Genomic DNA, 144,179 nt, shown 5'->3' with positions numbered 1-144,179 from the left:
AAAATAACAGTAATGGGTAATGATATTTAGCATTTTGTTCTCTGTGTTATTCTTGTCTCTTTTCTGACTTTAGTGTATATTAAACCTTGGGACCTCGGTCACATGGGACAGGGGAATCCCAGCTCCTTTGGTTTATATTGTTAAAGGTTACTGGACACATTTGTGCTTTGATTTATTTTCCATAAAAATCAGTGAAAACGCATCAAAAGCTTCTCAACTTAGAGAGGAACTTTACTTTGCTTTAAAAACATTTAAGCACAAATACAGTAGCTGCTGACTGTTAAAAAACAGACGCTTACCAGTCCACGGAGTCTAGGCTGACTTTCCTGCAGTAGATTATTTGCTGGGCTTCTGCTCTCTGGCACCACCGTCATGGATTTGGGAGCTGGCTGTGACTTCCTGATGTCTAACAGATTCCCACTGCGCATGCGTGAGGAACAGCAGCATTGTGAGACGGGTCCTGCAGCCTTCTGAAACTTCTGACACGTTCCTGGGAGGTGTGAGCAGTGGGAAGGGGGATGCTGGACACAGCGCCTGTCCCTCCTGCATGCATGCATGTATCATCCATTGGTGCAATGTGCTTCCTAATTTGTACTTTATATGTTTAATAGAAGATTACGATTTTTGCATCTCTTGTGGATATATTTGGGGACTATTAATTTCACCATGGTGTGTTTTAGTTTCAATGGTCGCAGCAGCCTCAACATCTCTTTCTTCATTCTTTATATTTCATGCAATATAAATAGAATGTTGAGTGTTTGTTGAGCCCTAATTAGGCTTTTTTGTAGTTGGGTTACATATTGGTATTTACTGGGAGCTCCTACCTTATCTACTACTGACCTCTGACCTCTCCGTCACTTACTACTGAACCCCTGTACTCTGCTTCCCTTTTAACCATATTTAAGCCAATATTCAGCGCAATAAAAACCACACCCAATTTTTTATGCTGTGCGCGCTGCACTTTTTCTTGCTCAGGAGTTCCCAACTTGCGCTCCGGGACACCGGCTGGCTGCTTGCTTAACTGCTTGCTGACCAGCCGCCGTCATACTGCGACAGGTTGGCACGGCTGCGCGAATTGCCGTTGGTGTACGTCGACCGCTTTAAGAGCAATAACAGGCACGTGACTGGCGGCCGCAATGTCCACCGGCGACCCGCGATCGCTCCACAGAGAGCCAGAATGGGGATCTATCAATGAAAACAGACAGACCCCCATTTTGACAGGGGAGTAGAGAGAGATTGTTTGTTCCTAGTGATCAGGAACAGCGATCTCTCTCTACTCCCAGTCTGTACACTCCCCCCACAGTTAGAAAGCAGCTCCCTAGGATACACTTAACCCCTTGATCGCCCCCTGCCAGTGACATTTATACAGTAATCAGTGGCTATTTTTAGCACTGATCGCTGTATAAATGTCACTGGTCCCAAAAAGTGTCCAATCTGTCCACCGCAATGTTGCAGTCCCGCTAAAAATCACTGATCACCGCCATTACTAGTAAAAAAAAACCTAATAATATAGCGTCTACAAAATAGGGGATATATTTGTGGCATTTTAACTTTTGCGCAAACCAATCCATATTTGCTTCTTGCGATTTTTCTTTTTTTTTTTTTTACCAAAAATATGTAGAAGAATACATATTGGCCTAAACTGATGCAATTGTCAGGTAAAATAACGCAGTGCCCTATCGCATAAAAAATGGCCTGGTCATTAAGGGGGTAAATCCTTCCAGTGCTGAAGTGGTTAAAGCAACATTAAAGCATAATTTTTTTTAATTCAAATACCAAAAATGTTACATTTACCTGCTCTCTGTAATGGTGTTGAACAGCCTTGATCATCATCTTCTGGGGTTAAATATTAGAAAAAAGGGGGGGCCAAAAATGGCCCTAAATCGGACTTTAGAGGCAAAATGGATGAGAGTATAATAAAAATATATTTTATTGATAACAATCACAGACAGAGCAAGTATCAAGCATCTTCTTCTGGGGTCCCCCTCCAGCACTGCAGGCTTCTCCTCTTCGGCAAGTGCCCCCATAGAAAGCCACTTTCCATAGGGGCACCTGTGCGGTCTAACTCCCGAGCTGTCCTGCCTGCGTCTTTTGACACAAAGCAAAAAGCCCCGCCCCCCACTCGCTTGGCACAACATTTGATTGACAGCACCAATCTGCCCAGGGAGTAGAGAGCCAGACACAAGAGCCGCTGCTTTCCTACACATCTGTGGATCGGCTCTGGCTCAGGTAAGGATAAGGGGGTTGAGGGGGGTTCTGCAGCACAGAAGACTTTAGAGCCACTTTTAAACATCCCTAGGAGGGATGTATTGCAGCTGGATGGAAATGAAAGTAAAAGTTCAAATAAGTTACCCACACAAGAGATTTTCTCCAGCAAACAGATAACTGAAAAAAAAATGTCAAGCCCCTCAACAGCACCACTAGCACCACTGCTCTTGGCACTGGTCCTTCAGACCCAGTTCTCTGGCTCTCTCAGCCTTTGGTTACAGCACCTTGCTGCAAAGGGCCCACTCCTGGGTTCTAGATAGAGGTTCTCCACCCCAGGCTCTCTCTCACTCCTGAGACTAATGCCGCGTACACACGAGCGGAATGTCCGACAGAAAAAGTCGATCGGAATAGATGAAAAGCTTTCGTCTGTGTGTAGGCCTCATCGGACTTTTTTTTTCAAAAATTCTGACAGACCTAGAAATAGAACCTGTTCTAAATATTTCCGACGGAACCAATTCCTATCGGGAAAACCGCTTGTCTGTATGCTGTTCCGATGGACCAAAAACGACGCATGCTCTGAAGCAAGTACAAGACGGAAGCTATTGGCTACTGGCTATTGAACGTCCTTTTTCTAGTCCCGTCGTACGTGCCTTACGTCACCTCGTTCTGGACGGTTGGACTTTGGTTTGACTGTGTGTAGGCAAGACCGCTTGAATGGAATTCCGTCGGAGTTCCATTGGAGAAACCTTCGGAGTTTATTCCGATGGCAAAACCGGTCGTGTGTACAGGGCATTAGACTCTCTCAGTCCCCTGGACTAACCTAGTCACCCCAGCTCTCTTAATTATTGTGCTGAGGTTTATACATGTCTAGATTGCACAGCAATCCAGCAATCTAAGTATATTTTATGGGTACGGGAATGTTTTTTTTTTTTTTTTTTTTTAAGCGTGCCTCTTTAAGTCCCTTCCACTAAGGCCTCATGCACACAGGCTGTTAAAATAACATTATGAAAACGCCAGTATCTTTGCAGTGATTTTTTAAAACTTTTTTTCAGCGTTTTTGCAATAGCGGTTTTAGCGTTTTTGAGCGTTTTTTAGCGTTAGCGTTTTTTAGCGTTTTTTTTTTTCAAATTTTTTTTTTTCAATGGATCAAAAACGTTAAAAAACGTTGGTGAATGACGTTTTTGAGCGTTTTTCAGCGTTAGAGCGTTTTTACAGCTGAAAAACGTCTCTCAGAACCCACTGGTCCTGGGTTTTTTTTACAGCTTAAAAACGCCTATGCCACTTGCAGCTCAAAAACGCCTAGGTGGGCATGAAGCCATAGACTAACATAGACAGGCCTTTTTAAGCTGCAAAAAAAGCTCAAAAAAACAGCTGTAAAAACGTCCGTGTGCATGAGGACTTAAGCTGCAAAAAAAGCTTAAAAAAGCAGCTGTAAAAACGTCCGTGTGCATGAGGTCATATATATTACAAAAAAAAAAATTGTACAGGTATTGGGTTTGTGCACTGAAATTCATTTGAGTGTATTTTTTTGCTGAAAATATAGGCTTAATAAACAGTTGCACTAAATTAAAAAAATTGTAAATGCCATTTTTAAATCTATGGGTTCTCTGCTTTCAGGAAAAGAAAAATGTTTGGGGGTTTTCATTGTGTTTTCATGTACAAAACTAGAATTTTTGCACGCTAACACAAAAAAGAGGCTCCAGCAGCAAAAGAGTAACCAACATCTAGTGGCATCTAGTGGTAATATTGTAGTACTACATTTAGTGAATTTAAAGAAGAAGTAAAGTTTTTAAATTGTACCTACAGGTAAGCCTATAATAAGGCGAGCTTCCTGACAATGCTGGCAAGCGAAATGCATTGAGGCTGCGCATCCATCACATGTGACGTCATTTCAGGTTTTTGATCTGGTTTGAACATTTGACCGTTTGGAACGCAGGCTGGCTCAGACCGAGCGGTGGGTCGGACATTTGAACAAGCTGGTTGTGTTGGTGCTGAAATAGCACCTTTAAAGAGGAAGTAAACCCATCCATAAAACGTGCCAGAATTGTAACACTCCCATTGGTTGTGCTCCTCAACCAAACTGTCAAACCATCCAATGGCTGGTGTCTAAACTGATCACATGTGCAGCATCATGGCAGTTGTAGATTAAACAAAGGCAAAGATGGCAGCTTCCTTGGCTGAAAACAATAGGAGGGTTTACTTACACTTTAAATGTGAGTGGCAAATTTATAATCTTTTTTATCCTTGTCTTTTTTTAAAAAAAAGGTATCACACTATCCTGGATTATTATCTCTGGGTCTCCGTTATTGATGTTTGAGGAGATCAGCTGGTGGTAGTTTCCCATATACCAATCTTAAGGTGGGACATTGTGAAAACAACATGCTAAAAGGGTGGTACCCTATGACACCAAAGGTGCATATCATAGATGCTGTTGGTAAGCGTGCATTTTGTTGTGGTGGAGCACTTATATGAGGAGTATCTGAGGCACCTTTAAGACCAGGAGCACGGTAAATGAGCTTTCTTCAGCAAGATTTAGGAAATTTTTTTGGACTGTGCATTATTTATTATTAATTCCTCTAAATAAAATTGTTTTTCATCTTGGGACTCCCAAGTATATTTAGATTGTTTTTTATTTTTTGTTCACACGCATTTATCACATATGTGTTAGTGCCTTGCTATTCTTTTGTTTGCTTTTCAGAGGTGATATATTCTCATAAAAGGGACAGCTTCAAATTTTTTCCTTGTCAAAAGAAGTTTATTGAGTATACAATGTTATAAAGATACATAAAGTAAGTTTACAAGGATCTATAAAGTAAGCTCATTGTTTTACAGTAGGGTTTATATAGGTAAATATCATGAAATTTCAAATATTAAACATTGGGTTCACGTAAACCAAAATTAAAGATATATATCATTTCCTTAGTTACTTTTGTAGGTATTTAAATGATTTATACCTACTATACATATTGTTTACAAGTAGAGTGTATATAGGTCAAATAAATTTTGATAATGAGCTTTAATCGTAAGGTGGAGAAAAGGAAAGAGAAGAAAAAGGGTTGAAAGGTAGAGGTATGGTCCACAAGGTTGTCCCGCTCGTCAGTTTATTATTCTTTTTAGTTCTCTTTGAAGCCTTAGAATGGGTGTCTCTGTAAGTCATTTAATCTGTTACCATGGCAACAGGACAGAGTCATTGAAGTTTGACAGGAACTGTTGTTTTATCCAAGGATGCCAAAGTTTTTCAAATTTTGGAATTTGATTTTGATCGATGGCTACCATCTTAGCATGGGACATTGTATTATTCATTCTGTGAATTGTTTCTGCTAGTACCAATGTAGGAGATTTCCATGCCTTGGCCACTGTTTGTTTTGCAGCCGTTATTAGTTGGATCATAAGTTTGAATTGAGAGAGTGTTAACCATTCTGGTTTTAGATTAAGTAAAGTTAAATATGGATCTGGTTGTATTATTTTTTTAAATATTTTAGATGCAATCACGAAGACTTCCTTCCAGAAGGTTTGGATTACTGGGCACGTCCACCATATGTGTAAATATGTGCCTATTTCTGGGCATCCTCGAAAACAAAGAGCTGAGGTATTAGGTGAATATTTTGCCACTCTAGCGGGTACAAGGTACCAGCGAGTTAGGACTTTATAATTTGTCTCCAGTGCTAAGATGTTGGGTGAAGATGACTTAGATGTGAGCCATATGTTAGACCAGTCCGTGTCTTCTAAAGTTCGTCCCAGGTCCTCCTCCCACCTCTGAACGTAAGAGGGTCTATTAAGATTTGCTACTCCATATAATTGATTATAAAGTGATGAAATTGTACCTTTAGCAAATGGATCTTTTGTACAGATTGATTCAAAAATGGATAATTGGGATAATGGTGTATCCCCCTTTAGGAATGGTGTATAGAAATTTTTGATTTGGAGATATCTAAATATCTCAGAGTTTGGTAGATCATATTTTTCTCTCAGCGATGGGAATGAAAGGAATGATTTAGATGCTATGAAGTCATTTAGTGTCTGAATGCCTGATGTTGTCCAAGCTTTAAAAGAATTTGGGTAGATCCATGCCGGATATAAGGCCGGATTTCTGATAAAAGAAAGGAGAGGATTGTGTGGAGATTGTAACTGATATTTGGTTTTTAGTTTATCCCAGAGAGATAAGAAGTGTTTAGTTATGGGATTATGAATTTTAAAGCGGTCTTTAGGATCAAGCCATAATAAATTTGATATTAATAGAGGGTCATTTTCTGAAGCCTCTATAAATAACCATAATGGGATTTCCTGTTTTGCATGGTATTTGGACAGACTGGCCAAATGTGCTGCTCTGTAGTAGTTAGTAAAATTAGGGTATCCCAGGCCTCCTTTATTTTTGGGAAGATGTAGTGTGTGTATAGGTATACGTGGTTTAGAAGAGCCCCATATAAACGAAGTTGCTCTTTTTTGTACTATTCTCAAAAAATAGGAAGGAATTGGAATAGGGAGGACTCTGAATAGATAAAGCAATTTGGGTAGAATAGTCATTTTGATTGCATTAATCTTCCCTATCCAGGATAAAGGAAGTTGCGACCATTGTTTTATTAGATTTGTGATCTGTCTTAATACAGGAGGATAATTGGTTGAGAATAAGTCAGAATGAGATGCTGTTAAATGAATTCCAAGATATGGGATTGATTTTTCTGCCCATGTGAATGGGAGTGCAGCCCTAGCCGGGATCAATTCCATGTTTGTGAGTGAAATATTAAGCACTAGGCATTTCTTAGGATTAATCATAAGGCCGGATAGGGCTGCAAATCCATCAAGATCTGGTATTAAGTTAGGACCAGAGACCTGTGGTGATGATAGAAAAAGTAATATATCGTCTGCAAATATACATAATTTGTGTGTAATACCTCCTACTTCAATGCCAGTTATAGTTTGGTTTGTTCTGATGTATTGGGCCATGGGTTCGAGTATAAGGGCAAATAATAAGGGAGATAATGGGCAACCCTGTCGGGTACCTCTTTCGATATTAAAGGCTTCAGATTTGTATCCAGCATATTTTACATAGGCTTTGGGTTTATTATATAATGCTTTGATCCATGTTAAAAAGTGGGGTCCAAAACCCCATTTTTGTAATGAATATTGCATATATTGCCAGGATACTGTGTCAAATGCCCTCTTAATATCGAGAGATAGAAAACATAAAGGGATTTTCCGTTTTTTAGCAATATGTGCCAATAACACTGCCCTGCGTATATTATCGCCTGCCTGTCTATTTGGCATGAAGCCTACTTGATCTCTATGTATTCATTTTCCTATAATGCTATTGAGGCGTTTTGCTATTATTTTTGCTAATAATTTAATATCGAGGTTTAACAGAGAGATAGGCCGATAATTCACACAGGAAGTATCATCAGAAAGGGGTTTTGGGATCATACAAACAATTGCCATTAGTGTTTCTTGCCGAAAAGAATGTCCATCTAGAAGTTTGTTAAAAGTTTCAGTGAGAATGGGAGAGAGTATTTCTGAGAATGTTTTATAGTATAAAGCCGAGTAGCCGTCTGGGCCTGGTCTTTTGTTAAGTTTTAGGTCTTTTATGGCGTTAGCAACTTCATCTATAGTTATAGGCTCATCCAAACTGCTTTTTTGATTCTGAGATAACTCAGGTAAGGTTATTTTTGAGAAGAAGGATTCAGCCTCTGTAGGATTAAATTCATTGTTTGTCTTGTATAAAGTTGCGAGATGTGAGTGAAATTTATGGACTATTTTAACTGGATTACAAGTGTAAACATTTTTTGATAATTTCAAACGTATTGGTTTGAAAGATTTGTTAGTTGAATTTAATGCCCGAGCCAAATATGTACCTGGTTTGTTTGTATTCATGTAGAAATTGTGTTTGGAGCGTTTGAGGGATTTATCAACTGACTCAGTGAGAAATAGATCGTATTCCAATCTAGATTTTTCCAGATGAGATTTTGTACTCTGAGATGGATTATCTTGAAATGATATGTAGGCTGCATTAAAATTGAGTTCTAGTTTTTTTGCTAGATTTTTGCGTTCCCGTTTAAATAGTGCCATTTGTCTTTGTATTGTACCACGCAAGACAGGCTTATGAGCTTCCCACAGTGTTATTGGGGAGATGTCTGTTGTATTATTAATTGATATTGTGACATTGGGGATTGTTCAGCTCAAGTGGATAGATGCGTTTTAGTGCAGTGAGTCCACATCAGAGAGGCATTTATAGTTAAGGGCCTGGTAGCCCACGTTTATTAAAGGAAAAAACAACAAAAGTCCATCCAGGAATCCCACGCAGGGGTCCAAGCTTCAGCAAGTAAATACAATAGAAAATCCAAATGAAAATGCTAGCCCACCTGGCTACTCTTCAGCAGTATTGCTGCTATAGGGAACAGGCCCCTCAAACAAGCTGCTTGGATGCACACAGTCTTAGGCTCCTTGGTCACACACAGTTTCAAGAGCTTCAATGCACACAGCTTCTGGCTCCTTTGACGCACACAGCTTCTGGCTCCCTGGACGCACACAGCTTTGAAGCCCTTCAACGCACACAGCATCTGGCTCCTTGGACGCACATAGCTTTGAAGCCCTTCAACGCACACAGCATCTGTTCTCACACAGAGACACTTACTAGCAGCCACTGCTCCAACTTCACCTTCCTCCACCCTTTCTGCTCTCACCAGTCCCTCGTTATATGGGCTGTGTGCACCTGGGCACACACCCTGCTGGCTGTCCACAAGACCCGGACACAGGGTTGGAGATCCCGTCCCACCCAAGACTCTGAAGGATCTCCAAACTACAGAGCCCCATAAGGAACTAGCAAAACCTGGAGAAAACTGCCAGAGCAGTTCTCTCCACCTCAAACCTACACTCTGTAGCTCTGCACTCAGACAATATGCAGACTCTGTGTCCACTTTAACCCCATTTTCATAGTGACAGAGCCTTGCTCTGCCACATACCCCCCCCTCTTGTTTCGATCCGGAGGGAGAAACACCTGCACCCACCATAGCAGTTGGGACACTTCTGTGCTGGCCATCAGCCACGTAGGCCCAACCCTTTTTTCGGGTGTGCTTCCAGGTACGTCCCACCTTGGATCTTAACAGGGTCCTATAATTCCGTATACTCTGCCTTCCCTCTCTTCTCTTGGGGTTCCTGAGCATACTCTCCTCTCTTGGGGGAACTCTGCCTTCCCTGATCCTACCTTTCAGCTTACAGACGTCAGTTTTATCTTTCACCACAGGTCTTTCAGGTTCAAAAACCTCTCTCTGGTTACCCACGGCAACCACGTCACTTTTAACAGCACCAAACATTAGCAGATCATACATTTCAATGACATCCTGTCGAACACAATCAGTGCCATCTATCTCAGTACTTGTTGTTAGGACCAGACCTGAGGAGGGACAAAACACAGGCAAGTGATTACACCCCACGGGTCCATAGCACAGCTTCACCTCACCTGTTGTCCAACACTCCATGGGTAACTGATCTAACAAATGACACTGATCCAAGCACAAACTACTCCTTTCTGATGTACACATTACATTGTTGCAGCAACCAACATTAGCACTTTCCTTTACAGTGTCTCCGGGTACTTTAAGTTGTACCTCTTTCTGAGTGATAGAAAGCATCTCTGCTAGTGCTGCGTCTATTTTGGGCCCTACCTTCTCATGAGGTTTAGCGGGTGAAACAGTATCCACGCCCTCTATTGACCACTGCTCAGCCGCACCTCGGACCACACCAGCAGAGATGTTTATAGTCACTACACCAGCCGGAGAGACCTTTGATGTCTCCAACAGTTCTCCTGGGCACCTTCCATACCACTCAGTAACTGGGAGCACCCTCTCAGAGAACCTCAAGACTATCTGCCACACTGTTAATAAGCATTGGTCCCACCAATACCATTCTCGATCAAGGCTTCCCAGCACAGCCTGTACCACCTGGCTCCACCCATGGGTACTACGCAGCACCACCTGGTCCGACTGTGGTGGAGACACCCAAGTGTACAGTGAGTGCATTTTTACCAACTCCAGCATTTCAAGTAAGGTTTTTGTCATCTCTAAACATCCAATGTCTAAATACCAGACCTTTCTAAGGTCTTTTTCCCTGTCCAAGACATGGAGGGGCTCATCCACTGCAGCTTGTGAGGTTGAGACATTTGAAGAGACCTCCAACTCCTTGGAGGTACCCCTCATCACAGCCTGTTGCTCCCCTGGAGCGCTGTCAGACACATGTCTCACACTTTTCCCTTCTGTACCAGTGTCAGTGAGCCACTGCAGGTCATTATAAGTCACATTGTCACCTTCACACTTGAGCTGTGGGGCTGTGGACAACACATCTGCTTTGCCAGCACCCTGAACAGTTCCTTCAGACTGGAGGGCATTAACCTTCGCAGGGACAAACGTGTCCTTGAGCACCAGCCGATCTGCGATCCCTCCATTGGGCATAGCAGGTGTTATGTCCACCACATTATTTAATATTGCGATTGCATTCTCATACCAATTATCCCAGTCTATTGTGGTTCCATCACCTACTCTAGAAGGCCCCACAGGAACCTGGGATTCACTAGCCAAAACATCACCTGTGTCATTTCTATACATATCCCTTTGGGTGGACACATCATCTGACAAGGCAGGCTGTAATACATGCTTTTGCCCTACCTGCTCTGGGGGCGCTACTGACACACACAGCTCTGCACTTTCAGCTTTTGCTGGCTGAATTAACCCCTTGACACCAGGGTTACACTTAGGGTTGTGGGGCTGCGCCTGCACACTCTCACTGTGTGACTCAGTCTTCCTTTGTTTCACCAGAGTAGCACCACAGCCATCCTGGAAAACCTCTGGCTCCAACACATGGAGACCCCATGAGACTTCCATGGACAAGCCTGCGCTTCTGGTTGTCATGGGAGATATCCTACTCCCATCATTGGCAGTGAACACATTTCCAACATTTTCAGACATGACATTAAAGGGAACACATTTTTCAATGTCATTATCACCAATACCATCACATTTGCCAACAGTAACATATTTGTCAGCATAACCATCATAATTTTCATTACGTATAGACATAACTACTACTTTTGTGGATTGTCTATTACCAACCACAGCCTGTGAGCCTCTCCTCACATCACCCTCTATCTTTAAAGGGGAACTCTTTCCTCCTTGGGCAGCTCCATAGCTGACCTGGGAAACTCTCTGCTCCGTCACTGCAAGCTCCTCTGAAGTTTCCCTGGGCAACTCTGCAGCACCTGTCACTAGGGAACATGGCACAATAACAGTTTTGGTCACCCCTAGTTTAACCTCTCCAGCACTCTGCTGGATTATAGCAGGCACATGCATAGTTCCCATGTTCATTTGAGTCTTTAACCTTGCTGTCAGCTGGTCCTCACCAAGTGCCTCCCCACTGCTCCGGGTAGCACACTGCAGCAAGTCTATGTCCATTTGCACTGCGGATCTTCCTGCTGGACACACTCCCATGTCACTAGGTTCAGTCCCACAAACTGAAACAGTCTTACCATTTTCAGTGGCTGACATCATACCCTTCACTTGAGTGCGCTGTCTCTCAGCTGCATCCATACCAGCTACTTCCTCTGTGTGGCCACAGGACGACACTGCAGCCTTTCCAGACTCTTCAGCGTTGTTCCAGAACCTTGGGCAAGTAAAAATTCCATGCCCCACTTGACCACATTCCAAGCACGGTACTGGAAGCTGAACTTTACTTTCTTGGAATCTCCTTGATGACTGGCTCTCTGTTGCCAAGGGATACCACTGGTCATGACCATCAGCAGACAGACTCCTTGGACCCCCGACATCCCTGTTGGCCTGGACATTGCTTCCACAGATGACCATATTCCTCTTTTTCACACGCTGTTGTCCACCTGGCTTCCTGTTGCCAGGGGAAACTTCTGTCACTTCCTTTTTAACTGGGGATGACATGATTAATTTACCCCAGGTCACAGAAATTTCACACTTGGAAAAATTCTCTGGCGTGGCTGGGGCATGTGGTGAAATACCCTCTAGCCATAGAACCCTTTCCCTTGCTTCAGCAAGGATTGCTTCCTTTTTCTGTTTTGAACGCCCCATGCTTGCTGTCTTACACACAGCAACTTGCAACACACTTCATAGCAAAGAGAAAAAAAAATATGTGATTCTCCTTTCACAGGTACACAACCTGCATGCAACACAGAGAGAATAAATATGTGATTCTCCTTTCACAGGTACACAACCTGCATGCAACACAGTCCATCAAACTTCTGTGCAATGCTGTTCGCCTGGCTGCCACACACAGCTAGCAGTAGTTCCTGATGCGACTCACCATGGAGCAAGGACCTAGATTCAACCGTCTACATGCCCGCATTCGAGCACCACTTGTGACATTGGGGATTGTTCAGCTCAAGTGGATAGATGCGTTTTAGTGCAGTGAGTCCACATCAGAGAGGCATTTATAGTTAAGGGCCTGGTAGCCCACGTTTATTAAAGGAAAAAACAACAAAAGTCCATCCAGGAATCCCACGCAGGGGTCCAAGCTTCAGCAAGTAAATACAATAGAAAATCCAAATGAAAATGCTAGCCCACCTGGCTACTCTTCAGCAGTATTGCTGCTATAGGGAACAGGCCCCTCAAACAAGCTGCTTGGATGCACACAGTCTTAGGCTCCTTGGTCACACACAGTTTCAAGAGCTTCAATGCACACAGCTTCTGGCTCCTTTGACGCACACAGCTTTACAGCCCTTCAATGCACACAGCTTCTGGCTCCCTGGACGCACACAGCTTTGAAGCCCTTCAACGCACACAGCATCTGGCTCCTTGGACGCACATAGCTTTGAAGCCCTTCAACGCACACAGCATCTGTTCTCACACAGAGACACTTACTAGCAGCCACTGCTCCAACTTCACCTTCCTCCACCCTTTCTGCTCTCACCAGTCCCTCGTTATATGGGCTGTGTGCACCTGGGCACACACCCTGCTGGCTGTCCACAAGACCCGGACACAGGGTTGGAGATCCCGTCCCACCCAAGACTCTGAAGGATCTCCAAACTACAGAGCCCCATAAGGAACTAGCAAAACCTGGAGAAAACTGCCAGAGCAGTTCTCTCCACCTCAAACCTACACTCTGTAGCTCTGCACTCAGACAATATGCAGACTCTGTGTCCACTTTAACCCCATTTTCATAGTGACAGAGCCTTGCTCTGCCACAATATGTATTCCTTTAAAGCTTGTTCAATGGCCATCTGATGTAGTGGGTGTTTGAGCATTATGTCCGGTAAGTACCACGTTGGGTCATGCGCTTTTGGTATGGCTGAGGCTATAGTAGTGTATACTGCATTATGGTCAGACCACGGAATCGGAATTATATCTGATGCAATAATTTCTGGTATCATTCCCATTGTTAGAAAAATATGATCTATTCTGGTGAAGGTTTGATGAGGGTGCGAGAAATAAGTGAATTTCTTTTTCATTGGGTTACTTTCTCTCCACGAATCTACCAGATTGTATTTGGAAAGAAGTTGAGAAAAAGGTAATCTAGAGGTTATTTTGGATGGTGTAAAAGGTGATTTATCTAGAAATAGGAGGAGGACCTGGTTCGAATCCCCACACATTATCACTGTTCCTATTTTGTGTGTATTAATCACTTGTAATATATGTGAGAGGAATGGTGTAGGTTGTTTGTTAGGAGCGTAGTAGGAAATCACCGTGATTGCTGTATCCATTATATAACCCATGAGTATCAGGTATCAACCTTCTGGGTCTTTAATTTCTGATGATAAGGTGAATGGTGTGGATCGGTGAAATGCAATTAGAGTTCCCCTTTGCTTGGTACAGGCAGAAGCCGTGTAAATTTGTTGATAAAAAGGAGAAATATATTTTGGAGTAGAATCTTTGGTGAAGTGTGTTTCTTGGAGGCATACTATGTGAGCCTTCTTGTTATGGAAAGTACGGAAGGCTTTGGTCCTTTTTTGAGGGACATTTATTCCCTGAACATTCAGGGAAAGTATATTTAGTGGTGCCATGGCAATAGATCAAATAGTTTTGACTTACTTTTTGTTATGCAGAGCTGACTGCGCAGATCAACCTGTGTGGACTGAAGAGATGAATAGATAGAAAAGAAACCAGTGAATTCTGGAGTAAAGAGTAAACAAAAAACATATGAGATTAGATGATACATTGTATAAATTATTTTTTGCAAGTAATCACAATTTACCCATGAAAGAGAATAAATATCTCTCTCAGGGGAATAAGTGCCTTCGTCACACTCCCACATAATATGGTTGGGAGAATGAGGAGGGCTAATGGGGGTACACGGATCTTCCGCTTACAGGAGAGAAGTGCTATGTCAAAAGACATCAAAATGATGTTTCATTAATTGGAGTGCAGAATATAGTTTTTGTTGAAATTATTTATTCCAGGGTGGTTGTATATGGTTAGTCTTGCCCTAGGCTAAATAATTCAGTTAGAAAGGTACTGTTAATAACTTTGGTATTGATGAAGATAGTTTGAATTATTTTGGGATTTTAACCCTTTTAGAGTAAACAATTACATATTTTATTCATATGTAACTGTTTAGATATGTTAACTCATAAAATTGAGGTTGTATTGCTTCAGATTAGAATAAACAAAAACATATTATTACCTAACTAGTTCCTAGAATTATATTTGTTTTAAGAAAAGAAAGAAAAAGCTTCCATTACTTCTGGATTATTGAACATATTTGTCCTAAAAAGTAATAAATCTATTGTTATTACCTGAAAATATATAACTGAACAAGAATTTCCTTATTTCACTTATATATTCTAAGGCTATATGAATCAGAAGTAATAAGAAATATAACTGGAATGTAACATGATCCCACACAGTGTGTGACTATCAGAATGCAGTTACATTCAGTTATAAATATAGGTTTTTTATAGAGAACTATCTCTTAGTATAATAAATGAAGAGATATCAGGAATTAGGATGTCAGTCCATTGAATCTTCTTGTTCCATGGATGATGTGGCATAACGGCCTCTTTTGTGAGAATGATGATTCCCATTTTGTTCTGAAATTTTCTGGGTGCTGCCTGAAGGTGAAGATGATGCCATTCTTCTGCGTGTGGGGGTGTTGCTGCTTGTGGGTTCTGTCAGATTTAATTTTAAAAGGGTTTGTTGTAGTTCATCTGCTGATCTGCTTCTGTAAATTGTACCTTGGTAGTTAAATCTGACTGAAAAGGGGAAGCCCCATTGATACATAATGTTGTGGCGTTGCAGTTCCATTAGTTGGGGTTTCATGGATCGTCTTTTAGTAATAGTAAGTTGGGATAGGTCAGCAAAAATTTGATAATTGTGTCCTTGAAAATTAAGTTCCTTTTTTTCTCTTGCAGCAATTAGTATTTGTTCTTTCGTTCTGTAATAATGAAATTTTGTGATTATATCACGTGGGGGTCCATCTTTCTTTTTGGCTGTGAGGGCTCTGTGTACTCTGTCCAGTTCTAAACGTTCAATAGGGATATCTGGCTTTAGTTCTTGTAATAGAGCAGTAATAGTAGATTGCAGGTCTGTCACAGTTTCAGGTATTCCCCTTATGCGCAAGTTTGAACGTCTGGCTCTATTTTCGTAATCTTCGAGCTTAGTTTGAAGTATTAAATTCTCTTTTTTTAATTGTTCCAATTCTGTTATATTTTCTTGGGTTGTAATTTCAATTTCATCCATTTTTATTTCTAAGGCTGCGGTGCGGTTTCCCAGCTCTCTTATTTCTTTGGTTAGGCTTTTTGTTATTTGGTCTGAGGTTTGTTTTAAAGCCTTATGAAGCATCTTTTCAAATTGTAATAATATTACTGGGGATACTGAGGAGGCTTGTGGAGAAGTTTGTGAGAGGATTTGTTCTGTATCTGACTCAAATGGAGAGTCTTGCTGTGACATTTTCTGTCTGTGAGAGCGCCCTGATGCAGTATCTTGTGAGGTGACTGGAGCTGCTTCAGCTGCAGTGAGTGCCTGTGAGCTCTTTGTGAGGTGATTTTTATTTCTGCCACGGTTTCCTCCCAGTACCATATTTCCTGCCCAAACTTTCACAGTTTGTTCCCTGGGGCAAAAAGGTTCAAATGGATACCTTTTGAGCCTGCAGGCTCCGCTTTGTCCTTCTCTTCTCTCCTCAGCGGTGTGGAGCTCTAACAATGCATGTCTGCTCCGCTAGGCTCCGCCTCCTGCCCCCGCTTCAAATTTTTTAGCGTATTGTCATTTTTTATTATATAATTTTCATATATGTGTTAGCGCCTTGCTTTTCATTGTTTTGCTATAGTAAGGCTTACCTTGAGGGTACTGAAAATATCTCCTAAACTTGCACCATTTAGGAGATATTTACTACATACGCCACCGATTAAGTAATCGGCGCATTCGCTCTGAAGGAACGTCCGTATATGCCTTTTCTTCAGAGCCGTGTGCTGTGACCAGTGGTTCCCGCGGGAGTGACGTCATCACGGCTCTGGCCACTCACAGCACCGGAGCCCGCGAACAAGGAAGAAACACCGGGTAAGCTGTCAGCCTTCTCAGCTGTGTGCCGGCGCTTCGTTTTTTTGGGGGTTTGCAATCTCTTTAAAGTTGTGCTAAGAGGAATACGACCTTTTCTGACCCCATTCTGATAGTGGTAGTATCCTGGCTGTCATGCATTACATGGACGGCAAGACGTTAAAGTTAGAGAATCAGCATATGTGCAGTAGCAAATGGGGTTGGGCTATTACACCCACATGCTGCACATATGCTTCTTAGCCACCAATTGCAAAACTTTACATTTACCTATATTAAACCTCATCTGTCACATAGTCGCCCAAATGGACAGTGCATTGAGGTCGGCTTGTGAATTGGAGACATCCTGTAAGGACATTATTTCACTGCATAGGTATATGACCATCTTGACAGCCAATCATGTGATCAAGAAGTCTGTTCACCAGACATATAGACCCACTTGAAGGGATGCCATGTCTGCACAGAAAGGGGTTAATACCCTTTGTAGCCTGGAACAAGTAAAATGGCAGTAAAGTCAGAACATAGTCAGAACTCCTAATCGGAATGTTTTTTCTGAGACTGGGATTCTTAAAGTATTGAAACCATTAGATATCCTTGGCAGCCTTGCAACTAGCATTTGCAGAGAGTTTGTCAATGGTGGCCACCAATGGTTTCCTAAACTTGGGTTTCCTTTATCTAGATGTCCTATTCTGGTGATTTGCTGTTGTAAAAGTCTGATGCTGATACTTAGCCCAGTACAGTACAGGGAAGGTAATGGAAAAAGTCCCTACAATTTCTAGACATGTTTGAGATATGCTGTAATCAATAGCGGGCTGTATGTTGAGTGCACTTGGTTCTATAAAGAGGGGAATTGTGTCTTATACGAGCAGGAAGTCCCTTGCTATTTTAGACCTGTGATTACCTTGAAGTGATGTCATTTAAAAAGCAAAGGACTTTACTTTATAGTATTTATGGAAGGGATTTTTGGTTTTCTTTGCCTCTCCTCACCACACCTTGATTGGATATGCATTGATAATTTATGGTATCATTGGCCTTGCAAAACTTCTGAAGTTGGCAATTTTGTATAGATCTGATAGGCCTCCTTGGGTAATACATGTTCCAATGACACATCTGTGGTTTTGCATTCCAACTTGTGTGCAAAGGTGTGACCGGGGCCTAGCAGGAGTAGAACTCTGGTTAATATAGGAAATATCTGGAACTATTTCAAATACGTTGTGGAGTACACTGGTGCTGACTAGAATGTACATCACAAGACACATCGCTCATGCATCTGCACTACAGGAGCCAGGTAGCCTGAAATCTCGGATCAGAAGTTTAATCCATGAAACTGTGTCAGTGATTTTTAGAACAAGCATGCAGCCAGTGAAAAGTCTGAACTTATATTCTGCATACGATACCATGAAGTCTATAATAAGCTACAAATTTCAAGAGGCGCTAGGCAATCAGTGCATATAATCTTTATATTTGTTTTGTTTTTTTTTTTTAACGTCCAAAGTGAACCTAAAAAGACAAAAAACGAGTTCAGACGTGGCCCTAAACAAAATGGGGGAGATTTACTAAAACTGGAGCACTCAGAATCTCGTGCAGCTGTGCATAGTAGCCAATCAGCTTCTAATGTCAACTTGTTCAATTAAGCTTTGACAATAATGGCTGGAAGTTGATTGGTTCCTATGCACAGCTGCACCCGTTAAATTGTTAAATTTAAATTAAAGAGAGAGAGGGGTGTGAGAGAGTGGTTAAGAGAGAGAGGGGGGGGGTGATAGCGAGATGGGGGGTTGAAAGAGAGGGGATGAGAGGGAGAGGGAGGGGGAAAGAGAGGAAGGGGGTGAATGAGAGAGAGGGGACAAGAGAGAGGGGGTGAGAAAAAGGGGAATAGAGAGAGGGTGAAAGAGAGAGAGGGTGGTAAGGGGTGAGAGAAAGAACAGGGTGAAAGAGAGGGGATGAGAGAGAGAGGGGGTGAGTCTGTGGGAGGCACAGCATAGTACATAACACGGGGGGGGGGGGTAGCACAGTACATTACATGGTTGGCACAACACATTACACAGTTGGCACTGCCCAATACAGCACATTACAAGGTAGGCACAGTTCATTATATGGTGGGCACAGCACATGACATGGTTGGTACTGCACAACACAGCACATTGCATGGTGGGCACAGCACATGCACACGGTGGGCACAGGACCTTATATGATGGGCACAGCACATGACATCGCGGGCACAGCTGAGCACATTACATGGTGGGCACTGCACATTACAAGTGGGCACTGAACAGCACATTATATGGTGGGCACTTCACATGGCATGGTGGGCACTGCACAGCACATGACAAGGTGGGTACTGCATGACACCACATGACATGGTGGGCACTGCACAGCACAGCACATTACATTGTGAGCACAGCACATGACATGGTGAGCCCCACACAGCCCATTCCATTGTGGGTACTGCACGGCACATGCCATGGTGGACAATGTACAGCACATTACATGGTAGGCACTGCATGGTGCAGCACATGACATGGTGGGCATAACACAGCACATGACATGGTGGGCACTGCACAGCAATTTACATGGTGGGCACTGCACATGACATGGTGGGCACTGCATGGCACAGCACATTACATGGTTTGTACAGCGCATTACATGGTGGGCACTGCATGGCACAGCACATGACGTGGGCACAGCGCATTACATGGTGGGCACTGCATGGCATAGCAGATTTCATGGTGGGCAATGCAACTGCACATTACATGGTGGGCAATGCAACCGCACAGCAGATTTCATGGTGGGCAATGCAACTGCACATTACATGGTGGGCACTGCTGAACAGCACAGTACATTACACAGTGGGCACAACACACTACATGCTGGGCACAACACATGGCAGGGTGGGCACAGCACATGACATGGTGGGAACTGCACATGACATGGTGGGATCACTGCATGGCACAGCACATGACATGGTGGACACTGCAAATTACATAGCGGGCATTGCAAGGCACTGCACATTACATGGGGGGCACTGGATGGCACATCACATGACATGGTGGGCACTTCACATTACATGGTGGGCACTGCAAGGCACAGCACATCACATGAAGGGCAATGCACATGACATGGTGGGCACTGCAATGTACAGCATATGACATACTGAACACAGCACATTACAAGTGGGCACTGAACAGCACATTATATGGTGGGCACTTCACATGGCATGGTGGGCACTGCACGACACAGCACAACACATTACATTGTGAGCACAGCACATTAAATGGTGGACACCACACATGACATGGTGAGCCCTGCACACCACATTCCATTGGGCACATTGGTGGGCACTGCACGACACAGCACATTACATTGTGAGCACAGCCCATTAAATGGTGGACACAGCACATGACATGGTGAGCCCCACACAGCCCATTCCATTGTGGGTACTGCACGGCACATGCCATGGTGGACAATGTACAGCACATTACATGGTAGGCACTGCATGGTGCAGCACATGACATGGTGGGCACTGCACAGCAATTTACATGGTGGGCACTGCACAGCAATTTACATGGTGGGCACTGCACAGCAATTTACATGGTGGGCACTGCACATGACATGGTGGGCACTGCATGGCACAGCACATTACATGGTGGGTACAGCGCATTACATGGTGGGCACTGTATGGCATAGCAGATTTCATGGTGGGCAATGCAACTGCACATTACATGTTGGTGGGCACATTACATGGTGGGCAATGCAACTGCACATTACATGGTGGGCATTGCTGAACAGCACAGTACATTACACAGTGGGCACAACACACTACATGCTGGGCACAACACATGGCAGGATGGGCACAGCACATGACATGGTGGGAACTGCACTTGACATGGTGGGAACTGCACTTGACATGGTGGGCACTGCACATTACATGGTGGGATCACTGCATGGCACAGCACATGACATGGTGGACACTGCAAATTACATAGCGGGCATTGCAAGGCACAGCACATTACATGGTGGGTACAGCGCATTACATGGTGGGCACTGTATGGCATAGCAGATTTCATGGTGGGCAATGCAACTGCACATTACATGTTGGTGGGCACATTACATGGTGGGCAATGCAACTGCACATTACATGGTGGGCATTGCTGAACAGCACAGTACATTACACAGTGGGCACAACACACTACATGCTGGGCACAACACATGGCAGGATGGGCACAGCACATGACATGGTGGGAACTGCACTTGACATGGTGGGCACTGCACATTACATGGTGGGATCACTGCATGGCACAGCACATGACATGGTGGACACTGCAAATTACATAGCGGGCATTGCAAGGCACAGCACATGACATGGTGGGCACTGCACATTACATGGGGGGCACTGAATGGCACAGCCCATGACATGGTGGGCACTTGATGGCACATCACATGACATGGTGGGAACTGCACATTACATGAAGGGCATTGCAATGCACATGACATGGTGGGCACTGCACATTACATGGAGGGCACTGCAATGTACAGCATATGAGATACTGAACACAGCACATTACATGGGGGCACTGCAATGCACAGCACATTACATGGTGGGCACAAGAGAGCACATTACATGGGGGGGGAGCAGCAGTCTGTCCCCTAGCACAATAATTACACAACATCCCCCTAACAAATGTACTGACCTTATCATAACAGAATGGGAGATGTCCTTCCTCCCGGGCTTCTGCTGGTTAGGACATCAGCGCCCCTCCCCCAGACAGCTCCCAGACACAGAGGATCTGTGTGAGTGAACAGATCCTGTGATAGGAGTGTCAGGCATTGGCAGAGACAGGACTTGGCTGCACTAACACTTGTCTCCTCCATGTGTGTACAGAGGGCTCCTCTTCCTTCAGAAAGGCACGCAGATATCGATAAGCCACTGGCATGGGCCTATATTGAGGGAGGGGCCTGGAGCTGCAGCTCCACCAGCCCCTTTGTTAATCCGGCCCTGGGTACTGGAAAGATCTCCTAAACCTCTATGGTTTGGGAACTATTAACCATGTACGCTTGCGCCAACGTCTTCGGCGCATACACACTGAAGAAAGGGCACGATTGTAGCGTTTTTTGGGGTGCCCGTGCCGTGACCGTTGGCTGACGCGTGCATGCGCTGGAGTGACGTCACGCGACTCCAGCCAGTAACAGAGCCAGATTCCACGGCCCCGGATGGAAGAAGGGTGAAGGTTGATGCTTCCACCAGCGGGGATCTCAGGGACATTGCAGGCTTCCTTTGCAGGTAAGTGACACATAATGGGCTAGTATGCGATGCATACTAGCCCATTATGCTTTTACTTTGCAGAGAACAAAGAGGAAATAAAACCCATCAAGGTTTACTTCCTCTTTAATGTGTTAAATAAGGAGAAAGCTCCAATAGTGTATATACCGTTAAAACATTTAACATTTATTTAACTTCAGTTAAAATCCTACTCCCAAAAGTAAGTGTAAAATAGCCCATCATAGTATCACATAAGATCCAATGCATGTAATATCGACAGGCCAACACGCCACCCAGCTCTCTGGCGTCTCACCCAGTCCTCCTGTTCACCACTGCTGTCGCGTCAGTTCCAGGTTGGCGTATGACGTCACTTCCTGTTGCAACAAGTATCTGTGCAACAGTTTACCACTATCGGCACGTATAGGGTACATCAACAAAAAACAAATTGCCACAATTGACCTTTATTTAGCAGAAAAAAAAATCTTTATTGTGTAGCCAAGTCCCGAGCCTCCCTAGCTTGGTACTCAGATACTCCTCAAGTGTCACCCCACTGGTCCCTGGCTTGGCACACAAAACTGCTCTGTAAGCATCACCTCTGCTGGCTGGGTCCCTGTCTTGACATCTTCTGAAATTTCCCAATTCTTCACCGTCCCTGGTGGGTGAGAATACTGCCCTGGTACTTGCTTCAGCTACTCACAATGGCCCCCGGTAACAAGGTGGATGGTCCCTTAGTGGCGACAGCTTCCCCTCTACCTCCGACCACTACAGGTTCTCTGACCGGGAGAACTGTCACTTCTTGTTGGACTGCAAGCCTCAGTCCCAACCCTACGCTGCTCTCTTGCTTCTAGATAGGCCCCCAGACAACCTAGCAGCCAGATGTCCCTGGGATAGGCCTCAGTCTCCGGCCTAGCAACCCGGGGCATTACAACACATGTCCACCCAGACAGCTGTCCAGGCGGCACAGAACCCCAATCACCTGACTCCACCCAAATAAATAGGCTCTCCCAGCAGGCCAAGGCTAAGAAAATCCCTGCCCATTTTCTGAGACACCCCATTCATTCCTAATCTGTCCTTGCCATGCCCTTGTCTTATCTAATGTCACCAGTAGGGATGAGCCGAACACCCCCCTGTTCGGTTCGCACCAGAACATGCGAACAGGAAAAAAGTTCGTTCGAACATGCGAACACCGTTAAAGTCTATGGGACATGAACATGAATAATCAAAAGTGCTACTTTTCAAGGCTTATATGCAAGTTATTGTCATAAAAAGTGTTTGGGGACCTGGGTCCTGCCCCAGGGGACATGGATCAATGCAAAAAAAAGTTTTAAAAACGGCCGTTTTTTCAGGAGCAGTGATTTTAATAATGCTTAAAGTCAAACAATAAAAGTGTAATATCCCTTTAAATTTCGTACCTGGGGGGTGTCTATAGTATGCCTGTAAAGGGGCGCATGTTTCCTGTGTTTAGAACAGTCTGACAGCAAAATGACATTTTGAAGGAAAAAACTCATTTAAAACTACCCGCGGCTATTGCATTGCCGACAATACACATAGAAGTTCATTGATAAAAACGGCATGGGAATTCCCCAAAGGGGAACCCCGAACCAAAATTAAAAAAAAAAAATGACGTGGGAGTCCTCCTAAATTCCATACCAGGCCCTTCAGGTCTGGTATGGATATTAAGGGGAACCCCGGCCAAAATTTAAAAAAAAAAATGACGTGGGGTTCCCCCTAAATTCCATACCAGACCCTTCAGGTCTGGTATGGATTTTAAGGGGAACCCCGCGCCAAAAAAAAAAAAAAAAACGGCGTGGGGTCCCCCCAAAAATCCATACCAGACCCTTATCCGAGCACGCAACCTGGCAGGCCGCAGGAAAAGAGGGGGGGACGAGAGTGCGGCCCCCCTCCCTCCTGAACCGTACCAGGCCACATGCCCTCAACATTGGGAGGGTGCTTTGGGGTAGCCCCCCAAAACACCTTGTCCCCATGTTGATGAGGACAAGGGCCTCATCCCCACAACCCTGGCCGGTGGTTGTGGGGGTCTGCGGGCGGGGAGCTTATCGGAATCTGGAAGCCCCCTTTAACAAGGTGACCCCCAGATCCCGGCCCCCCCCTGTGTGAAATGGTAAGGGGGTACATAAGTACCCCTACCATTTCACGAAAAAAGTGTCAAAAATGTTAAAAATGACAAGAGACAGTTTTTGACAATTCCTTTATTTAAATGCTTCTTCTTTCTTCTATCTTCCTTCATCTTCTGGTTCTTCTGGCTCTTCTGGTTCTTCTGGTTCTTCCTCCGGCGTTCTCGTCCAGCATCTCCTCCGCGGCGTCTTCTGTCTTCTTCTCCTCGGGCCGCTCCGCACCCATGGCATGGGGGGGAGGCTCCCGCTCTTCTCTTCTTCTCTTCTTCTTTTCTTCTTTTCTTCTTTTCTTCTCTTCTTCTCTTCTTCTTCATTTTCTTCTCCGGGCCGCTCCGCAATCCATGCTGGCATGGAGGGAGGCTCCCGCTGTGTGACGGCACTCCTCGTCTGACAGTTCTTAAATAACGGGGGGGCGGGGCCACCCGGTGACCCCGCCCCCCTCTGACGCACGGTGACTTGACGGGACTTCCCTGTGACGTCACGGGGAATGCCACAGGGAAGTCCCCCCCCTGTTATTTAAGAACTGTCAGACGAGGAGCGCCGTCACACAGCGGGAGCCTCCCTCCATGCCAGCATGGATTGCGGAGCGGCCCAGGGAAGAAAATGAAGAAGAGAAGAAAAGAAGAAAAGAAGAAGAGAAGAAGAGAAGAGCGGGAGCCTCCCCCCCATGCCATGGGTGCGGAGCGGCCCGAGGAGAAGAAGACAGAAGACGCCGCGGAGGAGATGCTGGACGAGAACGCCGGAGGAAGAACCAGAAGAACCAGAAGAGCCAGAAGAACCAGAAGATGAAGGAAGATAGAAGAAAGAAGAAGCATTTAAATAAAGGAATTGTCAAAAACTGTCTCTTGTCATTTTTAACATTTTTGACACTTTTTTCGTGAAATGGTAGGGGTACTTATGTACCCCCTTACCATTTCACACAGGGGGGGGCCGGGATCTGGGGGTCACCTTGTTAAAGGGGGCTTCCAGATTCCGATAAGCCCCCCGCCCGCAGACCCCCACAACCACCGGCCAGGGTTGTGGGGATGAGGCCCTTGTCCTCATCAACATGGGGACAAGGTGTTTTGGGGGGCTACCCCAAAGCACCCTCCCAATGTTGAGGGCATGTGGCCTGGTACGGTTCAGGAGGGAGGGGGGGCCGCACTCTCGTCCCCCCTTCTTTTCCTGCGGCCTGCCAGGTTGCGTGCTCGGATAAGGGTCTGGTATGGATTTTTGGGGGGACCCCACGCCGTTTTTTTTTTTTTTTTTTTGGCGCGGGGTTCCCCTTAAAATCCATACCAGACCTGAAGGGTCTGGTATGGAATTTAGGGGGACCCCCACGTCATTTTTTTTTTTTTATTTTGGTTCGGGGTTCCCCTTTGGGGAATTCCCATGCCGTTTTTATCAATGAACTTCTATGTGTATTGTCGGCAATGCAATAGCCGCGGGTAGTTTTAAATGAGTTTTTTCCTTCAAAATGTCATTTTGCTGTCAGACTGTTCTAAACACAGGAAACATGCGCCCCTTTACAGGCACACTATAGACACCCCCCAGGTACGAAATTTAAAGGGATATTACACTTTTATTGATTGACTTTAAGTATTATTAAAATCACTGCTCCTGAAAAAACGGCCGTTTTTAAAACTTTTTTTTGCATTGATCCATGTCCCCTGGGGCAGGACCCAGGTCCCCAAACACTTTTTATGACAATAACTTGCATATTAGCCTTTAAAATTAGCACTTTTGATTTCTCCCATAGACTTTTAAAGGGTGTTCCGCGGCATTCGAATTTGCCGCGAACACCCCAAATTGTTCGCTGTTCGGTGAACTTGCGAACAGCCAATGTTCGAGTCGAACATGAGTTCGACTCGAACTCGAAGCTCATCCCTAGTCACCAGATACCCGGCCATCTAGTGACAGAAAAGAGAAGTGCAGAAATTCCAGAATTAGGGTGAAATCAATTGATCTCCTAACAATGAGACGAGGTAACTATCACTTGGCAAAAAAAAATTTACTAGCAACCCTGCCTAAACATCAGGGGGCTACAATTAGATTACTGAATCCAGTAATAGCATATCACAAAAGAGCAATACAACATAAAGATCACTCAATTGAAAAACCTAGGGCAGTCACATTTTTTTTACAAAGCTGTCCCAGGATGGCTGTGTCCTGAGCAGCGTTCTGGAACCGTACTGTGCCCTCCTGATCCCCACTGTTCTGTACACTTTGTGTTGATTAGTTTTTGATTTATGGAATGCCTTTTATATTGTTTAAAATCGATTTTTATTGAAAGTACTAATAAATATATGTTTTCTTCTATCAGCTATTTATACTTTAATTCTTGAGAGTAGGAGAATAAATTGGGGCTGGCTGGTAGTGGCCTAGTTCATTGCTATGGTTCCTCCAGAGGTTGCTAGGGGTTCCTTGAGCAATGAGAGATTTCTGACTCTCAGATAAGTTCCCACTGACACCAATTATATTTTTAGCCATCTGTAAGGAGATTCTTCCCACTGACCACAAATGTGAGGGACATTCTTTCCCTTGATCACCAGCATAAGGGCCACTCTTCCCAATGACCATCAATTTAAAGCGTTATTAAACCCAAAAGCAAACCTTTATTATATTTCAGCTTACCAATTCTTAGATTCCATGGCTGCATTCGTTTTAGTCTTTTTTAGGCGTTCTTTCCTTTATTATCAAATGATGATTCAGCCAGTAAATCTGTTATTTTTCAAAAGAACAGGCTGTCCTGCAGATGTTGTAGTTAGAGGGTTGAGACAAACCATTTAGAGCTGACAGGGGTGCTTACAATGATCAGCTTTAATTTGTGGAAAAAGCCTTTATCCTAAGGCCCCTTTCAGACAGACAGACTCCAGCAGTGGATCTGCCTGTTCAGCTGGGAACCTGTCCCCTGAGCAGGTGGATGATAGGTCCATGTCTGCTCCACTTATGCAGAGCAGACACAAACACAGCCAGCTCTCCTCTATGAGTGGTCGGATGGAAACAAACCGCCGGTTTGTTTCCATCTGACTGTCATTCGATCCGATCTGCCAGATGGATGGCGAACGGATCCTCCATCCGTCTATTTTTAGCGAACAGGATCAGATTGACGATGGTCCATTGACATCCACCGCTCCATAGAGGGCAATAGATGGTCTAATCTGGTTGCCCCCTGCGCCCTCCTCACTGGCTGCTGATGCTGTTGTATCTGAGCCAATGAGGAGAAAGAGAGCCAAGCCAGCTTTGGCTCTTGTGCCCATCGCTGGAAGGAGATCAGGCTCAGGTATGTATTCAGTGGGGGCAGCTGCATGCAGAAGTTTTTTTTTTTTTTTTACTTCTTGCATACGAGGTATGTCAAAAAGTTTGGTGAATGGTATCAGAAAACAAACAAAACAGAAGATGCCAACAAATTACCTCTATTGGCATTCAAAATAATCACCTTTAGGAATCAATCACAGAACTGCTGTCACACATTCTTGGATTGCTGCCACATCCACAAAACGTGCGCCTTTCGTGACGCTCTTCAGGTGGGGAAACAGACGTCTGCAGGCGCCAGATTAGGGTATGCCGTGTTGAGCCAAGAATTGGTAGCACCAGGTCTCATCCCCTGTGACAATGGTTTGCAGAAAGATTGGATCCTGGTCACACTCGGTAATGAAATCTCCAGAGGTTTCCATCCGTTTTGCTTTCTGCTCATCTGTTAGCTTGTGTGGCACAAACCAGGAACAGATCATACACTTACCCAATTCTTTGCGGACGATGGTACACAACGTGTCCTTGCTAATGCCCAACTCCTCCTCCATCAATCGTAGAGTCGTTCGAATGAGTGCGATAAATGCTGGCCTGAGATCGGCGTCCAAGTCTGGGGTTCTATACGTGGCTCATCCTCGTAAGCACAAATTCTGCTCATGTGTTCCATCCCGTACACTTGCACCAACATTTAATGCTAGTCTGTCGCTGTTTTCCCCAATTTGTAGCAGAACTTGCTGTTCACTCATTGCTCCATTGCACTGTGTCCCTACCTCTCACACTGACTGCATTCAATTACCCGCAGCGGGTAGTACCCCAAGCTAGGTGGCACTTCTCGACGTGTCTCTGGATAGCCATGTGCATGCATGTGCACCTGAGCCATGTTGCCGAGATATCAGAACATTCACTGAATTTTGAGGACACACCTCGTAGAATGCAATAAGGTAAAAAACCTTCAGCCTTTACAACCACTTTAATAGATTCCCTTCATCAGGGCTGAATGGTCAATTACAGTGTAAAATGTTGTCATTAGAAGCATTTTAGTCTCTGCTTTGAGGGCTGTAAATACTGGTGAAAAGTTTTAGTTGGTGTTTGGCTTCAATTTGTTAGATGTAGTAGCAGATTTAGATACACTAACACTCCCTTCCCCCCAGACGGACAGTGCTGCTATCCATAGGTAAGTGGGAGCACTCGAATACAGGAGGTGTGTTACTGGCCAGATCACCAGATGAAAACAAAAAGGGAAAAGCCTAAAAAAAAGAAAACGAATGCAACCACCGCTTTTAAGGTTTTGTAAGTTGCAATATATAACATTTTTGTTTTTGGGTTTAAATAGTGCTTTAAAGTGGTATTCTTCCCACTGACCACCAATCTAAGGGACATTCTTACCACTGACTACCAATCTAAAGACCCTTCTATCACTGACACTATAAAATGGCATTCTTCCTACCCCCATCACTAATGTGAGGAGGCACTAGTCCCACTGATCACCCATCTACTGTAAATGCCATTCTTCTCACTGACCACCAATGTAAGGTCAGGTGATCTGGGTGGACGTGTGTTGTATTGGCCAGGGCTGCTAGGCCAGAGCCTGAGGCCTATCACAGGGACATCTGGCTGCTAGGCTGTCTGAGGGCCTATTCAGAAGCAAGAGAGCAGCGCAGGGTTGGGACTGCGGCTTGTAGTCCAACCAAAAGTGACAGTTCTGCTGGCCCAGAGAACCTGTTGTGGTCGGAGGTAGAAGGAAAGCTGTCGCCACTAAGGGACCATCCACCTTATTACCAGGGACCACCGTGAGTAGCTGAAGCAAGTACCAGAGCAGTGTTCTCTCCAACCAGGGATGGTGAAGAATTGGGAAATTTCAGAAGATGTCAAGACAGGGACCCAGCCAGCAGAGGTGACGCTTACAGAGCAGTTTTGTGTGTCAAGCCAGGGACCGAGCAGGTCAGCGGGGTGACGCATAAGGAGTATCTGTGAGTGCCAAGCTAGAGACCCAGCAAGGACGCAGGGGTGACGCTTGAGGAAGATACTCAGTGAAAAGATTGGAAGAGCGAAGAGTGATAGGCTGGGAGCTCAGTTGAGTGATGATATAAAAAGGAGATTGTGGAGGAAGTGAAAGAGTTCATTACAACTTGTGTTAGAAACTGTTCAAGATTGTTGCCGTAGGAGACAGTGTGTTTACACATGAAGCCGTGGTGTCCGGCTGGGTGCCTTTCCCTGCATGGCTGTCTACCTATAGAAGTCTGCTAATTAACATTGCAACTACTAAAGAGTGTCCCAGCCCTAAACCCTCTCTCCCCCAGTTCTGTTTAAGAGAAAATAAATCTCTTGGCATTCAAGAAGTGTCTGGCGCCCATTAATCTACCTTACATTGCACCCACCATGCCTTGTAACCCACTCTACACAGAAGGATGTCACCTATCCCTAACTCTATAGGTCCCCATTAGGCTTGGAGAGTCCCGGGACTTGGCTACATACAGAAAAAAATGAATAGAGAACCCACTTTCCATTCTGAAACATCCTCACAGGAGCCAGGAGGAGAGGAGGGAAGCAAGCAGCCCTGGGTTGGGACGCAACATGGGGAGAAACCCAGGCAATAGGGGGAATCTGCAAATCACGCAGTGATTAGGGTGTGCCCAGGTAAACCCCCTGTGTACGCCTATGGCCCCAAAGCATGAGTATCACAACTCAGATCAGCCCCAATGTATGAATATCAGAACTCAGACCAAATACATGCACCCTGTATAGATTTTAGCAGTTTTAAAAAGGAAAACAAAGCACTGCAATGCATTAACAGAATGCATAGCAGTGCAACTCAGCACATGTTGACACCACACACGTGTGCTATATGTTATATGCTGTGCAGTAAGAATGAGCCCCAATGCCAACCAAAATGTTTTTCTGTAGTATTTTATAGAGCAGGTAAAAGTCAAACAATTTGAGAAGTTTTTATTGCAGTCTGTGTTATTATTGGGAAGATTTCCACTTGTTATCTATCCCAGGACAAGAAAATATACCCCTGTTTTTATCCGTATAAACATTATTATTATTATGATTTTTGCATTGTGGCTCCTTAGCAGTCAAATATATCAGGAGAGTTCATCTGTTTATTTCATTGTAATGGCTTTCTGATGCATACTGAAGAACCTGTAAGAGAACAAAAAAAATATTTAAACTGTATAGAAAGCTGGCTGTGTGTTGCCGTCATCCCTTTAAAACATCAAAAGAGAATGGCGCTGTGCTGCAGACGCCATTCACACCTGTAATGAGCATGTATAATGCCCCATACACACAATCAGAAATTCCGTCAGAAAAACTTGGATGGTTTTTCCGACGGAATTCTGCTCAAGCTTGCCTGCACACGGTCACACAAAACTTCTCTGAACTTTCAACCATCAAGAACCTGGTGACGTACTACACTACGAGCTGAGAAAATGAAGGTCAATGCTTCCGAGCATGCGTCAAATTGTTTCCGAGCATGCATGATTTTTTGCGCGTCCGAATTGCATACAGACAAACGCATTTTCGGATAGGAACTTTTTCTGACCGAAAAATAGAGAACATGCTCTCAATCTTTTGCTGGCTGGAATTCCACCAGCAAAAGTCAGACGGAACATACACACGGTCGTTTTTTTACGACCAAAAGCTCTCATTGGAGTTTTGCTGGCGGCATTTCCGATCGTATGTACGCGGCATAAGCCTACAGATCTTTCTGTTGCAAAGGTTTGGACCCTTGCTCTCAGCACCTGCCTATCTGTTGTTTAATGGGTGGGCCAACAAGCTGGCAATCCATCTATCCCTACAAGTCTCCTCATTATGGTCAAAACTCCCTTTGATATTTTGATAACTAATAGAGGTAGACAGTCCAAGTCTTCATTGTGGGACCTCAGCAGATGATCATGTATGGCATGGGCTCTTTCTCTGTGAAGGGCGTACATATAGTACCCCTGATTTTAGATGCAGGATTTAATCTATGTATATACACACTCCGCATGCTAGGAAAGGTCCCTGCATTTAAAACACCTCTGAAGAAGAGTTTGTCTCAAACTGCGTCAGCTGTTTTCTAAATGTTTCTACATCTTTATGGGACCATTCCAGCTCAGTTGTTATATTTTTTGAATATCCTTTCTCCACATACTGCAAATTCTTATATGTAAATTATATTTTGGGACCCCATCTCCAGGATGTCTCTTTTAAATAAGTTAAATAAATGTGTCATTTTTATACAAACATTTCTACATTACTTTTCTCTATTGATATTACATATTATTAATTGTCTGTGTCAGTGCCCATATAGTCCCACTCCCTAGAGGCGTCCCCTTTCTCCTTTACTGTATATACATTCCAATAATCTTTAAAGAAAAATAGAACAGAAATATATCAGTGTGTGAAATGCAACGATCCACTAATACCTACACCAAAAATCTGCCATTGTGATTGTAGCCTCCCCTCTCATTAACAATTGTAACACCTGAAAAAGTCTCTTTACAATTGTAGTCCACATAGCTACATCAAAGTACAGCGATTCCCTGTCATTTCTATGTATCGCATTGTCCCTCTAGTGCCCAACGTCAGTAACTGACATCATATTTGTGAGCCACACCAAAGGGATTAGTAGTTCCTCGGAATGGCAAATTCTCCTCATGACTATACCCCCGGACTACATATCCCAGGGATCTTTTCTACCATCAGGAACATTGCTGGGAAGAGCTATAAAGATGCCAGAGACCTGCCCCACGCTCTCTTCTTCCTGGGCCTGGTGCATGACGGACCTCTCTGTACAGGAAGAGTGAGGTTGCGGCCTACCACGCGGTATACAACATTCCAACCCAGACGAGAAGGGCCTAGTCTGTCTCGTCAGGCATCTATCCAGCATCAACTCGGCAGTTTTACAACCCGCGCTTCGTATCAGGTGATCATCACAAGCAGATCAGCTGCAAGGACGCCTCTCTGGGAGTTGCTGTTCAGAAGGCTTTGAATCTGCCTGGTCGTTGGTGAGAGGGCAATTGCCCACCTTTGCAAACCTTTCTTTGTTGCTTCACTGGGACACTGTGCACAGACAGCTTTACTTTGGGAACACTTTACTGCACTTCTATTCAAACACTGTACATAGACACCTTTAGCTTCAACCATTTCAAGAAAAACCTTTACCCTGTTTCTGCACCTTATTGGATATAGGTAATGAGCTCCGACTGCCGGTGAAGACCATCAGGCCTGCAACTGGGACATTGCTGTCAGTAGCACTTAAAGGGCCCTCATAATGTTCTTGTTTTGCTTGATCTCTCATTAGGATTAAAGGTTAAATAGGCCTGGGTTTTCCCTTTAGAAGTATCGCCAGAATGAATGCTTAAAGGGGTTGTAAAGGTTCGTGTTTTTTTACCTTAATGCAGTGGTTCTCAAACCCCTCCCTACCACAGAGCTAATTATTATGTGATTGGCCACTGGCAAAGTCCCCTGCCCTGGAGGCAACTTCAAGTTGCTTGTAAGTCGCGCTGTGATTCATACTCAAGTCGTGTCCAAGTTGCCTCCCAAAGTCACGCTGGAAGTCATGTTGCCCCTGTGTGAATGGACCCTAACTGAAATTTAATATAAATGAATGTAATTTGCAGTAAACATGTCATATGTTTCTCTTTCAGAATTTATAATTCTTCCCTGTGCAGTTTTATTCTGGTCCTTCAAAGCTATTTGGATTTCACTGGTTGCCATTAGTGGTTTGTATTAAACAGAGCTCCTATGTGTAAAAAACAAAATGCCCACAAACATCATTGTAACAGCAGCTCACAGAAGCCTCAGGAGAGAAGTAGTGCATGCAGAAAACTCTGAAGTTCATTGTCGAATCATAAGAAATAAAAATTATAAAAGTATAAAAATGCTGTATTATGGGGTATAGGATATCTAAATAAATGTTATGAGCCTACAGGGAAACTATAATGGCGTTGGGACCATTTTATTTGTTATATTTTTAAGGATTTTAGAACTGGTGTACTGTGCAAACCATATCATGGGGTAATGGCAGGGGAACAGGGGTGTATGTACAGGGGTCGCCATTATGATCTGGTCCCATGCAGCCCTCCTATACACCTGGAACGCAGGGCCGTGGGGGCGGCAGCATGTAGAGGAACCGATCCCTCCATGTAGCTGCTGAATGTCCGCTTCTCCTCCTCTCCTTCCTGCAGACATTCAGTGGCTGCAGGAGGGAAATGAAGGGCATTGGTTCCTCCACATGTCGCTCCCACTACATCTCTATCCCCATTAGGGTTGCCACCTATCCAGGATTCACCAGGGCAGTTCGGGTTTGGACTCATGTGTCCGGGTTTCAGACTGCCTGAAACCCGGGTTGCTGGCTGTAGTTGTCTAAGCTGAGAGTCTGATACACTCTTTTTCATGCTGCCCAAAGCCAGCACTAACAATCCCCCCCCTGCTCTCATACACAGACAGGAGAGAGGGCTTGATCTGCACCTCTTCCTCCTGCCCCCACCCCTCTGTGTCTGCCCACACTCCAATCCCCAGGGCTGTGCCTCAGAAAAGGAAAGTGGGGACCGGAAATTTGGAAAGTCCAGCAGCCTCAGATACATCTGGATGAGAGGTGCTGACTGCTAAGGGGTGAGTGAGCTCACCATCCATCTCTGTCTGTGACTCAAGTCTTCCCTCTTCTCTGTCCGGCCTCTGAGTGAGTACACTAAGGTAAATCAGGGTTCTCGGTGCACCCCTTACAGCAGAGTTCTCCTTTAAATCAGGGTTCCCAGAGCATCCCTTATGTTAGAGTTCCCCCTTACAGTGAAAGGGAACTCTGCGAGTTCAGATGTAAAGGGGGACTCTTGTTATTAATTTTATATGATTAGAAATGTTATTTATTAGCAAAATATATGTATAAAAAAAAATTGCTGTGCGCTGTTAAAGTGTTCGGGTTTGACTTGAAGAAAAGGTGGCAACCCTAATCCCCATCCCTCTGCTCCAGGCCACTGTCTGATTCCCTGTAGGTAACTGAAGAGCAGAAAACTTAACCATTCCCCTGAGAAATATCCTGTCAGCATTCTTCCAAAAGCTGAAATACCACTTCATAGTATTCATAGGGTTATCTGCACATAGAGTTGCCACCTCATGCCTTTAAACCCGAACACCTTTTGAATCACACAGGTTCTGAGGCTAATTAAATGCAGATAAGGCACCAAGTGAGTTTAATTACCACCTTAATCAGCCACAGAACCTGTGTAATTAATGTGTTTGGGTTTAAAGGGATGAAGTGGCAACCATAGCTGCACATCAAATTGAAAACTTGTGTAACAATATTCTGTCTTGTTGTAAGAAGCAAGTTACACTAAATGTAAAGCCTTACCATGTAAGCAGGTTCCTCTTTCGACCTCTGAGTCTAAAATAAAATAAAATAAAACAAACAACATTCAATGCATTCTATCAGATTAGAGATTGCTTTACAGAGCTCAGATACTGACCATGTGCATGATCATTTTAAGGCAATTTCAACCACTTTGAACCAGCCTCTGATCCAAAAAACACCAAACCAGTGGAGACTACCTACCACCAACAAGATCTTTTGACTGTGATGAAACTAAGGGGCCGATTTACGAAAGCCGCGCACCATCAGTAGAGGCGCAAAGCACATTTTTATATTTATGAAACTGTGCTCCGGGAACAGAGCTTGAATCCCCCATTTACTATAGCGATCTCGGTGCACGGGAGAATGCAATCTGTGCGCCACTATGGACATGGCGCACGGCATCTCCAATCCAATATTGACAGAAGATGAAGGTGACAATATTATGGGGTGATATGAGGAAGTTTAGTATCAACTGCCCAACTAACAAATATGCCCAAAATAGAATGAGAAAGTAACCTTTTCAGAGAAAGCCTGCTGTGCCCGCAAGTATGTTTAGAACTGCGTGAGATCAATGTAAGCAGTGCGCATGGGCAAGTGGCTCTTGTGCTCGTTCAGATGCATTTGTTCACTGCGTGGCCATAATCTTAGTACACCTCTAAACTTGATTTTTTTTTTTTTTTTTTTTTTTTTACGCTGGTTCACCTTTATGTATTTTTTAAAGGAGATTTGCACACATCATGTTAGCATGTTACGTTGCCAACATGTGACATTCACCTTGTTAAAATTATGTAAAAAGACTCCCGCTCCTCATAAAAGGGCATTTAACCTTCTCCCTCTAATGCATGTGATTTCCTTGGGCTAGCTTTTGCTTTTAAAGGGGAACTCCACACTCCATTCTCCAATGCTCTTGTCTCCCCCCTCTAACCCCTTGGATTTCCATGGGCTAACTTTTGCTTTTAAAGAGGAACTCCACACTTTAAAAGGCTGTGATCTGCCATCACCAATCCAAACCACATCCTTTTTCAGAGCATACAACAGGGCCAGCTAGGAAAGGGTCGAGAAGAGCGATCACCCCTCCTGAACCATACAAAGTCACATCCACTCATCATAGCTGCCTTTGGGGCATGTTGGGCTCAGCCCAATACCAACCACAAAGCAACTTGTACCCACTAGTTTAACCACTTGACCACTGGGCACTTAAACCCCCTTCCTAACCAGACCAATTTTCAGCTTTCGGTGCTCTCACACTTTGAATGACAATTACTCAGTCATACAACACTTTACCCATATGAAATTTTTATCCTTTTTTTCACACAAATAGAGCTTTCTTTTGGTGGTATTTAATCACCATTGGGTTTTTTATTTTTTGCGCTATAAAAGAAAAAAGACTGAAAATTTGGTAAAAAAATGAATTTTTCTTTGTTTCTGTTATAAAATTTAGCAAATTAGTAATTTTTCTTCGTAAATTTTGGCCAAAATTTATACCGCTACATATCTTTGGTAAAAATAAGTACAACTTGGTGTATATTATTTGGTCTTTGTGAATGTTAGAGAGTCCAAAAGCTACGGTGCCAATATCTGAAAATTGATCACACCTGAATTACTGACGGCCTATCTCATTTCTTGAGACCCTAACATGCCAGAAAAGTACAAATACCCCTCAAATGACCCCTTTTTGCAAAGAAGACATTCCAAGGTATTTAGAAAGATGCATGGTGAGTTTTTTTGAAATTGTCATCTTTTCCCACAATTCTTTGCAAAATCAAGATTTTTTTTTTCTTTTTTTTTTTTTCACAAAATTGTCATATTAGAAGGTTATTTCTCACACACAGCATATGCATACCACAAATTACACCCCAAAACACATTCTGCTATTACTCCCGAGTACGGCGATACCACATGTGTGAGACTTTTACACAGCGTGGCCACATACAGAGGCCCAACATGCAGGGGAGCACCTCCAGGCGTTCTGGAGAACCCAGGCCAATTCTGACATTTCTCTCCTACATGTAAAAATCATAATTTATTTGCTAGAAAATTACATAGAACCCCAAAACATTATATATATATTTTTAGCAAAGACCCTAGAGAATACAATGGCGGTTGTTGCAACTTTTTATCTCGCACGGTATTTGTGCAGCAATTTTTCGAACGCGTTTTTTTGGGGAAAGAAACAGTTTTGTGCTTTAAAAAAAAACAAAACAGTAAAGTTAGCCCAATGTTTTTGCATAATATGAAAGATGAAGTTACGCCGAGTAAATAGATACCCAACATGTCACCCTTCAAAATTGCACACTCTCGTGGAATGGTGCCAAACGTCGCTACTTAAAAATCTCCATAGGTGACGCTTTAAAATTTTTTCCTGGTTACATGTTTTGAGTTACAGAGGAGGTCTAGGGCCAAAATTATTGCTCTCGCTCTACCGATCGCAGCGATACCTCACATGTGTGGTTTGAACACCGTTTTCATATGTGGGCGGGACTTACGTATGTGTTCGCTTCTGCATGCGAGCACACGGACATGGGCGCTTTAAATTTTTTTTTTTTTTTGTTTATTGTTTATTTTACTTTATTTATTTTAGTTTGACACTTTTTCCCCCCAAAAAAATTTTTTGATCACTTTTATTTCTATTACAAGGAATGTAAACATCCTTGTAATAGGAATATGGCATGACAGGTCCTCTTTACAGTGAGATATGGGGTCAATAAGATCCCACATCTCACCTCTAGGCTGGGAAGCCTGAAATAATAATAAAAAAAAAACGATCTTGGCTTCGATCGTAGCGGTGAGTCGGTAGAAGCACCGGAGGGTGGCGGGAAGGGGGGGCGTCCCCTCTCGCCTCCCATAAGAATGATCAAGCAGTGGAACAGCAGCTATGATCATTCCTATGGTGTAGGAAATCGCTGGCTGAAAAAGCTGATATCTGAATGATGCCTGTAGCTGCACCCATCATTCAGATATACCCGCTCAAAGTCAGGGATGTCATATGACTGTGGGCGGGAACTGGTTAAAAATTGCGGAGTATTGCGGGCTATTGCAGAGTATTGCGGGCTATTGCAGAGTATTGCGGGGTATATTGCAGAGTATTGCAGGGTATATTGCAGAGTAGTGCCCGCGTATATTGCAGAGTAGTGCCCGGGTATATTGCAGAGTAGTGCCGGGTATAATGCAGAGTATTGCAGGGTGTTATGCAGAGTATTGCAGGGTATAGTGCAGAGTATTGCAGGGTGTTATGCAGAGTATTGCAGGGTGTTATGCAGAGTATTGCAGGGTGTTATGCAGAGTATTGCAGGGTGTTATGCAGAGTATTGCAGGGTATAGTGCAGAGTATTGCAGGGTATTATGCAGAGTATTGCAGGGTGTTATGCAGAGTATTGCAGGGTATAGTGCAGAGTATTGCAGGGTGTTATGCAGAGTATTGCAGGGTGTTATGCAGAGTATTGCAGGGTGTTATGCAGAGTATTGCGGGGTATTACGCAGAGTATTGCAGGGTTGGCTGAGCATTGAGGGATGGATGGATGTGACAGCAATTGTCACTGAGCACCGCTGTGAGCACTACACATCCAGCCCACAGCGGTGCTGCCATCCGATCCCTCCCCCTCTCCCCTCGCACTGTACCGATCGGTACAGAGAGGGGCGGGAGGAACCGGCGTCATGAGATGACGCCGGTCTGTTGACATGTGATCGCTCCGTCATTTGACAGAGCGATCACATGGTAAACGGCCGCGATCAGCGGCCGTTTACCGTGATCCGTGATGCGCCGGGTCCTCTGGACCCGGCGGTCACGGAAGTTCTCGGGTGCGCGCCCCAGGGGGCGCGCGAGAGCAGTATTCTGGGAGGACGTCCATGGACGTCCACCCAGAACTAGCCGACCGCGCTGTTGCCGTCTTTCGGCTATGGCCCGGTCGGCAAGTGGTTAAAGGGGCTTTCCACATTCTGTAAAAAAGCCCCCTGTTTGCAGCCCCCACAACCTCAGCCTAGGGTTGTGTGGAAGAGGCCCTTATCCCCCTGTATATGGCAACAAGGTGGTTGACTTTTGGGGTGCCCGAGCCCCTCCTGCCCCCAAGCATCCACCCCCCTTTCATGGGCTGGCTTGCTGTGTGTTTGACTAGGAGGGGCACACTTTTTTTTTGTTTTGGGTTAAAATCTTGCAGATTTGTAAGTTTTCTCTAAAGCCGTACATCTTTGAAGCAGCATTTTGGAAACATGCTACAGATGCACCACTTTACAGGCAGAGTAGCAGCCCCCCCATCCAAATTACTAGCTTTTTAAAGGCACTTCTGCTTGTTTCGTTTTTGGGGTTGTCCAAATTGGTGACATTGATATATGTCCCACAGGATGGGATCTGGGCCCCCATACCCATTTTAACGCCAATAACTAGACTATAAGCCAGCCAAGTAGGGACTGGCAAAATTAACAAGTCAGTTCCCATAGATTGCAATGGTATTTGTTGTATACATTTTGCCCATGTTAGGCTCTTTGTTTACCCCACCCCACCCCGGATTGAGGGGTGTTTGTCCCCCCCCCCCCAAATTGGGGGGTGTTTGTCCCCCCCCCAAATTGGGGGGTGTTTGTCCCCCCCCCAAATTGGGGGGTGTTTGTCCCCCCCCCCCAGATTGGGGGGTGTTTGTCCCATCTGTAATTTTGTAGCATGCTGTATTATTTTGTGCTAGCTGCATTTGGGTTGTTCTGGGCATGCTCAGGGACTTTTTTTTTTGTTGTGTGTGAACAGCACTTGGAATTTTCTTGGCATGCTCAGAGTTTTTTTTTTGGGTTAGTAATTTAAGGACACCCTTAACAGGTGTGCCCACTTTGAAGTTCTGTCTCTGGGTGGATTTGCATTTTGTGTGTTTCGTGGCATGTGTTTTCAATTGCCTCATTAGCACACAAACCTATGTTATATAAAGCTTGCAGATGCCCTGCCTTTGCTTGTCCTTTTTTTGTTTGTTATGTCTTTGAAACAGATGTGTTTTAGAGCAAGCATTTTTTACTTTTTTGGGGGGGGGATATTTTTTAGGTTGTTAGTTTCAGTTTGATTTAATTGTCTGTGCTGCATTATTTAGCAAAACCTTCCTCAAGCTGTTGTGACTACTAAATGTTTGAATCCTTAAGGCTGCTTTCACACTGGGGTGGTAGGGGGCGTCGGCGGTAAAACAGCGCTATTTTTAGCGCTGTTTTACCTCGGTATTCGGCCGCTAGCAGTGCGGTTTTAACCCCCCACTGGCGGCCGAAAAAGGGTTAAAACCACTCGTACAGCGCGGCTATAGCCGCGCTGTCCCATTGAATTCATGGGCAGGAGTGGTGAATACACTGCTCCTTCACCGCTCCAAAGATGCGGCTTGCAGGAGATTTTTTCTTCTGTCAGTGCGCCGCTTCAGTGTGAAAGCCCTCGGGCTTTCACACTGAACAAACAGCAGCGGCTGTTTTGGGTCGGTTTGCAGGGGTCTTAGAGACTGTCCGTTTGTGGGCACAGTCCTTTTAATTCCTGGTAATTTCCTCTGCAAAATGGCCATATTCTGTTAGTGTCTCAAAATAACATACATACGTTTTTGCTTTCCTTGCTCTTTTCCAAGTCCTGTTTTGTTGACCAATAAAATTAGTAGTAACTTTTTATGTTCTATTAATAGTTTTGCAGATGCATGCTCAATCCAAGTAATGCATTTTACACTCTCCCCCCCTCCCCCCCTAAATTTTCATGCAACAGATTTCCCAGCTGCAGCTTAACTAGGCTGATTGGCATAGCAAAACAAAAAAGGTGTTATTTGTCTAAAAGCTACTTTTCCTGGTGCCTTCATGGTAGCATTTGCATGGATTGTGAGTATGCTGCCATGGATAGGCACCAGGAAAGGAAAATTACAGAGAGATTAGTATTACATTTTCCATTTTAGCACAGTGGTTCTCAGCCTCAGTCCTCAAGTAACCCCGACAGGACATGTTTTGGGAATTTATCATGGCTAAAATCGCTGTCCAAAATACTAAGCCATTGCCTCTGATTTAAAGCATCTGTGCAAGATGAAGGAAAACCTGCAAACATGGCCTGTTGGGGGTACTTGAGGACAGGGTTGAGAACCACTTAGCTAAAATCTAGCTTAAGATAATTGTGGGCATTCGAGGGAAAACAAGTGAGTGTTAGAACCCCTGCTTGTCTTTTTTAGGCTTTGTGTCCCTTTTCTGAAAATTGGCTTCACTTCTTGTCACATAGCCAAACAGGAAGTGAGGGTAAAACCCTACCAATGTCTTTTTGTGGGGACACACAGGTCAATCTAACTAGTGTCTCCATTAGGAAAATTGAACTTTAGCACTTTGTGTACACCCCAAATTATTCGGTATTTTGGGGTTTATTAAAGGCAAGTGTACTCGCTGTAAATCTGGGGAGAAGCCTGGTGATTTTATCATCCAGTCATGTAGCAAAGATGTTTTTTTTATCTTCCTTGCATGTCCCCCTCGGATCTCCAGCAACTGCACTTCCAAGTGCACTTGTATGTAGTGCAAAGTGGATTTGCCTTTAGTAAATAAACCCCAGATAAAGTCCAAGATGCCTAATAATTTGGGGTGTACAGAGCAACATGCTAAAGTGCAATTTACCTAGTGTGGAAACTATTTAGATTGACCTGTTTGTCCCCAGGGAAAGACATTGGTAGGGTTTTACCCTCACTTCCTGTTTGGCTATGTGACAGGAAGTTAATGAATTTGAAGGAGAAACTGGCAGAATTTGGGCGGTGTCTGCACCCTATCAGGGGTACAGACATCCCCAAAAACTGACAAGACTTCTAATCCCTCTGCACTCTATCCCTCAAGCAAAAATAAGAAAGGATTTTGTTTAGTTTACTTTTGCAAAGACACATTCCTAAGTTCAACTGTGATGCATGTCAATGGCCCATTTAGTCCTTATTTAATAGAAAACACCAGTTGTCTTTCACTAGAAACATTTGTTAGTCCAGTCCTGGAAATCTGCTTTACTATTCATTTCCATAAAAATTGGGTTCCTGCAGCTAGATGTGAGATGTGCTGTGTGTGCGGAGGTATGTACCCGTGGTGTATATCTGGTTCCCGGAAGCGGTGGCCAGCACACAGGAATGACATCACGCCCCTACAGGAAGTTGCTTGTACTGCTGCTAATTTCTTCCCACCACCATGCCCCACTCGCTGTTCTCTGAGGAAGAGATGATCCTTATTTGCAAGAGAGAGTCTTGTGTCCACCAGCAGAGAGAAGTTTGGTAGATGCCACACTCCCAATTCTGGAGGCATAATAATGCTCTAGCACAGGGGTCTTCAAACTACGGCCCACCAGTCATTCAGGAACTACAATTCCCATCATGCCTAGTCATGTCTGTGAATGTCAGTTTTACAATGCATCATGGGAAGTGTAATTCTGCAACAGCTGGAGAGCCATTTGAAGATTCCTGATCACTCTAGCATGTCTTGAATAAAGGTGGTTTCTCATGTGCCTTGTTATAATGCCCAAGAAATATCGTTAGGAAAATACAAGTGGGTGATGGCACATCTACGTTCGAAATTTGGCACTTAAGATGGTCATGCACTATGCAATTTGATTGGCCAATCTCTGTACAACTCGATATTTAGGCAAAATAGGTAATAGGAAGATGCACTTGAACAATTTAATTCAAAATATAGGAAATAAAACAGGCTCTTGCTCTAAATCTAATTCTTTTAAGATCTAACTGATTGCAGATTGCACTGGTCACCTTTTAAACGTCAAGATCTGAAAATATAAATTTATTGGGTTTAGATACACTTCTCTGTAATGTATTAAAAGATTTGGGTAAAAAACAAAAAAAAATACATTTCAAAGATATATTAGAAGTGATAGGAATGAGATTAGCATCAAAAGGGTTAATTAACTGAGCACACCTATTAATTGCCTAACAAGACACATCCAATGAGATGAAATGAACCAATTGTATTGGGCATGTGCTATTATCAATGAGAAAACCGCAGTGACCCTAGCACCAGTTGTAATTTACATACACGGGTATTTATTATCATTATTTGCTCTTCAATGTGCTCTGGTTCGCATGTTCAATTAGTGACTTTTCCTGGCGCACCAATTAATGTATGAACTGGTGCAGAGCCTTCTTCTTAGTAAATCATCCCCTAAGTGTTAGATTTAGGTTGCCTTAATTGTTGCATCTGTTTTTGAGAATGACAGCTGGTTGAAAATGAATGTGTATGAGAGAGCCTGAAAATTGAGATGTATGACCAGCATTAGGCACTCTAATACAGTATATATCGAGCAAAATAAAATAAAAAACCTACAGCATGCAGAACATCTCTGCAATTCCTGCACATTTATGCAGTGCTATATATATATATATATATATATATATATATATATATATATATAGATACATACACACACACATCGGTCCCTGCCCTCAAGGAGCTTGCAATCTATGGACCCTAAATAGCATTCATTCATACATACATCTATTAGTGCCAATTTAGAAAAGAGCCAATTAACCTCCCAGCATGTCTTTTGGAGTGTGGGAGGAAACCAGAGAACCCAGAAGGAACTCCTGCAGGCACAGGGAGAACATGCAAACTCCAAGCAGGAGGTTTAACCAACAAACCTAACAAACCTAATGCTGCCAGGCTAAAGTGCTAACCACTTAGCCACGGTGCTTCCCGTACAACATACCAAGAGAAATACCTTTTGACTCAGATTCTAATTCCCTCCTATGTAATGACAGTACATGCCTTTTTATGGACTGAAGTTGCAAGACTGAGGCTGGGTTCACACTGGTGCGACACGACTGCCGTCCTACTTTGGATCCGACTTTGCCCTGCGACATGAAGCCGGCATGTGTCCGACTTTCAATGAACGGGGATCCGACTTGGATCCCCGCCAATGCCGGCACTGTGTTTGGTATGAATCTTTAGGGGGGAACTCCGCGCCAAATTTTAAATAAAAAACCGGCATGGGTTCCCCCTCCAGAGGCATACCAGGCCCTTGGGTCTGGTATGGACCTTGAGGGGAACCCCCTACGCCGAAAAAACGGCGTGGGGGGTCGCCCCCAATCCATACCAGACCCTTATCCGAGCACGCAGCCCGGCCGGACAGGAATGGGGGTGGGGACGAGCGAGCGCCCCCCCCCTCCTGAACCGTACCAGGCCGCATGCCCTCAACATGGGGGGTGGTGCCTTGGGGGAGGGGGGCGCGCTGCGGCCCCCCCACCCCAAAGCACCTTGTCCCCATGTCGATGAGGACAAGGGCCTCTTCCCGACAACCCTGGCCGTTGGTTGTCGGGGTCTGCGGGCGGGGGGCTTATCGGAATCCGGGAGCCCCCTTTAATAAGGGAGCCCCCAGATCCCGGCCCCCCACCCTATGTGAATGAGTATGGGGTACAGCGTACCCCTACCCATTCACCTAGAAAAAAAGTGTCAATTTAAAAAAAAAACACTACACAGATTTTTAAAGCATTTTATTAGACAGCTCCGGGGGTCTTCTTCCGACTTCGGGGGTCTCTCCGGTTCTTCTCCACGCTCTCCGGATCTTCTGCCGGGCTCCTCCGCTCTCTTCTGCTCTTTTGCCGCTCTTTTGCTAAAGCGGAGGAGCCCGGTCTTCAATCTTCTGCCTTCTGCCTTCTGCCCTCTTCTCCTGATGTTGACACGACGCTCTCCGGGGCTAGAATGCTCTCTGTGCGCTCTGCTCTGACTTATATAGGCGGTGACCCCGCCCCCTTATGCCGTCACAGTCCCTGGGCATGCTGGGACTGTGACGTTTTAGGGGGCGTGGTCATCGGGTGATGACCACGCCCCCTAAAACGTCACAGTCCCAGCATGCCCAGGGACTGTGACGGCATAAGGGGGCGGGGTCACCGCCTATATAAGTCAGAGCAGAGCGCACAGAGAGCATTCTAGCCCCGGAGAGCGTCGTGTCAACATCAGGAGAAGAGGGCAGAAGGCAGAAGGCAGAAGATTGAAGACCGGGCTCCTCCGCTTTAGCAAAAGAGCGGCAAAAGAGCAGAAGAGAGCGGAGGAGCCCGGCAGAAGATCCGGAGAGCGTGGAGAAGAACCGGAGAGACCCCCGAAGTCGGAAGAAGACCCCCGGAGCTGTCTAATAAAATGCTTTAAAAATCTGTGTAGTGTTTTTTTTTTAAATTGACACTTTTTTTCTAGGTGAATGGGTAGGGGTACGCTGTACCTCATACTCATTCACATAGGGTGGGGGGCCGGGATCTGGGGGCTCCCTTATTAAAGGGGGCTCCCGGATTCCGATAAGCCCCCCGCCCGCAGACCCCGACAACCAACGGCCAGGGTTGTCGGGAAGAGGCCCTTGTCCTCATCAACATGGGGACAAGGTGCTTTGGGGTGGGGGGCCGCAGCGCGCCCCCTCCCCCAAAGCACCAACCCCCCATGTTGAGGGCATGCGGCCTGGTACGGCTCAGGAGGGGGGGGGGCGCTCGCTCGTCCCCACCCCCGTTCCTGTCCGGCCGGGCTGCGTGCTCGGATAAGGGTCTGGTATGGATTGGGGGGGACCCCCACGCCGTTTTTATCGGCGTAGGGGGTTCCCCTCAAGGTCCATACCAGACCCAAGGGCCTGGTATGCTCTTGGAGGGGGAACCCATGCCGGTTTTTTATTTAAAATTTGGCGCGGAGTTCCCCCTCAAGAACATCTGAGCACAAGTCGCGTGCCAAAGTCGGATCATGCAAGACGGCAATCCGACTTTGATCCGACTTCAATGATAGTCAATAGACTGAAGTAGGATCAAAGTCGGACCAAAGTAGTACAGGGAGCATTTCTAAAGTCGGAACGACTTGTGTCGGACCAGTTAGGACGGCTCCCATAGGGAAACATTAAATTTCACATGTCATGCGACATGAGCTCCCAATGTCGGAGCGTTTGTCGGACCAGTGTGAACCCAGCCTTAGGGGTCTTTATTTTTTTTTTAAATGACCATAGCCATTCCTCCAGTGAATCTGCATGTACATGTGCTCTGGGAAAAAGCTAGTGTTCTTTAGGGTATTTTCTCTTCTGAGCAAATGTTCTTTAATTATAGACAAGAGAAGATTATCACATTATGGTCACTAGATGAAGCTGAGGAGCATAAGAATTACACTATATTGTCAAAAGTATTGGGACGCCTGCCTTTACACGCACATGAACTGTAATGGCATCCCAGTTTTAGTGCGTAGGATTCAATATTGAGTTGGCCCACTCTTTGCAGCTATAACAGCTTCAACTCTTCTGGGAAGGCTGTCCACAAGGTTTAGGAGTGTGTCTATGGGAATGTTTGACCATTCTTCCAGAGGCGCATTTGTGAGGTCAGGCACTGATGTGGATGAGAAGGCCTGGCTCACAGTCTTTACGCAAAACCAAAGGAATTATATGGGGTTTAGGTCAGGACAAAGGGATTTGCCAACTCAATATTGAACTCTACGGACTAAGACTGAGATTCCATTAAAGTTCATATGTGTGTAAAGGCAGGCGTCCCAATACTTTTGGTAATATATTGTATATACAGTTGTGCTCATAGGATTACATACCCTGGCGTAATTTATGATTTCTTGACCATTTTTCAGAGAATATGACTGATAACACAACTTTTCTTTCACTCATAATAAATGGCTTCAGCAAAACATTAACTATCAATCAACTGTGTTTACTCTTTTTAAATCATAATGACGACAGAAACTACCCAAATGACCCTGATCAAAAGTTTACATACCCCAGTTCCTAATACAGTGTATTGTCCCCTTTAACATCAATGATAGCTTGAAGTCTTTTGTGGTATTTGTGGATGAGTAGGGATGGGCGAACGGTTCGGGCCGAACTTTCGTTGCTCGGACGTTCCTTTAACAGCCAAACAAACGGGTCGTTCAAACGTTTGTTCGCGCCCCCCCCCCCCCTGGCAGTTGTGGCTGAAATTTTAGTTGGTCTACCTGACCGTGATTTAGTTTCAACAGAATCCTTCATTTTCCACTTTTTGATTAGAGTTTGAACACTGCTGACTGACATTCTCAATTCCTTGGATATCTTTTTATATCCCTTTCCTATTTTATACAGTTCAACTACCTTTTTTCACATATCCTTCGACAATTCTTTTGCTTTCCCCATGACTCAGAATCCAGAAACGTCAGTGCAGATGCAAGGGTCTGTCAGGAGTCCGAAAACTCATTTGACCTTTTATACACACACACTAATTACAAGCAAACAGATCACAGGTGAGGATGGTTACCTTTTTAATAGCAATTCAAACCCCTGTCAACTTGTGTACATGTTATCAGGCCAAAATCGCCATGGTATGTAAACTTTTGACCGGGGTCCTTATGATTTACAGAGTAAACACAGCGTTTGGCTGAAACCATTATTATCAATCAACTAACCATGAGTAAAAGAAAACTTTTTGTGTTATCATTCATATTCTCTGAAAAATGGCCAAGAAATCATAAATTCTGCCAGGGTATGTAAACTTATGAGCACAACTATACTTCTTTGTAACAAGAGATGGAATGTAACAATTCTAAATAAATGTAACCAATGCTTACACCTATTTGCTAATTCCTTCTAGCTACTTCTACTGCACATAATAAAAGAACATTCATTCAGAAGAGCCCTGGTTGATATTGCTGCAAAATGCAACACAAAGTCGCATAACAAATCAAAACACATTCATTTCAATAGGTGGCATCTAAATTGTTGTGACTTAAAGGCTAAGTTCACCTTTTTTTTTTTTTTCTAAATTCCAGCTCCCCTATGTACTAATATAGCATTCATGCACTTTTTTTGCAAAAATATAAAAGCTTTCAATAAAATCTACAGACACATACCTTACTGTCCTCCATCCATGATTCCAAACGTATCTATTGCTTCTGTCTTATGTCCTTACAGACTAGAGTTTATGACACAGGGAGGGGTTTACCAGCTGACCTCATTAGCACACACCCTGCATCATCCACCCTCCCGCTCCCAGATGCACATTTTTTAAATGAAATGCAATCAGTCAGTGATCACCCTTCTCACTATATACACAATCAGATTGCATAGTGTATGGCCATCTTTATACAAGTACATAGGAGAGAGTGGACAGAAACACTCAGCTGTCAAGCCCTGTTCACATCTCTGCCTAGCGGGAACTCACATTCCCACATGCGTTTTTTTTATTTTTTTAGCGAGGGGGAGGGAGGAGTTTTGGAGCATTTTCACTCATCACACATAGGGCAGCCCACCCCCCTGAATGGGCCACCCTACACACAGTAATCACCCCAAAGAAGCTTCAGAACTTTTTTTTAGAGCGGAGCTTGGTGCGTTTTTTACTGCAATTTTTGGTGCAGCGCATTTCTGAAATGCAAGGAAATGCACAGATGTGAATGGAGCCTCGTTGTTCTTGTGTTATTCCACCAATTTCCCTTTCAGGCCCCACTCACATCTAGCATAGTGAGAGTGAACGTTTTGTGGCTTGTTTGTCCTGTGACACGCATAGGGCAGCCTGTTGATTTAAATGGGTTGTGCTATATGTGGCTTATGGGACATGTTGGCAATTTGTGGGTTGCATGTTTTTTACTGTGCGTTTTGCAGCATTTGCCATTCGTTTTTTCACATGCCAAAATGTGTGTTTGCTTCTGTGTTTGGTGTGTTGTTAACAATTAATGTCACCGAAAGCGCAGCTAGTAATTTTAGGTGTATAAACATGGCCGTATATTATGTATTTAGTGAGAAGGGTGATCACTGATTGATTGCATTTCATTTAAAAAAATGTGCAGCTGGGAGTGGGAGGGTGGATGATGCAGGGTGTGTGCTAATGAGGTCAGCTGGGTAACGCCTTCCTGTGTCATAACCTCTTGTCTGTAAGGACAGAAGACAGAAGCAATAGAAACGTTTTGAATCATGGATAGAGGACAGTAAGGTACGTGTCTGTAGATTTTATGGAAAGCTTTGATATTTTTGCAAAAAAAGTACATGAATGCTATATTGGTGCATAGGGGAGCTCGAATTAAAAAAAAAAAAGTGAACTTAGCCTTTTACGTCACAGAGAAAAAAAAAAAAAAAAAGTTCCTGCACTACTTTTCTACATCTTCCTTGCGACATGAGTGCCATAGACTGCAAATAAAGTGGTTCTAAAGGCAGAAGGTTTTTTTTTTTTACTTTTTTTTTACTAATGCATTCTATGCATTAAGATAAAAAATCTTCTGTGTGCAGCAGCCTCCCTCAGCCCCCCCTAACACTTGCCTGAGCCCCATCTCGATCCAGCAATGTTGCAAAAGAGTCTTGGCTGTCCGGGACTCTCCCTCCTCATTGGCTGAGACACAGCAGCAGGCGCCATTGGCTCCCGCTGCTGTCAAAGTCAGTGATCCAATGAAGAAAGAGAAGGGGGCAGGGCCTAGCTACAGCTCTGTGTCTGAATAGACACACAGATCAGCGACTCGGGTGCCCCCACAGCAAGCATCTATGGTTGATGCGTATATCCACCGAAAAAGGCGTGAGGCGAAACATGTCAGGATAATATGCAACCATTCAATCTCTATAAAGCCCCTTTGTTTCAACCACCATATTGGAATTATCCCTTGAAATCCAACAACCTATTGTACTTTGTTAACTGTTTTAATCTTTGTCTATAATAAAATACATTTTGTATATTTTTATATATATTTGATTGTTTTTTTATTATCTGTAACTAGCACCGCTATAGTCCCTTCCCAAATCCTTTTCTTCTTTTGAATAATTCATGCCTTGGGATGAGGTGCATATTTTCAGGTGTCTACCCTTAGTCGGACAAAAACTATATAATAAAATAAATGCCCATATAATTTCCAAAGAGATTTGAAATCAAATTAAGTGTCCGCGAACCACCACCATGAATCTTCTATCAATGTAAGTGATGAGAATCCCTGCGATTTAATTAGAGCCATTTCTGACTGTTATAATATGTCCATCCACAAGATGGTATTTTTTACAATGAGTAATTGCAGATAGCAATAATTTATGTATCCACAAGATAGTGTGCTTTTTGATATAGTAATTGAGCCCACCACCAGATGGTGCACTTGTTACAGCATTCTTTGATGTAATAGCCGAGTCCAGCATCAGAGGGTGCACTTGTTACGATATTTTTTTTTAGTGCCGAAATTTAGTTCCTTTGGTTCTAGAACCATGTATTAACTTTTTGGTACAATATTTTAAATGATTACTAAGGATGGAAGTGGATTGGATATCAAATTTGTGGCTGTGTATATATAAAGGAAATGACGCATCCGACCACATGACTCCTGATGACGTCAGACATTACTGACGAAATGCAACGGGTCGTAGGGCACGTGATATGTCATTTCTGCTAGTTGGAACGCAGGTGGAATGCATTTTGATTCAGTCAAAGTGTTTTTACTATGTTTTATGCCGATGCTTCTTATGGGCTAAAGGGATTTTTTATACTATGCAATGAGGAGCCCCTACTTGTTATCTTTTAAACATATAACCAATCGTTGGAGTTTATCGGGCCGTGGACCAGTCTCCCTTTTAGAAGGCACACTTCCATTGGTATCTGTGCTTGATCTGACCACCTGTAATGAGTGCCAATCTTCTCTGATCGATCATTGGAGCATATCGAGCTGTGGACCAGTCTCCTTTCATAAGGCATACTTTCATTGGTATCTGCGCCTGGTTTGACTACCTTTAATGCCGCGTACACACAAGCTGACTTTTCGACCGGACTGGTCCGACGGTCTATCCGACGGACTTTTGGCGGACTTCCGACTGACTTTCCGAACAAGCGGACTTGCCTACACACGATCACACCAAAGTCCGACGGATTCGTACGTGATGACATACGACCAGACTAAAATAAGGAAGTTGCTAGCCAGTAGCCAATAGCTGCCCTAGCGTCGGTTTTCGTCCGTCGGACTAGCATACAGAGGAGCGGACTTTTCGACCAGACTCGAGTCCGGCGGAAAGATTTGAATCATGTTCTAAATTTCCAAATCTAAAGTCCGTGAGATTTTCGACCGAAAAAATCCACTGCGGGTCCAATGAAGCCCACACACGGTCGACTTGTCCGCCGGACTCGGTCCGTCGGACCAGTCCGCTCGTATGTATGCGGCATTGCGGTTGTCAACTCCCTCTGGTGAGTAGATTGTTTGCCTGGTGGTGGATGAAGACATTTTCTCACCCAAATCGCAGGGATTCCCATCACTCACATTGATAGAAAATTCATGGTGGTGGTTCACGGACACTTAAATGCCCATATAATTTCCAAAGAAATTTGAAATCAAATTATTTTAGTGTTTTAGCATATATATTGTTTTATGATATTCACGTATGATTTTTTTGCATTTTTTTTTGTTTGTATATTTGAGTACTTAGAGCACGGTATGAAATTTTATTTGATTTCTTTAACACAAATGGTTAGGGTTTACATACACTTTAAGAACAATTTAACATTTTAAAAAATTTACCGAATAAGGTTGAATGTTCCTCGCTGGTGTCAGCTCTAGTACATTGTCGTATATGACGCAGGGATCTTCTCTTTCATAGGGGGATCCTAAACGGAGAATAAACATGTTGAAAGTAAAATGTCTTTGAAGGTTCTCCAGTAGTAGTAATCTAGTAGATCTAGTAATATTTAGTCACATTCTACTAGACTTGTTCTGTAATGTAGAAGACGCTATGTAGTTTATCCAAGCCACTTCTTCAGAGGCCCTAGTGAATAAAATGGTGGGTTTTGCAATTTTTTTAAGTCACACAGTATTTGCGCAGCGGTTTTTCAAAACACACCTGTCTATGGCTTGGTTTGTGCTCTGATATGCACTGTTAACTGTGGGACCATATATAAAGTCCAAAGAATTGTCTGTAGACCTCAGAGACAGGATTGTATCAAGGCACAGATCTGGGGAAGGGTACAAAAAAATGTTTGCAGCATTGAAGGTCCCAATGAACACAGTGGCCTCCATCATCCATAAATGGAAGAAGTTTGGTACCACCAGGACTCTTTCTTAGAGCAGGCCGCCCGGCCAAACTGAGTGATCGGGGGAGAAGGGCCTTAGGGATATGACCAAGAACCAGATGGTCACTCTGACAGAGCTCAAGGTTTTCTCTGTGGAGAGAGGAAAACCTTCCAGAAGAACAACCATCTCTGCAGCACTCCACCAATCGGGCCTGTATGGTAGAGTTGCCAGATGGAAGCCACTCCTCGGTAAAGGCACATGACACCTCGCCTGGAGTTTGCCAAAAGGCAGCTGAAGGACTCTCAGACCATGAGAAACAAAACTCTCTGGTCTGATGAAACAAAGATTGAACTCTTTAGCCTGAATGGCAAGCGTCATGTCTGGAGGAAACCAGGCACCGCTCATTACTTGGCCAAATACCATCCCTACAGTAAAGCATGGTGGTGGCAGGCAGCATCATACTGTGGGGATGTTTTTCAGTGGCAGGAACTGGGAGACTAGTCAGGATCGAGGGAAAGATGACTGTAGCAATGTAAGAGACATCCTTGATGAATACCTGCTCCAGAGCACTCTGGACCTCAGACTGGGGCAAAGGTTCATCAACAGGACAATGACCCTAAGCACACAGCCAAATTAACAAAGGAGTGGCTATGGGACAACTCTGTGAATGTCCTTGAGAGGCACAGACTTGAACTTGATTGAACATCTCTACAGAGATCTGAAAATGGCTGTGCACTGATGCTCCCCATCCAACCTGATGGAACTTGAGAGGTCCTGCAAAGGAGAATGGGAGAAATTGCCCAAAAATAGGCGTGCCGAGCTTGTAGCATCATATTCAAACTCAGATTCGAGGCTGTAATTGGGGGCAAAGGTGTTTCAACAAAGCATTGAGCAAAGGCTGTGATACTTATGTACATGTGATTTTTTTTTTTTTAATATAAATTTGCAAAGATTTCAAACAAACTTCTTTCACATTGTCATTATGGGGTATTGTTTGTAGAATTTTTTGCGGAAAATAATGAATTTAATCCATTTTGGAATAAGGTTGTAACATAACAAAATGTGGAAAAAGTGAAGCGTTGTGAACACTTTCCAGATGCATTGCATGCTGGGCAGGGGCGGACTGATAACTCATGGGGCCCCCGGGCAATAGGAGATTATGGGGGCCCCCAGGCAATCAGATTATGGGGCCACACAGTATACACACACACACAGTATACAATCATACAGTATACACATACATGTACACACAGTATACACAGACAGATGTAAAAAAACACAGATTTATACATACTGTCCCTGGTTTCACTGAGGCTGGCAACCCTGATGGGGCCCCCTAGTGGCCTAGGGCCCTCGGGCAGTGCCAGAGTGGCTCAATGGTCAGTCTGCCCCTGATGCTGGGTTGTTTTCATTAGAACTGAAGAAGTTGCTTGGATAAGCTACGCAGCATCTTCAAAATTACAGAACAAATTCAGTTGAATGTAAATAACTTATACTATATATATTGAAAGTGAAAGCTTTGTTAGATATAAATCTAGTAGAAAACTTTACAAATTCTAGTGTACCGTGTTTTGTCTCATGACTGCATTGTTACCCAACAAGCTATGGATTTTCCCTGACTCTCCAAAACATATATTAAAAGGAGTATATGAGAATCTGTGTTTTTATATGTATATAAAAGGTCAGCTGAAGTAAAATAAACATACTAATGTATGTTAATGATTTAAAAATAAAAAATCTGTTTCTGTGTATAGCTCAGAGTTATAGGTATAGACAAGTGAAAGCCCTATATAGCCCCAGTACATTGTGCTACACAGTGGTTGTGCTGTTCTTCTTGTAGCGCCCTGGGGTTTAGTCAGGGAGCTCCTCACCAAATTCCTTGCCAGGAGTAGCTACTGTAGATAGTTGTTAGAGATCCATTGATTTCTCCCTAAGTTTAGCCTTGTTCTACTTTTCTCTTTCCTTAGTCTGCTGGGAGAACCTATATATTTGGGTGGAGTCAGGTCATCTATGTTCTATGTCACCCGGACTGTCGTCTGGGTGGACGTGTGTCGTCTCCCCCGGACTGCTAGGCCAGAGATTGGGCCTATCCAGGGGACATCTGGCTGCCAGGCTGTGTGAGGGCCTATCCAGAAGTAAGAGGGCAGGGTTGGGATTGTGGCTTGCAGTCCAACCAAAAGTGACTGTTTTGCCGGAGAACCTGTCGTGGTCGGAGGTATAAGGGAAGCTGTCACCACAAAGGGACCAACCACCTTTACCAGGGACCAGAGTGAGTAACTGAAGCAAGTACCAGAGCAACATTCTCACCAAACGGGCACGGTGGAGAATCGGGAAACTTCAGGCGGTGATCAAGTCAGGGACCCAACCAGCGGAGGTGACGCTTGCAGAGCAGCCTTGTGTGTCTAGCCAGGGACCGGCCTGGGTAGCAGGGGTGAAGCTGGAGGTATCTGGAGTGCCAAGCTAGGGACCCAGCAGGGAAGCATGGGTGACACTTCAGGGAGATACCACCGCCAAAGCCTTGAGTCGCTCACGGGATTCAGAGTCAGTAAATCAGAGTCCAGTGAGAGACTAGGAGCTCAAGGGGCTGAAGAGCTACAAGTGGACATTGTAGTGAAGCTGAGAGAACTGTTGAACTTTGTGTTAGGAACTGTTAGATACTGTTGCCATAGAAGACAGCAAACCTGCACGTGCAGAAGTGGCACCTTGCTGGGGCCTTTCCCTGTACAGCTGTCTTCCTACTGAAGTCTCAGAGTCTGCCTATTGAAATTGCAACCACTCAAGTGTGTCCTGGTCCTAACCCTCTTTCCCTTGCAAAATATAAAAAGGACTGTTAAAAGAAATAAAAACCTCTTTTGCATCCAAGAAGTGTCTGGCACCCAATGCCTTTCACCATCTTTGCACCCACTATGCCTCATAACCCACTACATACTGAAGGATGTCAGTGGTCTGTGGCTTCAAAGGTTCTCATTAGACTGGAAGAGGTTAAAGATTCTGCTACAACCTTCTCACAATACAAATCTATGAGTTGTCTGAAAACAACGAGCATACCTAGCTGATACATTCAGGTTGGTTTACTAAAGGAAGAGAAGGAAAGATACCAAAGATGGGGCAGTATTACTGCCCTGGCCCCTTAATATCAATGGTGGGGCATTTTCTACTGACACCAGGACATTTTTTTCTCCCACTGGCCACAGTCTGGCCCCACTGAAGTTTAACCCCTTCCCGACCGCCGCACACCGATATACGACGGCAGAATGGCACGGGTGGGCAAAAGGGCGTACAGGTACGTCCCCTTTAAGATGCGGTATTGTGGGTGCGCGCCCACCCTCCACGTGCTCCGTGACTGTGGTGTCCGCCAGGTGCCCGCGATCATGTCACGGAGCGGAAGAAGAGGGAGATGCCTTTGTAAACAAGGCATTTCCCCATTCTGCCTAGGTATATGGCAGAGATCACTGCTCCCCGTCATCGGGAGCAGTGATCACTGTCATGTCAGTGGTAGCCCATCCCCTCAACAGTTAGAATCACTCCCTAGGACACACTTAACCCCTTGCTCGCCCCCTAGTGTTTAACCCCTTCCCTGCCAGTGTCATTTACACAGTAATCAGTGCATTTTTATAGCACTGATCGCTGTATAAATGACAATGGTCCCAAAATAGTGTCAAAAGTGTCCGATGTGTCCGCCATAATGTCGCAATCACGATAAAAATTGCAGATCACCACCATTACTAATAAAAAAATATAATAATAAAATTGCCATAAAACTATCCCCTATTTTGTAGACGCTATAACTTTTGCGCAAACCAAGCAATATACGCTTATTGCCATTTTTTTTTTTTTTTTTTACCAGAAATATGTAGAAGAATACATATCGGCCTAAACTGAGGAAAAAAAATTGTTTTTGTATACATATATATTTTTGGGGGATATTATAGCAAAAAATATTACGTTTTTTTCAAAATTGACACTCTTTTTTTGTTTATAGCGCAAAAAATAAAGATCACAGAGGTGATCAAATACCACCAAAAGAAAGCTCTATTTGTGGGGAAAAAAGGACATCAATTTTGTTTGGGTGCAACTTCGCACGACCGCGCAATTGTCAGTTAAAGCGATGCTCTGGTCAGGAAGGGGGTAAATCCTTCCGGGGCTGAAGTGGTTTAAGGACAGTAAACTGGCCCTTTGTTTATAAAGTTTGGGGACCCCTGCTATAGAGGGATGTGTCTTTTGTTCATATTTCATGTTTGAGCTTTACAACCACTTTAACTTTAGTTCTTAAGAAAAGTCATATACAGAGCTCCCTCTAGTGTTTCATTTATAAATTACAAATCTCTCTATTTATAATAGCACAGATACAAAAAGCAGACGTAAAATACAAAATATAAAGTTGAAATAAATATTTACAAAAGTCAAAATATGTGAGGGCTAAAAATACACTACTCTGTTCCTCTAAATAGATGTAAGAGTCATTCACCTTTGTATCCATACATACTTGGAATGTCATGTACAGGATGGACACATTTCTTGTAGAGGAGGAAGCAGATGCTGAGCAGTATGGCAATAATGAGGACCGCCGCACAGGCGACTCCTGAGATGGCGGCAGTGTTTGTACCACATGTGGAGCATTCCGAGCCATCTGAAAAAAAAACAGACGTATCTTGTTATATATAAAATGTATTACTAGCAAAAGAGTAAATGGGAGCGTGCTTATAAAAACTAGGAGGAAGAAAATTGAAGGATTGGGTGCCCAGAAAACCAATAAGATATAAGCTTTCTGGCCTGCAACCAAAATAAAAAATGACAGCTGGAATACGATTGGTTTGCTGTAGGGAGGACCAACCTAAGCATTTAAAAGGAATTTCTATATGCTTGCTTAGCTACTATATACTATGTTGAGAAATGTGCAATTGGTAATAATCTTCAATAGATGAGAATCAGCAATAAATATGGACATATTCACTATAAGAATTAGCCAGCAAACCAATCACACCTCATTTAACTTTTAACTGTTCACATGCCATGCAATGGCAGCAATTTTATTGGACCTGCAGAGTTTGCAAAGAGTGCAAAGCAGCTGCAAGCCAAACGCTGTCGCAGTGTGGAATTAAAAAAAAAAATTCCCTTTGGAGATAAAGAAAAAAAAAAGACATTCAGGAGGCACCTCCTGAATGCCAGCCAACCATTGCTATACCACCCTCTGAAAAGTGAGCCACTGCAGATCATTTTTCAGAGCTTTGTTCCTTCTTTGTTGTAATTTAAAAATAAAATAATATGTAACAAACTGGAAAAAACAAAATAATAACTAAACATGTATTTAAACTATCATATGGGTTAATAAGTTACACTTTACCTCCTCTACTAATACTATATTACAACTTTCATAATACATGGTAACACCATATCTCCCTCTAGTGGTCATTTATCATTATTTCTTTATTTATAGTTCCCTTAGCCTCTTTTTATCTTTATGAACTTGTGTATATATATTTTTTATATTTTATTATTAAATAAAAAATTATATACCCCCCAAATAAGCCCTAGTTAAAGTCCTTGAGGACCTATTTATAGGGTAGGGCTTATTTTCAGGGAAACAGGGTAGGGCTTATTTGGGGGGTAGGGCCTATATTGCAGCCATCACTGACAATTACGCTAGGTCTTATTTTCAGGGTGTATATATATATATATATCTATATCTATATATATATATATAGATATTGTGGCAGAGCGTTGCCCTGCCAGGGTCTAGAAGGAGGATGTGACCCAGAATTCTCAACCAGACGGGTTTAGGGGCTCCAGGGCGTATGTAACATGAAGAGGAAACTGGCCTTTTAGTTTCCTCAGTGTTTTGCTAAGTCCACTTTGGGATCTGGAGCTCGGGGATTTTTGAGAGATCCGGGTGGGATGAAATCCATAGTCCTGGGTCCTGATTTAGAGAACAGCCAGCATACTGATTGGTCAGGTGTGTGCTGGGCTTTTAGTAGTAACCTGACCATGGTTCTGGGCTCTACCCCGGCAGATAGGAAGTCTGAGTACCAGAAGTCAGGAGGGCTCCACGTGGGAGCCAGTGCAGCAAGAGGCTGTTAGCTGTGTGCGTTGAAGGGCTTCAAAGCTGTGTGCACCAAGGTGGTCGGTGAAACAGTCTGTATAAGACAGACAAGGGTCTGGAGTGTAAGGCCAGAGCTGCAGTGCTACAAGTGAGAGCCAACTAGGCTGAATGTAGTTTTGTTGATGAAAAGGAATGCTAAAACCCCTGCGAGGGAAACCTATCTTTGTTCGTTGAACTTTCTTTTAATAAAAATGGGCAAACAAAGCCCTTAAAAAGAAGAACCAGCGAGTGGCGGTGTCCTTCAAGCTCTACATTTGATGTTAATCCTTTACAATATATATATATTTTATTATGATTATACACAATTTATATAGCGCCAACAGCGCTTTACAATGTAGGGGGGGCAGCATAATTACAGTACAGTTCAATATATATATTAGACATGTGCACAGCCAAAAAATTTGTTCATTTTCGTTTCATTAGTTTATTATTTTTTTTTCGTTTTTCAGGTCATGCGTTATCGCGATTCGTAAATTCGTTCATTCGTAAATTCGTTCATTCGTAAATTCGTTCATTCGTAAATTCGAACATTCGTTCATTTGTAAATTCGTACATTCGTACATTCGTAAATTAGAAAGTTCGGAAATTTGTAAATTCCAAGTTTGAAAATCCAAAAACCCGAAAATTCAAAAATCTGAAATAGTAACTAACTATTAAATTATAGGTATTGTAATTTCCTTTCAAATTTGACTGTCAGTGAACGTAACAAATACGAATTTATCCAAAGTTATGAATTATCCAAAATGAATGCTGCATCTAAACAAATGGAACGGAACAAATTAATAATAAATAATAATAATAAAACGTTATTATTATTGTTATTTATTATTATTAATTCATTACGTTCCATTCCGTTTTTTCGGATCATTCATAACTTCGGATAAATTTGTATGTGTTACGTTAACTAAAAGCCAAATTTGAAAGGAAATTACAATACCTATAATTTAAAAGTTACTAGTAATTACTAATAGTTAAGTTATTATTAACTATTATTTCAGATTTCCGAATTTTTGAATTTACAAATTTACGAATTCACTAATTTATTAATGTACGAATGCCCGAATTTACGAATGTCCAATTTTATCGAATTTCCGAATATTCGGAAAAAATTCGTTAAACGGGTTTTCGTTAATTTGGATATTCCCAAATTAACGAATTTGTCGAAATTCGTTAAAAAACGAATTCAGAATGAAATGAATTGCACATGCCTAAAATATATATATATATATATATATATATATATATATATATATATATATATATATATATATATGTTTTACTATAGTACATTCTGATTATTTTATTCTACCTGGAAACATTAGTATGCTGTTTTTAGAAAGACATCATAGGGCTTTAATTTTTATCTTATTCCTATTATCATTCTTCCATTTAATCATTGCATTGTACATACATTAGTAAATCAACCCTGTCTTTCTAATATCTGATCTAAAAAGACTTGTATCAATGTGTGTCATATACTTAACCCCTTCCCATCCAGGCCCGCCATCCCTGTAAGTGGGTCTTTTTTGCCCAGGGGTGGGATGGACTGCTCGATTGTGATTGGCTTTCACAGTGGCCATATGATCGGGAGCTCATCCTGCCAGCTCACAATCATTACTAGAGCTGTCTATAACAGTTTGGTCGCTATGCCAGGAGCATTACATGGGCGGCAAGAGGTTAACATTATTATTCTTTGTATCAATATTATTTTCTTTTTACCCCAGTTTTACTGTTTATGGGTCCCTCTAATTTCTATTTGGTATTTGGCATGTACAGTAATGTTGGTTTTCTCAATATTACCCGGTGCTATATAAATCATAGAGCACCCCTAGTCTTCCCAAATTGGGGATTGTACTGGCCGTGAGGATGCTGTTATATTTTACCAGTGGGAGTCTCAGTCTCCTGCACTATCGAAGATCGAGTATGAAATCACCTCCTCTTGCGCAGTCCCAATGTTTGCCATGGGGAGGCGTCAGATTCCTTCTTTTCATAAACTTATTACAGAATGACTCAGCTGTCTGCCTACATTGCTGTCAGGAGAAGTTAGTCTTCATCAAGCTTTAAAACAGGTCCCTTAGTGCATTCTGTATGATATTAATAAAGACAACTGCTCAAGCTTTGAGGAAAGGCGAGGTTTTCCTCCTGAAACACATTGGTTGTATTTGATGCTCTTAACCATTAAATGTTTTAAAAAAATCTTATGTGAAATGAACTTTTGTACCAGGCGCTCCTCTGTACATATCCAAAAGGCCACCATCTGGTGAGTGTTTCCTTGTGTCGCTCCTCTGTACACATCCAGGAGTCCACCATCTGGTGAGTGTTTCCTTGTGTCGCTCCTCTGTACACATCCAGGAGTCCACCATCTGGTGAGTGTTTCCTTGTGTCGCTATCAGAGAGGTATCAGCCTAGGACCAGAACAGGGTCCACCCATACTAGAATTCAATCACAGGTCTGAACCTTTTCTTCTATTGGTCCAGCGCTATCCCACACATCAGCCATAGACTCATTACAGACACTTTCACTTATACAACTTATATAGTGAAATATTTTTATTCTCTCTTTATTAAAGCTGAACTCCGGGATAAACAAATCAGTAATCCAGTGTGAAAGTTTATTACAGGAAGCCCCTTTACAGAGACAAAGACAGGTCATTGCTGGTCTTGTCTCCACCCCCTCCTGTAATTTCTACAGGCATCCCACAGCTATGCTCTCTGTTAGGCTATACACAGCACAGTGCTGATGTCACTGCTACTTTTGCAAGGTAACATCTGGGTTTGGGAAGGCATTTGGTGCACACAAAGTGGATTTATATAATTTGTGGCTATTGAGGCAAGAATGGTCCATTAGGGGCGCAGGTGCGCTGCCCCCCTGGTTTGCATGTGGGGATGCATTAGGGGCCAGACTCATAGGTTTCTATGAGGTTTTTTTTTAAAGCCACATGATTAGAGCCTGAGGCTCTAGTTGTCTTAAAAAAGGTTGGCCTCGGGGCAAAGAGCATTGCGTCCCAAACCCACCTACTTGTGACACTAGAAAATCAATATTCGCCATTGTCTTCCGCCTTCTCCTCCTTGCCCATCGGGACAGCAGGAAGAGAAGCCGCAGAGGGGCTAAGTGCGGACCTGGTGGGTGGGTTTGTTTGCCGCCCCCCCTTAAAAAGTTTAGAACCAGCCTCCAAAGTATTGAGGAATATATTTAATTGAAAGTTTTTGTGCCTGGAGTTCATGCATTAAAACCAATAAAAATTAAAGCTGAACATTGTCCCGGCATGAAGGTTTTGTTATAAAAAAGTAGAAAACCCATCATGCTCTGGGCTGTGGAGGCATTTACTAAACAACATTTTTTTTTTTTTTTAAATTTCATTTTTAAAAATAAAATATTGGAAACCTTAGCCCATCCAAAACTTATATTACATGTATGGGGTTGATGCTGGTGACTCACCCACAAGGTTCTTAAACTGCTTGGGGAACTCTGTAGAGAGACCCCATCAGCATGAGTGAGACAGACACAGAGTGGGTGTGGCAGGTGGGTGGAGCCAGGAACTTAGTACCTAGACCTTGTCCTGGGAGTTCCCAACTGTTGTGAAAAGCCAGCAGGTGACTCATTCTGCCAGCATCCACCCCGCATTGAAATATCAGTTTTGGTTGGATTTACCTTAACGTAGTAATAGGTAAGTGCTCACAGGGGACGGTCAGGGTGTAGAGATCACTGGTGCTTTGGCTGGCTATATTCCTGGCCTCACACTGATAGTTTCCAGCATCTGTATTATTCACACTGGAGAATTCGATGGTCGTGTTATCTGCTGATAATCTGATGTCATCTGGGAGAATGGAACCATCCTTCTTCCATATTATCTGATCAGCATTGACTGCAGAACATGTCAGGTTAACAGCATCAGATTCCTGGACCTGGGAGGGTGACGCTGTGATTATAGGTTTACTGACCGGCTCTGTAAATAAAGTACATCCATACATTAGATCACATTCAAACAATTGGGATCTAAGGTCAGTCCTGATCATATCATACCACACCATCTATGATCATACCTCCCAACACTAAGGAGACCATTTATAAAACATTCCAAATGCATTTGTACCAGCATTGCAAATAATCTTCATATTCTGTCTAATATATTTATTTTCTAGGATTACCAGCGTCATCTAGTGGCCATAATGCGGTACTTTCATGAAATACCTCAATCAGGAAAGTACCACATTATGGGCACTAGATGGCGCCGACAATCAAAGGAAATAAATATATTAGACACACTGAATTTTTACGATGGCTGTGCTAATGCTGTGACATTTGCACAGCTAAATTTTAACCACTTGCCGACGATCCGGCGCTGCTGTACTGCGGCAGAATGGCACGGCTGGGCGAAACGACGTTATGTAACATCGCTTCGCCCTGTGGCCACTAGGGGGCGCATGCGCGCCGCCTGCTCGCCCACGGAGCCGATGCGAGTGCCTGGCGGTCGCGATCACCGCCGGGCTTCCGCGATCGCTCAGGGCACACAGAGAACCAGGATCTGTGTGTGTAAACACACAGTTTCCGCTTCTCTGAGGGGAGAACAGACAGATCGTCTGTTCATACAGAGTATGAACAGCGATCTGTCATCTCCCCCAGACAGTCCCCTCCCCCCTTCAGTTAGAACACATGCTAGGACACGCTTAACTCCTTCACTGCCCCCTAGTGGTTAACCCCTTCACTGCCAGTGACTTTTTTACAGTAATCAATGCAATTTTATAGCACTGATCGCTGTAGAAATGCCAATGGTCCCAAAAATGTGTAATAAATGTCCGATGTGTCTGCCATAATGTCACACACATACATACATACATATCAGCTTAAACTGAGGAAAAAAAATAGTATTTTTTATATATTTTTGGGGATATTTATTATAGCAAAAAGTAAAAAATAATACGTTTTTATAAAATTGTCGCTATTTTTTTGTTTATAGCGCAAAAAATAAAAACCGCAGAGGTGATTAAATACCACCAAAAGAAAGCTCAATTTGTGGGGAAAAAAGGACGTCAATTTTGTTTGGGTGCAACGTCGCACGACCGCGCAATTGTCAGTTAAAGCGACGCAGTGCCGAATTGCAAAAAGTGCTCTGGTCAGGAAGGGGGTAAAATCTTCCGGGGCTGAAACGGCTAAAAATGGACCTGAAATGGCTAAAAAAGTTGATTATCAGATGACCATCAAATCATCTTTATGTTTCTATAATTGAATTTGAACAATGTGGTTTTTCAAGGTTGGTTTAAAATGGAAGGCTAGACAGCTCTGTATTAATTACCACTAATCACTAAATGTATTTCTTAAAATCGAGCAATGTATACCCAAATTTGACCTGGGATCCCCCACTGCTAAACCAAACCTTTTTTCTTTTTTTTTTTTTTTTTTGTTTGCTTTGGATAGAGTAGGGAACCCAAGAGAATCCAGTCAGATTTTTTTTTAAATTATTTCTGCATCCCCTTGTGGAGATTTTCCTTCTTTTCCTGTCCTAGGGAAACAACAGGAAGTGAGACCATACATGCTTTGATAAAAACGATTGATTTATTTTCCAATCAATCTCTTCTCAAAGGAATATTGGAACTATAGTCGACAACCTACTAGATCAATATGCCACACATTTGGAAAGTGTATTTTGATCAATAGAAAGATGGATACCGTATATACTCGAGTATAAGTCGAGGCCCTAATTTACCACAAAAAAATGGGAAAAACTTATTGACCCGAGTATAAGACGAGGGTGAGAAATGCACAGCTACTGTAAGTGGAAAGGAGGGTCAACAATGCCCATTTGCAGCCTCACTGTGCCCATTTGCAGCCATAGGTCCCCCGAACTTCAAACTCTGTAGTTAAGGGTTCCTAGATGCCTCCTAGCTGCAGCCAAAATTTGGGGTCTCTGAACCCAAATGATCCCGAAATGACATTGCTGCAGATGGACACAGTTGACCGAATTTGGGGCCCCGTATCTTGGGGCCACTTAGTGCTAGGAACCCCAAATTTAGTGTGCAAACCCAGTGGAACTAGCATCATAGAATTGTCAAAGCTGGGGTTTCTAGCACCAAGTGGTCCCTAGATACAGGGCCCCAAAAATCGGTTCAGAAAATGTCAAGCACTTTTCTGCAGCAAAGAATGACATTTTCCGAAACTATTTTGGGGCCCCGTATCTCTGGGCCACTTGGTGCTAGGAACCCCAGCTTTGGATATGTTATGGTACCAGTTCCACTGGGTTTGCACACCAAATTTGGGGTCAAAGCTGGGGTTCCTAGTACCAAGTGGCCCTGAGATACAGTGCCCCAAAATCGGTTCAGAAAATGTCAAGGACTTTTCTGCAGCAGAGAATGACATTTTCCGAACCGAATTTGAGGCCCCGTATCTTGGGGCCACTTAGTTACATAGTTACATAGTAGGTGAGGTTGAAAAAAGACACAAGTCCATCAAGTCCAACCTATGTGTGTGATTATGTGTCAGTATTACATTACATATCCCTGTATATTGCGGTCATTCAGGTGATTATCTAATAGTTTCTTGAAGCTATCAATGCTCCCCGCTGAGACCACCGCCTGTGGAAGGGAATTCCACATCCTTGCCGCTCTTACAGTAAAGAACCCTCTACGTAGTTTAAGGTTAAACCTCTTTTCCTCTAATTGCAATGAGTGGCCACGAGTCTTATTAAACTCTCTTCTGCGAAAAAGTTTTATCCCTATTGTGTGGTCACCAGTACAGTATTTGTAAATTGAAATCATATCCCCTCTCAAGCGTCTCTTCTCCAGAGAGAATAAGTTCAGTGCTCGCAACCTTTCCTCATAACTAAGATCCTCCAGACCCTTTATTAGCTTTGTTGCCCTTCTTTGTACTTGCTCCATTTCCAGTACGTCCCTCCTGAGGACTGGTGCCCAGAACTGGACAGCATACTCCAGGTGCGGGCGGACCAGAGTCTTGTAGAGCGGGAGAATTATCGTTTTATCTCTGCAGTTGATCCCCCTTTTAATGCATGCCAATATTCTGTTTGCTTTGTTAGCAGCAGCTTGGCATTGCATGCCGTTGCTGAGCCTATCATCCACTAGGACCCCCAAGTCCTTTTCCATCCTAGATTCCCCCAGAGGTTCTCCCCCCAGTGTATAGATTGCATTCATATTTTTGCCACCCAAATGCATTATTTTACATTTTTCTACATTGAACCTCATTTGCCATGTAGTCGCCCACCCCATTAATTTGTTCAGGTCTTTTTGCAAGATTTCCACATCCTGCGGAGAAGTTATTGCCCTGCTTAGCTTAGTATCGTCTGCAAATACAGAGATGGAACTGTTTATCCCATCCTCCAGGTCATTTATGAACAAATTAAATAGGATTGGTCCCAGCACAGAACCCTGGGGAACCCCACTACCCACCCCTGACCATTCTGAGTACTCCCCATTTATCACCACCCTCTGAACACGCCCTTGTAGCCAGTTTTCAATCCATGTACTCACCCTATGGTCCATGCCAACGCACCTTATTTTGTACAGTAAACGTTTATGGGGAACTGTGTCAAATGCTTTTGCAAAATCCAGATACACCACGTCTACGGGCCTTCCTTTATCTAGATGGCAACTCACCTCCTCATAGAAGGTTAATAGATTGGTTTGGCAAGAACGATTCTTCCTGAATCCATGCTGATTACTGCTAATGATATCATTCTTATTACTAAAATCTTGTATATAGTCCCTTATCATCCCCTCCAAGAGTTTACATACTATTGATGTTAGGCTAACTGGTCTGTAATTCCCAGGGATGTTTTTTGGGCCCTTTTTAAATATTGGTGCTACATTGGCTTTTCTCCAATCAGCTGGCACCATTCCAGTCAATAGACTGTCTGTAAAAATTAGGAACAACGGTCTGGCAATCACCTGACTGAGTTCCCTAAGTACCCTCGGATGCAAGCCATCTGGTCCCGGTGATTTATTAATGTTAAGTTTCTCAAGTCTAATTTTAATTCCGTCCTCTGTTAACCATGTAGGTGCTTCCTGTGTTGTGTCATGAGGATAAACACTGCAGTTTTGGTTACTGAAGCCCCCCGATTCACTCGTGAATACTGAGGAGAAGAATAAATTCAATACCTCTGCCATCTCCCCATCCTTTGTAACCAGATGTCCTTCCTCATTCTTTATGGGGCCAATATGGTCTGTCCTCCCTTTTTTACTGTTTACATACTTAAAGAATTTCTTGGGATTTTTTTTGCTCTCCTCCGCTATGTGTCTTTCATGTTCTATCTTAGCCATCCTAATTGCACCCTTACATTTCTTATTGCATTCTTTATAAATTCTGAATGCTGTGGATGATCCCTCAACCTTGTATTTTTTGAAGGCCTTCTCCTTTGCTTTTATATGCATTTTTACATTGGAGTTAAGCCATCCAGGATGTTTGTTCGCTCTTTTAAATTTATTACCCAATGGGATACATTGGCTAATGCCCTTATTTAATATGCTCTTAAAGCAAACCCATCTCTCCTCTGTATTCTTTGTTCCTAATATTTTATCCCAATTTATGCCTTTTAGCAAGGTTTGTAGTTTAGGGAAGTTGGCTCTTTTGAAATTCAGTGTCTTTGTGTTCCCTTCATGTCTCCTATTTGTGTGATTTATACTGAAACTAATTGACCTGTGATCGCTGTTACCTAAATTGCCCCGTATTTCCACATCTGTTATCAGGTCTGTATTGTTGGTAATCAGTAGATCTAGCAATGTTTTATTTCTAGTTGGTGCGTCTACCATCTGACCCATAAAATTGTCCTGCAAGACATTAAGGAACTGGCGAGCCTTAAATGAATGCGCGGTTCCCTCCGCCCAGTCTATGTCTGGATAATTAAAATCCCCCATTATGATAACACTTCCCATCCTTGCTGCTAATCCAATTTGTGATAGGAGATCCGTCTCCACTTCCTCCCTCAGGTTAGGGGGCCTATAGCATACTCCCAGTATTATTTTCCCCTTAGCTTCATCCCTTTGGAGCTCTACCCATAAAGATTCCACCTCCTCCCTAGCCCCCTCAGTGATGTCATCTCTCACATTCACTTGTACATTATTCTTGATATATAGGCATACCCCTCCCCCTTTTTTACCCTCTCTATCCTTGCGGTATAGGGTATACCCTTGAATGTTTGCCAGCCAATCATGAGAGCTGTTGAACCAGGTCTCTGAAATTCCCACAAAATCCAAATCCTCCTTGTACAACAGTATCTCTAGTTCACCCATCTTGTCCGCCAGGCTCCTGGCATTGGTGAACATGCCACATAGTTTAGACCGGTCGCATATTGTCCTCGTATTGGGTGTTTCAAGATTGCAACTTGGACTTGCTACTATACTCACCTTGTGTTTTTGTGCTTTGGTTAACCTACCACTAATGCCCCCAATACTACCCTCTGGAATATCTTCTGCGCTGGCTATCACTGTCTCTGGACCCTCCCCCCCATCGCCTAGTTTAAAAACCCCTCTAACTTTTTGGCCATCTTCATTCCCAGCAGATCTGCACCCTCCTCATTTAGGTGCAGTCCATCCCTTCTATAGTACCGGTTACCGACTGAGAAGTCGGCCCAGTCCTCCAGGAACCCAAACCCCTCCTTACTACACCAGCTCTTCAGCCACTTGTTTACTTCCCTAATCTCCCTCTGCCTCTCTGGTGTGGCTCGATGTACCGGTAGTATTCCTGAGAACACTACCTTGGAGGTCCTTTTCCTCAATTTAGCTCCTAAGTCCCTAAAATCGTTCTTTAGGACACTCCATCTGCCTCTGACTTTGTCATTGGTGCCAACGTGCACCATGACAGCCGGGTCTTCCCCAGCCCCTGCCAGTAATCTGTCCACAAGATCCGTGATGTGCCGAACCCGAGCGCCCGGTAGACAACATACTGTTCGGCGCTTCAGGTCTTGGTTACAGATTGCCCTCTCTGTCCTTCTAAGAATTGAGTCCCCTACCACCAGAATCTGTCTTTCCTTTCCCTTTGCTGCCCCCCCACTCTCACTGGAGGAGTTCTTCCCCTGGCAGCTAGGAGAGTCCCTCAACTCCAGCAGTGCTGGTCCCTGACTGGTTACACCAATGTCACTCAATGGAGCGTACTTATTGGGATGCTCCAGTCCTGGATCGGCCTCCCTGGCACTTCCCCCTCTACCCCTCCTGACTGTCACCCATCTACTCTTTGCTAGTGCCTGCACCTCTTTGTCTCCACCCGCCTCTGTGCTGGCCCCTGCCGGCACCTGCCGTGTACGTTCCTGGCTCACCTTTAGTATGGAGGGACTTCTCAGTGCTGACAGTTGCTTCCCCAGATTCAGAATCTGGGCTTCCAGGGAAACAATGTGCTTACATTTTGCACAGCAGTATTCGCCCTCGATCGGATGATCAAGGAACGCATACATGCGGCAAGATGTACAAAGAGTCGCCTCTCCACACCCGCCAGGCATCGTACCTATTAAATTTAGTGAGGATTTGGGGATTTTACCCTGTCCAAATTACCTAACAACTAGCTTCCTGGCACTAATACTCAAGACAATACACAGGTACACAATACACAAGTACTAACGATCCACACACACTACTCAGACAACACTCAGATACTCACACTACACAGGTACTATGACCCCTGTTATAACCTCCTGTTTTAAACTCTTGTTTATAACTCCCACTTAAAAAAGCTCCACTTACACCAAGCTCCACAGCTTCAAACTGAGCACGCTCAACTGAGTCCTACAACAAGTTAAATAGTCACCTGGGAGCAATTAACCACACCCTTAATTGATAGACTGATGAAACAAAAAAAAAAAAAAAAAAAAGAAAAGCTATTTAAAAAGTGACAGCAAAAGGCAAGATAAAAACTAAAAGGAAAAGTCCCCAAAATGCAACCCAGCAAACACCAACAGACAGCAGCAATACACACACCAACAGACAGCAGCAATACACACACCAACAGACAGCAGCAATACACACACCAACAGACAGCAGCAATACACACACCAACAGACACTTGGTTCTAGGAACTCCAAATTTGGTGTGCAGACCCAAGGGAACGGGTACCACAATATATCTAAATTTGGGGTTCCTAGCACCAAGTGGCCCTGAGATACGGGGCCCCACAGTTGGTTCGGAAAATAAAAAATTTTTGCTGCAGAAAAGTGCTTGACTCGAGTATAAGTCTAGGGGGGCACTTTCAGCACAAAAAAATGTGCTGAAAAACTCGACTTATACTGGAGTATATATGGTAGCTTAGGACTGTGTCTTACTGTTTCCACCTTGTAATCTCTTAATGTGATAAATCAAAATAGGATCACAGTCATGAATAAAATATATCAGCACTTTTGGTTAAAAAAAAAGTGCTGTGCTACTTTTTTTTTTTTTTGTCAGGGTAATGTTTATAAAAAAAAGAAAAAATATAACAGTGTTATATAGAAAATGTCAATCCTGAGATGGTGTAGGCTGCATTCTCAATGCAGGGTGATCTTGCTTTCGTTGGCTCTTCCCTACGCGTTTCATCATAAATTACATCATCGAGGGCATAGACGCTACGCTCATTCACCAAGCTATTTAGAGCAGAAGTGGGCACTGGAAAACTTTGAAATGGATGGTTAAAACCAGGGATATGCAATTAGTGGACCTCCAGCTGTTGTAAAACTACAAGTCCTATCATGCCTCTGCCTCTGGGTGTCATACTTGTGGCTGTCAGATTCCTGCAATGCCACATGGGACTTTGTAGTTCTGCAACAGCTGGAGGTCCGCTAATTGCATATCCCTGGTACAGTATAAATCATCATTACGGCAACCAAACCTCACTATGAACTTGGGACACAGTGCGCCATCTTGTGGACAAACAGAAAATTACATCTACTTCACATAAATGCAAACATCCAGGGAAGTTCAAGTAACCATCCCAAAAGGGTGTAGCACGGCACTTGTTTATCAATATTGTATAACAATTGATATCCAGCAGCTTAATTTTGTTTCTTTTACCCATTTGTAAGGTTTCAAATTGCACTTTACCTCAGTGCTATTGTGCTATTGATTGATGTAAAGTGATCGATAATGTTACGCCTTGGCCATGAACTCAGTTTAATTGAATCCAACCTAAACTTGATCTAAATAGAAGATAAAGGATTTCTTGTGAACAAAAAAAAATAGAAGATAAGGAAAGTTATGGCTGTTTGGATCAAAACAATCAAATCTGCAAACGATCAAACGCCCATGAACTGGATAAAAAAAAAAGTGAACCATGTATGGTCATCATTAGATAATTACCACTGTAATAGGTGCCCCCATTGGAGAGTTTCCCCTCCATTCCTGTTCTGATAGCAACTGTAATATTTACTATCACTTTCTATACTGGTGACAATAGAAACCATTTAAGGAACTGTAACACGGCCTTTAAGGGTTCACACTAAATTATTCTCTAACAACCAATCCGCTGTCAGATGTTCAGGAGGCAATCCTGTCGCCTCTTGAATGCCTGTTGTCTTTTTTTCTTTTTCAACTTACAAAGCATTCTCTGATTGGATGAGGTGAAGGAGCAGGGTGGTGATATTATGCTCTCCACCTCATCCAGTCAGAGAATGATTTTCACCCATTGAGAACATGCAATTCATTCTCTGAATGGGGCCTGTAATGAGCGGCCAACCATCTGTGTTGAGTAAACAGCAGGGAGGTCACTCAGCATGGGACCCAGAAGCAAGTGGAGAACATTGAAGTAGCCATGTCTACTATAGTAATATCCAGTTTGTAGAAGGATCCCCCCCAGCTATGGTATATGCATTGGTCCAAGCTGCACCACTATAACTATGTATAAAATACCAAACCTGGAGTTCATCTTTAAAGTGGTTGTAAACCCTCACTTATACCTAGTGAAGTGACTGGTCTCAGGTGATACACAGGGATGAAACAAATCCTCCCACATAAGTTGTACCTGTTTATCTGCAGTCTTCTCTACACCACTTAAAAGTACAGAATTTATAAGCTTGTCTGAGAGTTTAGAAAAAAGGGGGCAGAGAGCTGAAGTTACACTCTGCAGAGCTCAGTGAGGAGAGCTTTGAGAGCTAATTGGAGGGAAGGGACACACCCCCTCTCCACAGAGCTCACAGAAACAGAGCTGAGGCTGACAATCTTCTGCAGATCCCTTTCCTGCCACCTTTTTTTCTCGTGGTGTCAGGAAAACTTGTCAAAAGTGATTCATGCTGTGATAGCAGAGGAACGAAACAGAGGACAGAAATGGCACTTACTGAGACAGGCACACACTATAAAGGGATATGATTGTCTGAGGTTTACAACCACTTTAAAGAGAAACTGCAGTCTGCTCACATAATTTGTAATAAAAACATATTTGCCGTTCTGAAGCTTCCCTTTCAACCACTTTGCATATCCCTGATATATATAAAATAGTATGCAATTAGCAGACCTCCAGCTGTTGCAAAACTACAAATCCCATCATGCCTCTGCCTCTGGGTGTCATGCGTGTGGCTGTCAGAGTCTTGTTATGCCTCATGGGACTTGTAGTTCTGCAACAGCTGGAGGTCTGCTAAATGCATATCCCTGTTATATATACTGCTATACTGTACTTGCCAAATATGCTGCAGAAATCTCCCTCCACGGAGTCTGGCTGCAACCATTTTAACTGTGGGCATCTGAAGCTGCTGCCTATTCACTTCCTGGATTTACAAAGACACACAGAGGCACTAGGGTTGCCATCTGTCCGGGTTTGGAATCTTGCGTCCGGGTTTCAGACTGCCTGAAACCTGGACACATTATTCAGACTGGACTATGGCTTCACAGCAGGATTGCTGGCTGCAGTTGTCTAAGCTGAGAGTGTCAGTTACACTCTCTCACTCTGCCCAAAGCCAGCACTATCAATCCCCCCACATACAGATGGGAGAGGCAAGAGGGCTCGATCTGCTCCTCTTCCTCCCGCCTACCCCTCTGTGTCTGCCCACACTCTAATCCCCAGGGCTGTGCCTCATAAAAGGAAAGTGGGGACCTGAAAATTGAAGTCCAGCAGCCTCAGATACATCTGATGAGAGGTACTGACTGCCAAGGGGTGAGTGAGCTCACCATCCATCCCTGTCTGTGACTGAAGTCTCCCCACTTCTCTCTCCTGCCTCTGAGTGGCTACACTAAGGTTTATCAGGGTTCTCAGAGCACCCCTTACATCAGAGTTTCCCTTTACACCAGAGCCCACAGTGTTCCCCCTTACATCAGAGTCCTCTCCGTTCATCAGAGTTCGAAGGTGTTCCCCCTTAGATCAGGGTTCCCAGAGCATCCATTATGTTAGAGTCCCCAGAGTTCTCCCTTACATCAGAGTCTGCAGAGTCCTCCCTTACAGTGAATGGGAGTTCAAATGTAAAAGAGGAGCTCTGTAGATTCAGATATAAAAGGGGAATTCTGTGGACTCTGATGTAAAGGGGAACTCTTCTTATTAACTTCATATGGTTAGAAATGTTATTTAATAGCAAAAATATGTATAGTTTATACTATAAAAAAAATTGCTATGCGCCACTAAAGTGTTCGGGTTTGACTTGCAGAAAAGGTGGCAACCCTAATACCCCGTACACATGGTCGGACATTGATCGGACATTCCGACAACAAAATCCATGGATTTTTTCATACGGATGTTGGCTCAAACTTGTCTTGCATACACACGGTCACACAAAGTTGTCGGAAAATCCGATCGTTCTGAACGAGGTGACGTAAAACACGTACGTCGGGACTATAAACGGGGCAGTGGCCAATAGCTTTCATCTCTTTATTTATTCTGAGCATGCGTGGCACTTTGTGCGTCGGATTTGTGTACACACGATCGGAATTTCCGACAATGGATTTTGTTGTCAGAAAATTTTATAGCAAGATCTCAAACTTTGTGTGTCGGAAAATCCGTGATGGAGCCCACACACGGTCAGAATTTCCGACAACAAGGTCCTATCACAGATTTTCCGTTGGAAAATCCGACCGTGTGTACGGGGCATAAGAGGCACACCTTCAGCTCTGCAGCCCTGCAGGTCTCATTGACCCTCTTATGACTCATCCCCCCTCCATTCCTAGCAAACTTTCACAAGAGCTAGAAAAAAAGAGAGCTGTGCATGATGTCATAAGCCTAGGCTAATGACCAGACAAGAAACAGGAAGTGGGCTGTATAAGATATTTACTGGCAGAATAAAAAAAAATGTTTTACTATCCAACGTTAAAACAACAAGGGCAGAAGATTTAATAGATGGAAAGATGAAAAAATTACTGAAGACCTGCTTTAAGTCTCAAGGTTGTCCTGAGGGTCAAGTTCAGGTTAATGGTCAGATCATGTAAAGCTAGTTATTTAGCTCTCCATTTTTTTTTTGTTTGGCTGCCATACCATACAAGTAGCCTAACTAATTTCTTACACACGGACATAGAACAAGCTTGTAGATTAGGAGTCTTGACTTGACTTTACCATTCTACTTTGCATTCTGGTGACCAAAGGCAGTCAAACAATTGGTATTCTTATGCCGCGTACACACGAGCGGACTTTACGGCAGACTTTGCCCGGCAGACTTTGACGTACTTTACGACGGACTTTCTGAATGAACGGACTTGCCTACACACAATCCATCAAAGTCCGTCGAATTCGTACGTGATGACGTACGACCGGACTAAAACAAGGAAGTTCATAGCCAGTAGCCAATAGCTGCCCTAGCGTGGCTTTATGTCCGTCGAACTAGCATACAGACGGCAGACTTTTCGACCGGACTCGATTTCGAAGGATAGATTTGAAACATGTTTTAAATTAAAGTCCGTCCAACTTTTGAGAAAACAAAGTCCGCTGGAGCCCACACACAATCGAATTGTCCGACGAAATCCCGTCCGCCGGGCAAAGTCTGCCGTAAAGTCCGCTCGTCTGTACGCGGCATTAGAAGAAGTAAGAAATGGCCAATCACCATAACTCCCAGTGCAAGATTTTATAACCAAATTGTTAGTTTTGGACAAAGTGGGGAAGGGTTAGAACATCCATTAGTTTTTGTTGTTTTTTGCACTTTCTGTGGCTATTGGGGTGATACGTTTCTGAATTAAACTTTATGCTAATTTCCTGACTCAGTGACCACATAGGAACTTAAGAACCTCTCAGGATTATATTGCTCCTCTGTTGTGTGGATTTCTCCTTGCATCCTGTTTGGTCATCTGGAGAAAAAAATGCAGTGAAATCCTCCCAAATAAGTACACCAATGGCAATAAAAAACACGACAGAGGTTATAACTTCTCACTCATTCTAACCAGAACTGAAAATGACGGTGAAGGCTTTTTTTCTGAAACTGCCACATTCTAGGTCCAAACTCAGTGAAAAATGAATTCATGTCCACATGTGACACCAAAGAATGAAATGAATATGCTGTAAATGAATTAGTACTCACCATAAACTCTAAAGTCAATTGAAGCTTGATCAGGTGCAATCTGTGTCTGTATCTTGACCATGTATTGACCACCATCATGGACACTGAGATTCGTTATGGCCAAAGAACCATTGGAAAATGCTTGGACCCGTGTAAAATATTTATCTCCCACTATTATAGGGGAATCATCATTAGCCAAATAGGTGAGGATGTGATTTTCAGAATTTGTGTTTGGTCCTTTACACCAAAGGATAGTCAGAATCTTGCCGATAATTCCAGTAACATTTAAAGTGACTGAGCTTTGGATCACTGGATTCTCAGGGATCAGCTGAATATTGATTGCAGAGACAATGGCCATCCACGCACTGAGGACTGAAGACAGAACATGTGAAAAAAGAATCCAATACTAATCTTGCTATCGATACAGTTTATAACAAGTTAGATAATCAACAATTTTGGGGTATTCCATTCACACCTCGAAGTGTGAGTTGAGCACAGGTTAATGCAAATAGTTCATGTGAGTTGGCATGCTGTATTGTGTTTTAACATGTGATTTTCTCCTCGTGGAAGACGTTGCAGGGGTAGGCAACCTTGGCCCTCCAGCTGTTTTGAAACTACAAGTTCCATGGGACATTGCAAGACCCTAACAATCACAGGCATGACTCCTAGAGGCAGAGGAATGATGGGATTTGTAGTTTCACCACAGCTGGAGGGCCGAGGTTGCCTACCTTTGACGTAAAGGGTCTACTGCATGGCCTAGATGCCAAACTTATGTTGGCCTTCTGTTTTGCTTGTGCATTGATGCACACTGCGCTGACTTGTGGTAGCCAAGCATTGCCCAAGTGGGGCTTGCTCTACTTTTGTCCAGCTCAAACCAGCCCAAATCAGTGCAAAAACACCAGTGTGAATTGTTCCCATTCCCATACCTTATATTTCATAGGTCCTTGTGTTGGCATGCATTGAAATAAATGTGCCAACGCATCTGGTGTGAGTGGACCCTTATTTAGAGATGTTTCTATAAAATCCCCTGGTAGGGTATTTTTTCAAGCGTTTTTATAGGCAGAAGCTGGCAATAGATAGAAATTCACATATGGCCATCCCCATTAAACAGAAGTCGATCCTTAAACCCCTTAAAGGGCTGGGAGGCACGGACACCAAGGAGTTAAGATGCCAGGAGGTGGGGTTTATGATTATGTGACCACCGCAATCACTGCTTGCAATCGGAAGCTTTCCATTGGCCACTGGTAACTGTGCCGGGAGTGCTCAGCACAGCTGTTTATGCAATATGGCACAGAAATAAGAGGCCGCTCGGCGCCAAGGCCCACCTGCCGGGAGGCGGCTTATTTGCGTGTTTTGTGCTTAACCTGTTTGCTCGAACAGCACACAGTCACTTCCAGCACTTATGCCGCGTACACACGGTCTGACTTTTCGACCGGACTTGTCTGACAGACGCCGACGGACCAAATCCGGCGAACAATCCGACCGTGTGTGGGCTTCACCGGACCTTCAGCGGACTTTTCCAGTCGCAAATCTGACGGACTTTAGATTTGGAACATGCTTCAAATCTTTACGTCGTAACTCCGCCGGACCCAGAAATCCGCTCGTCTGTCCGACGGACAAAAACCGCTATCAACTTCCTTATTTTAGTCCGGTGTACATCATCATGTACGAATCCATCGGACTTTGGTGTGATCGTGTGTAGGCAAGTCCGGTCGTTAGAAAGTCTGTTGAAAGTCCGCCAAAAGTCCTTTGAAAATCTGTCGGGCTTTTGTAGCTGAAAAGTCCGACCGTGTGTACGCGGCATTAGAGTTCTGCCATAAAGTATCAATGTGCAACAGACCATCATTTGCCATAGGTGGACATTCTTCAGGTGTTGAGTTATTCACTTTAAGGTCATCATAGAGGTCAAGGGGGCACTCTTTACGTCTGGAGGCAAAAAATATTTGTGAAAATGTGGAATAGACTTCCTCCAGAGGTGGATCTGACCAGCTCAGTAGATTGCTTTAAAAAAGGCCTGGATTCATTCCTAAATGTACATAATATAACTGGGTACTGACATTTATAGGTAAAGTTGATCCAGGGAAAACCCGATTGCCTCTTGGGGGATCAGGAAGGAATTTTATCCCCTGCTGTAGCAAATTGGAGCATGCTCTGCTGGGATTTTTCGCCTTCCTCTGGATCAACTGTGAGTGAAGGATTGTGTACATGGGATTGTATGATTTTATTTATTTTTTTGGTTAAACTAGATGGACTTGTGTCTTTTTTCAACTTGACTAACTATGTAACTATGCTCCGCCGGTGCAGCCTTCCTCAGATTGGGGAATCAGCTGAATAACTGTAAGAAAGCACACAGGAGGGCACAATCGCCTAGTGCATTACCATAGATTTATTGTGATTAAATAATAGCAAAATAAATTAGGGCTGAGGAAATTAACGATCAATTCCTCGATTAATCGTTCATTTTTTTGATCGATCAAAATTCTTTTGATCGGTACTCACCTCTCCACCAGCTTCCGTCGGAGATCAGGTGACGTCACGGACATCGACGTCACCGGACTCCTCCCCCCTTCCCTAAGTGCCTCCATCTGCTAACGAAGGGAAGGGGGGAGGAGTCATATACATATTTTCATTTTTTTTTATCAAAAAAGGCTTACATAGTATTGCATAAATCAGTATTTTACATTTTAAGAAAGCGAGGTAATAAAACGGAGGTTAACACTGCTCAAAATTATTACTGCTATGGCAAGCAGAAAAAGTATTATGCTTAATTTACCTTAAGGTGGCAACTTGCATATATTTTAAAGAAAGTTGTGCGTCAGCTAAACACAGTTTTATGTTTGAGTTGATAATCATTGCATTGTTCCTTGCTGGGGTGGTGGATACTGTTCTGAAGGTATGGTGGCTGGCTAGTTTATGGACTCAAAATACCATCAGCCTCTGTCCGGTTTTTATTGGTGGCTGAGTGGACATTGGGAAGATTTCCCCCCACACTTCTTTTAGTAAAGGGAAAGCTCCCAAAACAGGGGCACTTAAAAGATTACTTTCTACTCTACAAAAAATAATACAAAAAAAATAGAGTTCAACTAACTTTCTACATTTTTCTTAAAGTTTAATAAAAAAAATTACTTACGTCAGTGCTACAGTTTGAATTTAAAACATATTTGTGTGAAGTTAAGTCATGGATTGTGGAAACTAACTAGTGTCGGGTGATTGTATATAGTGTATACCACATTTACCACTGACTAATGCAGAGTTGCAATGCAAGGAGATCAGCTAAAAGTAGTTGGATCTGTATGTGTGTTATAATTAATTGAAATTAGTCGATTAATCGATTAAAAAAAAAAAAGATTAATCGAACACGAAAATTTTAATCAGTAACAGCTATAAAATAAATTAACACTCACAAAAGTAGAGGATATGTAAGAGCTCTGAAGAAGGGGGGTGCATCCCCTGAAACGTGTTAGCTCGCCAGTGCAGTGGTATTGTATATCAGGTTACACGATTCCCACACTGGATTATATTACACTTACTTATCCTTTACTTTTGTCAGCATATTCTGACTGCGTATCAATCTCATTGTTAGAATACAATGTCTGAGCGGGAAGGATTCCTCCATCCACTTCACTTGTATGGATGGAGTATCCATTTTCTCACACAATTAGAGCTTTCTTTGGGTGGTATTCGATCACCACTGCGTTTTTTTTTTTTTTTTTTCCACTACAGGCATACCCCACTTTTAAGTACACAATGGGACTAGAGCATGTATGTAAAACAAAAATGTACTTAAAGTGAAGCAATACATTTTTTCACTTCTCAATGCATGTACTGCATTGCAATAGTCATTTACAAGCATAACCAATTACCTAGGCAAGCTGGCCGACCCCAAAATTGGATATGTTGTAGTCCTGTGTCCCCTCTCGGTGTTCCCCAAGTCTGGTGTCCCTGTCACTAATGGTTCGGGAGCAGCGCCATGTCAAGCTGACCAAGATTTCCCATAGACGCCAATGTTAAAAAAATTGGGAGCAGTGCCAGGTCAAGCTGGCCATAATTTTCTTGCGAGGCACTTTACATACACTCCCAGGTATGTCCGTACTCATGAGTGTACGTAAAGGTGAGGGTACATAAAGCGGGGTATGCCTGTATAAACAAAACAAGGCAAACAATTTAGAAAAAAAAACAATATTTTTTACTTTCTACTATGAAACACACCGAATAAAAAAAATGTAAAAAATGAAATTTCTCCATGAATTTAGGCCAATATGTAGTTTGCTACATATTTTTTGGTAAAAAAATCCCAATAAGCGTATATTGATTGATTTTTCACAAAAGTTATAACGTCTAGAAACTATGGAATAATTTTATGGAAATTTTATTTATTTAATTATTTTTTACTAGTAATGGTGGGGATCAGTGACTTATAGCGGGACTGTGACATTTGTTTGGTGACCAGTGACAATACTACAGTGATCAGTGCTAAAAAGATGCCCTGCCACTGTAATAATGACACTGGCTGGCAAGGGGTTAACATCAGGGGCGATCAAAGGGTTAACTGTGTGCCTAACCTGTGCTTGGTTACTGCTTGTACTATGGGAAGGCAGAGATCCGTGTTCCTGCTTTGCAGAAACACAGGATCAATATCTTCCCTACAGACAGAATGGCAGTCTGCCTTGTTCACATAAGCAGACCACCATTATCTGCTTGTGTCCCAAACGATCGGCGAGTCCACCAGACCCACTGATTGGCTCCTGCTGTGTCCATCACAGCGGGAGCTGGTCACCGGCGGTGCGTGTGTGCGTCCCAGACCTGGAAGTGCAGGATCAAGTAATAGGTACGTGATCTTTCCCAGGAGAGCCGCCTTGCCACTGTATATATACAGTCGGCAAGCGGTTAAGCTTGCCATACACACACATAGATTTCTTTTGTTCAGCCTGTTACTGAACAAAAGAAATCTAAGACCCCTTTCACACTGACGCAGTTTTCAGGTGTTTTAGCGCTAGAAATAGTGCCTGAAAACTGCCTCCCATGCCGCCTGAGTGCTCTCACACTGGGGCGGTGCGCTTGCAGGATGTTAGAAAAGATCCTGCAAGCAGCATCAGGTATACACCACTCCCAAAACACCATTGCAATGAATGGGCAGCGCTTCTGAAGCTGTCGCAACACAAGCGTTTTTAGCCCCTTCTTTTGGGTTAAAAGCTCCCCGCTAGCGGACGAAAGTGCCGTCTAAACAGCGTTAACGCACGGGAGGCCCCAGTGTGAAAGGGGTCCAACAGAATCCTCCGTCCTTGCTAACAATACAGGTAGACCAATCCCATCTGCCGAAACCAGCAGCTGTCACAATTTCCAAACAGTGCCTGCATCTAATTGGATGCAGTCACTGTTAGGTTAAACTACTTACTTTTTTTGGACGGAGCGATTTCGGAAGGGCCATACACTGCTGGAATTTTGACCAAACCATCAGGTAGCTGTAAAAATTCAAGGTAGGCTAAAACTACTAGATTATTTTTTGGTGTTGTTGAAAATCTGGTTGAAGTGTCAAAGCATTAACGGTAAAAATGGCAGTTGATGAGAGAACATTTAAACCATTCCATAGGCTGGATTGTTTGTGCATGTCTTCTGTGACTGCTGCTGTTTGTCAGTTGATAAAGTAGATTTGGCAACAGAGCTGTGCTACTATATTCTGACATTAGTGCGACATTAGTTGCCATTTTGTTAATGCTGCTACATTTTTCAAAACTATGTTCTGCCATTTGCTGAAGAATAACAATTACTACTAATAATAGGCAAAATTATAATTACAGTTATAAGCTTTCAACAGTATAGTATCTGTCACAGATAAACAGAAGGTTGGACATTGTTCTGTAGAATGGTAGGTGAATTCTTATTGGCTGCTGAACAGAACAAGTACTGTTTGGACATAAATGATGTCCAGTGCTGGTTATATATATAAGAATATATATAAGGATATAGACTGTGAATAGTATAAAATATCTCCGATATTACCTGTTATTGTGGACCCGCTCATGGCTCTGTCTTCTGCTGCTGTTGTCTTCCTTCTGTATGACATCTGTAGTTGGCCTTCCTTCGCAGGATACACTGCCCTGTGTTGATAACAGACAAAACTTCCTGATGACGGACAGAATCCCAGAGCCACTGACTCCTATTTCTGGAAAGGAAATCTTATTGGCTGACTTGTTACAGTCAGCATTTATCCCATTAACTAGGAAATGACTTACAAGGGGTTGTACTCAAGGCGGTTGTGGACTGAAAAGAAAAAAGACTTAAAGCCCATTTCATCCACTGGATCAAAGTTTGCTAAGAAAACAAAGCTTTCGCTCATTATTTAAAAAATTTTTTTTTTAGCATTAGAAAAAGAGAGAGGCTTAAGTTGGCCTTACACTTGTAGCGCTTACTCCCGGAGGAGCTGCTGATTATAGCTATATCCGTAATTAACGTTTACCACCCAACTATCGCAGCCCATAGATTTAAAAGTCACAGTCCTTAATGCTTTTTCTTAATGCTTTATTCATCAACATAAACTGGGATGGGAGAAGGACTTTCTCTGAGATGCTCTTTGGTAGATTTCTAATCTTTTCCTTTGCTTCACTTGCATTGCGGGAGACAGTGATAAAAAACTGGATGATTACTTTATCAGGGAAGATGGAAGTAGATTTTTTGATAGAGAATAAACAATAAAGAGTCACTCTGAATAACGTCTTTATCTGAAGAACTTCTAAGAACAGTCTGTATCACTATATATGTGCTTTCAGCTTCACCGCTACCTTTTTACCACTACTTCCCATCTGCATGGTACTTCCAAGTTGAGCTAAAGAAAGAGTCACTCTGAATAAATCCTCCCGCTTGACTGATTGGGTTCAGCATTGCCCCGGGATTCCAAAGTCACAGGCTACAACCACCTGTCTTGCTGACTTGCGTACCAACATCCCTCATTCTCTGGACAGTACCCCTCCCTGGGGCTTTTCACTCACTTGATTAATAGCCCGCGTGTCGCTCATAAGCGATCGATCACCCAGTTTCCTTCCGCAATGATTCTTAGTTCCTCTTCTCCTTTGTGGCCCGCTCCCCTCCCCGCAGGGGCGGCCAACGACATCAGCGACTACATGCTGTAAGATGTCGTCTGTTCCTCCATGAGGACCGGTTCTTCACCCTTCTCGCAAAGGTGAAGCTCCGTTGGCTCCCCGGAGGGAAAAAACCTCCACCTTTCCCCTCCGGGATCCAGGCTCGCTCTCTCGCTCCTCAGAGCAGGACTGGACTCGAACCCTCCGGACAGCATGTGACCCCGCTTTTATATGAGAGTCCCGGGCATTACTAAGCAAATCAATGATTGGTCCAGGCTATCACATAAACTACCTGCCACTCAAATGGAAATTGACAACAACAGACCTGCTGTAATAACACAAGCCTGTCTAAATTTACCTGACATAGAAAGCTAGCAAAAAGGGTCACCTACCTAAAAGTAGGTCCCCGCTACACACTTGTAAAATTTTGTTTGACATTTTTCATTTTAATAACATTCTTTGGATTTCTAAGTGGTTAATGGGGTCAAATTCATTTTGAGTGCAGTGATGAGAAAATTTGAAGGAGCTGGGTGGAAAATTTTTCTCGAACAATTTTCTAACAGTGAATGCGGTTTTCATTTGGGAAAGTCCATTCATTCCAAAATCGAATATTAAAAGCAAGTGCAATTTGGAACTACTTTCAAACAACATTTATCAAATATACTGGAAATTTTGGTAAGAATGTCTATGCAGACGCTCCATCAAAACTCTACCATTGCATGGCCAGCTTAGAATTTTATTGTTTTCTGTGTCCCCAAAGGTTTCCCCTTACTTCTTGTCACAGTGACCCCCTGTCACCAGAATGGGGAGAAGTTTCCTTGCAGGAGCAAAGCTGAAAAAAAAAAAGAAACTTGCAGGGAAACAAAAACTGGTGAACAACTACCAGTTTCAGGTTGATAGTAAGGGTGGTGAATGCAGAGGACTGGCAGGTCACAAGGAGTTTTGCCAATTTCCAGATGGGAAGAAAGAATGCTTAAAGATGAATTCCAGGTTTGGATATTTTATACATAGCTACATTGGTCCAACTTGGACCATTGTAACTATGTATATACCATACCTGGCTGATGCCTTTAGAACCGTGGTGCCCAACCTGTGGCTCATGGGCCTGATGTGGGCCTTTGGTATATGATGTGCGGCCCTCTGATCTCAGCAGTCTGTAGTGGGTACCTTGATTAGGGTAATAGAGCTGATCTCTACTAACCTCAAAACATATTCCCAGCATCGTATTATCTTCTGCAGCATATCCCCATCCATAAAAGTATCCTATCCACACTTTCTGGCTCTCTTTTCCCATATTTAGTCTGCAGTTTCTGACAGTCCTCTCAAGCATTACATATATTGAACGCTATGTATGGCCCTTTGATATCAGGGGCCACCTTTGAGACTCCCTTTAGCTCATAAGTTGACAACCACTCATCTAGAAGCTTGAAATCACTGAAGGAGACACCACTACTCCAGTGATCTCCACTTGCTTCTGGGTCCCATGCTGATCAGCTGGCCTGGTACATTGTGAACGTACTGTAACTTGGCATGGAAGCCATTGAGAATGCTTTTCATTTTCTGAATGAATGCAACCTGTTATCTGATTGGATGAGGCAGGATGGTGACATCACATTGGTCATGCCTGGTTATTTTATACAGGTATTTGAAAAATTAAGCAATCTGCATTCCGAACATTGTTTTCTGGGCACACAGTGCCATAAACGTAAGTGCCGCTAGGTGCACTGTCCAGCTGCAGCAGCTTTAAGCCTCTCTTAGGGTTTGACAGGCTGTCGGCCAGTGGTGTATTTTGGTTTTGTGCTGCCCTAGGCAAGACTAAAATCGTGCACCCCCAATCTAAATTTTTCACCCCTTCCTTCTCAAATAGCTATTCACAGTCTCTGGTGACTATGTGGGGTGGTAACATGCAGTCTCTGGTATTACTGGTGAGGGGGGTGAGAGAGGGTGGCTCCCCTATCGCCCCGATGCTGCACCAGAAGAGTCTCTCCCCCCCCCCCCAAAAAAAATGTCAATGGGGTCTCACCTTCCCGCACTTTCAGCTTTTTGCCAGCTGTGTGTAGCGAGGCTGCCGATCACAGCCTGGGACTCTGGCCTGCTCTGCCAATTGAGCTACTTTCAGGGATCGGAGGCTGCAGCCACCGCCACTTCCTGCTTCCGCTTTGCTTTCCTGTCACCAAACGGTCAGCCAGCGGCCGCCTCTGGTGTAACCCCTTTGGCGGGTGTCACCTGGGTTCGGCCTCCACCCCCCCCCCCGCACCGATGCCACTGCTTCTGCAATCCTTGTAGTGTCCCCATGAAAAATACCGCCCAAGGCAAATGCCTAGTTTGCCTCGCGGTAGATACACCCCTGCTGTTGGCATTGGGGAGGGATGGTGCACCTGTGCCCTCCGCTAAACCCCGGAACCTTCAAATTTTGAAATTCGATAACTACTGTACTTCCATTTTTTTCTTTGTAATCCGATTTTATAAAGGTTTTATTTATTTTGCAAGAAAATACAAAACATAGCTCACATACTGGGAAGTCCAGGATATAGAGCCTCCCTATAGATAACAGTCAAAGGTAAAACTACAGGGGTACTTCACACCCCAGTGCAACACAGGATTTTTAACAATAAGCAGAAAAAATATAAGAAAACGCAAACCTGTACATTCATTGCTTGACATATAGATACAGATAAGTGCCCACAATCACTTGTTTAGCTTGTTGGAAAAGAGTACATGATAATGCAACTACATCTGTTAAGTATGGGACTCATTTGCTGCACAAGATAAAACTTTAAAGAGTTCAGAAAGAATAGTAGTAGAATACTTAGATTGCAACTTTTTTTATTATTGAAAATGTATTCTTTATACAAAGATGCATAAAACATCTCCCAAACAACGTCAACAAAAAACAGAGAACATATATTGTAGCTTTTAGATGGTTCCTTTTCCTTTCCTTGTGTTTCAACAGAACAAACATGCAGTGCAGATGTAGCATTTAGAGTGTTCAGACAAACCATTTATCACTGACAGGGGTGCTTACTAGGGATGAGCCCAACACCCCCTGGTTCGGCTCGCAGCAGAACATGCGAATATGCAAAAAATTTGAACACGTGAACACTGTTAAAGTCTATGGCACTTTATGAAAGAAAAAAAAAAAAGTCTATGGGACACGAACATGAAAAATCAAAAGTGCCAATTTTAAAGGCTTATATGCAAGTTATTGTCATAAAAAGTGTTTGGGGACCCCGGGTCCTGCCCCAGGGGACATGTATCAATGCACATTTCTAAAGGAAAAAAAATCATTTAAAACTGCTTATATATGCAATATATATGAAAATCATTGAGAAAAACGACATGGGTCCCCCCCCAGCCCATTACCAGGCTCTTTGGGTCTGGTATGGATATTAAGGGGAACCCTGCACCCAATTTTTTTTTTTAAATGGCGTGGGGGCCCCCAGGTACTATATACTCTGAACAGAAGTATATATACTCTATGGCCTGCCCTATATACTCTGCAGAAAATTGGGCCTTAGGTGTTGGTGGTACCAGAACACTGTAAGCCCACACAGTTACTCTTGGTGAGCGCAAGAACGGGCCCTGCTGTGAAATACTATATCAAAAATTTTAATTACACGTCCCTGTTAAACAGGGGTAGAAAAATTTGGCCTTGGGTGGTGGTGCCACAACACTGTAACCCCTCACAGATACTCTTGTTGGGTGCACGAACGAAACCTGCTGTGAAACATTAGATCAAAAATTGTAATTATATGAATAAAGAAACAAGAAAAATTGTGCCTTAGGAAGTGGTGATGGTGCCCTAAACCAAAAATATTGTTGGAAGCTAGCATCATCAAGATTGAGGAGGAATAGGATAGTCACTCAGCATAGGCAGTCTTCAAATGATCCCACATCCATAGAAAAATTAATCAGTTACATCAGCATCAGGTGCTTGATAGCTGCTGATTCAAGACTGATTCATTTTTATGAATGTGAGCCTATCAACGGAGTCTATGGACAGGCGCACTCTAAGATCCGTTACAAACCCTCCAGCAGCACTAAATGTGTGTTCAGAAAGAACGCTGAGTGCAGGACAGGCCAGTAGCTCAATTGCATATTGAGCAAGTTCTGGCCAGTGGGCCATCCTCAAGACCCAGTAACCCAGTGGATGGTCTGTTGGAAAGGTCCCCAAGTCTGCTCTTGCCCCTAGATATTCCTGCACCATGTAATGCAGATGCTGGGAATGGTTGCTTGAACCGATCAGACCTTGACGCTGAGGACTGAAAAATTGTCTAAAGGCATCGGTCAGCCGGCCACCTTCTACACCGCTCTTCCTCTGACTAAACAAAGCCTCAGCAACACGTTGTCCAGCACCAAGAAATTCTAACCTCCCAGGGTCTGGAGATGCACTGCAAAACCTTTCTTTAAGGCCTCCTGGAGATGTTTCAGTCTCTTCTCCCTCTGCAAAGGCAGAATGAGTTCTGCAACCTTACCCTTGTAACGTGGATCAAGAAGGGATACCAGCCAGTAATGATCCCTCTCCTTGATACCACAAATCCTAGGGTCCTTTCGCAGGCTTTGCAGAATCAGGGAGGCCATGCAGCATAAGTTTGCAGAGGCATTCGATTCTGAGTCCCTAAGGATCACATGATCCGTAACAACCTCCTTCCAGCCAGGTACAACTTGGGTTTCTGGGGACTGAAAACCATCCCTTGAAGACTGCTGCTGAGTGTAATCCTCCACGTCCATGCTAACACAATCCTCCTCCTCCTCCTCTTCTTCCTGCGTGTTGGGCGGGCCCGCAGGAATACTATCTGGCTAAAGGGGGCCTTGAGAGGTAAGGAAGTCCTCCTCTTCCTCCCGCTGTTCTGCCTCAAGTGCCCTGTCCATTATTCCACGAAGCGTGTGCTCCAACAGGAAGACAAGAGGGACAGTATCACTGGTGCATGCATTGTCGCTGCTGACAGGACAGTGCATGCATCCTAGATCAGTAGCCACTGGCGTGGCGAAAAGAATCCAAGCTCCCCTGCCCCTGTCCTGGTGCCATACTCACACAGGTACTCATTGATGGCCCTCTGCTGCATGTGCAGCCGCTGCAGCATTGCCAACATTGAGTTCCACCTGGTGGGCATGTCACAAATGAGGCGGTTGGCGGGCAGGTTGCATTGCCTTTGAATGTCAGCCAACCGAGCACTGGCATTGTATGACCGGTGGAAATGACCACAGACTTTTCTGGCCTGCCTCAGGATATCCTGTAAGCCCTGGGTACCTGCTCAAGAACCGCTGCACCACCAAATTCCAGACGTGTGCCAAACATGGGTCAAGTGTACCTGTCGGAGAGAAGTTTGGTGCCGTTGTCGCACACAACCATTCCTGGCTGAAGCTGGCGTGGCGTCAACCACCTCTGAGCCTGCCCCTGCAGAGCTGACAGAATCTCTGCCCCAGTGTGGCTCCTGTACCCTAAGCAGACCAACTCAAGCACCGCATGGCATCTTTTTGCTTGAGTGCTTGCGTAGGCCCTTGAATGCTTACGGAGCACTGCTAGTTCAGAGGACAAATCTGCAGAAGAGGCCATAGAGAAAGCAGAAGAGGAGGGGGTGAAGGAGAGAGCTGTGGCAGAATCACCACTAGCATTTTGGAGGAGTGGTGGCGGAACTAGCTCCAACAATACTGAACCCTGTCCTGCATCCTTCCCAGCTGCCAGCAGAGTTACCCAGTGGGCCGTGAAGGAAAGGTAACGTCCCTGCCCATGAGTCAGCGCCACGGTAATATGCACCTTACTGCTGACCGCCCTGTCCAATGAGGCCAAAACATTGCCTTCCACATGCTGGTAGAGAGCCGGAATGGCCTTCTGTGAAAAGAAATGGTGTTTTGGAATCTGCCACTAAGGTACAGCACATTCCACAAATTCATGAAAGGGGGCAAAGTCTATCAGCTGAAAAGGCAGCAGTTGCAGTGCTAGCAATTTGGCCAAGCTAGCATTCAGATGCTGAGCATGTGGATGGCTGGGACTGAATTTCTTTTTATGGTTTAGCAACTTGGGTAGGGAAATTTGCCTGCTAAAATCAGATGTAGGTGTACTTATAGCAGATTGGCTGCAAGTACTTGGGACACCTATTGCTATACCTTCATTTCTTTCAGTACAGGTTTTTGAGAGGACTGGAGGTATAGTGGGGTTGGAGATCCCAGATGAGGAGCAAGGAGAAGTCTGCCTTTTTCTTTGTCGTGGCTCTTTCAAGTGCTGTTGCCAACGGACTGCATGGGAGGTCATCATATGTCTGGTCAAGCATGTAGCCAAGCGGCTGCTGTTCTGGCCCACTTGATCTGCTTCAGACATAGGTTGCAAACAGCAACGGTGCGATCTGCTGCACGTGTGTCAAAAAAGGCCCACACCAAGGAACTTTTCAAAATCAGGGAGGAGTCAGCAGCGCCCTGCAAATGCGGAGCTCTGCGGTGTGATGCAGTAGGGTGGCTGCCCTTAAGCTGCCCCCTAGAGGACATGCTGCCTCGTTTGAGTTGTGCTGCCCCCTCCTCCAACTCCTCTCTTCACTGGGCAATTTACTGGGCAAAATACTGCACTGGGACTCCTACCAGGGAGATGATGACCTGCGGCATGCATAGTGCACCATGATGAACAATGGGCATGGCCAGTGGGAGAGTCTTAAAGTAGGATTCAACAGAATCTGTATCTGCTGTAAATAATGCAAACATACCACAGACCCTGTACCCATAAAATTCTAATTACTGTGTCGCAACTGATAATCTCACAGACACAAATACATCTCATATAATGGAAACATTTATTTTAAAAACAAATGATCCTTTGACTATGTTTTTTTTATGCACAAAAAAAAGGATATTTTTGGTTTGCTGAGGCAACCTTACAGAAGAACTTAATTAAAACCAGCAACTGTTGAGACAATTAACACCTTGGTCGGGTCTATGTACAGTATAATGTACAGAGTACTGGGTCAGGGGTAAGTAACAAACAAAACAATATACAGAGTACAGCAGTCAGCACATCAGAGTCCTCCCTTACATCAAAGTCCCAACATTCTCCATATACATCACAGTCCGCAGAGTGCCACCTTACGGCAGAGCCCCCCAGAGTCCCACCCTGCGGCAGAGCCCCCATCAGTGTCCCCTTACATACACCTTAGTGCTTGGTGTGGTAGGCAGCTGGCGGCAAAAGGCTTTAAAAAAAAAATATGCATGTTGTAGGCTCTGAACTGTGCAAGTGAGTCGTAGAGTCAACAGAATAGTGAACTGCTGTGGTTGGCCTCAGATCGAGCAGTGGGGCATGTGAATAAAAGTCATGCTTGATGTGTGTCATGATGTCACTGCACAGGTGTGCACCCAGACCTTCCCTGCTGCCTCATCCAAGGCCGAGCTCAGCAGTGCACCATTCACCACCATGCACCATTCGGGGGCCATTCAGATGCCCCCGGATGGCAACAAGTGGATTTTTCATGGGTATGGGATTGTTAGAGCAACTTCTGTTGAGCAGCAGTGGGCACAGATTGATCATACAGTATACACACGGGGCGGCTGATGCTCAACATTTTTGGGGGTGCGCAAACAAAATGGCAAAAGTACTAAAAAAAGAAAACATGCTATGCATGAATCTATCCATTATTCATATAGGGGGGTGGCGTGATAGAGGAGGCGGCGCCCATGCGCCCTTAATGAAGGGGCCGCCCCTGGTATACATACACATGCACAGTATACATACACATAGACATACGCACACAGTAACACACAGTATACATACATACACGCAACAGCAGTTTTCACCCAAAAATCAGCCTAATAGAACACACTGCTGCTGCCCCCATCTTCTGGCCTGCTGGTACTTGTAGTGCCCCAGCAGCTCACAGACATTGGATGTGGTGATACAGGAGAGGAGGAGGCTGTGCCTGTGTAGTGGTGAGCAGGTAATGAGTAGGGAGGTGTAGCAGAGATTGGGGGAGAAATTCAGAACATCCTTCTCCAGAAGCAGGGCACTTCTCACACATACAACATCGATCTAACAGCAGCCTAAGAGACAGGAGGAGTCCTGCTAGAGGAAACACAGCCTCCCCCTGCCCCCTGCTCACCAGGGTAAGCATTGACAATAATACATTTCAATCAGCTCAGTTCAACCCAGCTTACCTTGTATCAGGCAGTAGTTTGTCCCACATTGCAGGCTGTCCCCTACTCCCTCTCCTGTCCTCCAGCTGTCGCTATCTCCTGCTCTCATGTTAAAGAAGTTGCGCTGGAGAAGGGGGCGTGTACACTATGCTCCCATTGGCTGAGAAGGCAGTGGAGAAGCTGGGCAGCTATAATATCGAGATTTTGTACAGCAAGAGCATGTCGGTAGTGGCCATTTCAGGGACAGATGTAAAAATACTACGATTTTTACAAACTGTCCCTGCTTTTACTGAGGCTGGCAACCCTGATGGGGCCCCCAGACAGTGCCTGAGTGCCCAAACGGTCAGTCTGCCCCTGTTCCCAGCAAATACGTATTATCGTCCACTAATGAGATCGGTAGTACCAGCGTATGTCAGGAAGTGCCATCTTGTTGGGATCAAATAATTAATTTTTGTTGGCCTTGCATGCAATGTATAGTTATCAAAGTAAAGGCTTTTTTTCTCTCTTCTGGCATGGAGTGGAACTCCAAGTCTATTTCCTATCTCCCAACAAATATAGACGGGTTAAAGGGCATTTTTCTCAGAGAATAGATGCAGGTATTCCCTATTCCAAGACACCACTTGTCTCCACCCCTACTCACCTTCAAGTGCTGTCTCTTGGTTCCATCCCTTACCCACCTCCCAGCACCACTCTTTTTAGAGAATACACAAAATCATTTATCATTTTGTGTAATTTGTATAGAATATGTTAGTGAAAACACCTAAAGCAGTAAAATAGATCCCCTGCAGCCAGCAACAATAGGCCCCCCCCCCGCAACAATAGATTCCTCTCCAGCAGCAATAGACCCCACAAGCAACACTAAATCTCCCAGCAGTCAGCATCAGGAGACCTCTCCCTCAATAGCAGATCCCTCCCAGGAACAACTGACCCCCGACAACATAAGACCCCCGCAGCAACAATAGCCCCCACCAGTAACAATAGATCGTCCAATGGCCAGCATCAATAGACTCCAGCACACCCCATCATCTTTTCTCATTACATGCATTCAGTGCTGGAGGTGCCGGAACTGCGTTCCCCCTGAAAAAAAGCTTTGGACGGGTATATATGTGAACTGTGCAGGAGGTAACTCTGCCTTATCAGAAATATTGAATAAACTAAAAAAATAATCCAGATTAACTTTAACAAAGTTTCAATATTATTCCTCATTATTGAGTGAAGTGAAATCTTCCCTTTTAGAACAAAGTTGTTATTCAAAAGGCAAACTTTAGGATGTCATCCTTGGTATACACGGTTTTTTGTGTAGAAACACTGCAACAAAAGAAACATATTTAACATTAGTAAAATGGAAGTATACAGAAAGTACAAACTTTTATCAGGAGACAGGTGTGGTCCCATTAGGGGAGGTGCACTACTCAGGAGACAGCATCGCATGCTGGAGGAGAGATTCCTTACCCACAGGACTGAGAAAGTCGAGACAGATAAGCAAGTAAAAAAAACTATGACTCCCATTACTACTACCAACAACAATGTCAGGACCTGAATCACCTGCTTGTGACACTGTGCTTCCCAGAGTGGAAGGTGAAGCTGGCCATACACCATACAATTTTTCTGTTCAATTTTCTTTAGATTTACCTTCAACTATGTAGTACAAGGGCCTACCTGATTGCATCCAAATTGAAAGTGTTTAGGTTTGACCTCCTATTATATGGTTTTGGTAAATCTAAAGGAAAGTTGAACAGGAAAATTGAATAGTGTATGGCCAGCCTTAGTCTCCACCTGATGCTGGCTGCTGGGCAGGTATATAGGTCCTCCTCTGCCATTACACTTTGGTTTATTGATTTACTAAATCTGGTGCAGCTGCATATATTAACCAATCAGCTTCTAGGTTTTATATCAAAGCTTAATAGAACAAGCTGAAGTTAGAAGCTGATTGGTTACTATGCACAGCTGTACTAGATTCACCAGATTCTGTGTGCACCAGTTTTTCTAAATCTCCCCCTTTGTGTCAGTATTTTGAGTTGCTTTCTGTGCTAGTGCCATTTATCCTGCTCTGCTCCTGATCATGATCTTTCTCTAGCCCTGCCTCCTGTACCCTGTGCCCTGCTGCCTTACATCTGCTCCCCTTGTTCCTGCACCCAGTCCCGATTCCACCCTTCCTTGCATCCCTGGTGCTCCCTGTTATCCGTGTTCCTCGTTTTGTATATATTGTACATACTGTATTTAGTTAGGCATTTTTGGTTATATGGTTGTAGTTCACTTGCATCATTTTTGTTTTATTATAATTTTATTTACTTCACTATATATACTCTAGTTTTCACTTTCTAGGCGTAGCCACGCAGATCTGGCCATCTTTGCTGCACATTCCTTACAAACAAACTAGTTGCTTACCTCATTTGCATATATCGTCTCCTCTGGGTATTCTTTGCAGGTTTGATGTTCCCTTTCCTGCCCTGAAATTGATTAGAAATGCATTTATTCGCAGTTACTTTAAAAATTATATAGAAAGTAACAAAACAGCCATTGAATCAACTTTAGATGTAGATTTTCTATAGAAATTATTAGTCTCTATTATGAAATAGTATAGAATTAACTATTAATAGTGAATTAATAATAATAATTATATTAATACTTATTCATATTAATTTGCATATGTTGATAATATGAAATAGATGGGTTAATATAAGATCCTACTACAAAAACCAAGCAATTTCTTCTGGCACTAAAAATTTTCAGTTTTTGGGACCTGTACAGTATCATTGGCGAGTAATTCAATTAGCAATTATTATTGTTAGGGAGGTTAAAATTAGAATGCATATACTTTGCATTGTAGTTTTACTGCAATAGTGCGAGCCGGCTGCGCAGAAACACGTATATACTGTATATGATTGTTTATTTCTGCACTATCACAGTTCCTCTTTAAGCCGTTAATCGCCACCATTAGTATATATAAAATAATATATATATTCCATGGTGTATATAACATCATTTGTAGATGCTATAACTTTCATGCAAACCAATTAATATACGCTTATTGGATTTTTTTTTTACCAAAGACATGTAGCAGAATACCTTTTGGCCTACATTTATGAATACATTTTATTTTTTATTTTTTTATTAGATATCTTTTATAGCAGAAAGTAAAACATATAGTATTTTTCAAAATTTTCTGTCTTTTTCTATTTATAGCGCAAAAGAAAAAAAAAAAAAACAGTGGTGATCAAATAAAGAAAGCTCTGTTTGTATGAAAAAAATTATATAAAATTTAATTTACTTATAGCGTTGTATGACTGCGCAATTGTCAGTTAAAGTAGCACAGTGCCAAATAGCAAAAAGTGGTTTTGAATGAACTTTTTTAGATTTAAATGTAATTAATTTTTTTTTTTTAAATATTTGGTAATGGTTTTAAATTTTAAATATTTCTTTTGAAAATATAACAAATGTATTTTTAAGTAAAGCTAGAGAGAGACTTAGAGAGAAGATCTTTTTTTTTCAGGTCGTGAAAAGAAAGCAATATTTTTACAAACAGTGTCCTGTCTAGAATTCCATGGAAATGTTTTAATTCCTGCAGCAAGGTCAATAACCTCACAAACAATGTCTTTCATTAATTTCTAAGACATAGGTGTATATATAATTTGCTGACGAACCAGTCTTTTTTTGCCTTGCTGAAGCCATAATGGTAACGTAAGGACCCCTTGGGTTGCAAATTTTTTTGGTTTTTCTAACAACTGATTGCAGCCTACTTATGGTCCAGGGCAGCCAGTTGTGTTCTTGCAACCATGGCGTCCATATAGAAATGATGGCGTTTGGATCAATATTTTAAAACCATACTATCAAATACTTCCACTTCTCCAGTATGGTAAAAACCAGAAAGATGATCAAGTTCCTTTAGGAGTCTTGCATCTTGTATTATGGCATTAAGGTTATTTAGAGCTGCAAATCCATGTTTTAGCCACTCATATTGCCTTTCTTCATCATTTGTTAGTGGTGGATGAGAACAGTGATGGTATAGACAATTTCTTGTCCATTCATGGACATTAGCTGCATGATAACTCATGGAAAGCCATTTTTCTTTAAGTAGCATAGCATTATCTTGGCAACCACCACAAATTATTTTTTGCTAAAGGAACCCAGCCTGCAAGTTCTCTACAATTACTTTTTTTATTAGCAGTGACAAGTTTTGCTCCAATCGATTTGGCCATATGCCATACGTCAAATTCGTGCTTTATTTGAGTATATTTCTCCTTTATTATTTTTCTGAAGGAGACATGTCTGCCGGTTACTATGATTTTGACCTTAACTTGATCCCCTAAAACACGCTCCAAGGCCTCAACAAACGCCAACTTTTCAAGAGACACTGAGGTCCGACCCGGTTGTAGTTGCTTAACTTGAAAATCAATGATACAATCTTTTTCTGTATCCAGGTGCAACACTTGGCATTGAAGCCAGGTGAATCACATTGGCCATCACCAATTAATGTAACACCATTCTCTCCTATATTTTGAATAATCCCTTTTCATTGAGTGGTCCAATGATGTTCAATTGTTGGAAATATTAATTTTCTTTGGTTATTATGAGTTGTTGCCCAAATGCTACACATTTCCAATATTGAAAAAAAATTCAGAACCTTCAAAAAATTGGATCCACTACATACTATTGCTGATGAAATTAACAGGTTTCCTGCTGTCATGCACCCTATAAAGGGTTGGCTTCTCCACAGTTTATATTTATGTTTACAACTGCACTTGGCATGCACTATTATTGCAGATCCAGCTGACTATGCTCTTCAGTGGCTCTCATCCTACCTATCCCAACGTACCTTCAGTGTCACTTACAATTCTACTTCCTCCACCCCTCTTCCCTTCTCCGTCGGGGTCCCCCAAGGTTCTGTTCTTGGACCCATTTTATTTTCAATCTACACCTCTTCCCTGGGTCAGCTGATAGCCTCTCACAGCTTTCAATATCATTTCTACGCTGACGACACCTAAATCTATCTCTCCACCCCTCAACTCACTCCATCAGTCTCCTCACGCATCATTAACTTACTAACAGACATATCTGTATAGATGTCATACCACTTCCTCAAACTCAACTTGTGCAAAACCGAGCTTATAATATTTCCTCCCCCACGTGCCTCTTCCCCTGACTTATCTGTCAAGAGCAATGGCAAAACCATCCACCCATCCCCACAGGTGTTATCCTGGACTTTAAACTGTACTTTCGGCCCCACATCCAATCACTTTCCAAAGCTTGCCGCCTCAACCTCCGCAACATCTCTAAACTACATCCCTTTCTAACCAATGAAACCACAAAGCTCCTGATTCACTCCCTGGTTATCTCTCGCCTTGACTACTTCAACTCCCTCCTCATTGGCTTACCTTTAAATAGACTATCCCCCCTTCAGTCCATCATGAATGCTGCTGCCAGACTCATCCACCTTACAAACCACTCAGTGTCTGCTACCCCTCTCTGCCAATCCCTCCTACCACTCGCCCCCCAGGGAATTAAATTCAAAATACTAACAAGTTACAAAGCCATCCACAACTCTCCCCAAAGCTACAACACTAGCCTAGTCTCAAAATACCAACCGAAATCGTCTTCTTCGTTCCTCCAAAGACCTCCTGCTCTCTAGCTCCCTCATCACCTCCTCCCATATCAGCCTCGCCCATCCTCTGGAATTCCCTACCCAAATCTGTCAGACTGTCTCCAAATGTATCCACTTTTAGGCGATCCCTGAAAACTTTCCTCTTCAGAGAAGCCTATCCTGCCTCCATCTAACTGCACTATTTTCTCCATTAGCTCATCCCCCACAGCTATTACCCTTTTGTATAACTTTACCCTCCCTCTTAGATTGTAAGCTCTAACAAGCAGGGCTCTCTGATTGCCCCTGTATTGAATTGTATTGTAATTGTACTGTCTACCCTAATGTTGTAAAGCGCTGCGCAAACTGTCGGCGCTATATAAATCCTGTATAATAATAATGTATATTTTAAGTGCTATTATGCTCCCAATGCAATGTGGATCTTGCAAGCAACAAGATTACATCAACAATTCATCTAAGCATTCTTAAAAAACTAAAAATGTATTTTGTCTTGCCACATTGGCAAGTCCTTTTTCTTGTGGCAAATACAAAAAAGAAAGGTCAGGATCCTGTAAATCAATGTTTAATTCTTCATCTTCCATCCTCCATTTCATAATAGATTTGCTCCTCTTCTTCTTGTGAGGGACAATAAGAGTTGTCTCTAGACATGTGCATTAGTTTTCGTCCGAATTTCAGGTATTTCCGTTATCGTTTTAACAAACGATAACGAAAGTGCAGAATCCGAAAAACGAAAGATCCAACATAAACAAATGCTTTATTTTCGTTTTTGTTGCTACAACAGTTCGATATAGATAGGAGATTCGACATGATGATGACAATAACAATCTGTGTCCATCGAACCTGTGGTCGAATGTGCCTAACCTTAACTCTATTAGTCCAAGATTATTCTACATAGAGAGAAAAGATTCGACGTAGAGAGAAAAGATTCGACATATAGAGAAAAGATTCGACGTAGGGGAGAAAAGATAACTAAAAATAATGATGATGATGAATGTTATTGGCTGATTGTAACCAAAGAGGAGGAGCAGTAAAATAGCTAGAACTAAGTACACACGTACTTTGGCTTATGGTGTCTGTTGAAAGTTCTAAGAAGATTCGATGGAGCAGGTAAACTATACGGCGTCGTACAGTTTAGCTGCTCCGTCGAATCTTCTTTGAACATTCAACAGACACCATAAGCCTTCAATGACAGATTCGACCTTAATTTGGATTTTCGGACGAATGCAATTTTTAACGAAATAAATAAAAACAAATTTCGGGAGTAACTAAATAAATTTATTTTTCGGACAAAAACGAAATTCCGAAACGAAATATTTCAGTGTGCACATGTCTAGTTGTCTATAATCTTTCTTTTTTTAGGAGGAGTGAAAGAAATGTCCAATTCATTACTTTCTACAGCAACAGATGTTACCGGTTCTTGTACTGTAGTTTTAATTGGCGACAATCCAAGAATGAAGATGTTAGGATCGTGATGTACTATTGGCTTGTATTGTTGGTCCTCTACATGTTCTCGATCTCTGCTGTTTTCCTGCGACCGATTTTCACAAAAAGAGGAATGTAAAATGTCATCATAGGCTGTTTCCTGAGGTACAAAATGGAGGTAATTCAACCAGAGAGCACTGTGTAGCAACAGATACTGTAGGCTTGCGTAGGGATACCTGGCTCTTTTTTGTTCGAACATACTTTTTTCAGTCACACTGGATGCCACAATGTATTTTCTTGATTTTTGGATTACGAGGGATTGTAAGAGCCTGCGAACAAATAGTACAGTGCTTTTGTTTTGATCTCTGTGTAGAAGATAGATCAATATCTACACTCGGATGCGAGTATTATTATTATTTAGGAGTTTGATTAGCTCCAGAGCGAATCTCTATGATATTTATAGAGGATTCAGAAGGCATAGAACTTTCTTTTCTTTGACTTTTGTAATAATTGTGTTCATCTTCTGCTTGAGAGGTTTCACTAATTATTTCCAAATTTAATGTAGGGTACGCTGTTTTCCTTAGAACCTTTTGTGTACCTCTCATCTCAGTATCGGTTTCTTGAAAATGTCTGGAACAAATTCTAAATTTCCCTTTTTCTGATTTAGAAATCCTTTAAAAGATAACCACAATATTGTCCATGAATTTTTATAGTTTATCTAGCCATATTCTGATTTGCTCTCAATCATGAGGAAGGGCATACAATGAAGTATTCTCTGTTCTCCATGAAACAGAGCACGATTTAATAAAACAACTCGACATTCTGAAATATTCAAAATGATTAAATATTAAATTTGATAACAATAATTAAAAAAAATACAATACAGTTGTATATTCTAATTAAATTAATGTAAAAAAAAAACTATCACAAAAACTTTAAAATTCATAAAGCAGAGATATAATTTTTCAGTATACTTAATATTATATAATACAATTGAAATTTGTTATAGTGATTATAAAGTAAATTTTATCTTTATCAGCTCTGTGATGTTTTTGTGTACAATGAAGACACAATCTTTGACGTGGTGATGGATGGGTGACACACAATGACGGGGTGGAGGATGAGTGACACACAATGAGGGGGTGAAGGATGGGTGACACGCTATGACAGGGTGGAGGATGGGTGACACGCTATGACAGGGTGGAGGATGGGTGACACGCTATGACAGGGTGGAGGATGGGTGACACGCTATGACATGGTGGAGGATGGGTGACACGCTATGACATGGTGGAGGATGGGTGACACGCTGTGGGGTGGAGGATGGGTGACACGCTATGGGGTGGAGGATGGGTGACACACAATGAGGGGGTGGAGGATGGGTGACACACAATGAGGGGGTGGGTGATGGGTGACAAGCTATGAGATGGTGGTGGATGGGTGACACACAGTGACGGTGTGGCGGATGGGTAACAACAAGGTGACCTGCCACCTTCACCAGAAAAGAGACGAGAGGCACTTACCTTGGGAGCAGGAGTGGAGGTGGAAGCAGCCGTTGAGACTGCATGCATGGGTACTCCTTTCTTTCCAGGGGTGTTAACGCCATCTTCTGCCAGGCCGCCTCATTGTAACTACTGCCTGCAGAACTTGTACTGCTGTCAAAAAGAGAAAAGACTAGCAGCAAGACCACAGCCTCACTAGTGGGAGTCTAATGGAGGTGGTTGCCCAGCAAACAGTGTGATCGGGCTCCCTAGAATATGAATGCTCGCGACCAGGAGTACGTCACGCTATTTCCGGAACCATCTTGCCGCGTCATCAGAAGTGCATCTTGGTACCCCCAGAGCAATTGGAAGAGAACAGATAGACCACATGTCCAAGAAAAGGTGCTGCTGCCATGTTAGGACTTCCGAGAAATGCTTCTCTGGCTGTATCAAAATGTGACACACTCCAGAGGCCTGTGGCAACCGATGGGCTGCTGTAGATGCCCCATTCTAACTTAAAGGCAAGTACAGCATTTAAAACAGGAGAAGGCAGGCAGTCTGAGCACCTAGAAGGGGGTCTGGTAACCATAGCCACAAGAGTCAGAGTAACAATACAAACATAGTGGTTTGTGCTCCTGGAGGGTCTGGAAACACAAAACAACTAGGTACAAGATACAAGGAAAAGCTATGCTTTTTATAACTGAAAAGCAGTCCTTACACTCTATTCAGTGACGTTGCCTAGGCAGCAATAATATCATTACTCTGCTGCGGGCAGTAGGAAGTATTTCCTAAGTTCTCTCACCCCAGTGATCCGGCTGTACATTTTAATTTTGTAACAAGTCACAACTTGAGAGGTTGCATCAGGGGCTGATTTGTGTGACATTTGTGATAACAGCCAAGGATCACTGACATCTGTGTAGGCAAGTGCCAGTACTGTCATTTGTGCATTGCATCCAAAGTTACTGCTTAGTAATGTCAGTGTTAACTAGCTGTGGTGTATATGCCATTTGGCCTGTTGAGATTCCCGTAGCAGGGGTATTTAAGTAGAAAGGGGTTGGGCTACAGGGCGTGGAAAGTTGGAGTTGCAGATAGTGTATGGTTCTTCTCATTCCCAAAACCAGTCTCTGAGGGATGTAGTGTTAAAACATTATTTGGTACCTCCCTGACCCTGCCAAGGACAAAGTTTCAAAAGCTTTGCTGGAAACTCTCAGCAAAACCATTCAAAAAGTGTACAGTCTTTCCCTAACATCCCTAGTCCCTAACTCAGGCTTGTGGCTGCCCCAGCATACTGGCACAGGAAAGAGACCATAACTGGTTGAGTCCATCTTTGCAGTATCCAGCAGCTGGTGTTCTTCAGGCTGGATTGCAGGTCCCAGCAACCCCCCTACATGTGGAAGGTTCCTAGAGGCAGGCAAGGCTCTCTGACACCTGCAGCAGCTCTGTGTAGTTGCTGGAGATTACAGTCTGCATAGGAAGAGACACACACAGCATGTGTCCGTCTGGGCAGAGCCCTCCTCCCTTTTTATTAACAGCACATGGAGAAAGGCAGAGTTCAGCAAAAAGTGCAGGAAAGGGTGGGGTGTAATGTGTGCAAATAATTGTTGGAGGCAAATTGGTGTTTTGTGCTACTTTCTTCAAACTACCTTTGTAGTCGGTGGTGTCGCTGAAAGGTGAAAAGATGTTATCTTTCAGTGCAGGGTTCAGTGCAATAGTCTGGCCTCTGGCAATAAGGGGCACTAACTCACACAGTGGTGCAATTCAATTTTGTTAACACTTGATGAAAGCAACTATATAACTGTAGCAAAGTCCCGGGTCCCTTGAGGCCTAATGGTGGCCAGGACACCATTAGGTATATGCAATGATAATTGTCAGACTCCAAGACCTCTATAGGCAGACAGCTATACAGGTGAAGGCCTCCAGCCGGACATCACTTCTGTATAGGGAGGACCGCTGTCTCTTATGGCAACAGTCTTGTAGCAGTTACTAACGGTAGTTGTATTCAACTATTGGCAACACAAACAGTTCTCCTTACCCCACAGTCACTCACTGTGGATCTTTACTCAACGAACTCCTAGTCTTTCACTAGACGTCAGATCCACTAGCCACTGGATCCCCTGAGCTCTTCCGCTTTTAGCACTCAGTATCTTCCTTAACCACTTCAGCTCCGGAAGATTTGGCTGCTCAATGACCAGGCCATTTGTTGTGATACGGCACTGCGTCGCTTTCAACTGACAATTGCGCGGTCGTGTGATGCTGTCCCCAAAAAAAATGTACATACTTTTTTTTCCCCACAAATAGAGCTTTTTTGCGCTATAAACAAGAAAAGAGCCACAATTTTGAAAAAAACCACAATATTTTGTACTTTTTGCTATAATAAATATCCCCAATTTTTTTTAAAAAAAGCAAATTTTTTTTTCTCGGTTTAGGCCGATATGTATTCTTCTACATATTTTTGGTAATAAAAATTGCCGATATGTATTCTTCTACATATTTTTGGTAATAAAAATCGCAATAAGTGTATATTGATTGGTTTGTGCAAAAGTTATAGCGTCTACAAAACGGGATAGATTTATGGCATTTTTATTATTTATTTATTTTTTTACTAGTAATGGCGGATCTGTGATTTTTATCGAGGCTATGACATTATGGCAGACACAACAGACAGTTTTGAGTCGATTGACAATTATACAGTGATCAGTGCTATAAAAATGCACCGATTACTGTATAAATGTCACTGGCAGGGAAGGGGTTAACACTAGGGGGCGATCAAGGGGTTAACTGTGTTCCCTAGGTGTGCTCTAACTGTAGGGGGAGGGGACTGACTTTAGGAGATGACAGATCGTGGTTCCTAGTTATTAGGAATTCACGATCTGCATCTCCTCTCCTCACAGAACAGAGATTTGTTTGTTTACACACACACGTCCCTGTTCTGCTTCTCGTGCCCGCAATCACACGTGGCTGGCGGTCATTGCGCCTGCCGGTCACGAGCATCGGCACCCCCACAGTGCAGCGGGCGCGTGCTTAAAGGAGCCGACGTACAGCTATGACGGTTCGCGAGATCGTGCCGACCTGCCGCAGTATAATGACGGTGGCTGGTCGGCAAGAGTCACCCCGCTTCCCTGCTGGGTCCCTGACTTGGCACTCACAGATACTCTTCAAGCGTCACCCCCGCTGACTCGCTAGGTCCCTGGCTTTCCCAGTTTTATTCACCGTCCCCGGTTGGCGAGAAGTCTGCTCTGGTACTGGCTTCAGCTTACTCCCAGTGGTCTCCGGTAACAAGGTGGATGGTCCCTTAGTGGCGACAGCTCCACCTTCTACCTCCAACCACAGCTGGTTCCCCGTCTGGCTGAACTGCAACTTTTGGTTGGACTACAAGCCAGCAGTCCCAACCCTACGCTGCTCTCCTGCTCCTAGAAAGGCCCTCAGACAGCCTAGCAGGTAAAAAGGCCATCAGGCTTTACAACTGCTTTAACACAAAAAAATATATATATATATATATATATATATATATATATATATATATATATATATATATATATATATATATATATATATTCCACTCGCATCTTGCGAGTGGATTTTGAGGGCTGGCGAGCGCGGGCTGCCTGGGAGCGAGGGGGGGCGAGCACCGTCGGGTTGTATGGGAGTCCTTCTCCCATCGCTCGCAGAGGGGAAGAGAGAGGAGAGAGCTGGCTGGATGATCAGAGCGCGAGGGACATCACTAGCGGCTTTCATTTCAGTAGCTGAGTGTTCCCCGCACTCACTGTCCCACACAGCCCCATCCCCTGGTCCCGGGGAATTTGATACACATCACTCGTCCCGGGATTGGAAGGGTGGTCTATCAAAGTTCCCCGGCCAGGGGGCGGGGCTGTACGGGACACCTACCGGCGGGAACACGGCAATTGAAATCAAAGCTGTTCCAGTGATGTCCCTCAGGCCTCTTATAATCCGGCCAGCAATGCTCTTCCTCTCCTCTGCTCCCCTGCATGATGGACTGCAGGCTGCATTGGTGGACACGGGCATACCTTCCAACTTTTTGAGATGGGAATGAGGGACACCTATCAGCAAAAGTATGCAGGCATAGGACACACCCCTTGCCACACCCCATTTGAAGAAATGTACAAAAAAAAAAGATTGGTTAAACACACAAGTGCTTTTTTTTACCACTACTATTCCTTTATATCGGCTTTTGGAATTTACAAATGCAGCAATTTAGAAAGCAGATGAAAGGTTTAGCGCTGGAAAACACTTTTTGATACTTAAAAAGTGCATTTTATTTACATCTGTATAGATAAGACCAAAATGAGGGACAAATGAGGAATGAGGGACAGAGGCTCCAAATCAGGGACAGTCCCTTGAAATCAGGGACAGTCCCTTGAAATCAGGGACAGTTGGGAGCTATGGACACAGTTGTGGCTGCATTGGTGGACACGGGTGAGGCTGCATGGATAAAGTTGCTTAATTCTGCATAAAACATTTTAAGTGTCATTTAATGAGATAATTTATGAGGGCGTGTTTAGGGGCGGAATTAGGGGCATCGCAGGGTAGGGGTTGGGTGCTGCAACTGGTGGCGAGTAACCCTTGAGGCCTGGGGATAAAAAAATATAGCGCTTGCAACACACAATATAAGTGAAATCAACAAAGTCCAAACAAAAATCCAAATAAATGGAGCTGAAGTGTTAGTCCACAATGAAGTAGGTGCAAAAAATGCTTCACAAACTTGCAGGAGTACAGTGACACCCCCTTTTGCATCCCCACTCACCAAAACAGGACGACCCCCAGCTTTGCAGTCCAGGAGTCACTTCAGGCTTGTAAATGGTATCCCAAATTGTATTTTGTGGGATACCATTTACAAGCCTGAAGTGACCCCTGGACTGCAAAGCTGTGGGTCGTCCTGTTCTGGTGAGTGGGGATGCAAAAGGGGGTGTCACTGTACTCCTGCAAGTTTGTGAAGCATTTTTTGCACCTACTTCATTGTGGACTAACACTTCAGCTGCATTTATTTGGATTTTTGTTTGGACTTTTTTGTTGATTTCACTTATATTGTGTGTTGCGAGCGCTATATTTTTTTATCCACATTTATCCAAGTGATTAGCATCTTGTCCACAGCAACTGCATTTCATTATCACTTAGTTGTTTCCATCAGCGCAAGTTTATATTTAATAATATATTTTCACAACCCTTGAGGCCTGGCTAGTAGCTCGGGACCTGACAATTTGCGCCCTGTGTATGTGTGTGTGTGTGTGTATATATATATATATAAATAATATAAATCTCTGATCATAGGCCCCATTTAAGTGAGCCTGTTGCCTTGCAAAGCACAGGTTCTCTTTAGTCTCAGTTGTAGCCAAATGCAATGTACATACTTGTCTCTTCCTTCTTTGCTGGAGAGGAAAATCTTTTGCACATCATGACAACCACAATAATGACCAACACAAAGCTCAACGCTGCGCCACTGATGATGCCAGCAAATGCCTCCATTTTAAAACCAGATTCTAGAAAAGAACAGAGTATAAGGTGATTAAACATACAGTTGTTTTTCACATCGCAAATTAAAAAGACTATATGCCTATCTGATATAAAAATACTTCAATAAGATATTTACAAATGGAGCTGGGATGGACTTCATCCTTACACTCTAAAGTATATTTCCACTTTTGCAGTCAAATTTGAGAAAACCCCACTATATGGTTGTTAGGCTGCATTTACACTTCAGCTTCTAAACTTGAGTTTAGGAGCTTTTGCATTTTTTTTTGCCTCTGAGGTCCCTGAGGAGGCACTATTGTGCAAAACACGTGTTGGGTAGAGCTTGTGGAGTGACATCACGGCGCCACATTGGAGCCCAAAGTAATGGCAATCGATGTAAGTCTTGGGCTCGTTTTTTTCTGTGTTTAGGTCTATTTTTCAATATGTATGCTGTTGCTATTGTTCCTTATTAAATTATTATTACACTATATGGTGTTTTTCATTTTTTGCCTATGATGCATATGGAACAATAAACATAGTGTTGTCCCCTGGAGGATGTGATTGAAAGACTGGAGATTTTCTCAGATTGATGTCTGCCTTTATTACCATCACTTAAACTGTTTATGCTGTACATTGATTTGGCAACAAAGAAGGCGTTTCCAAGAGTTCACTTGGATTGTGTGACTGGTTGTAATCAGCAGAATAATAACTTCCTATATGTGTTTATGCTGCACTTAAGTGAGCAGCCTATTTTTCCTGTGAGTGTTAAATGCAGCCATACTCATACTTGCCAGCAGTCCAGATTTTCCCGGGACAATCCTGATTTTTGGACCCTCGTCCCGATCGGAGTCCATCCTGATGAAAATCCCGGGATTTAGCTTTTGTCCTGGGAATCAGGACTGTTTTTGGCAAAGACCGCAGCAGGCTACAAAAAGATAGCCACGTGGAATGGAGTCCCCTCCCCTCTTCACTGGACACACAGGGATAGTCGGGAAATGGAGCTGCCGCCAACCCTCTGCCCCATTTGTCCAATGAGAGGGGACACTGATGTAAGGAGGGACTCTGCTGGGGACCCCTGATGTAAGGAGGGACTTTGCTGGGGGCACTCGATGTAAGGAGGGATAGATGCAATAATAGAAATAATGTGCTTCAATCATCCTGACACCATAACAACCATGGTGCCATTATGATTGAAGCGCTAACAGAGTATCTTTAGCTGCTGATTGTTAAACTTTATGGAATACACATATTGCTATTGTAGTGTAGGATCTGGATCTTTCTTTCTTTTTCTTTTCTTTTCTTTTCTTTCTCTCCATCCCTCGTTCATCTTAGACTCTAACCACACCCATTTGAGACACACCCCTTTAAGCCACGGTCAATTAGTTTAAACCACACCCATTTTTCTATTTGGCACTGCACTACTTTAACTAGAAATTGTGTGGTCATGCCTTGCTGTACCCAAACAATATTAATATACATTTTTTTTATGGTATTTGATCACCGCTGTTTTTTATTTTTTTTTATTTTTTGTGATATACATGAAAAAAGATCAGCAATTTATAATAGGACTGCGGCGGATAATCTGACACTAACCAACACTGGGGAGAACTGACTAACTACCTTTGACATCACCAGTGACATTAATACAGTGATCGGTGATAATACTATACACTGGCTGGGAAAGGGTTAACTAGGGTGATCAAGGGGTTAAATACGTGCCTAACTATGTATAAAGAGTGCTGCTTTTTACCAATAGATCTATCAGTTTTTCATCTCTGCTTTGCATGGATGAGAGCTTTACAGAGGGAACAGTCTGTCAGTTTATGTGCTATTTATCAACACAGAGTTCTGGGCTGTGATTGGACACAGCTGATCAGCAGGTCCAGGCCATGAATCATTGGCTCGGACTTGCTGACAGGCTCCCGCTGTGTACAATCACATCTGGTGCCAGGCAGGGGGCGCGAATGTGCACGCCCTAATCCCAGAAGTAGGCAGTGATGTACTGGGTATGTTGCTTTGTCTACAGCAGTCACTCGCTCGCAGTACATTGTGGGTGGGCAGTTGGCAAGTGGTTAAAGCAAAGCTATTTTTTTTGCTTGTGAAGGACAAAGCAGCACCACATAATTACCTTTCCTTTACACCCTTGCTGCTCGGGGACAAGAGGAGTGGAGGAAATACCTGGGAATTTCGAATATGGAAGAGCATTTGACTAACTTCCTTTCCTCTCTGCTGGTGTTTGGCAATTGGCCCTGTGCTGTCACATGGCACAGGAGACAGCTCTGTGTAAGTTCCAACTAGAGTGTCTAAGAGCTTACAGAGGGTCCTCTTTTCTTGCTCTGCGTTGCAGAATAAACAAACCGGGGAGCAAAGGAAAGGTAAGTAGGTACAGGTGGGGGAATTGGACATAAAAGCAAACCATCTGCTTTGCTCTCCATGGCCACAAGTTTTCTTTAAGCACAATCTATGTGCCCAAACCCCAGGACCGATTGCCTGTAATCAGATTTTAGTTGGCTTGGGTCAGATCAGCTAAAAAATAATTTTAGATTTTTTTATGAAATACTGTTCTTTACACGCTTTAGTTATAGGTACATTGGCAAATGCATATGCTTAATAAGTAGTTGTACTGGCAGGCATTAAATGGACTTTTTAGCTTTGTTCTGCATGGTCAGACCTTGCACAGGTTCACGTTAAAGCTGAACTTCAGGATTTACTATTGCAAACTTACATTGGGCCATGCTGGACCAATATAGGCAGGTGTAGTCTACCTTCTCCACTGCAGGTGGCACTCTTCTGCAGCTGCTTTGCAGCTGGAGAGGAAGTCAAGAGGAACATGGTTTCTCTATGGTTTCCTGGGTCACTGGAGAAAACTGAATCTGATTGGAAGCTGTCGCCCCACGTGACTCTAGCAGCCATCTAGGGTCAGGCAGAGCCTATTTAAGGCCCTGGCTCCCACGTTTGGAGCACTTTATGCGAGTCGGTAGAGTAGGGACAGTACTAGCGGTAAGGGAAATGTTCCTGACGAGGAGGGAAAGCATAAGCACGCAATTCCTTTGGACCTTTTGCACACAAGATGGTCAGGCTGCATTCTGCTCTCTTAGCAGACACTGTCAGTCTGGCTGATACCTGCTCTCTACACATTACTGAAAGCCGTGAGTGCACCCAATTGGGCTGTTTTTCCATCAGGTTTGTTGTGAACCGTTGCGATTGTATTTCAATACAAGTGCTTCACTGCACCTGACTGTGTGAAAATATTATTGCTGCACCCCATCTACATGTACATCTCATACCTGATGGGCTGCTAGGGAAGCTGATAATGACTGTAGTAGTTGGCACTACTACAGTGATAGCTTTAATATTCCAGGCCTGCTGGGGTTTTGTGTGTGCAGCTCCCCCTGATTACAGGGGTTACTCGTTTGGCACTGCCGCCGTATATAACCCTGTTTTTTTTGTCAATGTATGCAAGGTGTTCTGTAATTGACAAGGTGGGAGGGTGACATCAGGATCTTCCCCTCATCCAATCCAAAAATGCCTTGTTCTACTTTAAAATAAATATATGGAGTTCCATAAATGCTGGTAGTGCTTGCAAAGGAGATCCGTTTTCACTGCAGCAGAGCCAACTACTACAGTGATTGCATATCTCATACCTCAGGGACCTCTGGGTGAGTTGACATACTTACATTGTTCTAAACTTGACCAATTAAATGTTCTAAACATTGTTCTAAACTGGACCAAAGAAAACAAAATGTAATATATTGCAGCTTACTAGTTCTTAGATATGGTGGGTGCATTTGTTTTCCTTTTTATGGCTCATTCCTTTAATTTTCATCTGGTGATCCTGAAATTAGGATGAGTTTCTAGGTCCTCATTAAAGAGACAGACTTTGAATATTCAGTATGAACAATGTCCCGTGACATGGACACAGCATTTGCTGGACAGAGGACTAAGTTGCAGGACTGTTATGGCAAATCCAGGACAGTTGGCATCTATGTTTGCGATTTGTCAAACACAAGAGACAATTGTCCGTAGTTGCTAGTTAGTAGTTATTATTTGTAAAACAATAGCATTTATAACTGATTCGGCCACCTAATGTGTGTTATGGCAAATAGCAAGTGTTATCACTTAGTGAACTGAACCTTATCCCTTAGAACTTACCCGTCACAGTGATAAACATGGAGGCACTGGCGGAGCGCTTTGTTACAAAGTTCTTTACTTCACATGTGTAATTTCCTTCATTCATTGAGGTGATCTGCTGAATGAGGAGTGTGTAATTGTTTTGGAGTGTGAGGTTCCTTCCATTGAATTGCCAGCTGTAAATAGGGGTGGGAAAAGATTCCACGACACATACCAGTGACATGACAGAACCAACGGTCACCTCGGAGGAGCCTGTGATGTTCACATTTACCGGACCATCTGTTATAGTATTAGAGAATTAAAAGACAATATATTTTTAGTCCTTTAATTTTAGTTCATTAATGTTTGATTGTACAAAAGAAGTGCAGCGCAATAAATCAGAGTCCGTGCTGTACAAGGTGAACCACTAGTCCCAGATAGCACTAGAAAAAGTATCCACGTGTTGTAAAGGAATCCGGGAGCTGAGATGTAAAGTGACAGTCCCTCCACCTCCAAAGTAATCGCTTCCTTCACCTTATATAATGGACCCCTCACCTAACAGGTGGTCAACACAGCGCAGATCCCTAAAAAGGGTAAAGTACAGCAGGAACTGGATGTCCAGATCTCCAACACTATACACCAGGGATATATGAATAAAAGAAGAGATCTAAGTGCTCTCCATTAAAACTCTCCAATACTTTATTTAAGAAAAGAGGACAAAGCACTGTGTGACAACTCAGGATGGCAGCGGGTGACGTCATCCATGCGTGGCTCCTCCCCCGTACGCGTTACTTTCACAAGAACTTCCTCAGCGGCGTCACCCGTCATCGCTTAAATGCAACCAGTTGCCATGACAACATCAGAGTTCAGAAGCAAGCCGCATAGATCGCAGCTTTGAAAAAAATATATACTAACTCAAACAGCAGTCGGCGCTGTAAGCGTCAAACAAAACATAAAGCCCACTACATTAAAACTGCAGTTTTAAGAAAACATAAGATGGCGGAAATAATTGGCCAATACCACGGCTTTGGGAAAAGAGATAAAAGGTACAAGGAACTGTTGGTGACAAGCACTTCAAACAGATAAAACTCTATAACCTACATAAAGAAAATACATTTAAAAATGTGAAGCTTCTAACCCGCCCCACTAAATCCCATAGTGTGCAAATACACAACAGGGAATATATCAATACTCTATAAAACTGGGTCAAATAATGGCCTCTATACTCCCATAGAATTCAACAATCAAATGAAAAATAATTCCTCTTATAAAACACTTATAATACAAATATACCATTATAAACATCACCTATCAGAGATAAAACAATTTAAATAAAAATCTACGTTTAATCCCTCAGGCGTCAAAACTTTAACTACAAAGATCCAAAAGGACTCTCTGACTAAAGTGGTGGATTCATCCCCCCCCCCCCTCTTCCAATGTCTATTAACCCTTTCTATAACCCAGAATTTAAGTCCTCTGGGGTCCCTATCAGGGTGCAGTCTAAAGTGTTTATAAACACTGTGGGACCTAAGTCTCTTTTTGATATTGTTAACATGTTCTCCAATATGAAAACAAAGGGGTCTAGATGGTCTACCTATACACTTTAGTCCACAGCTACACTCCAATATATACACAACCCCCTGTGTGCTACATGTATTTACATTTTTAATCTGATATTTTTATTTGTGGAAAAAGATGTAAAGTCTGTTTTTTTCACATTACATATACATTGCCTGCATGCTGGACAACGTCCAACAAGCATAACAACCAGAGAGAAAAACAAAAAGTCCATTCTCTGACAATAGGTGGATCCAGGGGCAATGACATCTCTCAAAGTAAGGTCTTGCTTATAAATAAACTGGGGGAGGGAAGGGAGAACTGCTCCTAACACCCTATCTTTCCTCAGTACTTCCCAGTGCTTATTCACAATTTTCTCAAACTGTTTATGCTGAATGTTGTAATCTAAGACAATTTTACTACTAATAAAGAAAATAAACATGAATTTTAGAGTCAGACACCAAAAAATTCCTATCACGATCACCAATTTTACTAATCTCACTCTCTATCTGATTATTTTGGTACTCCTTCTGCTGAAATCTTTCTGCTAGAACTTGACATTGGGACGTAAAATCTGATTCCAAGGAGCAGTTTCGCCTCAGGCGAATAAACTGACCCCTTGGAAAATTACAGGTTTTGTGATGGCAACTACCAAGGGGAATATACCCATTCTTATCTGTAGGCTTAAAATAATTGTGTGTCCTATAGTTTACTCCTGCCTTATACACCTCCAAATTCAGGAACACCATACGATTGACATTTATGTTCCAAAAGAGGGAGATATTTTTATCGTTATTATTCAGCCTAAGCATGAAAGCTTTGAGACTAAGCATATCACCATCATAATGAGATCATCTATATATGATTTGTAGCATACTAATTGACTGGAGCAAACTTTGCCCCTATGGCCACACTCCTGCCTATCATACCAGAAGTAATTCCTAGTGAGACAGAACTCCAAACACTGCAATAAAAACTTCCTATGTCTATTGGTGAGGTCAGATTTCTCTTAAGCCCAATTTACTGATGATATTGCATCCTGGTGTCCTATAATGGTATATAGGGAGCTAACATCAGCTGTAACCAGTATACTATTACAGGAAAACTTCTCAAGAATCTGGTTAATATGTTTGGTGTCCCTAAGAAAGGCTTTGGTCTCAGAAACCAAAGGCTTAAGAAAAAAATCCATGTATTGTCAGAGTCTGGCAGACACTGACTCAGTGCCATTTACAATCGGTCTCCCAGGGGGGGACTGAGCATCTTTATGTATTTTTGTCAAAAAATAAATAGTTGGGGTCCTACATGCACTGGGATCTAGAAAGTTAGTCTCTTTTTTTAATCAAAGCCTTTCTTTTCAAACCATTCTTAACCAAAATTCCTAACTCCCCCTTGAATTAAAAAATGGGATCACTTTTCAGTACTTGATGTGGTAGGTGTTACGATCACCCAATAATCAATTAATTTCCCACTTATAAAAGGACTTACTCATTACCACCAGCCCACCGCCCTTGTCTGCTGGACGTATAACCAACTCTTTTTTGGACTCCAAGGAAGAGATACCCTTTTTAATAAAAGCAGGATCCCTAACTTTCTTAATCTTCATAGTATCTAAGTCCCCCACCACCATGTTTTTAGGCACCTTGATATGTTTGGTGTCAACATAGGGCTGGTTGAACACAGATCTATCCCCCAAATTGGAGTGTGTCTTAGATAAGAAATATTTATTAATATTAAGACTCCTGACATATTTCTGTATACTCACATAAGTCTGGAATTTATTAAAATTACACACTGGAGCAAACTTAGGGTTCTTGATAAAGGACTTCAGTTCATCCTCAGACAAATCAGAGCCACTAATATTTATACTGTATATGCCAATTCCTAATGGGATCTTTTCCTTTTTTGTTGTTCTCCTTCCTCGCATTATTAGATACTGTTTTCTAGTGCTATCTGGCACTAGTGGTTCACCTTGTACATCTATGGACTCTAATTCTAGTTCAGTAATGTTTGATTGATTTATTGCACTGTACTTCTTCACAAAAATCACAGTAAAATTGGTACAAAAAAGATCTTTAAGTGTTCAGCTGGCACACTAATTTAAGACTTACAAATAAAGATGCAATCAGCGCAAAGATGCATTTTTTTTAGTCCTGACTATGAAATAATTATGTACTAAGAAAATATGCACAAAACAACTTCACATACCCTTTATTGCCACAAATTACTTTATTAGCAGTGCTGAGCTTGCCAGTTAGGGTGGTAAACATACTGTATGTGTAGCCTGGCGGGTGGCCCTTTATAGGGGTGGGATCTGCAAGACTCTGGCACTTGCAGCAGCCCATTCAAACATAAGTGTAGCACAGTATCAACTCTTTAAGTAATGGGAGATGCCTGTCCCCATACACACCTACCACCCTGCTTTTTGCTCCATGTCTCCTACTGGTGGATAGGTATGGTGAGCTGCAAGAAGAGAGAGACTACCACTCTGCTCATTGGTTTCAGGACTGGGGAGAATGTGTCCCCAGCATAGATGGAGGGGATGGGGTCCTTGGGGAAGACTATAAGAAACCAGGACTCAAACTTTAACCCTACCCTTCAGCTCTGGCATTAGGAGAAGATCCCATACTGAGTAACACACAGGGTGATGGAGAGCCACCAGGCTCTGCTGCTGTACAGAGAGAACTTCACAGACCAGACTGCTGCTGCCTCAAGACTACTGTGGTGCTGTACAGGTGCTGCATGGAGGACTATGCTGCAGTGAGCTGAGCTGAGCAGAATTCTGTGAGCCCAATTTCAAAATAGAGTGGACTTAGCTGCAGATTATGGCAAGACTGAAAACGGAGATTGGCTGCATTTATCTCCTGTGGCAGAGCAATTTTGGGCAGATCCACAACCGACAGAGAGCCCAAAGCCTGGAGAGGACCGAGAGCTATGGAAAGCGAGAAGGCTTCAAATCCAGCTAATGCCAGCTGAGAGGGGATCTCTGTGTGTGTGGCATTAGCTCCCATGTCAGACTGTATTTAGGACCCCACTGGCCAGTGACTTAGCTAGGGCCTTAAAATATAGTACACATTAAAATATAGCTAGGCAACATAATTGACTCATTATATGTGTGTTTATAATTGTACCTGGGCTTGAAATTACTGTTACATACACTGCTGTATTATTGCTGTTGCAAATCCCTTTTCCTGCAAGGTTTATTGTGTTTTGAATAAAGCCCACTTTTTGTTACAGATGTGTGGGTGAGTTCAGTACAGGTGGGTTACCGGTTAGAAACAACAGAAGGACCCATCTAACCAGTGGAGGGTTAGCGCTATAAATGTGTTGCTGATGACTCATAACCAGGTGGTCCAAGAGGCACTATATTGTGACACCTGCCTTTACATGCACATGAACTTTAATGGCATCCCAGTCTTAGTTCTTAGGGTTCAATATTGAGTTGGCCCACCCTTTGCAGCTATAACAGCCTCAACACTTCTGGGAAGGCTGTCCACAAGGTTTAGGAGTGTGTCTATGGGAATGTTTGACCATTCTTCCAGAAGTGCATCTGTGAGGTCAGGCACTGATGTTGGATGAAAAGGCCTGGCTCACAGTCTCTGCTCTAATTCATCCCAAAGGTCAGGACACTGTGCAGGCCAGTCAAGTTCCTCCACCCCAAACTCGCTCATCCATGTCTTTATGGACCTTGCTTTGTGCACTGGTGCGCAATCATGTTGGAACAGGGGCCATCCCCAAACTGTTCCCACAAAGTTGGGAGCATGAAATTGTTCAAAATGTCTTGGTATGCTGAGGCTTAAGAGTTCCTTTTACTGGAACTAGGGGTTCAATCCCAAACCCTGAAAAACAACCCCACACTACAATCCCCCCTCCACCAATCGTTACACTTTGCACAAGACAGTCAGGTAAGTACTGTTCTCCTGACAACCGCCAATCCCAGACACATCCATCAGATTGCCAGACAAGCATGATTAGTCAATCCAGAGAACACATCTCAATTGTCCAGTCCAGTGGCGGCGTGCTTTACACCACTGCATTCAATGCTTTGCATTGCACTTGGTGATGTAAGGCTTGAATGCAGCTGCTCGGCCATGGAAACTCATTCCATGAAGCTTTCTACGCACTGTTGTTGTGCTACTTAGAAGGCTACACAAAGTTTGGAGCTCTGTAGCTATTGACACTGCAGAGAGAGGGCAACTTCTGCTCACTGTGCACTTCAGCATGCCCGCACTTAATCATTTTACATGGCCTACTACTTTGTGGCTGAGTTGCTGTTGTTCCCAGTTACTTCCACTTTGTTATACTACCACTAACAGTTGACCGTGGAATATTTAGTAGCAAGGAAATTTCATGGATGGACTTACTGCACAGGTGGCAACCTATCACGGTACCACGCTTGAATTCACTGAGCTCCTGAGAGTGACCCATTCTTTCACAAAATGTTTGTAGAAGCAGTCTGCATGCCCAGGTGCTTCATATTATACACCTGTGGCCAAGAAGATGATTGGAACACCTGAATACAATGATTTGGAGGGGTGTTCCAATACTTTTGGCAATATAGTGTATCTACAAGTATTTTAAATGTGCATGTATTATATAATTGAGTAAGATACATAAAAAAAGATCATACAACTACTGATCCAGTCAGGAGCGGAGCATTCCATTCCTAAAGGAGCAGGTCATGTTGGAGGATATAACAGTATATGTTTTACTCTCAAAATATCACTGTACCCTGCCTAATATAAAATCACAACAGGGCCCAATTAGTCAAAGACTGGTGAAAATAAAACCTTATTGCAAGTTGCAAATGCACAAAGAAGAAGAAGTAGCGGCAACTGTTACTATTGCCAGCCAATTTGCCAAATTTGCTGCCAAGTCAGGGCCATTGACATCAGGCCAAGCTGGTAATCAAGGCTATGCAGACACTTAATAGGGAGTAATCCCACATAAAATCCCCCTCTGTTTTTCTCAACCTCACATTCTTCTTCTGGGATTGTCTTGGCTAACCACGTCTCAGACTGGATACAAACTCACAGGACAGGAGCTCACTCAGGCTTGCCTTGTCTTTCATGTTTACTGCTCCTCCAAAGAGTAACCCAGAACTCATTATTCTCACAGTTTATGTATAATTACACTTTGAATACTCCACCGTGATCATCTGAGAAAGTACTTAGTTACAAATTTTTTAGTACTCACAAGCTATGGCCAATGTGTAGGAATCGCTGATCTTTGTACTGGCCATGTTCTCAGCCGTGCACTGATAGTCCCCTGCATCTGAACGATAGGTCCTGGAGAAGGTAAGGGTCCTATTATTTGATGATAATACAGCACCAGAAGGCAGACTGTCACCATCTTTACTCCATATTATCCTCTCAGCATTAGAAGAGGTACATGTGAGGGTGACTGTGTCATCTTCCTGTGGCTCAAGGTGAGATACTGTGATCACAGGCTTTGAAACTGGATCTGATAAGTTAAAATACAAATATTTAAATTCAGCAATAGATCAATATTGATCAAACTTGAAAAATTATTTTTTTACAAAAAATGCTAAATTAACCTGCATTTAATTTGTAATTCAGGTTTCAGGGATGGTTAGAGAGGAAATTCCGTTCCCCGTAACTTGCCCCCCCTACCTCCGGTGCTGCCATGTTTAGCACATCTGAACATGTGCCATATGTATAAAGAGCTCTGCCTGGCCCTCTGGACCTGGAAGAGACCTGCAGTACATCTGCACATGCACAGGAGGTTTTCCGCACATGTGCGGAGACCATGAGATCTAGGACCTTATACCTGCGTCATCTACGTAGAGGTGCCACAGGTCTCTGGTGCCTCTTTGCTCTCCCAGGACACTCTGGAGGCACAAATGTGCCACAGGGCTTCATTTCATTCTTGCCAAGGAGAGTGAGAAGGAAGGACCTTGCAGAACATAGGTATCAGAAATAATAAAAATAGATTAAACATTTTTTTCTCAATTAGGGATTGAGGGGGAGTAGCCAGGTTACAATAAATTGCTTTATTGGGTGAAGGTCCACATTAAGTGTATGTAAACACGATCATGAAAATCTTACTTGAGCTTTTGATAATATGAAACATATCATATTTTGATCACTAAAGGGAACCGGTCATTCATGCATTAATCTCTTAGACATGGGACATTTCAGTCAACTTGCACAAGTGCTTCTGGCATTCCTGCAGGGAATGTTTTTATAAATAGACTCCATTGTTTCCTATTGTGTGATTTCTAACTTGTAACTCAGTTGTGAAACAAATATGGAGGCCACCGCTGCTGACCTCTCATTCTGGAAATACTAACTTTTGATTGAATGGGACCTGAAAGCCAAAGGATCACCATGACACACTTTTGTGTTGTGGTAATGCATGCTAAAAAGCATGCATTAATATGTACAGTGCCTTGAAAAAGTTTTCATACCCCTTGAAATTCTTCACATGTTGTCATGCTACAACCAAAAACGTAAAATTATTTTATGTGATTTTATGTGTGTATTTTATTGGGATTTTATGTGATAGACCAACACAAAGTGGCACATAATTGTGAAGTTGAAAGAAAATTATAAATTGTTTTAAAAAATGTTTACAAATAAATATGTGAAAAGCGTGGCGTGCATTTGTATTCAGCTCTCCTGAGTCAATACTTTGTAGAACCACCTTTCACTGCAATTACAGCTGCAAGTCTTTTGGGGTATGTCTCTGCCAGCTTTGCACATCTAGAGAGTGACATTTTTGCCCATTCTTCTTTGCAAAATGGCCCAAGCTCTGTCAGATTGGATGGAGAGCATCTGTAAACAGCAATTTTCAAGTCTTGCCACAGATTTTTAATTGGATTTAGGTCTGGACTTTGACTGGGCCATTTTAACACATGAGTATGCTTTGATCTAAACCATTCTATTGGCTGTATGTTTAGGGTCATTGAGACTTAGGCGGAGATGCACCTTCCAGGAGGAGAAGTCTTTTGTAGACTTTAACAGGTTTTCTTGTAAGATTGCCCTGTATTTAGCTCCATCCATTTTTCCATCAACTCTGACCAGTTTCCCTATCCCTGCTGAAGAAAAGCATCCCCACAACATGATGGTTTCACCACCGCGTTTCACAGTGAGGATGGTGGGTTCAGGGTAATGTGCAGTGTTAGATTTCCGCAACACATAGCGTTTTGCTTTTAGGCCAAAAAGTTCAATTTTGGTCTCATCTGACCAGAGCACCTATTTCCATGTTTGCTATGTCCCCCACATGGCTCCTCACAAACTGCAAACAGGACTTCCTCTGGCTTTCTTTCAACAATGCCTTTCGTCTTGCCACTCTTCCGAAATGGCCAGATTTGTGGCGTGCACAACTAATAGTTGTGATGTGGACAGATTCTCCCACCTGAGCTGTGGATCTCTGCATCTCCTCCAGAGTTACCATGCGCCTCTTGGCTGCTTCTCTGATTATCACTCTCCTTGACCGGCCTGTCAGTTTAGATGGACGGCCATGTCTTGGTAGGTTTACAGTTGTGCCATACGCTTTCCATTTTCGGATGATGGATTGAACAGTGCTCCATGAGATGTTCAAAGTATGGGATATTTTTTTATAATCTAATCCTGCTTTCAATTTCTCCACAACTTTATCCCTAACCTGTCTGGTGGGTTCCTTGGCCTTCATGATGCTGTTTGTTCACTAAGGTTCTCTAGCAAACCTCTGAGGGCTTCACAGAACAGCTGTATTTATACTGAGATTAAATTACACACAGGTGGACTCTATTTACTACTTTATTTACTAATTAGGTGACTTCTGAAGGCAATGGGTTCCACTAGATTTTAGTTAGGGGTATCAGAGTGAAGGGGATGAATACAAATGCATGCCACACTTTTCAGATATTTATTTGTAAAAAAAAAATTGAAAACCATTTAACATTTTCCTTCTACTTCACAATTATGTGCCACTTTGTGTTGGTCTATCACATAAAATGCCAATAAAATACATTGAAATTTTCCACATTTTGTCATGTTACAACCAAAAACGTAAAAGGGTATGAATACTTTTTCAAGGTACTGTATTACCACAATGCTGATCTTTCTCTGCTGCAGTGTGTTCACTTTCTGCTCCCCACTCCAGCCTGTGACTGGACAGTGAAAGGAGAAGCAGCATACTGATGAGTTCCTCTCTGTGTCGCACTGCTCTCTCTCCTATCAGCATACTATGTGCCCTGCAACAAACCTAACTGGCTTTTGGTGCTGCTTCTTCCTCCCCCTCTCAGAGCTGTGCAATAGACTGCAAGAGACTGATTCCAGTACAAATTTGGGTGCTTACACTGCTCGCCTTTACAAATAGGAAATATTTAAAGGATAAGTTTACCTCTGGAACATGTTACATGATCTGACATCTGCACGTTCCCCTTCTCCCTGTGACAGTGGTTGGGGGATCGTCTCCCTGCACCCACTGTCACAATTTTAAAACAGTGCGTCCATGCACTTTTCAACCCACCAGGTCGAGTCATTCATTTGAAGTTTCCTGTGAATAAATAGACTACGAGGGCACTGGTGAGCATCCCCGTAGTTTCATTGATCTTCCTGCTCTCTAGTTACTGCCTGCCCGTATTGGAGGAGGTACAGGAAGACCACTATCCTGAGAGTCTGCAGGAGCCTGCAAAAAAAGTGCATTCATTTTTTTACTTTTTTTTAAAGGTAAACTTTGCAATCATTCCTTTTCAAAAAATGTTAAAGATACCGATTGGTTGCTGCAGCCCAATAGCATCTTTTTGCAAAATTTCAGTAATGAGACTTATCTTTTTATAACTTCATACTATTACTCACCGTAGACATTCATGTGTAGAGTGCTTTCCAGAGCGCTGTCTGTCTGTACCTTTACTATGTAATTCCCCCGGTCTGTGGTGTTAAGACTGGCAATCTGCAATGATCCATTGGGAAAGGCAGTGATTCGAGGGTCATAACGGTGCCCGGGAACTAGGGGATTTTTGTCACCAGGAAAATAGACAAGAATTTGATGTTTTGGAGATGACGTCGGTCCTTTAAACCAAGAACAAGTACGAATTTTCCCAGTAATCCCAAAAATGTTTAGAGTTACAGATCCCTGGATGACCGGATACTGAGGGATATGCTGAATACTTATGATTCCACTGGACACATCCACCAACACACAGAGAAGAACTAAAAGAGAAATCAATAAAATGAAATAATAGCTTAAATAATGCAAAAGAACTACAACATTATGTAATCTACTTTATTGATTACAGTACATACATTGTTACTGTAGCAGAATCTCTTACCTCTTCCAGTCTAATGAGAACCTTCAAGGCCAAAGATAACTGACATCCTTCAATATGTGGAGGGTTGTGAGGCATAGTGGGTGCTAAGGTGATAAAAGTCATTGGGCGCCAGAAACTTCTTGGATGTAAAAGAGGTTTTATTTCTTTGACAATCCTTTTTATATTTTGCAAGGGAAAGAGGGTTAGGGCCAGGACACCCTTAAGTAGTTGCAATTTCAATTGGCAGACAAGGAGACTTCAAAAGCAGGACAGCCGTACAGGGAAAGGCCCCAACAAGGTGTCACTTCTACATGTGCAGAATTGCTGTCTCCTATGGAAACAGTACTTAAACAGTTCCTAACTAAAAGTAACAGTTCTCTCAGCTGTATGACAACTTTTCCTTGTAGTTCTTCAGCCCCCTTGAGCTCCTGGTCTCTCACTGGACCCTCTGATTTACTACTCCGAATCCCATGAGTTCCTCAAGGCTTTTGCGGTGGTATCTCCCTCAAGCGTCACCCAAGCTTCCCGGCTCGGTCCCTAGCTTGGCACACAAGGCTGCTCTGCAAGCGTCAGCTCCACTGGTTGGGTCCCTGACTTGATCACCACCTGAAGTTTCCTGATTCTCCACTGTGCCCATTTGGTGAGAATACTGCTCCGGTACTTGCTTCAGTTACTCACTGTGGTCCCTGGTAATAGCGATTGGTCCCTTCGTGGCGACAGTTTCCCTTCTACCTCCGAGCACTGACAGGTTCTCCAGCCGTCAGAACCATCATTTCTGGTTGGACTGCAAGCCGCAGTCCCAACCCTGCGCTGCCCTCTTACTTCAGGATAAGCCCTCACACAGCCCGGCAGCCTGATGCCCCTGGGATAGGCCCAATCTCCAGCCTAGCAGCCTGGGCAAACAACACTCGTCCACCCAGATGGTGGTCCGGGTGGCACACAAGAACCTGGATCACCCGACCTACTCCGAATATATAGGCTCTCCCAGCAGGCCAAGGAATTCAACAAAATCCCTGCCCATTGGCTGAGATACCCCATACACCCATAACCTGACCTTGAGTTGTCCTTATCTAATACCTCCATGTGCCCGGCCACCTAGTGGTAAACCAGGCCAAACTTAGGGGAAAAAAAATCAAAGGATCCCTAGCAATTACCTACAGTAGCTACTCCTGACAATGGACTTAGCGAGAAGCTCCCTGACAAAACCCCAGGGCGCTACATTACATTTATTATAATAAAATTAGTTTATGAAGTGGTAAGGGACCTTAGCTTTAGCAGGCTTCTTATCCTGACTTGTAGGTAGGTGCCTACTTGGGGTGAACAGTTGGCTATGTTTTACCTCATTTTTGTTATCAAGGTATGGCCTTGTATTAGCTAAATATGTTTATTGTGTAAAATATGTTTATTGTGTATTTTGCTGCCAGGCCCCCAAATGTTAGGAAGGGGTTCATGTCTTTTTGACTCCTGGGTGTTAATAGCACTGCCCTCTTGTGGCATAGGGGAGACAACCTTGCAGGGCCTGTGATGGCGAATCGCATGGAGGAATGCTGTAACATGTAGAACTGTTCTTGCTATTTTTATTGCCCTTAGAGGGTACAGAGTTGAGGTACCGAAGTCAGATTCATCTGAGATGGACTCTGCACTATTCCATAAGGTATCCTGCTGGGCAGCCTAAAGACAGAATTAACTAGAGAGCAAAGTTCATAGAACAATATACAGGAGGAGTATGTGGAAGATACTGTACAGGCATGTGATTGAAAAGTTTCTAGTAAAAGTTGTGAAGTTCCAAATATGGTGCTTGGTCTGAACTTACTTGCATGGTGTATCTAAAAACGGCTTAGAATAGCAATAAAGGTGAGTCAGTGAAGATGCATTACAGAGGTCTAACGTGCAGTGGAGCTGAAGTAAAAGAGGATACTTTGGCATTGCTAGTGACAAGAAGAGTGATGTTTGGGTGCTTAAGCAGCCAGGCAGTGGGGGAATCGCTCATGACATGATATGGGTGACAGAAGGCCCTGGTAGTGAGGGGGCTTGTGAGCCGGTTGTCACTCTGCTCAGTCTAAAAATTAGGCATTAGTTAGTGCTGCTAGTGAGTCCCTACTTGGGTGTGTTAAGCCCTGCCAAAAGACTGAGTCTGCCAAACCCAACTGCCTCACTTAAAGTAAAATTACAGGGTAAGAAAACCCTCCCCTGTGATTTTTTTTTCTTTTTTTACCGGTCTGTGAAGGGTCACAGACCTATTACTAGCAATAGCAGTGAATAAACCTGCCCACTTTGTTTCTATGTATAATTTGTAGGCATATACAGTACATAGTTCTCGTTTAATATGTAAGTTCTTGTTGGTGGGGCCTCAGGCAAGGTACCCACTTGGGAGGAACCCAACACAACCAGGGTCTAAAGCACCATAGCAGCTTTATGGTAATTGTTCAGTTATAATGAATAATGGAATGGCATTATGGCACAGTAGAGAACAAAACAGTTTCAAAGCAGCTTTCTGTAGTATAATTTACAGTAGTGTTACTGGAGGGCCTCTGCTGGAGGGGTGCTGGTGCAAGGATTTTTGACACCCTAGGCGAAACCTAATTTTGCTGCCCCCCCCCCCCCCCCCCGGTTCCACCCCTGACTCCACCCCTTTTCCCTGCCCATGTAAACCCCACCTTTTTAATGAAGGACCCATCAAATGCAGCCTCACCAGCGCCCATCAAATGCAGCCTGCCTCACCAGCGCCCATCAATGCAACCTCACCAGCACCCATCAAATGCCGCCTCACCAGTGCCCATCAAATGCAGCCTGCCTCATTAGCACCCATCAATGCAGCCTGCCTCATTAGCACCCATCAATGCAGCCTGCCTCATTAGCACCCATCAATGCAGCCTGCCTCATTAGCACCCATTAATGCAGCCTGCCTCATTAGCACCCATCAATGCAGCCTACCAGCATCCATCAATGAATGTTTGTTTGCTTACATTCAGTCAGGACACAGTCCTCCGCCACTGCTGTGCCTCTGGGACTATGTGCAAATGGAGCGGCGGCTGCCTGCTGATGCTGATTCTTAGTTGCTTGCTGCAGAGAGAAGAGAGTAGAAAAAAACAGTGGTCGGGCGCCCTAGGCGGCTGCCTAGTTTGCTTAGTCGTAGCACCGGCCCTTGGTTGCCACTTTGTATAACCACAACTGTGCTGGCCCACTAGGAGGAATCCTCAGAGTGCTTTTCTGGCACTGGACACTGTCCCTACTATCCCTACACGCCAGGAATCCTTTCCTACTATCCCTTCTTGCCAGGAATCTTTTTCTGTGCTAAGTGCTGTACCTAACGAGCAGCTTCCTTTCCCTAACCTGCCACGTCTAAATGACATGGGATACAGTGACGGCCCGTCCATTAGAGGTGCACAGCGCCGCCCCCCCCCCCCCCCCCCATCCATGCGTCTGACCCTCTGATCTACATACAGGGGTGCTGGACTATGGATTCCAATGGTAGGGATGTGTTTTTTTGAAGCACATGATTAGAGCCAGAGACTCTAATAGGCTTTAAAAAAGGTGGGCTCGGGGGAAAGAGCACTGTGCCCAGACCACACTCAGTTGTGTAACGATAGCGAATAAATATTCCCTATTTTCACACTATATCTTCTCACCGCCAATCACGAAGCTGGTCATGAGATGCATTTCTCGATTGGCCAAAACATCAGGCGATCCTATTGCATGCCTAGCGCGTAGAAGGAGAGAGAAGACGCACTGAGGCTTGCACTGTGGAAGCCGCTGTGCTGGAGGAGAGAACACCGGAGCCGCTGTCCACAGCCCACCACCGAGATGGGGTCCGCCGTGCTCGAGGACACCAGAGCGGCTACCCGCCACCCAGATGGGGTAAGCACCGGTCCGACTGGCAGACAGCGGGTGCAGGTGGGGGAGGGTTAATGCCACTGCTGCTGGCCGCTCGGGGGGGGGGGGGGGGTGTTTGCCGCACCCCCCCCCCAAAAAAAAACACCAGCTTACACTGATGGGATCCCTTATTTTTGGGTCATCTTAATGAGGGAGCCTTTAGAGTCTGATGGAGTCAAGAAGGGGATAATTCTCTTATTAGACTCCTCTTCCCCTGTATAGGCACTGTGCCATCTACAGGCAGGAAGAATGCCTGCATTTGCGTGCACTATGCTTCCTGGTTTTTAGGGCTACACAATAGCTGCATATTACTGTTCCTTCTCACAATGCATGTCTGAGTTTACCGGATGGATTTAGAGCAACACACTCAAATATATCTTCTCAATAGCTGTTAGAGATCAGCTCGGGTTCAGTTTGAGCCCATGCTCCACCAAACACAGCGAGAAACAGTCAGTGCCAGGCTAATTAGCTATGGCCCTGCAGTTGCAAATGCACAAAGGAGCAGTAAAGAAGAGGCCTGTAACTGCATACCCAGCATAAGTGGAGGGCCTACATGACTGAGTTGCTGGGTAGGCTAGAATCAGGAGGAGTTGTAATTTTGAATAGGTCAGAAGGGCTTCCTCGATTGGGTGATATGGGGCTGGGTGTGGCTGTAGAGGTCTAGAGTCAGAGAGGATCTATTCGGCAGCAGAAGGAACCAGGGCTCACCATGGATCTGGAGACACGGCTGTGCCGATGTCATCCCCGGGACAGCCTGGTGAGTGTGACTGTTTGTCTGCACCTGTCCCTTAGTCTGCTGTTCTTCCTGTCTTGTCCTCTGTGCATCCATTGGGGAGTGTGTCGGATGCTGATGGGGATTTATCAGGGTCTGGGGGGTCTGTTGTCATGGGTGGGTTGTGTGGGAGCAGCGGGGGACAGGAGGCTCGGTAGCGGCTGTGGCCAGTCATGCTCTGCTGCCCAATTTGTTGCTTGCTCTGGTGACAGGTTATAGGGACCTCCTGGCCAGGGGGGCCATAGGGGTTTCCTCCTCTCAGAACGTTTCTCCGGTTTCTTCCTGGATATCGATGGCAATGCGAGTTTGGCTGCCACAGGAATGCCTCCTTTACCATCAGTCCCACTAGTGGTGGCGCAGCCGGCAGCTGCGACAGAGAAAGGTGATGCAGGTGGGGTTACACCTGTGATGCTAGGGGACCCGCGGGTCAGTAAGGAAAAAGCGGGGGAGTCAGCACAGGTAGAGGCGGCTTTTGACGGGGTGCGACTTGCTGATGCGGCAAGATGTGAGGTATACGTATGCTACGAGGGACCCTTGGGGGCTAACCTTAAGACAGAAAGGGGACTACGTGGAGATCTTTTCGCTACTGCCCTTGGAAAAATTTAACCTGGATAAGGTGAAGCCTCACAAGAGCAAGAAGGAGGAGGAGGAAAAAAGGAATTACCGACTCATATCTAGGACGTTCCCCAACTGGCTGCAAGCTTTTATCATCTTGGCCAGTGTTATTGGGGAGAAGGCGTCGGAGAACTGTTCGGCTTTGTTTTGTTATTTGGACTCGATAAGTGAGGCCCAAAGAGTTTATGGGGGCGTGGGGTGGTTGCGCTATGATGAGAAATTCTGCCAGAGGAAGGCAGTGAGGCCGTCTTTGAGGTGGGACCACAAGGACATCAGCTTGTGGATGAAACTCATGACGCAAGCCTGAGTAACCCCCAACCCCTTTCTTGGAGGGGCCAGGTGTACAACTGCCTCGTCACCATCAGCTGCAAAACACAAGGGGTTTTGCTGGCAGTTTAATGAAGGTTCCTGTAAATTCGGGGGATCTTGGCATTTCCGCCACGAATGCTCTGGTTGCGGAGGTTCGCATCCCATGTCAAAATGCTTCAAGCAGGGAAAGGGGAAATCTTCCGATGCTGGAAAAAGGGAGGACGCCAGTGAGGGTGGAAAAACTGGCTCCGTACCTAAGTAGGTATCCGAATAGATTCGCGGCTCAGTTTCTGTGGCATGGTTTTAAGGACGGTTTCCCATTTCCGAGTTCTTTATCCAGTATCCCTCCCATGTCGGGTAATTTGAAGTCTGCCTATGTGCACCCTGATGTGGTTTCCGGTGAATTCAAGAAGGAGGTGTCCTTGAGTAGAATGGCGGGCCCGTTTTCTTCCCCACCGGTGGACGACTTGGTGGTTTCCCCTTTGGGAGTGGTCCCTAGGCTGGAACCTAATCAGTTTCGCCTTATCCATCACCTTTCCCACCCGAGGGGTGGATTGGTGAATGATGCGATTGACCCCTCTTTGTGCTCAGTATAGTATGCCTTGTTCGACGAGGCTGTGGGGTGGGTGCGCAAATTTTGTCAGGAAGCACTCATGGCCACGATCGACATTGGCCTTGTGTCTATTACCGGTCCACCCGGACAGTTTCCGCCTTTTGGGTTGCATATGGGGGGGTAAATATTTTATTGATCGATGCCTGCCCATGGGTTGTTCTATTTCTTGTTCATATTTTGAACTCTTTAGTTCCTTTTGGGAATGGGTCGTCAGGGATTTGTTGGGCCTGAAGTCAATCATACACTACTTGGATGACTTTCTGGTGATTGGCCCGTCTGGGGACCGAACTTGCCTGATTTTGTTTACCACGCTTCAACACATTTTCCAAGTCTGAGAGTCCCACCACAGAACTGAAGTTCTTAGGTATTATTATTGATGCAAGTAGAATGGAATGCTATTTACCACTTGACAAGCAGGAGGATTTATGGGGGACCGTTGCCGTCACTCTTCAAAGCTCGAAAGTGCAATTACCGGCTTTGCAGTCCCTATTGGGGAAACTCAATTTCGCATGTCGGATCATGCCCATGGGGCGAGTGTTCTGCCGGCGCCTGGCCTCTGCCACCGCAGGGGTTAAAGCACTGCAACATTTCGTTCGTATTTGCAAAGTCGTTTTGTTTGCCTAACTGAATTGAACAGGCAGTCGGTGGCGGATGCTACGTGGTTTGCCTATGAGTGAGTATGGCGTGAGTGGCAAGAGCTGATAAATTTGGTGTGTGGTTGCTTCGGGGGGGAAGGACCGGTTGCATGTATTTCTGTATTTCATAGGAAAAAATTGCGAGGAGGGTGTATCGGTCTCTGCATTTAGTCAAAAAATGGCGGGTTTGGGTTTTCTGTTTAAATTGACTGGTGTGGAGGATGTCACTAAATCATTCTTGATTTGCATGGCCCTGGGGATTATCGGAGGGGCGCAAGTCGGCGGACTCCGTCGTCTTGTGTCTTTTGGGATGCTGGCAGTATGGTCGGATTGCTTGCACCGGGTCTGTTTTACACCTTTTTGAGGTTCAATTTTTTCGGACGGCCTTTGTTGTGGCCTTTTTTGGAGCGTTACGCGTGGGGTATCAATTTGTGATTTTTTTTTCGTAAATGTTTGGTGGCGGGTGGGTTTTCGCCGTCTGAATATTCTTCCCATTCATTCAGGATTTGGGGCTGCTATGGAGGCGGTCATTGGGGTCTTAGCGACTAGATTCTGTGGCGAATTGGTTATTGGGAATCACAGCGTTTTTGTTTATATGTTCGTCCTAAACTCCTTTAGTCCTTGGGTGTCCTCTTACCTAGGGTTTCTTCCTATGGAGCATCTGGGTGTCTCTGTGACTTGTTTGTGTTTGTTGTTCACACGTGTTGGTGTAGCCTGCAAGGCCTGGTGGGGTTGGGGTGCTGACTTTACTGGTGGGGTTGGTGCATTGTTATGTTTGTTATTTTATGTTTTTCAGACCCGGCTTGCTTGATGTGGATACTGGGACATTCTTATGTTCATTGGGGTGCTAAGAGAGCGCTAGTCAGGCTGGAGGGTAGGCAGCTGGGTTCCCCATGTAGCAATGCTGTAGTGAGGTGGATTGGGGTCACGGGCATGCTGTGGTCCAGGGTGTTGCCGGAGATTCAGAGGTATGCCAGGTTGGATAGGCCCTCTGATGTGCTGTTGATGCATGTGGGGGGCAATGATCTTGGCCTTAGGGCTTCCAGGGAGCTTAACTGTGATATCAAGTGGGATTTTCTCCACTTGCGGCCGTCCTTCCTGAACACCATGTTGATATGGTCAGATATCATTGTCAGGACGTCCTGGCACATGGCTCCATCCGTGGACAGGCTTAATAAAGCAAGAATCAAAGTAAAGAGGTAGCCAGGTTTTTTTGTCCGCAAAGGTGGGCTGGAGGTGCGTCATGTTGAGCTGGAAGGAGATAATTGGATTTATCTTCGGGGAGATGGAGTGCACTTGACTGCGGTCGGAATCGACATGTGCTTTTTGGGTCTGCAGGAGGAGGTTTCACTTTGTGGCAGGAATCTCAGGTTTGTGAAGGTCGGACAAAAATATACAGTACGTGGAGTGGAACGGGTACGGCCTATCTCGGTATGGGTACCTTCCCTACTAAGGAAGTAAGGGGCTATCAGTGCTGCATCGGGTGTGAAAAACTGTTAAAAAGTTTGTTCCTGGGCTGGTGCAACTGCGGCTAGGGACCAGGTTGGTAAAGTGGTGGGTGATACAGCCGATGCGATAGAAAATCTTCCTTCGTTAACCTGAGATATAGATTCAGGCAGATCATTTTGGTTGTAAAAGTTCTGCTTTAAGGACAATGGAATAAAATGTTTTATAATGTATTTTTGGTTGTTAATAAAGGGCTGCTATAGCCATTTAAATCCAAGGAATGTGTTGTGTATTTATTTAAGGTATTAGTGGAATTTAATGGTATTTAAGGTAGGCTGGGGCAGCCACAACATCAGCCATACTTCAGTCATGACCTAATATGGTCAATGATGTTATGAACATCCCTGCTACTTTGTGTACATGCTACTGCGGGGCATAGAATGCCTTAGCTGTAGCTAACTAGGCTGTTATATAGGCTGTTATTGCTGATCTATCCTTTTGAGTTACACAGCTGTTATCCTAATACTTTGGTTTTCTGAGTGACGGAAAAGAAATACATTTCTTATATCTATATTCAGACACTTACTTTCTATATATTTGTTTCAAGGACTTTAACTCAAAAGTTCTGAAGTTAGTAAAAAGTAAGTAGGTGATGTTACAAATCTTTCTACATGAGTTGTACATGTTTATCTGCTGCCCTCCAGCGGGTTTATCTTCTCTTCTCTACATCTGTTCGAAGTTCAGAATCTATAAAGCTTGTTTAAGCTGTCAGAAAAAAAGGGGTGAGGAGCTGAAGTTACATTCTGCAGAGCTCAGCGAGGAAAGTTCTTAGAGCTGATTGGAGGGAAGAGACATATCCCACTTCACAATGCACCCAGGAACAGAGCTGAGGCTATTAATCACAGGCTGTGTGCTGGAGATCCCTTCCCCCTTCCCTGTCACCTTTTTTCTCTTGGTGTCAGGAAAACTTATCAGAAGTGATTCATGCTGATAACAGACTGGCATTGGTCGACACCACTATTGGTTCTGAGGTCTTCAACGGAACTCCGCTGGAAAGATTGTGAGCTACTGACCACCAACCAGGGACCAGATTATCGGAATTGGCAGATGATTCCACTGAAGAAGAAAGTTGCATTGAAACCTCCTTCTGCGCCACCTGACCCACGGGACTACTGGATCTGTGGCTGATAAAACCCCCAGATACTGCATGGATTCCTTCAGCATCATAGAAGGCCTGGCCATCACTGCTTTGTCTGAGACTGGATCCCCTGGACCTTCCTCTGAGGAAGAGAAACACGACCCCAATCCGTGTTGAATTGTACTCACAAATACTCCAACATTTGGGTCAGATGCCTCTGGCTCTTTCGAAAGTTGATAAACCAACCGAAATGAGTTAGTGTTTTGCAGGTGAATTCACATGAACTAGAAGGAGCTCATTTGACAGACCCAGAAGTAGCATGTCATCTAGATAATGAAATATTTGCACTCCCTTGACTCTGCTGTCGTTGCGACTCTCAGACAGTAGCTTTAAAAATCGTTCACGGAGTCGTGCAGAAACCGAATGGGAGAGATTAAAAATGAAAATGAAAGCCTTCCACGGAAGGCCTGAGAAAGCGATGGTGAGATGTGTCTATAGAGATATGAAGATACGCATCCGCCAGATCAATGGAAACCATCCAGTCTCCTGACTCCACAACCGAAATGATCGTTTCCAATGACTCCATTTTGAATGGTGGAACCTTCATGTAAGAATTCAGGACTTTGAGGTCAAAAACTGGTCCGAAACACCATGAAGCCTCTGGGACCAAAAACAGAGGGGGAACAAACTCTTTGACCCAATTCGTGCCTTGGAACCGGAAGGATGGCCCTTGCTGCCAACAGCTCCCCTATATATCCTTGCAAACATTGCTTCCTTTCCAAATCTGTAGGAAGTCCAGTTTCTAATAACAAGGTCAGAGGGGGCCTTGTTCTGAACTCGAGACGATAACGTGATCGAAATGATGGCTACAATCCAGGCATCTTGTCATTTGTCCACCCAAAGCCCCCCAGAATTGGGCTAGTCTTGCTCCTACTTGAGAGGGTTAAGCGGAGACAGCTTCAGAAGGACTTATTTGAAGCCTTAGGCTCTGTCCCCACTACTGCGATTTGTTGTGCGACCTGACACAAGCAAAGTCGCATGACAAGTCAAAACCCATGTATTTCAATGGTCCCCATTCTAATTGGTGTGACTTAAGTCGCAGCGACTCCAAAAAATGTTTTTTGCACTACTTTGTTCCCACATGTGTGAGATTTGTAATAAATAAAAATAAACTTTAAAAGGCGTCCGGAGCGAGGACGAAAAAAGAACATTGGTGTGGGCAGCCAGCCGCCCTTTATGGGCTAGAAAAGAGGTGGTCCTGGAGGGGTCAGAGGGGGCGGAGCTGACCCATAGTAGGCTGACATGGGGAGGATCCAGGAAAGGAAAATTACGGTAAGTATGGACAACAATTTTCCTTAATCTCTTCTAATAGCATATACAGTATATCTCTTCTAATAGTATATACAGTATATCTCCTTTAATAGTATATACAGTATATCTCTTCTGTCTGTTGTTCTCAGAGTGGATTTGATATTTTGCTACCTAACCATATAGTTGGTTATTTATATTTACCACCAAAGAATAAATTGCCTTTTTTTTAAACTTTACACATTAACTAAATTATACACCACACTTTTTTTTAAGGTTATTAACCGATTAATAGAAACAATAAATCGGCCAACTAATCGATTATGAAAATAATCATTAGTTGCAGCCCTAGCTAACAGTTAAAATCTTCTGGGGGTGAGGGGCAATACTAAGATAGCAGCCATCAGCACAAGGGGCACTTCTCATTGAATGCAAGTACCATTCTTTGTGCTGATCTTTTTTTAATTCAACCACAAGGCTCTGTTTTGAGACCAATTCTGTTTAATTTATTCATAAATGATATAGAGGTTGGTACAAATAGTTCCGTCTCAGTATTTGCTGAGCTAAGCAGGGCAATAACAAAAAAGCAGGATATGTAAGTGTCACAAGATCTTAATAAAATAATGGGATGGGCAACTACATAGCAAAGGAGGTTTTAATTTTGAAAAATGTAATGCACTGGGGGGGGGGGGGGGGGGGATTAAGAACGCTATTTACTCCCTGGGGGGAGAACTTTTCAGGGAATCCAGGGCAGAAAAAGATCTGGGGGTCCTAGTAGATGACAGACTCAGAAATAGCATGCAATGCCAACCTGCAGCAAACAAGGCAAGCAAAATATGAGATAAAACAAGAATCCTGCCACGTTATAAAATTCAGCTTCATCTGGGGTATCCCATCCAGTTCTGGTCACCAATCCTCAGGAAGGATGTGCTGAAAATGGAGAGAGTCCAGACAAGGGCAACCAAGCTAATAAGGGAACTGGAGGATCTCAGTTTACGAGGAACGACTACAAACATTAAACTTATTCTCCCTGGAGAAGAGACACTTGAGAGGGGATATGATAGCAATATACAAATATCTAAATGGTGATTCTAGCATAGGTAGTAAGCTATAGAGTCTCAAGGAGTGTAAGTAGAAACTCAGCAACTCAATGAAATTGGAGGAGAAGCAGTTTAACTTTAAACTGGGTAGGGGTTTTTTCACTATCAGAGCGGTGAGGATGTGCAACTCCCTTCCACAATCAGTGGAGTCAGTGGGAAGTATAGATACTGTAGTTTCTCTACCCCTAGATAAGACATATTCACGAATATAGTATACATGGATATGGAATATATTATTTGACATGAACACACACACACAGGTTGAACTGGATGGACTGGTGTCTTTATTCAACCATTCCGACTATGTAACTAAACCTAAGTTTTAAGTAATCTAAAATGTTTTATTTTTAAACATTAAATTGAAAGCTTGGTTTACTTTACCTGATTTTATGGTTACTTCTGGCCTGTAGTGCCAGGACACCGATCTAAACAACTGCAAGTTTTGCTTTGGTGGATTTGGTCCTGCCATTTTACCATCTTCCATACAAACCCTGTTGCTGCCTACAGTAGGTATTCACTACAATTATGGTGATTTATATAATGTATAATAATCTTACTGACTCCCCCCCCCCCCCAACTTATACCTAGCTGAGTCCTCAACCAATCCAGCGCTGTAGCGGTTCTCCCAGCTTTCACAGGTCTTGCTAAGGCAGCAGGACCCATTGTCAGTCAAATCATGTGAAGAAGGAGTGGAGGGCAGGGCTGAGCTGTGCTGTGTCTTTGGATGGAGGCATTGGGGCTCAGGATCAAGCCTGCAAGTGTGCCACAATACAAAGTGACCTCCTATGGAGGCACATCAAGAAGAGAAGGAGCACCGGTGGGGGAACCAGGAAGAAGTGGATCAGGGCCGCTCTGTGCAATACCATTGCACAGAGCAGGTAAAAATAACATGTTTGTTATTTAAAAAAAAAACAAAAAAAAATTTAAAAGCAAACAAAATTTTGAATTACTTTCAAATGACATTCAAATGTTCTAGAATTTTCGTACACATTTAAACTGGGCGCTATTGTCGTACTAATTTTCATTCAAAATTTTACTAGTGTACTCCCAACTTTTGCGTACTCCGCACATTTTTTATGTGATTTTACCTAATGCAGAACCTAAAGTGTTTGTAAACCTCAGACATGAAATCTGAGCAAAGCATATTCCTCTATAGTGTGTACTTGTCTGAGTTAGGAGCACCAAGTGTAATTTCTGTCTGCTGCTTCGTTCGGAGCTCTTAACTCCCAGGGCCTGGCAATGTTTTAGCAGATCGCTTGAGTCGAGGCTTTGGGGATCACAACAGATGGGGCCTCAACCCCAAGTATCTACGCAAGATCTTCAGGATCTGGGGGACGCCTTCGATAGATCTTATGGCATTGGAGAATTGTCAACTGCTTTGCTTCTTCACCCGGACCTAGCATCCACAGGCATTGGGTCAGGGTGCTCTGTCCAGGTCTTGGAACTTCCCCTTGACGTATGTGTTCCCGCCGCTTCCATTGGCTCTCAAAATCCTGCTGAAGATTCAGCGAGAAAGGGTCACAGCAATAGTAGTCCTACCTTACTGGCTCAGGGAGCTGTGGTTCCCTCTGGCTTGGAGGATAAAGTTGGGCTCACCAATCCCTCTGCCTCCTTGTCAAAATCTCCTTCTGCAGAGTGGGGCCTGACACCCGAACTGCAGGAGGATAAAGTTGATGACATTATTACAGGATCGGCAGAACGAATGTAACCTATCACCGAATCTGGAATACTATGGAAAGGGGTTGGGACCTTGGATCTCCTTCAGTATCTAACATTTTGGAGTTTCTGCAGAGTAGTCTCCAAGGGTTAGCTTATAATTCCCTGAAGGGTCAAATCCCTGCCTTGTCGGCTATGTCGTGTACAAGATATGCTTTACATCCATTGGTGATCTGATCTTTTAGGTGCAGCCATAGAAATCAGACTTCCATTGAAATCGTTTTTTCCAAAAGAGGACTTAACACTAGTCTTGGGAACATTGCTGGTTCCTCCGTTTAATAAAGCTTTCTCTTGTTCATTATTTCTTTTAACAGTTTTGTTATTTACTAGCCGTGGCCTTGGCCAGAAGAGACTCCGAGTTGTGCGCCTTCTCATCTAAAGAACCATATTGTTTGGTGCTCCCAGACAAGGTAGTCCTTAGGCCGATACCGAGCTTTCTACCTAAGGTGGCCACATAATTTCGTATGAACTGGGAGGTCTTTCTCCCAGCCTTTCCAGAGGATACAGCTGATGATGAGTGGAGTAGGTTAGACCTGGTCTCTGCGGTTTCAACCTACCAGAAATGGACTAAAAGCTTTGGCAAACAAGATCAACTGTAGGTTTTCCCAATGGGGCCTAAAAAGGGTATGCCAGCAACATCCAGAGTTGGGTCTTCCTGGTTTGTCAAGACCATGCATATTGCATACAAAACGCTGGGCCTTCCCTCTCCTTCAGAGATCAAAGCACATTCAACGAGGGGTATGGCAGCATCCTGGGCATACGCGAAGGTCGCCCCTGAGGTAGTTTGCGGAGCAGCAAGCTGGAGCGTGCCCAACACCTTTTTTATTAGGCATTACAAGCTTAATATGGCTTGTCCGCCTGAGGAAACATTTGGCTCTACAGTATTACGGCGGCTGTTGCCCATTAAAAATTTTGAATAGCATTGCATTGAGGGTTTGGCTTATTTTTTGTCTTCCCTCCCTTCTTAATATTGCTTGGTACATCCCATAGTAGGCTGACATGGGGAGGTCCAGGAATAAGGAAAATTGTTGTCCATACTTAATTTTCCTTTCCTGGATCCTCCCCATGTCAGCCGGAGGATTCCCACCCAGTTTTTCCATCGTGAGGAGCAGTTTTTTTGAACGCTGGTGTGGGCAGCCAGCCACCCTTTATGGACTAGAAAAGAGGTGGTCCTGGAGGGGTCAGAGGGGGCAGAGCTGACCCATAGTAGGCTGACATGGGGAGGATCCAGGAAAGGAAAATTAAGGAAAATTGTTGTCCATACTTACCGTAATCTCTTCTAATAGTATATACAGTATATATCCTCTAATAGTATATACAGTATATCTCTCCAGTATATACAGTATGAGGATATATACTCTTAACCACTTAAGACCCGAACCATTTGGCTGGCCAAGGGCCAGAGCACTTTTTCCTTTTTCGGCACTGCGTCTCTTTAACTGACAATTGCGCGGTTGTGCAACGTTGTACCCAAACAAAGTTGACGTCCTTTTTTTTCCCACAAATAGAGCTTTCTTTTGGTAGCATTTGATTGCCTCAGATTTTTATTTTTTGCGCTATAAACAAAAAAAGAGCGGCAATTTTGAAAAAAACGCAATATTTTTTACTTTAAAAAATATCCCCAAAAAATATATAAAAAAAACATTTTTTTTTTCCTCAGTTTAGGCCGTTATGTATTCTTCTACATATTTTTAGTTCAATCAATAAACGCTTATTGCGATTTTTTTTGTTTGCGCAAAAGTTATAGCATCTACAAAATAGGGTATAGTTTTATGGCTTTTTTATTATTAATTTCGTTTTTTATTAGTAATGGCGGTGATCTGCGATTTTTATTGGGACTGCCACATTATAGCGGACACGCCGGACAATTTTGACACATTTTTGGGACCATTGGCATTTTTTACAGCGATCGATGCTATAAATTTGCATTACTGTAAAAATGTCACTGGCAGTGAAGGGTTAACCACTAGGGGGCGATCAAGGGGTTAAGTGATTCCTAGTGTGTGCTCTAACTGAAGAGGGGAGGGGACTGTGTAGGGGACATGACAGATCATCTGTTCATACTCTGTATGAACAGACGATCTGTCTGTTCTCCCCTCAGAGAACCGTAAACTGTGTGTTTACACACACAGATCCCGGTTCTCCGTGTGCCCTGACCGATTGCGGGAGTCTGGCAGTGATCGAGACTGCCGGGCACCCGCATCGGCTCCATGGACGAGCAGGGGGCATGTGCACCCCCCTAGTGGCCATCTGTGGTACCGACGTACCATGACAGCGATTCGCGCAGCCGAGCCATGTTGCCGCAGTATAACTGCGGCGGCTGGTCGGCATGCGGTTAAAGGGTGAATCTGGTAAGTATCATCAGATTCAGAGATCAAATTTTCTTTTTTTTTTAAAAACAAACAATGTCTTCCTTCAAAAAAAAAATGTAATTTTAAGAACGTTCGTTCGATTTTCTAATCATTAGTGGGGTCAAATCGACGTTCATTTTCAACCACAGTGACGGGAAAATTTGGAAATAATAGAAAACTTCTTGGTCAAAGGAATTTTCAGACAGTGCATGTGGTTTTCATTCAGAAATTACATTCATTTTTTAAAAACAAGTGAAAATTTCAAACAACATTGCACGTGATTTTGCTGCGATTTGCGTTTTTGCATTTTTTTTGGCCAATTTGGTGGGCAGATTAAAAAACACAAATTGCTGCAAAAATGCATTGCATGCTTTTCTGCAGCTTCTTCATTGAAGTACATTGAGCCAAAAAAGCACCGTTTTCCGTTAAAAAAAAAAAAAAGTCCCTGACCCTTTCCAAATACGCAGCGGCTGAAAAAAGCATAGATGTGAACGTGTCCCATAGGAAACGTAAAATGTAAATCAAGTGTAGTGCATTTCTGCAGAAAGCACCAAAAACACATAGATGTGAACCAGGTCTAAGACGTTTAGTAACATAATGGGGTTAAAAAAAAAATAAAATTAGCCCTTTATACTACAAAAAAGCAGATAATCACTACTGTAAGGGATTCATTTTTTACTGTAGAACTGTGAAAGAAATATTTACAGTAGTGATTATTTGCTCTTTTTGTACTATAATGGGCTCATTTTCAACTTTTTTTTTTAACCCCATTATGTTACTGGCCGATTAATCGATTATGAAAATAGTAATAGATTAATTTCATAATCGATTAATCGATTAGTTGTTTCAGCCCTACTATTAGCAAAACATTTATGCATTAACCACTTGACCACTGGGCACTTAAACCCCCTTAATAACCAGACCAATTTTCAGCTTTTGGTGCTCTCACATTTTAAATGACAATTACTCAGTCATGCAACACTGTATCTATATGAAATTTAGACAAATCCACAGCCTGGTCACATACAGAGGCCGAGTATGGCCGAGCATGGCTCGGTATGGCCGAGCATGGCTGGGTATGGCTTAGCATGGCTGGGTATGGCCGAGCATGGCTGAGTATGGCAGGGTATCGCGGGGTATGGCAGAGTATCGCGGGGTATTGCAGAGTATTGCAGAGCATTGAAGGGTGGCTGAGCATGGATGGTTGGATGGCAGTTGTCACTGAGCAGCGCTGTGGGCACTACACATCCAGCCCACAGCGCTGCTGCCATCCGATCCCTCCACCTCCCTGCTCACAGTGTACCGATCAGTACAGAGAGAGGAGGAGAGGAACCGGCGTCATGAGATGACGCCGGTTTGTTTACATATTTACATTTGTTTACATGCGATTAGCGGCCATTTACCGGGATTCGTGATGCGCCGGGTCCAGATGCTCTCGGGTGCGCGCCCCAGGGGGCGCGCGCAAGAGCGGAATTCTGGGAGGACGTCACTATACGCCCTCCCAGGGTTAAGCAACCGCCATGTAGCCTTCATTTGGCTATGGGTTGTTAGGTGGTTAAGGTAAAAAGGATTTAGGCTTTAGTACCACTTTAACATTTGATTTTGGAATGAATGGACTTAATAAAAGAAATACCACATGCAGTTATGCCGCGTACACACGATCGGAAATTCGGCCAGCAAAAGACCGATGAGAGCTTTTGGTCAGAAGATGCGACCGTGTGTATGCTCCATCAGACTTTTGCTGGCCAAATTCCAGCCAGCAAAAGCTTGAGAGCATGTTCTCAATTTTTCGGTCAGAAAAAGTTCCAGAAAATACGATCGTCTGTAGCAATTCCGATGAGCAAAATTCCTACGCATGCTCGGAAACAATTCGACGCATGCTCGGAAGCATTGAACTTCATTTTCTCGGCTCGTCATAGTGTTGTACGTCACTGCATCCTTGATGGTCGAAAGTTCAGAGAACTTTTGTGTAACCGTGTGTATGCAAAGCAAGCTTGAGCAGAATTCCATCAGAAAAACCATCATATCTTTTTCCAACCAAAATCCCGATCGTGTGTACACGGCATTAGAAATTGTTACATTTGGGAAACATTTTCCATCCTGCTTCTTCAAAATTATTCATCACTGTAGTCGAAAAACAAACATTGATTTGACCCCACTAATGATTAGCAAACCAAACCAAATTCTTACAATAAAAAAATGTCAAAATGAATTCCACCAGTGTATACCCAAGAACTTTGAAAACTTCCTCATGACATCAAAAAATGGAGACAGATATAAGGAGAATATAGGCAAAATATCCACCACCGACTGTATGAAGGCTTACCGGAATGCTTGGACTCAAATGGACATACGCTTGATTTGTCGACAAGGCTTGTGGTGAAATTACACCAATGGATAAGGGCATCCATGTAGACAACTTCTGGCTTAAAAGTAGGATGATCCCATGGTCCTTCAGATGGTTCACAATGACAGTAACCCTCGGGATGGACAATCTCAGAATGAAGTGGGTCAAAATTTTCCTCAGGGAAAACTGATTGATTGATATCCATACGTTATGATTTGTGATTTTTTGTACAATCAGTTTTCCCTGAGGAAAAGCCCTCAAGAAAAAAAAATATCGCCGCCTTACCGCTGACGCCCGGGCGGCTCAGTGTTTCTAAGTGTATATGTGTGTATGGATGATTCATGTTTATATGTATTTTATGCGCATTATAATACAAGGTTATGTACCAATTGTTCATTAATTTAAACTGTTTTTTCAGAAGTGGTATTATTCCCTGAAGAAGATTTATCTATAACAGTATAATTTGAAACGCGTTGGGTATCCCCTTCTACTGTATTCCTCTGTAATCAATCGATGAAAGGAACAGCAAGTAGATGGGGACTACCACTTTATGTATGATAGAAATTTTTTGTATAGTTGATACTACTATTGTTGCAATGTGTTGCATTTCCTATTAGGGAATTTTATTTGTTTTTATTTGCTTTTTGTAATCTGTTATAATAAAATATACATTTTTTAAATATATTTTTTTTCTTTTTTGATTGCCTATAAAATCCCACATTTCTTGAGGTTTATTCTATATGGAGTGCAATTTGAACATTTAATCTATTTGAGGGTGATGGTCAAGTCTGGAGGCTCAGTTTCACAAATGCATGATGTGCATAAATATTTTCATGCCGATTTTCTCTAATTAGCAACTCTGGTTCATGAAATTGGTTAATTCATATTTGTATATATACACACATTTAGGAAAGCAGAAAAAAAAGAGACTTACAAATTATATAGTCATTAATTAAAAACAGCTGTTAAAGAATTCCTTTTTTTTCAACTGAAGATGTAGCTCATTACAAAATTATGTTAAAATAATTGAAGTCTATTGTGAAAGCAAAAACAGGTAGACAAACATAAATCTAAATAAACTGATATTATATAGGCAATACAAAGGGCATTACAGGCACCAGCAACCTCCCTATGAACTGAGAGGTCATTTAAACTTTCAATGACAGCCTGCCGGATAGTAAATTCTAATACTTCAGAAGGCAGTATGCACATAAAATATGAGTATCTACTATATTCCAGGTTTTACATGCATGAACACATTGGAAATGCCTATAGAAAAGCCTAAATTGACTCCCCCCTGCATCCCCCCCAAGGGGGTCTTACTTTACCTGAAAAATTAAAGCACCACATCTCTTAATCGTGTATCTTCTTTGCAGCCTATTACTATTATGTTCTAGCAGGAATGAGGATGTGGTAATGCTAGTAACTGCTAGCTGGTCATACTAATTACCAACCTTAAGACTTCCCAATCTGCAAACTATCCTTTTCTTGTCTTGCAATACCTATTTTTCCTGCTGTGTATAATATACTTTATATAGCTAAGCATAGGTGTGCGCAGCCTATTGCATTAGAGTGTGCACCCCAAATGTCTTAAAACATGGACGGTGTTAGTAGGGCAGAGGTTGGTGTCAGTAGGGCAGTGAACAGTGTAAACCCGTCCATTAGAGGAGCATGGGCGCTGCCCCCACTATCCATGCGTCCGGCCCTCTGATCTACATGCGGGGCGCCAGACGCATGGATTCCCATGGGGGATTTTTATTTTTTTTTAAGCACGTGATTGGAGCCAGAGGCTCTAATAGGCTTAAAAAAAGGGTGGGCTTGGGGCGCAGAGCACTGCGCTTTGAGCCCATCCAGTTGTGTACAATAGCGAATGGATATTCGCTATTGTCACACTGATTCTCCTCCCAGCCAATTAGGAAGCGGGTCGTGAAACCCATTTCCCGATTGGCCAAAAGGAGAAGTGATCTTATTGGTCAAGGAGGGAGCAAGAGAAGAGAGTAGACGCACGGAAGCCCGACCGACCCACCTGTGACTCCAGGGATGGCTCACCCGCAGCGGCTCAGCCATCCAGCACTCCTCAGCTCAGACAGGTGAGGGAGGAGGAGGGGAGATTGAAGTCAACCCGGGCAGGACATCTGCCTTCTAAAGTAAGGAGGCCACCTGTCTCCCGCGGGGGTGGGGGGGGTGTTGCTGGTGTTCCCGGTGTTCATGTCCATCTTCCAGGGGGAATGGCCTCATCTCCCGCCGAGGGGGGGGGGTCTTGTTTGCCATCACCCCCACCCCCATATTATTGAGCATCAGTGGCAGTAGTTTTTTATTACTTTATTTTTTAATTATTTTTTACAATATTTTTTAGGAGCCCCATTTGGGGGCTTTGGTGAAATATCAGCAGGAGAATCTGCACTGCACGGGGTGATTAGGGTATGCCCAGGCACACTTGGCACACCCCCTGTACATGCCTATGTAGCTGAGGTGTTAATGCCCATAGACTGAAGACTGGAGGTCAACGAGGGTTAATGTACATGTTGTAAGGACTGGTAAAATATGACTTGTCACTGGTTTTTAGTCTGAATTTTGGGGGCTAATCACTTAGGGGTTTTTTATACCTACAGTGTAGACAGGTAACTTGGCACAAAGATTGACCCTGAGGGGTTAGTGTACATACACCACTGGTCAAATAAATGGCGTTTGTTTGCTAAATTCAGGACTTAACCTGTTCAGATCCACGCTATAGCCGAATGACGGCTACAGCGTGGACCTGCTTTGCCGGGAGTACATCTATTGACGTCCCCCCGTGCCCGGAGCAGCCTGCGCGCCTCCTGCAGGGTGCACGCGGTGCTCTGTGATCAGTGAGTTTATGAGATCCCGACCCCTTACCACGTGATCAGCTGTCAGCTGATGACAGCTGATCATGTTATATAAACAGAGTCGGTAATCGGCTATTTATGAAAAAAAAGATCACCGGTGGCCGTGAGAGGGACATCGGTCCCGATCAAGGAGAGCTGCTGCCAGTTCCTCAGTGCCCACCTGTGCCACCTGCCAGTGCCACCTACCAGTGCCCACCAGCGCCACCCATCAGTGCCCACAGTGCCACCTATCAGTGCCCACAATCAGTGCCTCATCAACAGTGTTGCACATCAGTGTCACCTTCCAGTGCCCATCAGTGCCACCCATCAGTGGTATATATCAGGGCCCATCAGTGCCATCTTGTCAGTGGCCATCAGTGCCACCTTATCTGTCCCCACCAGTGCTGCCTTAACTGTGCCCACCAGTGCCGCCTCATCAGCGCATATCAATGAAGGAGAAAAATTACTTGTTTTTATAACAAACTATGAAACATGATTTTTTGTTTGTTTAGCAAAAAATAAAAAGCCCAGCTGTGATTAAATACCACCAAAAGAAAGCTCTATTTATTTGAAAAAAAAATTATAAAAATTTCATTTGGGTACAGTGTTGTAAGATCGCGCAATTGTCATTCAAAGTGCGTCAGTGCTGAAAGCTGAAAATTGGTCTGGGCAGGAGGGGGGTTTAAGTGTCCAGTAAGCAAGTGGTTAAGCCAGAATACCCTACTGAAAAATCTAAAATCAGACTTTAATTTATAATATATACAGTATATATTATTATTACAGTGAATTGAAAACGTATTCATAATCTCTTGAAATTTTCCACATTTTGTCACGTTACATGATGAAAGGCGAGGTGATTGATGGATGTTATATTTCACCTTGCATGCTGTCATTTGCTAAGATCTAAGGTGGAATCCGGTCCGGGTTTTACCAGCCACCTTGGCAGGGTAGGCTCCGGACCAGATTTTGCGGTCCACTTGTGTCCACCAACAGGTGGTATAAATAAAGCAGGACTGGAGCAAAGAGTTGCTCTTGGCCTGGTATTTATAAAGCCAAAAACCTGAGAGCTGCTTTGTGAGCAGTGTTGCCAATAGAGTTGCCACCTCATCCCTTGAGCCCGGGTTCACACCATAATACGCTGCGCACCGCACAGGAGCGCTGTGCGTCCCTGTTCACCGTTTCAGGGACGAATCAGGGCCGATTCTATGCCTGAATTCGGCCCTGAAACGCAGCCAAAGACGCACAGCATTTTTGTGCAGTGCGCACCGCAGCCGCCCCGGAGATATGTGAACCGGCTCCATAGGGAGCCAGTCACATTCTCCTGCTATGCGAATTAGAGGTGCGGAAACGCACCTCTAATTCGCATAGGTGTGAACCCGGGCTTAAACCTGAACACCTTTTGAATTACACAGGTTCTGAGGCTAATTAAATGCAGATAAGGCACCAAGTGAGTTTAATTATCACCTTAATCAGCCACAGAACCTGTGTAATTAATATGTGTTTGGGTTTAATTGGATAAGGTGGCAACCATAGTTGCCAACCATCAGTATTTTTACTTGCAGCCAGTAAAAAACGGGCACTTTTCTCCTGCCAGTAAATACCAGTGACAGGAAAAGGTTTCCAGTAAAAAAATATGGTTGTGACACTCTGGAGCGGGCCAAGACCATCCGAGTGCTTGGTACAGTGTGTTCGGGAAGTAACTGGGGGGCAGATCTGGCGGAGGTGGTACCTAAGTGTGTCGTGTGATGTCATGGTGCAAGAGAATCGAGCGGAGTGGCTGGAGCCTCCTGTATGGAGAAACTAGTCACATGCCTCCCAACAGTTCTGGGACTTGATGCAAGTCCCTGCGAATGAAGGCTTCGCCCAGACTTGGCTCTAGTGGAATGCCCGCCCTGCGGCTTGCCTGGTGTCCCGCACACCGCAAGTATGGCTGTGTAAATTTAGTAGGCAGTGAAAGATGCCGGCTGCCTCACACATACACAGTGTAGAACAGCTTGTGGCTGAGCCCACCACCTCCTCGGCTACCTATGCTGCTTTCCTATACACAGGAGAGAGAGGCGGGGAGGAGTCATGACCGGGGGGGCAGAATGGCAATTTCTCCCTGGCCGTTCTGATGTGCGTAAATGGCCGCAGACATGTCCTCCGGGCACCTGTACAGTTCCGGACAGGACTGGACTGGCCAGCTCCCTCAATCTCTTCCCTTTCACCTCCTTGTCCATGACTGAGAGCTCCACCAATTGATCGCTGGATTCAAGAGTGGAGAGTCAGCCTGCTGTCAGCCTGAAGGTATTTCGATGGGGTCCCATGTGACCGGTGGGAGGGGGGGGGAGTTATTGGGGGTGTAACAGTAAAGGGGGATAGTCTGGGGGGTTGTGCTATGAGGGGTGGGGGGATTTTGGTTAAGAAAAGAAATGGGGGGGATTGGACCCCCTATAGTCTTCTGTCCTGTTGACCCCTGTATGCTACCCTACTGATACCCTGTCTTTCGTGCTGCTGACCCCTGTACTGACCCTTGTACCCTGCCCTACTGACTACCCCTGTCTTCCGTCCTACTGACCCCTGTACCCTTCACTACTGACCCCCTGTCTTCCGTCCTACTGACCCCTGTACCCTTCTCTACTAACCCCCTGTCTTCTGTCCTACTGACCCCTTTACCCTTCCCTACTGACTCCCTGTCTTTTGTCCTGCTGACCCCTGTACCCTGCCCTACTGACTCCCTATCCTCTGGCCTAGTGATGCCTCTTCTCTGCCCTGCTGACCCCCGTACAGACCCTTCTCCTCTGCCATGCTCATTCCTGTCCACCCTGCTGACCCCTGTCTTCTGCCCTAATAACCCCTGCTCTCCACCCAGCTGACCCCTTGTCCTTGTTTTGTTTAAGCACACCCATTAAGCCCACTGTCAAGAGTTTGGTCACACCCACATTTTGCTATGCGCACCACAAATCACATCCTCCCTCAAGTGTCCCTCATTCCAAAGTTCAAAAGATGGGAGGTATGCTAGTCGCATGCATTGCTCAGGTGTGATTTTGGCCCATTCTTCCACACAAACAGTCTTTAAAACAGTTCTATGAACTCTGATCTTCAGTTCTTTCCATAGATTTTCTATTGGATTCAAGTCAGGTAAATGGCTGGCCCATTCTAGCAGCTTTTTTTTTTTTCCTTTCTTTGAAACCAATTGATATTTTCCTTGGCTTTGTGTTTGGTATCATTTTCTTGCTGACATGTAGGAAAACATTCTTGATAAAAAATCTGCTACCATCTACCAGGAAGATGAAGATGAAAGTGGACATTTTTTCATTCATCCTTCCTTCCTTCCTTCAATCACATGAAGTTTGCCAGTACCGTATGCTGAAAAACAGCCCCACACCATAATGTTCCTACCTCCAAACCCCACTGTTGGTATTGGGGGTATTTTTGGGGTGATATGCAGTGCCATTTGACCTCCACACATGGTGTGTATTATGGCATCCAAAGAGTTCAATTTTGGTCTCATCTAACCAGACTATATTTTCTCAGTATTTCACACGCTTGTCTAATGCCGCGTACACACGGTCGGACTTTTCGTCTACAAAAGTCCAACGGACGCTGACGGACTAAAGCTGGCTGGTAATCCGATCGTGTGTGGGCTTCTCCGGACTTTCAACGGACTTTTTTAGCCTCAAATCCGACGGACTTTAGATTTGAAACATGCTTCAAATCTTTACGTCGTAAGTACGACGGACCCCGAAATCCGCTCGTCTGTGTGCTAGTCCGACGGACAAAAACCCATGCTAGGGCAGCTATTGGCTACTGGCTATGAACTTCCTTATTTTAGTCCGGTGTACGTCATCACGTACGAATCCGTCGGACTTTTGTGTGGTCGTGTGTAGGCAAGTCCGTTCGTAAGAAAGTCTGCCGCAAGTCCGCCGAAGGTACGTCGGAAGTCTGTCGGACAGGCTGTCGGACTTTTGTAGACGAAAAGTCCGACCGTGTGTACGCGGCATTAATGTTTGCAGCAAACTTTAAACAAGCTTCAAGATGCTTTTTCTTCAGCAATGGAGTCTTGTGTGGTGAGCGTGCATTACTTCTTTGAAACAATTGTATCTGCTAATTCAAGGTCTTTCTGAAGCTCTCCACAAGTGATCCTTGGCTCTTGGACAACTCTTCTGATAATTATTTTCACTCCTCTGTCAGAAATCTTGCGGGGAGCACCTAGTCATGGCCGGTTTATGGTTAAATTATGTTCTTTCTACTTCCATATTATGGCCCCAAAAGTGCTCACTGGAACATTCAGAAGTTTGGAAATCCTTCTGTAACCAATGCCATCAGTATGTTTTGCAACAATAAGGTTGCGAAGGTTTGGAGAGAGCTCTTTGGTTTTACCCATCATGAGATGTTTCCTGTGTGACACCTTGGTAATGAGACACATTTTTATAAGCCATCAGTTTCGACTGAACCAGCTGATATTAATTTGCACTGACAAGAGGCAGGAATGCTTTGTAATTACTGATAGATTTCAACTGGTGTCTTGGCTTTCCATGCATTTTTGCACCTCCCTTTCTTCATGTGGGTATGGGGGGGGGGGTCAGAGGACTGAATATTTCAACTAAGCCAGCAGCACAAAAGACACTTCTTGTTCAGTCTAAGTATTGTCCTCCTACTGATGAAAAAATAAATAACTTATGCCCCGTACACACGAGCGGAATTTCCGTCGGAAAAATCTTGGATGGTTTTTCCGACAGAATTCCACTCAAGCTTGGCTTGCATACACACGGTCACACAAAATGTCTCTGAACTTTCGACCGTCAAGAAAGCGATGATGTAAAACACTACGACGAGCTGATAAAATTAAGTTCAATGCTTCCGAGCATGCGTCATTTTTTGCGCGTCCAAATTGCATACAGACTAACGCATTTTCGGATAGGAACTTTTTCCGACCGAAAAATAGTGAACCTGCCCTCAATCTTTTGCTGGCTGGAATTCTGCCAGCAAAAGTCCGATGGAGCATACACACGGTCGCAATTTCCAAACCAAAAG

The 144,179-nt window shown here is 43.7% G+C and overlaps 2 protein-coding genes across 7 annotated transcripts; both read right to left on the bottom strand.

The window, feature by feature from the left end:
• Positions 1-30,249: 30,249 nt before the first annotated feature.
• On the bottom strand, positions 30,250-80,414 carry LOC141110649 (cell adhesion molecule CEACAM1-like). 6 transcript variants are annotated; one of them, XM_073602126.1, is made up of 8 exons: positions 80,019-80,406; positions 76,518-76,606; positions 74,040-74,390; positions 61,332-61,598; positions 56,021-56,182; positions 51,064-51,149; positions 34,654-34,686; positions 30,250-30,464 (listed from the first exon to the last, which is right to left on the bottom strand). In XM_073602126.1, exons 3-8 carry the CDS (start codon positions 74,374-74,376, stop codon positions 30,417-30,419), a joined length of 933 nt encoding a protein of 310 aa, XP_073458227.1. In that variant the 5' UTR covers positions 74,377-74,390; positions 76,518-76,606; positions 80,019-80,406; the 3' UTR covers positions 30,250-30,416. The 6 variants fall into 6 exon arrangements, 4 of the variants coding, with proteins under 4 accessions (XP_073458227.1, XP_073458226.1, XP_073458225.1 ...); XM_073602125.1 differs by lacking the exon at positions 76,518-76,606 and having other exon boundaries at positions 56,039-56,182; positions 80,019-80,404; XM_073602124.1 differs by lacking the exon at positions 76,518-76,606 and having other exon boundaries at positions 80,019-80,402.
• A 3,486-nt stretch (positions 80,415-83,900) lies between these two features.
• On the bottom strand, positions 83,901-137,729 carry LOC141110648 (cell adhesion molecule CEACAM8-like). Its single transcript, XM_073602123.1, has 7 exons — positions 137,646-137,729; positions 117,643-117,996; positions 114,032-114,298; positions 107,324-107,581; positions 103,072-103,200; positions 91,595-91,656; positions 83,901-90,514 (listed from the first exon to the last, which is right to left on the bottom strand). Exons 1-7 carry the CDS (start codon positions 137,665-137,667, stop codon positions 90,479-90,481), a joined length of 1,128 nt encoding a protein of 375 aa, XP_073458224.1. The 5' UTR covers positions 137,668-137,729; the 3' UTR covers positions 83,901-90,478.
• Positions 137,730-144,179: the final 6,450 nt, after the last annotated feature.

The sequence above is a fragment of the Aquarana catesbeiana genome, linkage group LG10 (genome assembly GCF_042186555.1).
Source record: "Aquarana catesbeiana isolate 2022-GZ linkage group LG10, ASM4218655v1, whole genome shotgun sequence".
NCBI classification, from domain to species: domain Eukaryota; kingdom Metazoa; phylum Chordata; class Amphibia; order Anura; family Ranidae; genus Aquarana; species Aquarana catesbeiana.
This window is presented reverse-complemented; position numbering and strand designations above follow the sequence as displayed.

What these genes read in the sequence shown, in the direction of transcription:
- LOC141110648 (XM_073602123.1), bottom strand. Translation starts at nt 137,667, where the DNA reads ATGTGGTGCTTTAATTTTTCAG. An exon ending in CATGTTTATCACTGTGACGG is followed by an intron (nt 103,201 to 107,323) that starts GTAAGTTCTAAG and finishes GTTCTTTTCTAG; the next exon opens with AATCTGGTTTTAAAATGGAG. An exon ending in AGACGATATATGCAAATGAG is followed by an intron (nt 90,515 to 91,594) that starts GTAAGCAACTAG and finishes CTTTTGTTGCAG; the next exon opens with TGTTTCTACACAAAAAACCG.
- LOC141110649 (XM_073602124.1), bottom strand. Translation starts at nt 80,082, where the DNA reads ATGTCATACAGAAGGAAGACAACAGCAGCAGAAGACAGAGCCATGAGC. An exon ending in GAGCGGGTCCACAATAACAG is followed by an intron (nt 74,391 to 80,018) that starts GTAATATCGGAG and finishes TTCTGTCTTCAG; the next exon opens with TCCTCAGTGCGTGGATGGCC. An exon ending in AAGAGGAACCTGCTTACATG is followed by an intron (nt 30,465 to 34,653) that starts GTAAGGCTTTAC and finishes GTTCTCTTACAG; the next exon opens with GTTCTTCAGTATGCATCAGA.